Genomic DNA, 121,896 nt, shown 5'->3' on the forward strand with positions numbered 1-121,896 from the left:
TCTCAGAAATTTTTCCACCAGTTTTACCAACATATTTTTTCCCACATTTATACTGGATTTTGTAGATTCCACTATCATTTATCCTGTATGGCTTAATGTTTTTTGAATGAGTGAAGAAAACCTGCATAGAGATCGGGACCAGAAACAAAAAGTGTGAGTTTACTTATCAAATATTCTTGTCACTCGACCAAGTCATACACAACCAAAACCTTTATTAATTTTGCCATGTTTCAAATCGTTCGGAAAACTCCTTTCGTATTATTGAGCTCCAAGCAAAACTTGTTAGAAGAGTCTGAAGTGGTAAATAGTGTATTTTTGAAAGTGATTTGTTGATAAAAGGTTAGATTCTATAAACTTGATTAAGTTACCATGCAAATATGCAAATGTATTGTGATGCAGCTAGTACTGTGATTGTTTTTTTCTTTGTTGAAGTCTGAAAGTTCAATAGTTATACCTCTTCTAAGTTTACATAATAAGTTGTACTGCTTCCAATTATTTTTGTTTTAGCTGTGAAGGGTGCAGGAAGCGTTACCTCTTTCCTTATTTACTTAAATAATTTTTGATCTCCTACATTGTAATATGTAGCCTATTTTTTGTATGCTCTGCTTAGAGTTTTTGTTCAACCAATTAAACCTCTTACCAAGAAAATTGTTTCTCCTTAATTATGTTTCTCTTATTATCTGTTCCTAACCAAAACATTTCAGTAACATTATTAAAAAACGGGCGAGAAAAATTATCATTGTTTTTCTGGAATGATTGATGACTTTTTATTAAATCAGTCAATTTCGAATACAAGATTTGTGATTTAAAATTTGGAAAAAGTTGGAAGGATTGACTTCTCAACCACTTTTGTACTTAGTAAGAAAACGCTAACCTTGTTAGACATTAATGACATAATTATAGACGTGTGAAAACACTTTTAACTAAATGTTATTTTTAAGAATAACAAGACACCATACTTGGGTTTTGTCAGACAGTTTTGAATTTTAAATTTATCAAGTACACATTTTTTCTCCTTTTATTCCATTTTTCATGCAATATTTAGCAATTTTTCTATACCATGGAAAACATGAAATTTTCATCATGACCCATCTGAAGTTTATTTTTTTAAACTAATTACGTACACTGAAAGAGGCTGCTACAGGGAATCAAAGAATTTTCTAGGTGTGTTCAATCAGATTTTGATCAATCAGGATCTGATTGAACGCACCTGCAGAGAATCTTTGGAATGCAGTCGTTAAAAATTAAAATTAAATCTGGAAAATAATGAAGAAAAGTAAATGGAAGTGGATAAATGGAGAAATTTTGTATTTTAGTGAAAATTACATGTCCTGTTTTACTAAGAAACATAAATTTTTGCTTAGTCGAAGACATCCCATGAGTTATTACAGGACATAAACCTCTTGCAGTAACAGGATGCTCTGGCTACAGCAAAAATTTGGTTTCTTAAGCCGGGATTTCCTCGGAATGCTTATCGGCGCGGTTCGGCAGCGCCCAGCGCCAATTGTCATAAGAGCCCGTGTTTAATGTTACGGTCGTCAGGCGTCAACGTCTGACGTACATTTTAACACGGGCTCTCGTGACAATTGGCGCTGAGCGCTGCCGAACCGCGCAGATAAGCATTCCGAGGAAATCCCGGCCCTAGTAACCTACAATTTTCGTTAAAATGCAGAATTCCTCCCCCCCCCCCCCCCCCCCGGAAGGATTTGCTCACATAATCGTAGGATATTCGGAGGATATTCGTTGGGTAGGATATTCGTAGGATATTCATAGGTTATCTGACTTGTCTCATTAGGATATTCGGAGGATATTCGTAGGATATTCGGTAGGATATTCATCGAATATTCTACTTTTGTCATTGAATATCCTACGAATATCCTATGAATATTCCTCTGCTAGCTGGGGGTACTGCCCGTTTGAACTACGCCGCCGTACGGGTCGCCGAGTGAAACCGAACGGGGAGGCGCCGCGCGCCGGCGCTTAGCTAAGCGTTCGGTTTCGTCCCGAGGAATTCCTCGCGATAAATTCTTCTTCTTCCTCCTCCGCTGACCCACTAAGCACTACCCATGTTGCCACGTTGGATTCATATGCTCGAATCAGTATGCCTATATACGTTACGTCTCCTTCCTTCACGCTATCCTCGGGTATGATACATGAAATTGCATCAATTTTCAACGAGGAATCCGAATCTGAGCTTCGATTTTGGGTATCACGCGTTTTAGGTCACATGTTCCAAGTTCGAAAATCCGAAATGACGGGCGCCGCTTAAAATGCTATCTCGGCTCCTGTTCGATGGATTTTTCTGAAATTCGGTGCCAGGGTGTGATACATGAAATCGCATCGATTTTTTTACGAGGAATCCGAATCTGAGCTTCGATTTTGGGTATCACGCGTTTTAAATCAAAATCTGTCAAAAACTCAAAATTCAAAAAATTCAAAATCCGAAAATCCGAAATGACTGAAGTAGGTAGCTTAAAATGCTATCTCGGCTCCTGTTCGATGGAATTTTCTGAAATTAGGTGTCAGAAGGTATTTTTCGACGGGAAACTCGAATTTTAAGTCAATTTTTAAGATCCTCAAATCCAAGATGGCGGACGTGGGCTAAAATGCTATCTCGGTTCCTTCGTTCGATTCTTATGAAACGCGGTGTCGCAGAGTATTTTTCAACGGGAAACTCGAATATTTAGTCAATTTTTTAAAATTCTCAACTAAGATGTTGGATGTGGCCTAAAATGAGCCCCGCTTCTGGCCTCGGTTTCTGTTTGTTAGAGCTTTGTGAACCGCGGGATCAGGGGTATTTCATGAGCCACCCTGCGCCGTCCGCAGCGCGCATGGTGCACGACGCGCCTTTTATGATTACACTTCTTCTAGCGTTGAGAGTTCACTATAAGTACTTCTCACGACCAGTGTGTAATTTTAAAAGTCGAAAATTAAAAATAAAAAAAATCATACACGATACCTATACGAGTTTCTCTACCAAAGCGCTCGCCCCGCAAGAAATCGTTCACCACCCGCCCGTCGGGAGCGCCGCGGCGTGCTGCCAGCGCGAAACGCGCACTGACGCCTACAAACCTACAGGGCTACTTCACGCATTGCGCAATGCTTGAAGTATCCCTTTAGGTTTGTAGGCGTTTCGAGCTGGCAGCACGCCGCGCCGCGCCGCAGCGTGTCATAAACTTGCCACATTTAATAGGACAGAGTGTTAAAACATTGGCAATTTGCCATCAAATTCGAAATCAGCGACTCAAAAATCGTAGGACACGAAACTTTCGTAATCTTTCAGCCATTATCCTATTAATTTCTTCCTATTCTTGAGTTTTGGATCATAGTGTGCCGCGGGCGGCGGTTCATAAAAATCTCCTCAGTGCTCAAATCGGAGCGAGGACAAGAAAGTAAATAAAGTAATATTATACCATTCGTGGGGGATTTGCGATTTATTCACAAAATACCATCTTCTATGTATTCTATTACTCCTTTACAGTTCTGCTCGCCGCGTCAGAAACCTTTGTCATGATGCTCTTAATTTTAGCCGTATGTATTGTGGTTATTCGTGTCCTGTCCGCAATTTCTAATTTCACACGAGCTTATGATGTATTTACGCAAGAAACTAGTGTAGCAATCCCCCTCCCCCCCCCCCCCCCAATCCTTCGATTTGTCCATATAGTTCCAGTTGCAATTTAAATGCAGCAAAGAGGAAATAAAGAAAAACAAATACTTGGAATAATTATATGACCAGTCAAAAAAAGTTGGAGAATCCTGAACTGCTCCACCTCCATCAGATTCTTCTGCGCTCTGGACCATTCGCATAAAATGTACTGGACTATCAGTATCAACTTCCCTTTCTCTTGTGCTATTTTTAGGAATTATCTTCATCAAATAAAATGATCATTTTGCCAGATAAATGGGTCATGTACAAGCCAAGCCTGGTTCTTAAGTACCTTCAAAACTTGGATGATTTTTTTTCCTAATTATTATTCAAGTACTGAGTTTGTACTTCAAGCTTGAAAATTAGATTTTCCTTTACTTTGACTTAAAAAGAGACAGGGGGAAAAAAAATCATTCTAAACTAGAACAGATGGTGAACTGGCATTTCTCATTTGGCATGGAGTGACCTAAAATGTAGTGGATTATACTTACAGCTCAAATTCATTGATACTCTATAAATTTGATGTTACAGTGTTCGCTATTAATATCAAATTTTTTTTCATTCTGCAAACCGAAACAGTACTGATCGTTCAAAGAGTACAGAGCCTAAGTACAGTATTTGCTGCAGCAACATTCAAGTCTCTAGTTTACTTTTAATCATGTACCTAGGTTGTCGTTTCTGTTTGATTAAATATTGGTTCTGATGTTTCAACAGTTATACTTGACTCCTGCCATGGTGTTGTTTTATATTCTAAGTTTGAAATTCTCATCTGTATATATAGGCTGAATAGCCTGGTCGTGTTTTAAAAAAAAATGAATAAATATTCATTATAAGACCTACAAAACTGCCAAACATTTTTTTCCGAACAAATCTTGCTAATAGACAGTAAATTTACTTAAATAGCAATTGCATGAACAAGCACAAAAATGATCTAACAACTCTGACAGGTGACATTGCATGTACCTTGACAATGTTGTACTTAACAAAACTAAAACATTGCTCGGCCTGGTTTGGTCCTTGTCCGTTCTATTAGAAATATTAGCACTTATTAGAGTACTCAAAACTATCAGCATAAAAATTAGCAATAAGGGGAATCAGCACATTATTTGATACCTACCAGAAACATAAAAAGCTGTGTTGGATTTATTATATAAAGGGGGACAAATTAATAATATGAAGTCATTAGAGACGCGGGTGAACTCCTTCAATATCATGCTGACACTTGATCTCAAAATTTTCATGTTCAGAAAAAAATGAACATTTTTGTAGGTCTTAACAACAAGTTGTTTTTCAAGCTGAGGATCTAGGGAGGCGGAATACTTAAATTCAAAGTGGTCAATGACCTATAAAATGTAAACAAAAATAGATAAATATAGATATATTCTTTCATGAACTTTACAGTTGGTAGATGAAAGGAAAGAAATGAACAAAAGAACTGTAAGTACAAAAATTTTCGTGTGTTGAAATCGAACAAGTTCGTGATACTATCTTCTAAAAACAATTGATATGAAATTTTTAGAGCTAAGCTAGTAAGGTAGCTTTTTAAAAAAGAAACAGACATTTTTTTAATGTAAATTTTTTATCTGCATAAAACTAAGTATCTACTCCTGAGTCGTAAAAATACCTAAGAAAAGACAAAAGGACACGACCTGTTTCAGTTCATGATAAAAAAGGCCTGATGATTTTCTTGATAAAACAAAAATGCACTATAAAATAAACCATAAAAAAACAAAAGAAAAACACTTTAACTGAAGATTATCTATAAGGTACTTGATGAAAGTAATAAAATCTTTCGCAGCACCTGCAAAGGAAACATAAAACACTTCTATCTAAAAATTTTCTGCAATAATCTGGCCGTGTAAGATAGAAGAAAGTTTACCTCAACTCAAAAATGATCTCAACTACATAGTAACCTGTGATGCATTAATGGTTGGAATGTTGTGATTTGGATAGTTTTGGGGAAAAAAGACTGACAGAAAAAAATTTGAACAGAGGTTTTTGACTCTTTTACAATGAACAAAGCACCAGTCGTGGAGTGGAGACCTGTTGGGAAAGATTCCAACACTTCAAAACAAAGGTAAAGGGAGACTTTAAAGAGGGAGATTCAGATACAGGGATACTATCAGACTGAATCGGTGAATAGCACTTTACAATTTCAGCTTTATTTCCAGTTATCAGCGTGTTTTTGTTTTCCCTTTCTTCTTTTTTCAGTTTCGTTGAGTAACGCCAACGGAAAAAAGAAAAAAGAACAACAAAAACTATGTTAGCTCTGATAGCATACCCGTGAATTCGTAAGAGCCTTGGAGTCAGTGATAGAAAATTGATGAACCAAAAGTTAAATAGCTGAGAAAATAAGTTTTCTAAAATATTTCCAATAACTTTCACCAAAACAAGAAGAAAAAAAATAATTATGACTAAAGTACCTTCACTTACTTCCATACCTATTGCACTGGATATTACCCTCACTGACCGAAAAAGAGTTAAGAAAACAAAATGGCAACGTATATTTTTTATCTAATTTTCGTCAGCTGGCTTGAAAAAAACCATTACACGCTAGCAAGTTGCGTTTATTGATAAGTTCCTAAGTTAGGAAAATATTTTCCTAAAGAAAAGTGGAAAATAAGAAGGTGCTTAGTTGTACATCATAGATTTTGAATAACATGTTTGAGGTACACTAAAAGACTAGTTATAAAAGGTGTTTTCAATTTCAAAAAAATGTATTTGATTTAAAGACATTCTTTTTTATTTGATGATTTTTTTTTTCTTTCTTGAGTCAAAGAAATTTTCTTTAATTACCTAGAATGAAATAAATATTTTTTTATTTCAAAGAATATGTTATTTGACGACAAATTAACATTACCTACTTTAGATTAAAAAGTCATTTGAATTGCAGAACATTTCATTCAGTTAGGTAAGAAAATGTCTTTACATCAAATACAATTTTTCTTTAATTGAAAATATACATTTTCTGACCATTTTGTTCAGTGTAATTCTGATTTGACTGAAAAAACAATGCATAATTAAAAATCTTGGAGCTAAGTGTAGGTGAGCAGTTGATCAGAATATTAGCTAAATCTCAGGGGTGTGTACTGTGGTGACTCATGCATGCTGAATGCTTAGTGTCGCATTACCAAACTAGTAATAGGTAATTTCCTTAAACTAATGCTATTACGAAATCAATAGTAATATGCTTAAATGATGAAGATATGCAACTGCACCATTAATGGTATCCCCGTGTGATAGATCTGTACATTCACACAAGTTCTGTAAAGGTTCTCAAGAATGCTAACTCCTCATCTCAAAGGCCTTCCAAACATAGAATGCTTGGTTTTAAGTAATGTATACTTAAATGCAGCTTTAATTCTTGCTGATCAATTGCCTGACCTATCAAACTTGCACTTCAAGGTTTTTTAATAGAGATGCGGGATACAAAATTATCAACTTCTTCTTCATTTATCCAAACCCTCAAAGTTGGATCATTCCTTAAAATGTTACTGTTGAATACCGATTTCCCCCCATGTGACTGAGGCACAATGCACCTAATTTTCGAGTTACGACACTGATTGTCGATGTAATATTTCATCATTAAATCATGAATAAAGCTTACATAGCGGTTGTCCCAACTACTGAGTGCACTTTGAGATAATACTGAAGGTCCTGAATTCACCATTCTCAAATAGTCTGGAGTGATAATAGGTACCACATAGTCCGTCTGTGAGAAACAACGCATTATGAATAGCTCAGGATTAGCACTGACAAATTTTCTTGTTCGTCAAGAATTAAAACTCCAACTGGGAATGACTCGGAGCGGTTCTCGCGTAGTCGCTGTGCAATCCTGAGTGCAACTTCTTTGCCATCATCAGCAAACGTTAACATAACAGTTCTCATTTTCCTGCTGGGTCGTTCGATGTTGGTGTTGAGCAAATTACTATTAGACTGAGGTTTTGGAGCCGAACGTTGGCACAGCGCAACTGACTGAATCGATGGTACAATAATTGGCTGCGGGGACTTGACAACCACCGGGGTTGGCATTTCAGTAACACTTAGCTCTCGCAAAGTAATAGGTAGTTCTTGCTTGATCCGAGAGTAATTGTTGGGTCTGAGTAAAAATTCGCCACAGCGGGTGATTTCATTGTTTTGAGTACATTCGTGGGAATTTTGGTTGTGTAATATAAAAACTGCATCCACCATTTTAGTGATGGAAATTTGGGCTTTGGTGACAGCATCAGGTCGTTGAATGTGGAGCAAGTTGTTCAAAACTTCACTTAAGCTGGCATTTTCACCTTGCGCAAAGGCCATCAAAACCAACTCGGTGCTGTCGATGTAACGATAATTTTCGATGCATCCTATCTGATGAAAACTGAGTCCTAAGTAACTAGCTAGATCTTTCCATCCATTGATCTGAGAGTTTGCTCCAGTTGAACTTATGGTGGAGCAAATATCCTGAAGAACCCTTTGGCCAACTGGGTGAAACAAGTAGGAGGCATGAATCCTAACAGTTCTAGTGAGCAAAACATTGTATGATTCATCAGAAACACGAGTACTCAGATTATTCCTGAGGCTTTCTAACTGCCGATTAATGTTCTTCCTGGCAATCATTGTCAGGTTTCAAAAGTACAAGGATTTGAAGAAAAGTGGAATATTTACCAAGTTTTCCTTGTTCCAGGAGGAAAACAGGCAAAATTTAGCATTACAACCAAGCTAACCTTACTTTCACTTCACCACCACTAGTTGAACACGAGTCGTGTGACGGATAGTTTAGGGTTCATAATTAGTAGTTTAAAACAAAATACTACAGCAAATATAAAATGTTTTACGAACACAAAATGCTAAAAGTGGAAAGCTGAGCAAGAAATGATCAACAGAAACGACAGAACAAACACAGATAACTGAGCGACCTTGATAAATTTTTTTTTTTTTTTTTTTTTTTTTTTTTATTGGTATTTTGACGCAAGATATGTACAGGAAGGGTCAGCAACCTGATAGACCCATTGTGGCGTTGTGACCGAGTACCAGAAACCAACGGGGAAATATTTTTGATGAAGGAATAATTTTTTTTTCTATGATAGATTTTTCCTTCTTCAATGCACATTCTTCTCCTCGATTTATATTTTTTTCTCCCATAAATATTTTTGATTACTGCAAACCTCTAGAACCCGAAGGTTGGCACTGCTGCCTCGCACCGTGTGGCTGAATTGTGGCGCGCAGTTTGAATTATTACTTACGCGTGTAGATGCGCACTTCGCTTTTTCCGTCCTTTTATATGTAGCTAACCTGACGCTGCCATTGAGATGTTTCCATCCACAGTACATAACTGCGGTTCTTATTGAGATCAAAAGTATCTTGTAGAACAGTGCCTCAAAAATGCATCCTCAGATAACAGCAGCATATAACAATTTTGACAAAATCCACTTGCATATTGGTATTGGCAAGATATCCGAAGAAGCCTCCAGCCAATTTTAGATTTTGAAATTTTCTGGGATGAAGCTCATTTTGCAGAGATTGGATGTGCAACTCAAATCCAAACTCAGTAAAATGATTGAAAATATCATGGAGAAAAAAGATCAACAAAATGCACATCAAAATGATTTTTCCACCGGATACTTACTCTGCAACGACTCGAACTCCTTGTGGAATAATTTAAAAGGCCGTCAAAGAATGCACATTTAGTCTATCATTCCTAAAAATGCCCGCTATTTCCACCTGCAATGAGTGATGCAATGGTGACGCAACGCTCCAATGTGCGAATAATTATCAATTACCTTTAATCTTTCATTAAATTTATTCGCTTTAAATTCCGTATACATGATGAATAATGGATAACATTGTTGAGATGTATCTATTACAAAGCCAGAGAACCATGAAATGCCCAGATACAGCAGAATAATTAATGTGGATGTTGACGTTTTTGTTGAAAAGTCAACTGAATACTTCTCAATCAATATGATGAGTTTGATGATAGTTGCATACCAAAACCCAGCAACATGAACTTCATCCAACCTTGAGAAATTGCATAATGTAAAATGGTTGAAAACTTTCATCCCAACATGGATGTGTGAGTGGATCTCTTTGAAGCCCTTACATCTACTGTTGTCATCTGGAGATATATACCTGCATAATATCTCAGGAAGGACCTCAAAATTCTGGATGAAAAAATTACAATGGCAGCGTCTTGTTGACAACAACAGTACTGGACAGAAAAAACGATGGATGTATCTGCACTGCAGGATCAAAAATTCAAAGTGCGCGCTCTAATTGAACCGTCGACTCAGCACCATGGAACGAGGCAGCAGTGTCGACAACTGGGTTTAAAATTAGATCGGCAGTATCAAATAATACGTTCGAAGGAAAAAAAAATTCATATCAGAGGAAAAATATTAATTACATTCAAGATACTTTTGCTTGAATTTCAATTTTTGATTAGAGGAAGTGTGCGGGTAGATAAGCTTTAAACTACTCCTGACTCATTGCTTTTTCAAAATTTGACTTCGCTCTACACTATTCAGTTCAATACTTCATCATTTCTTACTTAATTTTATTTTTATAGAGGAGAAGTATCACTGCTTTTCTCACAGTTGTTATGTAATGGGATGTTCATACATTATGATATCTCAAAGATTTACCTGGAAAATTCTTTGCCATTACGATTTATTTCCTTTAAAAAACTTGAATTGTGTACAGAAATTATTTAATTCTGAAATAGAGATATATTCATTAAAGTAGGTTGGTATCTACATTAATAATGTAGAAGACCGAAGAGATCAAAGTTTAAGATATTGAACCTAAGCGTAAATCAGTGTTCATAGATGAAATCAACAGTCAGTTTTTTGATACATGTAAATACTAATGCACCTTAGAAAACCGGATGGTTGACTTATCCTATCATTTTCCCTCAAGGGAACAAAAAACAGAAATTAGAGGAACCTCTAAAAGGCAAATTATGAACACATCATTGGCTTATCACAGTCTACTTATTTCGTTTCTCATCAGGAAACATAAGAATCAATTTTCAACGTCCATCATGATATCCTCGTTGGCATATTTCAAGATGATCCATTCTGCACACTTGGCTTCAAATGTGGATTCAGTGTTGCTTAACTCTCTCTCCTTCAAAATTGACTTTTCTTCAAAATTGGTACAACTGCTACTGAATTGCAGCTCGGATCGGTGGGAATGGACATTGAATATTTACGACTTGACCGTTGTCCACCCTCATCCACAAAATCATTGTCGATTTCAGGTACTTTACTGTTTATCAGCATGAACTTGGGCTCACCTGCTACTCTGATAAAGTCAGGTATCCATTCAGAGGTGGAAATTGTATCTTGACATGCTTTCGACAGTGTTTCGGTTTCTGCTGAAGATTCAGGATTAACTGCAGTTTTAACACATTCTCTTAATCTTAGATGTTCTTTAAAAAGTTTCTTCATCTGAAACTGGGCTGAACAAATGTTACAAATGTATTTGTTCTGAGAGTGACAGTCTTTTAGATGTCTATTAACAGAGTTTTTAAAAGTAAATTTACTGGGACAAATGGGGCATTCAAATCTCTTTTTATTGTTGTCGATCAGTCTTATTGATTTTTGTTTACATGAATTGCTTTCGATATGTGCCTGCAATATCCCTTTTTCCTTAAATTTTTTAGAACACTTAGCACAAGTAAAGCGGTCTCCACTGAAGTGTGACTGCAAGTGTTTCTTCAGTCTCTTTTTCTCATTGAAGTTAGCAAGACACACCATACATACAAACCGGTCTTCTTCAGTATGATGTGTTTGTAAGTGTAGTTTGAGGGTGCTGTCTTGAAAAAATATTCGAGGGCATAGTTCACAGCTAAAACTTTTCGGTTCAGAATGCACACTTCTGAGATGGCTTAACAAATCAGCATTCTGAGTGAATCTAGAGACGCAAAGATGGCATGTGAAGGGACTTTCCTCAAGACCTTGGCACTGATTTTGGTAAGGAGCTGTTAATAACCTGACTGGGTCTCTAGGAGTAGAGGAGGAATGTTGTTCCTCAGGACTCTGAGACTGATTTTGACAAGGAGCTGTCAATAATCTAACTCGGTCACTAGGAGTGAAAGAAGTATCATTTAGGACATTTTGAACTTCCAGGGGCTTCTCTTCTGGTTCATCGTGTGAATGCATTTGCAAGTGATCTTTCAGGCTTCTCTCACATTTCATTTTAGAGGGACACAGCACACAAGAGAAGAGCTTTTCTTCAATATGCCCGGGTGCATGTCTTTGGTAATCAATCGCTTCATTTTTATTGTGTAAAAGAAGATGCTCTTCTATTACTTTCTTACACTCAGATTGTTTTGGGCGATAAGGACAAGTGAGTAAGAGTTTTTTGGGAGAGCAGCTCCTTTCAGAATTGGATTCCTCTCCTTTGCAGTCTACTATGGCGTCCGTCTCCTGACTTAATCCATTCATTTTTTTATGCACGAGTGAATGGCAGTGCAGATCCTGGAAGGTTCTAAACTTGAGCGAACAATCTGGGCAACAATGCCGATTTTCATCTTGAGTGAGGCACGCACTACCTTGCTCACCGTTCAAAGTTGGCTCTAACTTTGATTCAGTGATAGTAACAGGATCCTCCAGACTATCAGATTTTTTAATTTCTACTCTTCTTCCAAGGTTAACTCTAACTTCTTTCAGCAAAATTAACTGCTTAGATTCTGAGCTAAGGGAGGAGCTTTCAGTAGCACTAGCTTTATGTCTTTCCAAGTGTTTGTGAAAACATTTTAAATATCGAAATTTTAGAGGACAATCCGAACAGTGGTAAAACTTGTTCTCAGGATTCATTTTGAATCTGGTTTCCTCAGGGAAATTTTTCATTTCTGGCTCCTCAAGACCAGAATTAAAGTTATGTGTGTGCTGTTTAGAATGTCTGTATAAGTCTTCCACTATGTTAAACTTAAGGGGGCATTCAATGCAGCAGTATGCCTTAATATTAAGGTTGATTTTTACATTTCTTGACAAGTCCACACACTCTTTCTTGAGAGTTTGCAAAGAAGAAAAGCTCAGTTGATGTTCTTGAGAGTCCTTTGAATACTGACATAGCTGTGAATGATCTAAAGAAGGTAACTTTTTCTTCTTGTAGGTGCATTCAGGCTGGAATGGTGAACTTTGTCCCACTGCATTAAAGGAATTGGAGTGTTCTCGTAAGTGTTTCTGCAAGTCTTTTAAAAATCGAAACTTCATTACGCACTCTTCACAAGCATACTGGTTACGATAGGACTGCTTTTCCAACCTTCTCAAGCCTCTCTTGCGACTTGATTCGACCGTATCACTTGCAGAAGGAGAATCATTAACGCGATGTTCACCTTCAGTCGGAGATTTATTCTCAACAGTCACTTCCTCCTTTCCAAGACTAAAAAATGTATCATTAGTCAATGGTGAAAAGTGGCTTACATCATTATCACCTCCAATTTCTTTTACCTTCATACATAAACCACTCTGTGGAGAAGTAATAGCTCCTAAAGAGCCTGGGGCAGTATCAGGACTAGATTTACTTTCCAAAATCACTTCCTTGAGAGACACATTTTCATCATGCACTGTGAAAATAGGTTTGCTCATCTTCGCTTCTTCTGTTTCATTATTCCTTGTATCAACTGTTACACTGACTGTGTAGTCTGCGTGGTTGATTTTTTCCTGCCCAGCATTTGATGGTAATCTAGGAATATGTTTAATCAAACTTTGATCTTCAAAGCTTTCTTCAATTTCTATTACATCATATTTTCTTAACTCAGTATGCTTACCAGATACAAAACTGAAATTTTGTCTGTTGTTGATCCGTTCCAGAATGATTTTTGGAGTTTGAAGGTTTCCGAAGAATGAGAGATCAGGCTTTTTCTTCACGATGTTCTCAAGTATCACAGGTTTAGGATATAACTGACTAGCTTCCGAAATTCCCACTTTAGTCATTGCCATGGTTGGAACCTGTCAATCAAATTAAAAATGAAATTATGTTCTGTAAATGAGCCATTCAATGTCATTTCTCATAGACTTTATTGGAAAGGTTATAATTAATTTCTTACTCATCATTATTACATGGGTTGCAGTCCACACCAAATAAGTTTATGCAATTTTGGACTGCGACAGAAGATCCATCACCATGATTCTTGCATTTACTTGCTGAACAGGCGTCAGACGACTTCTGTCGCAGTCGAAAATTGTGTAAACTTATTTGACAAGGATTCTAAAATAGGAATTTTCCGGGAGTGCCATTCCAGAAAAATCTAGAGGGTGGGAGGACAATAGTTGTAGAGATGAAGCAAAAGTTTACTGTAGGGGGAGGGCAAAATTTCAACAAATTTTGAAAAATGCCCGCTAGTTGCCAAAATTTTTCAAGCCAGAAACTTTTAATTCGAGCCCCCTTCCACCCCAATTGATGCCTCTGCAAATAATTAATAATCAAAGCAACATCATAATTTTCACCAAGGCATGCCCATGACAAACTTGCACATAAGCAACATTTTACGTTCCCTGTTTTCAAAGTTTCTAGCTGGAAAGGATGCTTGAGATTTTTCATACCTTTGCTTTAAAGTATGACATTGTAGATACTTAATGTAGATGCACAATGTTCCATACTGTTTGAATTATTACTACCTTTGGCTTCAGCTTCAAAATTGGAGTTAGTGACATGTAACCAACCAGATATTTTCGGTCTTTAAAGTCTCATATTTTTAAATACAACCTTTCATGTCTTTCTTACATGAACAAGTTCAGGATCATCATTATTTTTGATTTATTAATTAGGTTCTCAATCATTTTGCTCTAGGTTGTTGATAACCCATGGCAACACAACCATTCCTGTTACTGTGAAATTCCCCTGGTAATTACGTACATTCACAAGAATGTAAATTTTTGGTCATGGTTTATATTTTTCATAGACAATCTAACATGCCTGTCATATAATTTTTGACGATTTTTCTTTGACTTTTTAAAAAAGCATGCTTGGGAAAATTTACTTACAAATGAGAAGAATGGCTTCTTTGGAAAAAAAAGAAATACATACGCAGATGAATCTTGATAAAGCACAGTTAGGATGCAAGTTCAGCTAGGAGGATCGTTCAATTTTTTCCCCTCACTTGTTGAACTTCTCAGCTTTGCTCATAACTTGAAGGCCATATTTCCGACACTCTGCAACCAAATTTTGACTTATTTACTCATTATCATCTTGATCTTGGGCCATGATTACCTACTTACCAGGGGTGCAGAATCTTCCAAGCTTCCACATTTTCACGCACCCGCCAGACGGCTTTCCACATTTATCTCATCAGTTTTCAACAAAATTTCCCACCTATCTTAAAAAGATAGCGTTTACTTAGCCTTGTGTTTTCTTTTGATTTTCGGCGTTAGGCCCCTTGAAATGTTCCCCCCTTCCACATTTTTGGGGCTTCTCCACATATTCACGCGTCCAGGCAGGCGCATTTTCTGCACCCCTGCTACTTACTTGGCCAACAGTAAAGCATATGGAGAAAAGCGTTCATACATCATTCAAAGGGACACCTGCATCCTAAGAAAATGACATTTTTTCTTCCATTCATGTAGCGTGGTTGATCAACCATTGACCATCTATGGAGCCATCTAAAGGGACACCTGCACCCTAAGAAGATGACCGTTTTTTCTCTATTGACCATCTATTTTACAGCATACAATGAATACCTACTGAAATTGTGTCTCTATCCAGTAATAATGATCAAGGAGAAGTATGATGATCATAGACTCTCTTGCTAATTGTTGCGCATTTTTGTATTTATGCTTACACATACAGATAGAATTTTATCTTTCACTGTTCATGTGGCAGTTATGGTTCAGTATGTGACCCCTTCATAAATATTTTGTGACTGGGATTCGCAGCCCGCCTTCAGTCCCTGAAATTACAGTACGTAACCTATCGAGCCAATAATGGTTCTTGATATGTAATATTTAGTGACTTCTCACACAGGAGGTGGTGTAAGTCATTTGCGGAAAAAGCTGGAGTGCTCAGCTTTGTGATAGTGGCAATCGAGATATTTACCAGAAAATATTCCTTTTTGTCTCTCCCTTTTAAGCACTAAGCACACATTGCCGCTCTCTTTGACAAGACTGCTGGTTTCAGTAAAAATATAGAAATGATAGCAGTATACTAAAGCTGCTTACTGTGACAACATACCTATTCCCCTCTCTGTGGTGCGCTCAGGGCGACCACAGATCCCAACATGTTTATAGTTAAATATTTACCTACAACTTTGAGAAAACTATGAAACATCAGTATTATGCATGTTTCAAGAAGTTCCGTACGTATCAGAAGTGAAAATGATTACTTACCGCCATTGGATTAAATGATTAATGAGGATGGAGGAGAATGAAGAGAGCATGATGTCCATCCGATAACCTGGGTGAATCAATACTAGATGGTGCTTGATGGTACAAATCATGAAATATTTTAGGGAATGATTCCCTACTCAACAAATACTAGTCAAATTGGATTAATATCTGAGTGTAAATGCAAAAATTCCTCGGAAAACTCTACAAAAATGGCTTGCTGATTGGTTGCCGACTGCCGACAGATGTGACAGAACGAAACATGCGTAAAAATGTAAACAAAGATTATTCTAAATAAACAATAGAGAATATTGCCATTGTTGCAAAGTGTACTCGCCACACGTATTCAGTTATTTGTCAGTAATATACGCGGAGACTTGAGTATCAACATGAAAGTGAATTTCAAAAGAAAACTTAAAGAGGGAATTAACAATTTAAACCAATGTTGGTGTTGCATCGTTCAATGAACTGATAGCGTCTTAGCTTTACAGACAACTGATTCATAGGATCTGACAACAGTGCTTAAAATCGTAAAGGCGCCATATCTTTGATTATTTGAATGATCTAAAAGTTTGCTACATGCCCCATCCATGAGAGCGATGATCACTTCAGACTTAACCGTTCTACAACAAAATTCAGAACATCCTAAACGTCATCAGGCGTCATTGACATTTGGCTAAACCGCTCCTCTTAAACTGTATGGAAGTATAATGGTACCTATTGGAATAAAAGTCTTATCCTTTAGTTTAGACGAAAATTTCTGAGAAAATACCTACCTCAAAAAAATTGTGCTGAGTTAAAGGACTTAAGTATCTTCTTCAGTTCAGTCGAGGCGGTAGGTCAAATATTTCATTACTGCACTGTTTCATCTATTTGGTCACAACTGAGTTAAACCTCGATTTTAGAACAAGTTTTCCAAAAGTTCGTCAAATGTTTGACTCCGTCCAAGTCAGGGCTCATGCACACTCCAAGCAACATTATCTGATCGCACATGGAATGTTATGAATTCCCAGTCTCCCAATTAATGGTGATAGTCGCAAAGTACTTGCATATCTATTGCACTGTTTCAAAACCTCCGCTGCTGTTTTATTTGTAAAACAAAAACCAATGAACTTTATTGATCGAAATTTTTGCAGAATGATTATTCTGTACAGGAAGAAGAGATATCAGAAAAAAATATGAGATGTAGAGTTTGTTAATTTTTCTTTGAGAATATAAAATGAGGCAAGGAAACTGCAGCCTTCAAAATGAAGATAGACGTTGTGCACCTTTTACCATTTGGTTAGTTGTACTTTGAACAATTAATACACGAGCGGAGACTTATGACGTAGCAGTCTGAGACATGCTTTTTTGACTTCTGCCATTGATGAAAATGTTGAAGGAAGCAGGTACTTGATCCATTTTGACAAGTACAAGGAAAAACCCAAGGGTGATGCATAACTGAAATTCTGGAGCATTTTGATACATGATGCGATAATTCTAGGCTTTGTTTAAATGCCTTATTTATAATAATTCTGATGATGCTACTGAAGCATGGTCCATGACTGAAGTGTTACCTCTGACATAATTTCAAGGTGTTTGCTTTAGGCTGCACTCTTCATAAAATATAGGTAGGTATGGACTAATGAAACCCACTCTTTGTTGTAGCTAGAACCACAAGAAGAACCCACTTGACATTATATAATTTTCAAAACATAGGCCCACAGTTCAAACACTACACTTTCAATGAATTTTAAAGCTGATGTTGAGGAACTGCAGAATTGAATTTGCAGCCAATTTTATCTCAAAAGTTTACGTGTCAAAAAATGAAAAATGCTTTTATGATTCTATCAGTCTACTTCTATCTTACTCTATTCGATAATTTTTCATTTCACATATTTATTTATTTTTTTTCTTCTCCCTTCATTTGCTTTTTTTGATATCATACATTTGTTTCATTCCTACCGAAAATAAATACATATATTTTTTTTCTACTTGCATGATTGATTTCAAAAACACCCCACAATCTTAATACTTTTGGAAACCACAAATGAGATTTGAGGTGAGGGATATTGGGCTGCCCAGCAGTCACTGGGAGCAACTCCCTAGTTCTATAAAACAGAAAAGGTAAGGGATGAATTCAACAATGACAATAATAATGTATAAATTTATTGAAGAAGACAATGAACAATACTCAATTATAGTTACATTTGACTGAGTCATTTAAAGTTAACCACCTGCTTTCAAAACTGGACATTAAAAATTCTTGTGTGATTAACATCTTAGAGACTCATTCATCATGCAATCTCCCTAAATGTTCTTCACTATAAATTAAAAGCTGGCAGCAGACACAAAATTCAATTGACTAATAAAAATCTTAACAAATTTAATAAATATGTACAAAAGAAAACAATAAAATACTCTGATTGATGACGGTGAAAAATGCAATGAAAGTGTGTGGATTATGAGGGTTAACAAGCTTTGACAGGTCTTTTCTGTGTTGCGTTGATCTTATCACCAAGACTTAAGGCCATACCCTGAAAAAATCAAACAGAAACAAAATGAAAATAATTTTTAGTGGTTACTGAGATTGTAAATTAGAAAGTTTGTGCAACAAAATACAAATATTCTTTAACTTGGTCTATGCAAAGTCAGATTCATGGGCTAGACACCAAGGTGGTCTTGTGATGACATGTCAGGCTCATGAGAGCGACAAGCCTTAACTGACAGTAAACTGACACCTGCTCGCTGATAGCAAATTGACCATGACAGCATGCAAAGGTCTAAAAATTGTTTTGAACCTAGCTTCGGAATCTTTTAATCGATCACCAAAGTTTGGTTTTTTTGCATGTTTTACAGGTACCACAGGAAAAAATAGACAAAATATGTTAGTACCAGAACCTGTTCAAAAACATTTGTTTCGCTGTACCAGTTAAGAGATCAGTCTAAAAAGGAGCTACAGTATGTATTAAAAACTCTTTATGCCAGGGGTGCAGAAAGTTCTTAGCCTTTCCCAATGTATAATTTGCTGTTTTGCTACAATTGCGCTTCCACATAAAACAACGCGCTTAACAGCTTCCTTCCCCAAAGGTAGTGCGCTTGAAAGATGCTTGCAGATGGTAAAATGCATTTGTATTACTAGATCAAACATGTACTCGCAGGAGCAAAAACATATGGTGGAAGGATGCGGGTCGAAAATTTTCATCCTTATGCTAGACAAGCAGCAGTTTAGTAAAAAACGAGAATTTTCATGTTAGGGATTTAAAAGGTTAATAAATGAAGTATGTACAACCAAAAATTGGTCTTGTATTAGATGACTCTTAACATACTGAAACAGCATTGCAATAAATTTACCTGACTTTTTGCACGGATTCGAATGTGACCAGTGACAGGTGCATCTGGTTTGTTGAAGGGTTTCTCTATGCTGAGATTTGCTAGGGCGTCTTCTCCGAAGATCGAGCGAGCATACATGTTGGCTGCCATGAAACCGCACTGCCCTGACAATGCTTTCTCCGGGGTTAGGCATTTCATATTGGTGCTCTTTATAAGGTGGTGCAAATACTCGTGCAGATCTGTCAGGTTAGTATTGACTGAGAGCTGAAAAAAATGTGAGATAAATTAAATATTTTAGCGACAGCAGATCAAAAGAAAAATTATGAAAACAGCCTTCTAGAATTAATTAACAAGTGAGCAATTGACAGATGACTTTTCCAAAAATTTTCTCAGAGGTTTACAGAACTCTCCTACTTGCTTTATGCTCCTAAAAAAAACTCAATTCCACTCAAATCATTGTCCTGACTTGACAATTTCTTATAACCAGAAGTAGCTCCAGGATAAGTGCCCAAAATAAATTTGTGTTCATGTTTTACTTGAGGTTTATGTGTATCTTTCTGAGACCAATAGCAATCTTATCTGCTCCATACTTAATGAAAAGCAGTTAGTTGAGAAACCTGGCAACTTTGATTGGTTTTATTAGTTTGAAGTTTAACAGGGATGAATTGTCTACAGGACAAATAATCTGCGCTACAGCAAATGATGGATGAAACTTTAACAATAAAGTTTTAGAGAATATCTTGTGAGACTTTCGTGCAAAAATACATAAAAAAATTAGATCTTAAATCAAACAATAGAGGAGAAAAATCAAATTAGAAATATATTTAGCTACGAAAGACTGAAAAAATTAACCAACAAAGGAGCTGGTTCTTTTCCTGCGCCGAGAAACATTAAGGGGCACTTGCAGTTTTTACAATTCCTTCTAAGTGAATTTGAAAAAAGCTTTCCTCCTTTTAATTTCCATTTAAAGCACCCAAAAGATTTCTTATCTTTTAACATTATGGTGACGGAGGTGCTATTTGGCAAAAAATAATTGCATGATTATTAGCAACTGACAACAGACACTCTTCAAATTTTCTTCCAACTCATTTCTGGATGGGAGTCCAAAATCACTTTACTATTCAAACTTGAGCTGGAGAGCTGTGATAGAGTTAGACGATTGTAACTTGCATAAAAATTAAGGTAATAGTACATAGTTTTATATTCTCGTGTTAAATGCTGGCATTATTTGTTGGCCCAAGAATATGAATTCTATTAATCACCGGCGGCTGACATCATTCTTTAACAAGACTCTACATGACTTTCACTTTTAAGTATCCGGTTCCTAGTTTGCATGAATTCAATTCATTTTGACTTACTTTATTCTCCCACTCAAATTCTGCCCACATCACGCGGAACTCGATATCATTACAGGAGGCTGGAACAATGTAGTCCATGATATCTATGTGAATATCATTCAGCACAACCACGTTTCTATCTGAAGAGGCACCGCTAACATCATATACTGAAAAAAAAAGCAAGACATCAAAAAAGATAGAAAAAACGATAAAGATAACTCACTTAAAAATCAACAATTATAAATATACAAATTAATGTCAATATTTTTTTCAATTTTCTAATTTACAGATATCCCTTCGTATTTTTTGGAAAGAAAAAAAATTCTTCTCCTGGTTTCTCATGAAGCACTCATGAGCCTTGACAAAAAAATTATGACTTTGCTTTGCAATGCATCAACTACTACTACTAACATGCCGCTCTTACTTAGAGTGCATTAAAGAGCTCTGCGACACCCAACCTTCACTGATAGCGATCCTGCCAAAGCTCCTCTGGCAAATAGCATCTCCTCATTTCCTGCCTTATTCCATGAATCCACGATTTGGCAAGGCATCCTCTACGTTTTCTGCCACGGGGGACCTAATACAGAACCTTCGTAGGAAACCCATTATCTGGCATCCTTTGCACGTGCCCATACCAGACGAGTTGTTTCGTGAAAATATTATGCACGACGTTGTTTCCGACGCCCATAATTTCCTGTAACCTTTCATTTTGAACAAGATCCTTGACACTAAGGCCGATTTATGCCAGAAGTCCATCTTGGTTGCCTTAAGAATTTCCTGGGACTGTTTCTTCAACTGCCATACCTTGCTGCCATAGGACATAGCGTATTCCTGTTTCGTTTTGTATTGTTTTTTTGGATATTTTTAGATTTAAAAGCATTTGGCTGTAAATATTTACATACCTATATTTCCAAAAATAATGCCATTTTCAGTGGAGGCTACTTTCACATTTGCCTTGATATTGCAAAAATCATGAGGGGCCAAGACTACAGGCTGTGGTTTCTCAACCAACTTCAAGTCGCCCAAAGTTGCAAGCTCTAAGGTACAGTTCTGTAGAGTATCCGCTGCAATTACAGAAAACAAGTATATATTAAATTATAGCGAGAAGAGACAAGCCAAATGTAACGAGCAGAGGCGATAATCACGATTTTCAGGTTCTAAACTTATTGAAAAACTCGACAGTTTGTCTGATGTTCTGTTAAGCCTGCAATTGGACCGCATTCCCAATTTCTGCATTGAAAGCAAAAAGCGTTGCAGGAATCAGCTCAGGATTACGAGTATCCTCCAATGAACTAGGTCGAATTTGAATCAATCAGGACACAAACTTTCCTTCCTTGAGAGTGGTTGAAGGTAACCAAGAGAGTTCCGATTTGCAGGCGAATTGCTGCAGAGCACTCAATCATTTTAAGTATGTTTATGAGTCCGAGCAAAAACTGTCAGTTGGAAAAAGAAAAAAAAAACTAGAGTGTGACCCAAACATTGTAAGTGAGAGCAATATTTTGGTGCAATAAGTTATTCACACGAACAGAAGACGGATTGCCTTCTACTGAAGACAACTTGCCTGTCACATGCCATGGTTGTAGTCCAACTAACAACACAGAATTGAACTGCGATGCAATAAATACATTAATGATTCATGAATACAAAAGAGGAAATCAGGATTTGAATGTAACCTATAATACCACTTACAGGTCTGATTGACGATCAAGACGTCCAAAACAATATCATATTGATTGACGTGAACATAAGCTTCCGAGTATACAGGGTCTGAGAATCCTGTCAGCTGGGTCACCTTATTGAGTTTGCTTGCAGATAGAGGTGAATGTGTATCTTGCGAAGACCCACTAAGGTTGCCAGCTACAGCCTGTGTTAGGCTCAACTCAAAAACATTTTCAGTGGCTCCAAATTCCCCACCACGTGTGGTGGACAACTGCATAAAGTTGATGGGGTCATCAGTTTGGACTTGGTTTCCTGGTTTCTCTTTGGCCTAGTCAAATGAATGAACAAAGAGGTCAGAGTTAATTTTACGGAAATTAAAGTAAAAACGTCTCATGGGCTTTGGAAAATTCATAGAATTTTCATAGTTTGTTGCAAAGAAGTGGAATTGGATAAAAGACCTACTGTTACTGTACTGCCTTCGCCCTAAGTTTTTGGGAGTCTCTTTAGTTGGAAAGCTCGATTTTTAGAAGCCTAATAAACTTTTTGCATAAGCCGCACTGTTTTGATCTAGGTCTATATCCCATTAGCAAACACTCTCGTTCTCTGCCTGCGCCGCCTTGCTGCAAGAAAGCAAGTGTGTTGAGAGCCTTACCGCTGCTCTAAATAGCCATTAGAAAAAATCAACAGAATGCATCACCTTTTTGGACGTCTTGATGCCCCCCCCCCCCCCCCGATTTTAGGCACCAAAGTTCGATTTTTAGGTGCATTTGGCACATGGTGCCTGGGGAAGGGAGACCACTGCCTACTGCGATTGTCACTATTTCTCATCAGTTTTCCAATAAATAACTGTTGCAATAAATCACATCTCTCCTTGAAAGTAATGAGGAAAAATAGCCGTTTTTTAAAAACACATTTTAGAGATCTTGTGAGAATCTTCACTGCATGAAATGGTATCTGAACTCAAGAATCTAGTCCCAATCAGGCTTGGTTCATTTAGTAGCCTCTTTGTTTTCCACCTTCTTTTTAGTAGAAAATCTATCTTGGTACTGCATGGATACTTTCGATTCTATCATCATTGCAGAAAGTGATGGAGATATTACTCACTGTTATGAAGTGGTAGCTGAAAGGTAGTTGTCGAGTTCGCGAGTCCCACTTAGTGTTAAAGACAGAGAGAAAAAGATGTGCCTAAGCCTGCGAAGGCTCTTGATACATTGAAACAATTGTTAGAGGTTAAGATTGGTTAGAATTGTATCATACCTTTTGCGTTGAAGCTTCTTCCTCTGCTTTGGCAACAAGCATGGATGCTAAGGCTTGCCGGCAGTTTTTGGTGTAAATTCCAACGATAGGTGGGGCTTTTTCTGACAGCACTCGGAGACTCACCAAGAGCCTGTCAGCATCATCATTAGTAATCGCTTTGGTGGGCAAGCCTACAAAATGATGGAGAATGATTTAATTCAATGTTTTAATCCATAAATAGAATGACGATTGGACTGCGTTAAACAGACAGGAACCAAGCAATGTCAACTATCGCCAAATTTAATCGAGCTATTTAATTTTTTACATGAAAACGGCTGTGCAAATTTTCGTGCAAATTTCAGTGAATTTTTTTAAATTTCAAAAATAGCTGATGTGGCTTGGTTCCTTTCTGTTAAATGCAGTTAAATTGACAGTTACATAACTTTACAGAAAGTTAAGATCTTTAGGTTACTGAGCCCACCAAATATGAGTGCATTCTGTATTCTTTGGGCATTTATTCTACTAAAATGTTTCATTAATATGTTCTTCTGAAGCTGGAAAAATACTACAACCCAAATTTTGTACACATTTTCACTGCGGTTTGCGTCTTCCCCAATTCTTTACTTTCTCCATACCAGTGCAGGATTAGTGAAAGACACAGCTTCGCAATCTGCTTCATCAATTTTAAAAAGTTACACCCAACATTTTGTATCCAGACAACCAGCCTGTCGCGTATGAAATAGTAAGTTTGTAAATTGCTGAGTGCAGTAACACCATCTATAATCAAGGCTCAGCTACTAATAGTTTAATTAAAGTAAAGGATTGAAAACCTACCTGACTTTCCAAGATGCAAAATTGAAGCAATGATAAGCATAGCTTCTGACAAAAATTTATTCTGTTTCACTTTATCTTGCACCAGCTCAATATATCTCAATGCTAGCTTGGTCAGAGTTGTTCCGAGAGATGCTCCGATGAAAAAGTTTCCATCCATGAAGTATTGGCGAAGTGGTGGGCGTTCTTCTTTTTTTGTATTTCTAAAACCGACAAAAAATTAACTGTGATTGGAATGGTGCTTCTGAGGACTTTTTCTGTATTACTAATATTTATTTTTACATGGAATATGAAAACTTATGACTGCCAAATAGACGGTAATTTGCATACAACCAGAGGTGCAAAATTGTGCACAGATGTGAAACAATAGCTGAAGCAAGTTAACAGCTTACCTGGTGAAGGTGAAAATATTTATTTGAATGAGGTAAGATATTGATGCTGTATTTAAAATAAAAATTTTACTGGAAATAAGACACTTTTCTCTGAATTAAGTTTGTGGTTTTTCTGATGCGACAGTTTAGACATTGAGATGAAATATGCAGTTTTGCACAGTCCATTCATGATTCGATTAAGATGCCTTTCAAATTTATTGACGCACTTTTTATATTCATTTCATGTGAGCTCAAGATCAATATTTCTATGTTAAAGCATAATATCGTAAATGAGGATACATTGCAAAACTTACGTTGTTGTGTTAAAAGCAGACTGAGTTGCATAAGTGCCATCAGAGGTGACAAGTTTAGGGGTGGAGGTGCCACTGCTAGTAATTTTGGAATGTTCGACTTCTTCACCTTTCTCACCTGCTGCTCTGCGAGTTTCATCTTCTACGATTGGAACCTGAAACACATTTTCTACTGTTTAAGAAAAGCAAAGCTATGATAAATAATAAGCTCCCATTTAAGCTTTTTTGGGTATTCTATGTAGATGGAGGGGGGACCTTTGTTAAAAAGAAAATACAGAGGAGGTGGAAATGCGAATAATGAAAAGAGATACTTACTTCACCTAATGCCTTGTTGATTTGAGCCATTACGGATTGAATATCATCTGGGCTGTTCGTGTACTCTCCAAGGACCCATAATGAGGCTCGGTGAACTCTTTCGGACTTGATGGTTGAAAACGTGTCAAGGAGACGCTAGAATCAAGAAAAAACCACATTTTTTACTGGAGGCCAAGTTGACAATTTTTTTCATATATGAGTGCTCTACCTTGGTTGCCCCTTTTTAAAAAAAATTAAAAAAAAAAAATAAAAAATTGGAGAGCTTTCGCAGACCACCACTCATCAGCCTGCGAACCATAAGTTGAGAACTGCTGATTTTTGCAGAAGTAGAGATGAAAGCACTACTTTCTTTAGCAGAACAATGTAAGCTGATACTCACTGAAAGTGGATGTTATGTTAAACCAAGTACTTGCTACTTAATATTTTCAAAATTTTTAACAAAGAACCCTGCACAGAGCATGGGCTCAGCGTCTCTCTATGAAAGTCGATGAAACTTTAATAGATTGATATAAAGTTCATAATTAAGGGAAAGCCAAAAAATTAGCTCATTTTAGGGAGTAGAAGCCGAGATATTCGCAATTGAATCCGGACTATTTTCTATCATACCGCAGCATTCCGAGTCCCCTTTCCTCTCGTTGTTCGGCGTTCTCGATCAGACCTCACGTCACTCACGTGAAGATAGGTGCTTATGCGCTCGGCCGGTGCGAATGCTATACTCCCACCCTCTCCCCGCATCTGTTAAATCTGTTTCAGTAACTACATTTCAGATTAAACCAACCGGCGACGCCAGCACGGGAGAGGTGCGAGAAGCAGGGAACTCCATATCGCACAGCCCGAACGGAGCGTTTTAATGAAAAGACTGAGTGTGAACAATGCGACATCGTAGTTACCTGGTGGGGAGAGGGGGTTTCCTGGCCGAAGTGCTCAAGCAAGGTAAGGCGACACGGAGAATTTACCTCTGCCGCACAGAAAATAGTCCGGGTTCAATCGCGAATATCTCGGCTTCTACGCGCAAAAGTGAGCTAATTTTTTGGCTTTCCCTTAATTATGAACTTTATATCAATCTATTAAAGTTTCATCGACTTTCATAGAGAGCCGCTGAGCCCATGCTCTGTGCGGGGTTCTTTATCACTGACATAAAACTGATTTAACTTACCTCAATTATGAGGGGTCTCAGATTGTCAAATTTATGAATAGCCTCACGAATAAAAACTAAAACATCTGTGGCAGCTAATTCATTTGTGTCAGAAAGGAACTCGACCAAGACAGGAATGACTGTTGCAGCAACATCCGGGAACTAAAAACAATAGCAGTGATAATTAAGAGCTAAAATTTAAACATTCAAATTTTAAAGGTGAAAAAATGAGTAATACAATTGATAAAAAAGAAAAACATTAGTCGAATAAAAATCAAAATAATAATGTTAACCCTCTATGGCATAGCGTTTCGTAACAACATAGTTTTGGGATTTTTAAGGATTGAAACTTTGCTCTGTAGCATCATTTTGAAAATTTTCATTATTTTCTTTTTTTGAATAACTGATTCCCAAGAATTTTAAATTTTGAAAACAAATTGGTACTCTGTATCTTTTATGCAAGCCAAAAGGTAGATTAGTGTCCCCCAGAATTTGACATCCAAAATTAATTAAGCAAAAAGTTGGAGCATTACAGCTTTAATAAGCTCAAATAATCACATCTCTGGTCTAAAATTCCCTTGTTTTGCAAATTATTTTTGTACTTAAACGTTTTAATGTAGTATTATTTGAAACAGAGGTTTTAAATTGGAACACAAAGACAGTTCCAGACGTTAACAATTAAGCTACACGTACCTTTATACAACATGTATGGAGGGTCCGCACAAGTAGCTGTCGATATTTTCCCGTGTCCTCATGTTCAATAACATTATGTGTTTTGGCAACCTCTTTTTTCAAGACAAGCACCATCTCTTCAATGTTTCTTGATGATACTAAATCCATTGCTGATAAAAACAAGAAAGACAATAATATTTACTGAAATTAACATTACATCCAAATTTGTTTCAGTTTCTAGATTATAATTTACTTCTTAATTTAACAGTTTACATGAGCAAAACACACTATAGTTAAACATAATTGGACTTCATTTTGCGATAAGGAGCTACAATTTCTAGCTCAGCTGTAAAAGAACCTATCTACATAAGGAAAAATATGGCTTAAATGTTGTTTCTAAAATGAGCCGGAATTGTAAGTTTCTCATTGCAAAATGAAGCCCAGTTACAAAAAGACTTATAAGAATAAGGTTAAAATCTTTTTGCAATTTTAAGAGGGAAAATATATCTGAAAGCTATAAGTTACACTGGGAGTTTGATCTCTGGACTTGGACTACCCGAGAGTATAAGGCTAAAAACCGGGAATAATATGAATGAGTTTCCAATAATTTGTTTTTTTTAACTACTTAAGGGTTAATTTGCATGTTGGGAAAAGCTCTAGTAGGTCAAGCAGCATGTAGGTGTAATTGTGTGTAAGAACAAAGTCACGTAGATCAACAGTTTATAGATTGAATGTTATGGGCCAAATGTTTGAAGGTAAAAAACTACATGACCCTGCCCAAAGGCCCTTGCTAAAGCTTTCTGACATTCAGTTTTTCATTTGCTGCAGGGCTTGGACGTGAAAATACCCCAAACTCAATTTTTTTACGACTAAATTGAATTAAGTAAAATCTACTTATAAAAAAGATAGGTTCCTCAGGCTTTAAACTTACCCAAATTCAATGTCTTTTTGCGTACTTCAAGGTCAGGACTGGCCAAAACGCGCAAGATGTCCATGACAAGATCTTGCAAAACACGCTCATGAGCGGGGTGCTCCTTCAAGACAATCAACCGGTCAAGTACAATCAGTTTTACATTATTGTCACTTTCTTTGACAATTAACTCTATGTAGCATGATGCTGCAGCCTAGAAGCAGATCAGAATTATCTTAGAAAAAATATGATAGAGGACAGAGGAATATAGAAGAATATAAAAAATACAAGCTGAGAGGGCGCACATCTGATTTTTACTTTGACTGAGAAAAAAATAGGTTTTGGTTAAAAATAGGTAAAAATATGCGACTTGATTTGAACTCAAAACTTTTTCAAAACAGGTATTTGATTCAATTCAACATAAAGAAACCATATCCCTATAGCCCCATTTTTTAAAGTAAAAATTTAATATTTTTAACATGAGAGATAACATGAATGCTGCTCAAGTAAGCAAGCTAAGCATTTGACAGGCTAACGATGACTGTCGACACTTGGACTACTCTCCTTCACAAAAATCAACGAAAAAATAAATTTGTTGTTTCTCTTTTGACTGTGCAAGTATGTTTCTCCAAACTCCTGAGCATCTGCAGGCTCCGCTCATGTTTGCCATGGCAACTGACTTGACCAGTCAAGTCTGCAGCTCTACTCTCTAAGAATATTTCTTCTCTTGCAGCTGAATCTTTTTTTTGAATTTTTCCAATCTCAAAACTCACTATTTTTTCATTGACGTTCATAGTAACAGATATGATGCTCTTAAGGAAAAACAAATAAAATAAAATACAAACTTTGATTGCTGTTGGCGCACTCGAGAGAGTTACTAATGTTCCAGCAGCCTCATAGCGTACAGCAGGACTGGTTGAATTCAGAAGATTGTAAATGCATCGTATAAAACGAGACCTTTCGCCAGGATTTGCATGACAAACCTGCAGAGGGAAAAAATATGCAATCAGGACAAAATGGATAATTCATCATTTACATGATGTAAAATGAAAAGCAGGTATCAGATTAAGTAGAAAAGACAGTTTAAACAGGTATTTGAAAAATAATTTTTGAGAACTGAGTGATGGGCCTAATGGGTCCAATTAAAATGTGAGAGGAATGTTTAAATAGTCCTTGTCATTAATCTATTACTTATCATACAAAAATCACCTCTAATTATTCTGACATATTGGCAATGGTGTCAAGCGCATAGACCTAACAAGCTAATTAGATTAATTTATATTTTAGTCTACAAGGTATGATCTGATCACTCCAAGAAAAGTCTCAGAAACATTTTCTCTACCTAGTTGTGGTTCGAATTGTGTTTTGACTTCAGTTCAAAAATGAGTAGGAATTTTATTTGGGTGCACTGTCGGATGCTGGTACCAGAGAGAATGTTCATCCTATGTTTATTTTATCCGAAAAGTGCCTCTTTCATCAACATTTAAATTATTTTCATTATTTCGCAAACAAGCATAACATTGCAAGGCTGTACATACATGAGCATCTAATTCTGTTGGCACTAACTTACTTTGTAGATTAATTCAACGATGACGAGTTGAAGAATGTCACCAAAAGAGGAAACTTGATCGAGTCTAGATGCCAGAAAAGTAAGAGCACGTTCCTGATCAGCATGGAGGAGCATGAGAAAAGCATTGCGTTTGCATGACATGTCTTGCTCACTTTCAAGAAAATTAGCAATCAACTCTGGAGCATCCGGAATCAAAAACTCAAAATTCCTGGAAAGGAGAAAGATAACAAAGAGGACAAATCACTCAACCTGTAGATCATATAATACATGCATAATAATCTTAAATTCTGATCTGATGATGCAAAGAGCCTTTTTTTCTGTCATTTCCATGGTACTAACCATTTCAATTCAGAGATCCCCCTCCCCTCCAGAGACAAATTACTGCAGTTCCTAACATGAAAGAAAGAGACCTTAAAACTTAACCTTTTAACCTATATGCACTTCAATTAATAATGGAAAAATCTCAACTCAATATGCGCTGATGTTGGTCAATCAGAAACAATTTTGTTCATAAGCTATAGTACTGATACTGTCATTTTTTTAAAAAAAAGGTCCCTTCACAGGTGTTTTTTAACTCTTTGCGTTTTTTCAAATTTTGTGAGTTTCACCTTTTAGTAATTCATTCTCCTCTCTAAATTACTTCGGATGTGCTTCCTCACCTCAAGAGTGATGGGAAATTTTTTAAAATAAAAATTACAGTTGTGAAAAAGTCAAATTAGTACTTCATCACTCATTGTCAGCTCAACTTTCTGAAAAATTAAATTTTCACTGTCACTTCACTTCGAAAAAGCAGTAAAATTTACTTTTAAAAATCGACCAAGAGCACAAAATAAAGAGATACTGCTTTAGATAATCTCACTTTGAACTTTTATGAATACAAGATACGACACAACATAAGGAATGCTGCAAACTGATGTTAAACTCACCGGTAAATTGTAAAAATGGCTAAAACTGCATTGCGACGAACATAAGAGTGCCTATGCTCAAGGCACGTTCTGATTGCTGGCATAAGAGGTTCCAGTAATTCTGGCTCCTTCATCTTACACAAAAATCGTAGCGTTGAGCCTCTGACAAATTCATTTGGATGTTGTAAATCCTGCAAAATGTTTAGAGAATACATCACGGATGAATGTCAAGATATTCAATTTTAAACAGGACGATTAATGATTATTTTCCTCAATTTTGTAAGTATTCAACAACTTATAAAATTCATGCTTCAGAAAATATTGAAATTATTCAATAACTATAAAAAGTCACATGGAAATTTAAAAAAAATAATTTGCCACTCCCGAAAATTTAATGGCCAGCAACTGCCAATGTGGTACAATTTAAGTGGCCAAGCTCAAGCGGGTCTGATTAGTCAAAATTATACTATTAAGCAATTTTGGTAGTTGAGGAGACAGTTTTAGAGAAAACATCTGTGATGCGTAATACCGTTTTAGAAAAAGCTATGAATAAATTGGAAAAGGACAGGTGAAACAAAATTGCGAAGTAAATCATGTAACCATGAATAATACCTCATTTTGAATGAGTTAACTCTTTTCATCTATTTCATTCTAAGATACCACTGCACAACGATAAGGAAACTGCAGAAACATGCACCATGAATGTAGTAACTTCAAAATCTTTGCTCCTGCTATATTTTTTTGAAGGGGAAAAATGATTGAAATTTTTATAAAATATTCGTCACTCACAGAAAAAATTACAGAAATTTCAAGGAAATAATTTTGAGAAGTTTTCTATTAAATACATAGACAAGTAAAGTATAGTAGGTAGTCTTTGATGTTTCAAATCCTGAAACGCTTTTCTGTGGTCTCACTGTCAACAACCTGCGGATGAAAAGAGTTGACTCATTTGAGGTAGCATTTAAAAATGTAACTAAAGAGAAAAATACAAACCTTACGATATGCGTCGCAAACCAATATCATCTCTTGCAACAATTTGCCATCAGGCAATGTTTTTGGAACTATCTCCCAAAAAATGTGGAGTAACTTCTTCATTGTATGGTCCTCAAGAGGAAGAACAAAGCGGATAATAACCATCAGAAGTCCTGGGATTCTTTCTCCATTTGCTATCATGTAGATAACTTTCTTCAGGGCTTCGATCTTTGTTCGCAAGTCTCCCTTTTCTAGAGAAAAGAACATATTCATTCAAAATATCAAATTTAAATAAAAATAAGGAATTTAATTTAGGGTAAATAATGCAAATTTTAAAGCTCAGTTCAGATGGTAAAACATTTCATTCATCAAAAGCGGACAAAAAGTTATTTTATTTCACAATTTTATGGGCAAAATTATATACTGAAAATAGATACCAAAATAGCTACCATTCAAAGAGATAGGAGAAAGAAAAAAAAAAGCCAAGTTAGAATATGGAAAATTAAACACGAAAAAATTTGATTCATTTACAGCTGCTGTATGATATCGTCATTGAGTATATCCGCTGGCTTCTAATTTGCAAAGATACAGCTTCTGCTTATAAAGTTGGAAAATTTTGAAAAATACTTCGCATTCAATTTTGACTTCTTATTGAAAATAAGATTTTTACCCAAAAAGAATACTCTTTCATTTCTCGCAATTTTGCCAATTTTTTGGTTGAGAATAATGTTTTTAGTTCGTATACAGGGGCTATCATCTCTTTTTGGGCAAAAAATTCAAAATCTACCAGGATTTTTGACTTTATCAATGCAGTATATCATTGACTGGTTTGACCATGCCAGAAACCAGGACGAATCTCCTTCAGAGAAAAATAAACACAGGAAAAACAGAATTTCAGGTAAGTTAAAAAAATAAACCCACAGGCCAAAATATAATGTAACTGCAAAATTAAAGGATATTTAGAACATTGGGATAAGTAAGGAACTCAGCTCTATAAGAGGGTAAATTTTTCTACAGTATTTCTCATCACTTTCTATTTCACACAGCCCGCATTGACTTAAAAATAGTATTAAAACTTTTCCCTTCGCTTCGTAACATTCGAGTTTATGATGTAAACAAACCCTTCAATGAAATAAAAAAACAGCGATTGGAAGCATCATTGTATACTAACCGAGATCTGACTTTAGTTGCATTTCATTGGGAAACTCTGAGTCTGATGGAAGACTGATCAAGGTGTAGCACGGCTGTTCAACGCTATTTGCCATGATTGGTTTATTCACTGCAAGGAAATGAAAAAATTAATTAATATTAAATTCCAGAAAAAAACAAGGCAAAAGGTAAAGCAAAGAATCATTTACCTAAACATTTTCAAGTCCATAAGTATACACCAGAAAAGGATATCGACAGTGTAAGTCGGCAATCACATAACTCGTTTGCCGTGTCTGAAAATCTCCGCCTCTATGTTATTTTTTTACGGCAGAACAAATTGACATCATTCCTTAAAATTTACGCAGAATTTTCTTTGCAAAGAGAAGAAAAATTACGGCAGTTTTTAAGAATTGCCGTTGAGTAGTTTTCCGATGAAAAAATAAAGTATGATAGGAAGCCTGTGATGTTGTGAACCGAGTTAAGTGATTGCTGACTTACACCGTTGATATAGGTGGCTCTTTAACACTTGAAAAACTCATCAACCTTTTTGATGGCTCAACAAGCAACTGAGAACCATCACTGTCTCGAGTTAAAATAATTGAAATTGAGATTGTAGATTTCTATCCAATCGGGTGATCATTTCATCATTGGTTGAAACCTGATAGCTACATCCAGAAGGACCCTCAGTCTCCTCTTCTCATTCACTAGTTTTACTGATCAAACATAGAGAAAAAAAAGGAGGGGTTTGCATTTCGGGCATCTTGGATTTCATTGATGACGTAGGTCGGTGCAGGCGAGTTATATCATTGATTTTCATGTAGTTTGCCGAAAAAAATCGTTCTATAAAAAGTGTTTGAAATCATATCATTAATTGATTTCGGCAAAAAAATCAGATGTTATGGTCTGTTTTTCATACTTAGAATTCCGGATTTTGCTGGTGTACCTGGGCCGACCTACGTTATGGAGTAAACGATCCTCAAGATGCAAACACCTCCTTTTTTTTCTCTGTGCTAATCAACATCTGTAAGGGAGCAAGACTACACCTCATTCTAGACTAATCTGCTTTGCAGCAACTACAGGTGGTATCCTACTCCTCCCTTGACTTGTCAACACCATACGTCAATCAACAGACAACATTAGAAAAGCTGTTAGGTGCTGTTTTTTGGCTGATCTTTCAATATATTCAACTGTCTTTGGACTAATTCTTCTTGTATTTAGCTTCATAAAGGATGGATCGGTGAGAGATTGGCCTCACAGGGCAGGTGCCTAATTGGTATCAACCCTCAATTTAGCTGATTGCTACGCTGCTCTCTTGAGGAGAAAAATCTCTCGAGCGAGTGAATTTTTGCTCCTAATTTTCGTCAGAGAAAATGCCGAAGCTGAGAGCGATAGGATGAAAATGAACACTTAAATAGAGATTAAATCTGAAAATTCATACCACGTCAAATAGCATATAAACAAAACACCACTATAACCTCAAAATGCTGGAACCGGGCTGGGCATGAAAAACTCACTGAAACGCCCAAGAGTGGAATTTAAACCATTGCACTGCCGAAAAATTATAACGGTGATTATAAAGGATCACTAGAAATGGGCCAAAAGCTTGATAAGACCATTCAAACTTCGAAATACCGCAAGAATTCGTGAGCCGACTGCGGACTTGGTTCCACGTCAGTCGGAGATATGTTTATGTTACGTTGGCTAAAGTGGTAATGTTTCTCCTCTGAAATTGTAATTGAATGAAGATTCTTTCATGAACATCAGTTTTATCCTCCAAGATTTAACAAGATTACTTATGAAAGGTTTTAAATAATAAATAAGCATTCAAAAAATTCTTATAAGAGTAAAATATAGGTTCCTTAATTTTTCTTTATGTTTTTCTGTTGTCGGCAACCTGTCAAGCTGCAAAATTATGAATTTCCGCGCGAATTTTCAAAAACTCGGAACTCGTATCAAAGTTGCGACAGAGCACAGGAGAGAATTCCATGAGCCGCTAGCCGCCCTGCGCCGTCCGCAGCGCGCATTGAGAGTTCACTTATTACTTCACACGACCAGTGTGTGATTTTAAAAGTCGAAAATAAAAAAAAAAAAAAAAAAAAAAAAAAAAAAAAAAAAAAAAAAAAAAAAAAAAAAAAAAAAAAAAAATACGCGATATGAGTTCCTCCGCCAGGAAGCTCTCCCCGCAAGATATTGTTCACCGCACCCGTCCACGGGCGGGGGCGCTGCGACGTGCTGCCCGCGCAAAACGCGCACTGACGCCTACAAACCTAAAGGGCTACTTCACGCATTGCGCAATGCTTGAAGTATCCCTTTAGGTTTGTAGGCGTCAGTGCGCACCTTGAGCTAGCTGCGGCAGTATACGCCGCGCCGCAGCGTGCCATAAACTTGCCCACAATTAATAGGTCAGGCTATTAAAATGTAGGCAATTTGACATCAAATTCGAAATTAGCGACTCAAGAAAACATCGGTTAAGTACGAAACTTTCATGATCTCTCAGTCACCATGCGACTTATTTCTTCCTATTCTTGAGTCCATGGTGCACCGCGGGCGGCGGCGCTCATGAAAATCTCCCCTGTGCTCAATCGTCACAGTTGCGCATTTCATTATTCACGCATACCTAACCTACCTTAAAGAAAATTACATGTACTTGCGATTTGTGGGTAAACTTATGGCTTTCATTGCTAAATTAATCGCTTAATGTATGATCTTGATTTAGGGGTTTATGACTGGGCGGAATTTTTAATTTTGCAAATGTCCTGCAAAATAATTAATCCTCTATGTGCAGTTGGCTGATCGTTTTATTGTTTGCCCTAGTCCCATTATCTTTTTCTCTGCGACAATTCCTAGACCCAGTCACAGATTGCAATTACATGGTGAGATTATTGCTATTAAGCCGGCGTGTTGTGTATGTTGACTATTCACTAATTGAAGGGGATTTTCTCATAGAAATTCATCGCAACAAAATTGAAATAACAGAAATTTTTTTACATCGCAAATTTTCCACCTCTGTCGCGCATGGAACACATTTCATCGATCGTTTAAAATTGGCATTAATTGACCAAATGATGTAAAAATACAGCAACTTCATCGTTAGAAAATTGCAATTTTATTGCACAAATGCTCTGGCCGGTTCGTGGTTCAGCCACTTGAAGCACAGGTGCACGCCTTGGGCGCCTTGCGCTACGCGTCACTCTTATGGTTTTCTATTATAGAGTAAGATTTCCGTTGCATTGTGTCACTAGGGGAGTCCTTTTCAGATAACTTTTTCTTTTTCGCTGTGTGCACGCGATACGGACTTCCGTATCCCGTGCGTACAACGGAGTGGGAAAATTTTTCTGAAACGGGCTCTAAAAAAATGCCGTTCTAAAAAGTTTGGGTTACTATATCCGCTCTTCAAAAAGAGAGAATATGGAGATGAAAAAATCGGAGCGTGTTTATGAAAAACTCATATAATTTCAAGTACACATATTCGGTAAGTTACACGAGAAACAAAAATATAAATGTATCTAATTATTGTTACAGGTTTCACAACCGTTTTGACGATTCAACGATGAGATGCTAACAACAGGGTATGTACATGAAGTTGCAGTGACAGTTGGTAATTTGATCACATTGAAATAAAATTGCCGTAATTCATATAAACGAAAAAAGATCATTAGAGTGAATTAATTTATCATAGCTCCCGCGAATGAATGGGAATGCTTGAAAGTAAATTGATTGAATGTGCTCGTTTACGTTTATAAAACGTAAAACAATTCTGGCACGAAGCAATGTAATTCTGAAAATCAACCAACTTTCCTGATCACACTAACATAACACATTATAAATTTTCCTTTTACGCACGCTTGACGCTACAGATGGATAAACCTTCCCTTCCCACTTGCATACTTATTCAAGTAGTACGGTTACCTAAACAATGTAAATGTTCATTTTTTGCCACAACTCGTTCTTAAGATCGACCAGACCGATTTTTATGATTTTTACAGCTGTCAAGTGAAGATTATAGTTAGTTAGTTAATATTATAGATGAGCTCGCTCTATTCAGATGTACTCGCGTGGCCAAAGGAGAAAGCCAGGGCCTTACAGGGCGCAATGCACACTCTGAAGGGTTGGTCCGCATATAGCGGCCAGGTGGCGTATCCCTAGTTTATAATAATCGCAGCGACCTAAACACATACTTCCTTGTCGACATCAGGGATTTCTTGTGTTAAGGTATTCCACCGTTTCTAAGGTTATTAAAAGTGACATTTTACAACAGGTGATGTAACAGGTAACATTTGGCAACAATTATTATGTTTAAATACAATTCTTTATGTTGGTGGTCGTCCACAGAAAAAGGACTTCAGTTAAAAGAGGAAAAAGAGACTGAAACTATTGAATTGAATTGTACATAGGATAGTTATAGAAAAAAATTGCTATCCAAAAATATCAAACCAAACCAAAGTTCTAGCAGTTCAAAGGCCGCTGTTTGTAGTATCGAATAAAAAGCTATTCAAAATTTCAATTTTCCTTGGTCAGGAAACGAATTGCTGGATTGATATTTAACCGAACTCGACAAAAATTGTTTGAGCGATCACATTTCATTGATCTTTTACAAAACTGTTACACTTACTTTGTTTCCAATAAATTTAATTTAAGTTAAATACTAATCAATTGATTGATTAATCGATGAATCAATTGATGTTTACATTAACTTACAGAACAACCTGCAAATTGTAAACATGTGTCATCAAATACATTTTCTTTATTAACTCTGAAGTCGCTGATCACACGAAGGTCTCAAAATAATGTATACCTATGTATGAAATAAAAAAAAAAAAATAGAATAAATCAGCAATACAAAAACATTTAGCTGTCATGTACCTATTGGATGATAGTCAATTCAGGAACAGCGTGATTATTTCTCAGAAACTGGCGTTTTCTCTCACCCTTTTTATACTCCGACAATTTTTCTCTTTTTCTGATGTGAATAAAATGTATTCAAATGCTGTTTCTTAGGAATGTTAGTGTGCACAGCCTTAACTGTGATCCATAATTTTATGGTCTGCTGAAAGTCTTTATCGAAAAATTTGAAGTTCATCCTCTGCAAATATTTTAAGCAGACTCCAATAAAAGTGATGGGAATTAGTGCCGAAATTATTGTTGTTTAGCAGAAGATTTGGCAACATTTATTTTGACATTCTCGATGGGGGCTTGGTGTGCCGCTTAAACAATTGGAAAAATGATTTTTTCCGAGTCCTCGTCAACAATTTCTTCATTCTCGGAATTCAAGTAGTTCTTCTCTGTGACGCTGGACGTCTGGGCCCAGCTAAACGACAGCTGCTTCTTCATGCCTTTCGTAAGAGGAGGGACGTAGCTTCTCGGTAAAAGGAATGTGGAAACGTTGAACAAATCCAAAAAGACTTTATAACGATCGCTGAAAGAATAGTAAACGCAAAAAAAGAGGAAAAAATTAGGTAGATGTAAAAATAAATTTTTGTAGGAACTTAAATATTTTTAAAGCAAAATTTTTTGCAACATGAAAAATATTTTTAGCACAATAATTGGCTTTAATGGCTTGATGTTCAATCCATTTTTTCATATTAAGAGAATTAGAGCTTCGAGTGAATGAGCAATAGCGTTTGGTGACTATAAAGTTATAAGAAGCAACAAGGATACGAAGGGGGTATGGAGGTGGTTTCTCCTTCAATTGTAGGGGTAGGCCAAAAAATATGCCCCTTGCAGCCTTAGCTATGTGTTTTGGATTAACTACAGATCTCGCCGTGTAGTGATTAAATGATGTTAAATTTCACACAACGATTTCAATGCTACTTTTGTTTTTAGTATTAAGTTTCTGCCATGATGGGTAAGATACTTGTACTCTAAAAATAAGAAATCCCCTCAAAGCTAGTGGGTCCTACTATTTTGTGAATATCATTGATCCAAAAAGTAGCTTACCTCAGAGTCGAGCGAAGGTAATGGTATCCTGAGGATCCTCCAGTTCCTAAATTTTGCGAGCCTATCATTCTTTGGACCATTATGACGTGATTATCTGTGGAAAGAGAGGTTTGAAAATGATAAAAACTGATTCCTATGTAAATAAACGGTGCTCTAAAAAGTAAAAAGAGCATTTAGGAAGTTATCTTATTATACCAATACATTAGTCTTCCAGACAGAGACTGAATTTGTATTTTGTCTGCTTTAAAACTAACAGTGTCGTGGTGTGACGAAAAATGAAGAGGATGCCGTGGGTTGAATCAGGGTTTTTTCATCGTCTTACATCCCCTCTAAAGGTTCAAGCTCCACCACTTAGTTTTGTATGGTACAGACACGTCGGACACGGTTAACGTTTGGAAACAACTATTCGAGCTCTATGGACGTCCATGTTGCATACGCACGGAAATGAAGGCGTTTTGATTCTCATGCACTCACTACTTCACCGGATACGCGGCGCGGCAGCAGCGGGTTGCAAGGCGAGAATCCAAAATATCGGAGATCATCAATCCTTCGTTTATATTACAAAGACATCCACGAGTAGTTGCACACATGCGTGGGATGTGAGTATTTTTTGTGCTTTAGTTTTAATATAGCGATGTTTGCAGCATTATTTGTGAAAAAAACTATCCTCGCCTAAGAGATATCAACGTAGTAAACGAAAAATGGAAGGCTCTCAGTCATTTCGAATACTCTCGTAATACAGCTCATCACCGCGCCGCGCCGCAGATGAAGCGGTGAGGGCCCGATGAGTCAAAACGCCTTCACTCCCATGCGTATGCAACACGGACATCCGTGAAGCTCGAATAGTTGCATCCAGGCGTTATAATGATATTCGCTGATGTTCACCGTATACGAAATTAACTAAGGGCGCTTCGTTTGTATCTCTTACACCTCAACTTAATTTCAGCGTGCCTATCGTGCTGATGAAGTAAACTATTAGTGATTCTTTTAAATAGTACTGATCATTAGGACGTATTTCTATCAAACGGAACGAAGCGCCGCTGGCGGAGGAAGGGAGAGGCGGGCTTTGATTGGCGGGTGTTGCGGAACGCAATGCTCGTTCCGTCCTATACTCGCAATGCTTTTCCATGGCGCTTATTGTTACTTCCGTTTAACAGAACGCGCTATCTGGGATTCTAAAATCTTGAAATGGATCTCAATTTGGCGCTTAGTTCTGTTTAACAGAAATACGTCCATTTGTCTTACGCGGGTCTCGAAACGTATCATTGATTACTGATTCTATCGCGACATCTTTTACGTATTTCAGTTTGATGACGGATCATCATTTAGGACGGATTTTGGGTATGAGTGGAACTTACAACGCCATTTGGTGATGAGGGAGTCTATGTCCATGAGGAGGGAGAGGATTTGGAAGGGCTGGCTGAAACGGGGCTCGTCGCGGTAGAAATTGATCATGATGGCGCCCTGGAGCGCCCCGTGAGAGAAGCGCCTTTCGCCGCGCCCGACCATGGCGTGGTGGATCTTCGGGTCGAACACAGAGTCGAAGATGAGCTTCCGCTTCTCGTAGTCCGCCATTCGCTGCTTGCTCTCTGCTTCCGAGCTGCACTCCTGAAATTACCCGACGTCCAATTAGATGCGTTTATCATCAAGAGCGCAAGGAAATCTATTGGCCAAAGCCTTCTTTATTATTCAAGACAAAAATTGACTATGTGGTGAATTAGTGCTCAAATCGGCTCGTGAAAAAACTGCTTGTGTCCATTTTTCCTCATTTTTAGAATACTGGCAAACCGGACAAGCCTTCAGGGAAATTCTTACAATCAAGTATCAAAAGCAGCGGTGTGGCGTGCTTTGCGATAAATCGATTGATCTGCTGGAGTTAAGAGAGAAACCAAACACGCAATTTGGCCTGGAGCGGCGCAGTACTGAGAGTGATGATAAAGAGGACTTGAGATGAGAAGGAGAAGTCCTCGGCGCGGTGGTCGGCATAAAACACATGTTAGCGCCTACAAGACTCCATGAATACTTCACGCATTGCGGCGAATCTAACACAGTGCGTCCAGCAGCGGTCAGCGTGAAACGCACAGCGCCTACAAGACTGTAGGAATACTTCACGCATTGCGCCGAACACAGTGCGGTCAGCGCGGCGCGACGGCAGAAGTTAAAATTATTAAACCACATTTATGTTTGCTCTTTCACAATTTTTTCGTTCATCTCTTATAAATAGAAGGCCTTGTCCACACAGGCATAGGTTTTTGGAACTTAACTTTCGCGCAAAGTTCTGTGAACTTTTGCTAGCAGTGTTGACAGGGCTTTCGCAAAAAATGTGTCCATCACGAATAAACTCGTCTTATGCACCCCTCCCCCTCCGGCTCGTTAACTTGATGGTTTTCAATGATGTTTCAAAACAAATAAGAAGGGGGCGGCAAAATAAAGGCGGCTCATACTGCCGTACTAAGGGAAAACGCCGTACGAACCTTCGTCAGTTGCCAAATTTACTTTTATTAAATACGAATTATCAGGAAAACCCAAGGACGTTTTTCATTCAATTTTTCAGAGAATTTTCTGTGTAATTAGATCTAAATTCAAATTATTTTAAAAAGTACTAAACTAGGTCAAATGTTGAAATAAAATTTAAAAACTCACTAGTCAAAGAAAATTCGAAACTATCCGACGCGCGTTTCGACCCGTATCATCATCAGGGGCGCGACTGGTATGATCTCCAGATTTGCGGCGGTTGCTGGGCCTCTCTTTGTTGTCCTTGTTGCCAGATGTTCGTATGTAAATCTAAATTATCCAAAAATTTCAGGAGGAAATGTTCATTACTCTCTTCAAAAATACGTGTTTTATACGCGGGAATTTGACAACTCTCGAATGTTCATACGGCGTTTTTCCTTAGCACGGCAGGATAGGTGGCAAGTAAGTAAATCCGGCCCTGGAGATGAATAAAACTTTTTATGCTCCTCGTCCCCCCCCCCCCCCAAATATTTTTAAACTGTCAACTCACCAATGCGGAATCCCTTAATGCGTTCAGCATTTTATTGACAGCGTTCTCATACTTGGACCAGAAACCGAAGCCATCAGCATTGAGACCGGGCGTCCGCTCCAACCATTTTTGAACTAAATGCATTAGATTGGGCTCCGTCTCGGAAGCTTTGATCCGATCCAGGGCTTCCTCGTCGCCGCCGAAAACTTGAGCGTAATGTTGGTTGTAGCGAACCCTGTGTTCCTGGTGGGAAAATAAGGAAGGAAGAAAGAAAAAAATGCGGATATCTCAAGATCAAAGAGTATCGGAGCAAGGCAAAGATCAATGCAATGAATCTTTCGTAAGGGTCGTTTTCAGCGAATGGGCCAAAAGTTTTGTCGCCATTTTGTATTTTATATCATATTTATTTATTTGTTTCTTTCTCTAGGGTCCACTAAAAAGATTGGCTTAAGCATATAATAACGGATTTGGCTGAACGGAAAAACCTCGTGGAGTTCAATGCTGACATTTGTGCAGCGTCGCACAGTGGATCGAGTCAATAGGAGAGGTCGGACGAAATTTGGAAACTTTAAACGCTTATGTCTCCGTTTATACAAAACTTTGAGGTTCTAAAAGTGGTTCCATTGGTTCCCTCGAGAAATTTACCCCTTGAAATTTCTAATGTGAAGAAATAAACATCAAAATTCGCAGTTTTAGTTAAAAAATTCACGTCCGACCTCTCTGATTTACTCGATCCACTGTGCGTCGGCGCAATGACGGTCAAAAATGTGTCCGTCTCTTGGCCTCTCATAGCTAAAAATGACCCATAAGTTGATACTGAAAGTGGCTTGTAATTTTAAAATCCGCTAACGTACCTGCTTTAGACCAAGTTTATTTTCTAGGAGTCTAAACTGAAGACTTTGAAATCCCGAGGCTGGACATAGGTAATCTCGAAAGTCCATAAAATCTAAGGGTGTCATCGTTTCTAAAATCATGACTTGGTCTACGAGCAGCTGAAACAGATACAGTGGTGGAGGGTTAGACGCAGTATTAGGGCTAAGAAGATAAATCAAAAATCGATGAATTAGCTAATGTTTTCTTTTGTAACATTTTAATTTCTTTAATTATTCTCTTCTTTCTCTAATAATTCTAATTATTTTAAGAATTGAAGTAGTTTTTCGTTTAAAAAATAAATTACGACAGGAAGTCTGCGACATCGCAAACCGAGTTATGTGATTACACCGACTTACACCGTCGATACGGTCAGTTTTGGAACTTTTTGAGGAGATAAGTGGGTCATGATTTGCGCTCACTCATTCCCCACTATCCGCACCCCTGACTACCCCTGACACGTATGAAGCGCTGGCTTCGCGCCATGAAACACCGAATCTGAAAGTCAATGTCTGGGAAAAGGTGGTTTATGTAACCCGCATTGCTGTGACCGACGACGGCTGTCGGCGCGGCATTACGTAAACACAGGAGTGCGGGTTGCGAGGATACCGTAAGCGCTGAAACTAGATACGTATCCAGGTCGACGCTTCATTGTCCCAGTAAGAAATGAAACTCGGTTGAGAAGTCACAGTGCTGCCACCTGCCGGACCAACCCCCTGTCATCGCGAAAAATTCACCATCATGACCAACAGATGCGCTATACATGAGCCCCATCGTCGTGGAGAGGGAATTTCCAAATAATGCCTCAAATTACCACGCACACATTTCGTCGTTCCCCAACGAAAGAATGTAACTAAATCTCAATATGGCCAAATTTCTCTTTGCAAAATTCATTTTTACCAGGAGAATCTTGGGCATTTCTAGCTGAAAATTTTACTGCAAATCTCATACATGTACAAAAATCAGAACAATTTTCGACAAAACTAGGATCGACTCTTTTTCGTAAAAAAAAAAAAAAAAAAAAAAAATAATTGATTGTTTGAGTCGATTTTGCAATCTTAGAATGAAGTTGCGTCCCTTCCTCTGGGAAGCGACAATTTGAGCCGATTTGTTTTGCGTAGGGCGTAGGTGCAGGAGGACGGTTCAAAATTTCCGCAGACAGTTTAGAACAAAACGCTGCCGAGAATATCTTCATGCACAATTTACTGACTTTTGTTGGTCACAGCAAAGAAATTCGTCTTTCAAAACGCGACAATTGACTTACGCGTCATTTGCTTAAAACAATTCATTGGCATGTCAGAGTTTTCATGACGTTTCATGGTGCTCATCTTCAAGCTCTGAGTCAGGTAAAAGCCCTCCCTGTCCCCTCTGACAATATCTCCCACTTCCACTTAGACAGTAAGTCCTGATGACGAGGCCAGTGCGCCTTCATATTCTTGCGTATGCAACTCGGACATCCATTAAGCCGGAATAGTTGCATCCCGACGCCGGAAATAAATCGGAGCCCCACAACCCAACAACCGTTGGGCTGACCATTAAACACAAATTAGTTACCTACATGCGAAAAGAGCGGTGATACACTAGTTTCACTAGTTTCGGTATTTTAAACATGTAAACGTTAAAATATCCTTTTGCTGGATCAGCATGCCTCGGCCAAATCTACGTCTTTTATTACGGCGAAAATGTAGGTATCAGTTGGCTTAGATGTTGGGCTTAGCTGTGGAGATTTTTGTGCAAGTGAGTTTTTAAGTTTCTCCAATTTGTTTTAGTTTTTCAAAACTTTTTGAGTTTTATAGTTTTCAAAATATTGATTCAGTTTTTGAAGGTCTCTAACATTTTTTTTCAAATTGTAGTATAGATATGAAAGTAGATAATGTCATAGTGTAGTTTAGATATTGACTAAAGTATAGTAAGACCTGTCACAAAACTATGTGTGAATAACTCGGGAAGCACGAGATTGTGCAACTTGATTCATTATTGTCCTTCATATTTTCCACTTTTTACGCGAATGTTTCAAACGTAAAAGATTTTTTTGGTGCGTTGGCAACGCAGGTGAGGGTAAGGCTTTCCTAACCGCCCACACAAATCGAGAGATAACTCAGCTGGCACTAATCAGGCGAACTTTCCGCCAACGTCACGGCCAGGACGGTAGGGAAATTCAGGTTCTGAGCGAGAACGGATTGTAATGCATGCACACGCGTGAATTCGGCGTAGAGTTAACGATAAGTATGCCAAAAGCAGTTACGCACATACATTTTCTCTATGATGAAGACTTTAAAATTCGAGGCAATGGAACACCAAACTTTAGTCATTTGTGGAGTTTAGAGGTCAAGGCGCATAAATGCAGTTTTTGCTATATTTCGTCACAAGTCTCTGAGTGACGCGGAGGGAGACAAGAGAACGTAAGTTCCGCAGGGCACTTTCTTCATGCCTTTTTGTTTCAGAATAACCTATGGTTCGGTTCGATTTAACACAAAATCATGTTGAGTAACCAAGTCCTTTGCGTTCATTTGACACAAAGAACACAACGCAAACGCAACACAGGGTGAGAGTAACACCGAACACGGACGTTTTTAACTGTGTAGTCACTCCGTGAATGTTTTTACGTTACCGCCCTCATAAGCACGGTTTTCCTTCGCATGGAAAAATTCGGAAATCATTGAGGTTGGCAATATGTCAAAATTGAAATATGCGTATGACATCTGCAGGCTGAGAATTGAAATTGATAGACAAAGTGATAGACTAAGGAGACACGAGGAGTATGGAGCGATCCTATTGGTTGAAATGGGTGGTTCCTATCGACTTGGGGAGAAAATGATGAACTAACTACAAGGCCTCATGTGGGTTGCTTTTAGTTAGGTTATTACGTACCTCCTTTGTCCATTGCAACCTCCACTTCCACCAAAAGGATCCCTCCATATCCCTTTTGTATTCTTTGTCTACAGCTTAGTCTGTATAGCTTTGTCTATAGCTTTGTCCATGCTTTGTCTATCGATTTCAAAAATCGGCCCGCAGACGAAGACATTCGTAAGTTTGACGAGGAGACGTGCGTGTTGTGGTGGTCCATTGAACGTCATATTGAGGTCACCGGTCGGAGTGGCGACGATGACATACAACGTTGCCAATTTCTAAATAAAAATCTGTCCGTTTCACACAAATCTATACGGATAACCGAAACATTTCCCCTCTAATTGGCAGCGTGGGCGGCAAAAAGCGTTTGAAACGGGTGTCTACTTACAATGAACTTAATACTTGATCGGCTTCCCTCTTCCTACTTTCGTCAAACAACTCGACGACATCAAGTGCATGTATAGGGTGACCGTTTGTATTCGCAATTATCGTCAGTAAACTTTGTGTTCAACTGGTCAAAAATGGCCTTGAAAGTTGAGTTTGGTTATTACGCATCGAACATTAAATTAAAACTAAAAAGGAAGATAACTTAGAAAATTTTCTACACTTAACCGAGCGCTCGAGGGTGAGGTCGGAAAATGCGTATCTCCATTGCGACGTTTAAAAATCTCCCACTATGTTTGCTTTTTTTTCAAAATAAACTGGCCGAAAGCCGAAATTTATCCTCAGAATTTTTTGTGAATAATTTTTAGAGAGTGACTAAAATTCACAAAAATTTCAAGAGAAAATGTCTTGCGGCCGCCAAGAAAAGGTTGTGTATAGACCTTTATATTTTACATTATAATGATTGCCACTTTGAACGGTAGACTTTTTCAATTAACATAAAAGTAATGCAAAAAAAGAAGAAGGAAAAAGAAAAAATAGGACATTTTGTGAGCACTTCGTCCAAACTGTCTTTTACCTCTCATTACACCCCAGAGTTATTTCAAAATTAAGGGCCAGTTGCTTTCTAATACATCAATTCATGGCGCAAAAAATGTGCGCAAACATCATGCGGGTTAATGGTAAAGGAATGAATCAGGGAGATCAGTCGCTTATGTTGGAACAAGATCACAGCGAGGAAACGCCTTCATTTTTTTATGCAGGCAAAAATCACCACATCATGAGTACGTTAAGTTGCCTATTCAAAACCCCGACCTAACGTTGAAGGCGCTGGTCTTTATTCTGATATAGAGGATGGATGGTAGAGTTTTGCATTGAAAAAGTGCTGGAATAAATCAACGGTGGGACTATAAATATTCGAATCTTAATTTGCAACGTTGCAAAATGTGAGCCGCATTTAATTTTGATTCAGGATAATCGAAAGCGATTAATTTGTGACAGAAATCGGCAAAAATGTCTTACCTTCAATATGAGAACGACTCGATTTAGTCTTTTTAAAACTTCTAGAGTTTGACATTCGTCCAACTGGAAAAAAATATGTATAAAAAGTAATTAAAAACTCGACGCATATTAAACAATACAAAGAATCAAGCAACAAAAGGCTAGGGGAGAAAAATCTAATATTCCTCCCTCTCATAAAATGTGACTGTTCATGATAAAAAAAGACTTGAGCCCTCAGTGTGACACACTCGCACAAAAAAAAACCCTATAACTGAAAATTGAGTCAGAAATGTCAAAACATACAACAAGGGAGAGTTCTACAAACATTTTAGGGGGAAAACGCCCACAAATATGTCCAACCAAACTTTAGATAGGTAAAGCCGTTTTTAAGTTAGCACTTAAAAAATATGAAAAATAAAAGATTTTATAAGGCTAAATAAAACTAGCTAATCTTTCATTTTCAAGATGCACATTTTTCGGATCATACTGCACCTTTCTGCCGTCTTTTAAAAAATAATGGACCAAACCGCTTGCAAGTAAAAATAGTTAAAAAACAAAACAAAAACAAAAACAAAAAAAATCATTCTGACTCGTAAAATCGTGATTTGAAAAGAGCCCTCTTGCGAAAATCACGAATTTTTAAAGGTTGGACAAGTAATAGTAGCTACTTCAATTCTATTTTTTGTCCTCGATGTGCTTTTAACAATTGACTTCGATAAGCAGCGAGTACAATGAATATTATTTTAGAACTAATTAAGCGATAATTATTCTAAAATTGATCTAATGCAGTCATTTAAATAAAGTAGGGTGACAAGAATTACTGCTGATCTAAAACAAAACAAAATAACTTGGGACATATTTTGTTAAACTTTTCCAACTCATTTTTAGTAAGCAAATTCGGAAAACATTGTTTATATATGATTTCGACATTTTAACAATTTTGCTGGGAATCTGACCCTTGGATCCCCGTTTACCTTCAGGACACCCCTCCCCCTGCCTCCCTCTCGGAACGCTTAAATTAATGCTTAAAATAATCTTACACCATGTAAAAATGCATAAAAGACACTGTCCTATCCTATCGTAAATCAGATCGATCATGTGTCGTCAATCAGGTTAAAGACGATTTCCAAGAGGTGGTAAAGTTAGGGAGAGGGGGAGAGGGGACTTCAGCGGTCAGTGGCGCTACAGATGGACTGCGAGGTTCCGCAGGAGAGGGTGAAGACAGCGGCGGGAAGGGAATAAGCTCTGTGGAACCAACAGACGTAACGCGGAATGGAAACAGAGACAGCGAGAAACCATGGAAATGCTTCTTTCTTCGCCGTTGTCAAATTAAGTGCTTACAACTTTTCAAAGCATTAAGGCCAGGAAGCAATCCAGTTCGATCGACAGAGGCAGTGACACATTTTTTTAAGAGAAAGTGTATTAAAGGCCGGGGGCAGTATCAATGATTGCTGCCCTCAAGATGCCACTTTTTAGGTCTCATGAAACAATTTTCCATGCTACTCGTTTGAAAGACGCCGGTGAAAAGAGGTAGACAAAGTCGTAAGTCACCAGCTCTAGACGCAAAAGAAGAAAATGAGTGTTGCAGAAATCAAGAGAGTGTGCGCTGTCAAAAAGACAAAAGTAAAAAAAAAAAAAAAAAAAAAAAAAAAAAAAAAGCACAAATTCTAAGCTTATGTGACATTTGAATTGTAAGGCCAATTCGAACTTTTTGATAGGACAGCTCGCGCGACATTTCTAACAAAAGCAAATTATTAACTGTGGAAAATGAGGTTTATTTTTTGTTCGGTACTTTGTGCTATTCTGTGTTGATTTTGGCAGCAAAATAAGCTTTGAAAAGTCCAGCATTGTCTATGTGTCGAACATGTGCGTCAGTCTGTATACAGAGACCAGTGCAACCTCTAAAATTTCCAAGAGTGTGAATAACGATAAAAAGAGACAGAGTGTGTCTCTGGGGTAGAAAAGAGTTCAAGGAAACAAAGCTTCTATACAATTTTTGAAGAGAATAAAATGAGAGAGATCCACGAGTAAGGATGTAATCATTTTTCTAATTTTGAGTTTTAGGTATAAGAAATTGATCCACTCAAAGGGTCACTATAGTCACGAAAATGAAGCAATTCCTGACAGGAACATAAGAGTATCACTAAAATGATACTTAATTTTCTACAATTACAGTATTTTTTGTTGGCTTTGTGCGAGACCAAGCTGATATCAAGCCCAAGCGTGCGTCCCGCCTCTGTCCTTTAATCGCAGATCGTAAAACTGGCAACATTCCTACTCCTCGCCTTCGGGTATTTTGTAGTTGAATGTACTATGCAGTTCGTTTCCTATTCAGCTGTCCCTGCAATCTTGACAGTGTCCCTCTATATCAGGTTCCGAGAGTTCACCCACTCTGAGATCTCCCTGTATTTGCCGAAAAGTAGGTCAGTGCAAAAAAACCGGGTCAAAGGGGTGCGTGTTTCAAACATGAAGTGGCGAGAGAGGTCAAAGAAACAAAACTTTTTCTTAATTTTTGAAGGTAATAGAGAGATTGGGGGGGGGGGGGAGATTTCTACTTGTGAGGGCACAGTAACCGCAGGAAAATGTTCCTAGAAAGTGCAATAATAGTGAGCATAACTATTCAACGGTCGATCCGTCTGAAAATGCGCCCCTGGTAAAAATTGGCGATAGGAGCTGCGTTTCAAAATACCATAGGAGTTCTTATAGCCGACTGAAGAAGGCGATAGAAAATCATATAGCTGGCTGTAGAAAGTGGAAAAAAATCATACGGCCGGGCTACACGAAGCGATAAAAAATTATACAGCCGGGCTATAGTTCCTGTTGCCGGGCTTTACACTTTATCGCCTGGCTGTTGCTTTTTCGCCATCGGCTATAAAAGGCTATAAGAAATTGTGTAGAAATTCGTGTACTTTGTAAATCCTTAAGTTTGTACGGAATCACCTTAATATTTACAAAACGCACATTATATTTTCCTTTACTACATATTTTTTTTCATCAACTAAAATGAGAATAATCCATACAGAGTGTGCAAACATTTCAAAGTCATGAGTTGAACAACGCTGACTCAACGAGATTAAATATTAGAGCCTAACATAAAGCGGAGCGGCGACGCACTGGCGCCTACAAACCTAACAGGGATACTTCACGCATTGCGCAATGCGTGGAGTATCCCTGTTAGGTCTGTAGGCGCCAATGCGCGTTTCGCGCTGGCTGCCCGCCCGCCTCGCCGCGCCGCCGCGTACCACGGCGCTTGTAGCAACTAATTCACACCAGAGGTATTGCACATACGAAATTGAAGGCGCTCCAACATACTCGGAATGGCAGGCATCCTTTCAAAAGTACGGAGCTTTACTCGCAAAATAAATCAAGATACTACGGCCCAACAAGAAAGCGGTAGTCCAAAAACTCACTATGTCGTAGCATCCGTAATTACTAACGTTAAGCATACACTATATCGCCAGGCTGTTGCTTAGTCGCCATCTGCTATAAAAGGCTGTAAAAAATTGTGTTGCCGGCTATAGAAGCTATTGGAAATCTTACAGCCGGCTGTAGGTCTATGGTATTTTGGAACACAGATTCTACTGTCAATTTTTACCAGGGCCTTCAAATCATGGTTCAGGCCAAACTCATTGTCATTGTTGCAGAATCCAATCAGCGTTTATGGAATGAGGTTTATCTCAGGACAGGGCAGGTGGAGGGTGGCTCCTCTGAGGAATAATATGTGAAGTGAGAATCCTCGGAAATTGAGCCCATTTACGTTTTTCACTATTGCATGTTCATCAAGATTAAGATGTCATTTTCCCGGTATCACAAGGAGGGGATTTAAGCATTATAAATACCAACACTAAAAAAACTTATCTTCCATCTTGCGAAAAAACCATGATAAGATCATGTCAAATTAACCATCGAAAACAACCTGAACGTCAGGCAAACAACTAGGGTAGGTATAGTTCGTGCGCATGTTCTTCTCTCCTAATACAAAGCATCTACAATCTTTTTACAAAAAAAGTCACCAACAGGAAAATTCCTCCATCACAAAATATACAGATAGTTTAGTTAAAAGCTGGATTCTGCTAAGGCAGACTTTGATTTTCGAAAAGCGGGAAGTGTGACAGCATCTATATGCGATATTAAGAAGCCTACCCGCTAATTTTCCAGTGGCTTTAAGATATTTTAACGCATCTATTGTACTCCACGTGAAATTTCAATAATGAAACACATATTGAGGAGCTGAAGTAACTTCATACCTTCTCTGGGCCATTGTCATTTCTTATCAGTCGATCCATCCCATCAGTCAAAAATAAAATAATTTTACCATTGATAGGTCATTGATAAATATCAAATTGAAATTCAGGGGCGGAAGCCGCAAGGCTATCGTTTCTGTAAGTCTTAGGTTGAGCAAACCAAACAAGCAGATGCGAAGGTTGAACAAGCAAGCATTTACTAATTTGCAGCGTTACGCAACGAGAACCTACAAAAATCAATCGCATGTTTCGGCGTTTCAAGGGTATTTTAGCTTCTTGAACTGCAGAGGAAGATGTGATACCGGCATTACGTAACTGCTTTTGACTCTTGAAAACTTTGTGTGAAATCGTGAGTTACCCACGAGAAAAGATCACGCGAAGGAGACATTCAGGCATCAAATTTGAATTTGAAGTGAGCGTGAAGGCTACAATCATGCACCCGTTAGACAATGCGTAACGCTTGAAGGAAAGGGGGCTGAGCATGCGTTACGGGTGCGTTACAATTGGATGCCACGGCTGCGTTAGTTATTTCGTTAGCGATCTCCGAAAAATTAACGCGCAGAGGCAATCTCTCATTTATAATTAATTATTGAAAGTCAACTTGGGGAGGGGAATAGTCGAACAGGACGTTGCGTGCTTTGCTTTTTTGCGGGGGGGGGGGGGGCAAAGCCGTGTTACGGGCGCGTTATGGGGGGGGGGGGGAGAATGAGGAGTCGATGAAAAATCCGAGTTTTTGCGTCTCGTAATTTATGGACAATCCTCATGATTGACCATCTACAACTGAAAAGAACTTAATGTATAACTATTACGGCTTTGCAGCTATATAAATGTCTCATGATTAGTCGAAAGTCACCAAATCGAATTCCTTAGGATATGAACTAATTTTCCGAGAAACTATTGAATATTTTTTGTGAGGGTCATAGAGGAGTCTATTCACAATTCAATCTGCCAAGTTTATTTACAGAAGTGTTTTTAATTTTAATATTTTGTGATATGAGAGGGCACGGGAACTGAGAGATGCAAAACTCACCATATTGTGTCCAAAAATTCCTCGGACGGAATCTAGCTCGTGAATGATTTGTTTGAACCATAATTCATAGGCTGAAATCAGAATTTACACAATCAAAAAGGTAAAATAGTAAAAAGTGCCACACTTGAACCATACACAAACTTTGATCGCATAGTGGAAATTAAGCAAATCAAAAATATTTATATAGCAGAGAGGCAGATTGGCATTAGCGACTCCCCCTTGTGTCGAGAATTTTACCTATTTGAGGCAGTTTCGCCAAATAGGAAGGTACTTCTCGCCATTTTTCATTGACCCTAAGCAAATTTAGCTCACTCCGAAGGAAGTCTATCTCCTCCCCTGACATTTCTCATGAAAAACACCCCTGCGAATTTGTGCTGGAAAACCTAGCCATGGAAGTTTTTTCCTGAATCATAAATTTTACTCTATCTTTGATTTCATTATTTCTGATCGCAAGTTTCAGTTATTGATATTTGTGATATTGTGAGAGTCGTCCCTTGAAGGCAATGAATGCGCGTCCTGCTGAGCCTGTTACGTCATCGCTGATAATATCTTTTCCCTTACAAGAGCAGGGAGCTCTATACGTATACTATTGGATAGGGAGTTGTTTTTCCTCCTTCACTGCCTAGCCGACGGCATGGGAGGCCATATCTAGTGCTTCGTTTTTTTTTTCTATTTTCCATAAAACTGTGGTAAAAAAAGTCGCAAAAGTCAGCCTGCAGGCGTTGAAATTAAATCAAATCCATTCCTGAGAGATATAAGTATTTTTTTTTTTGTCAACTTTTCACTTTTTTCTCTCAAGAAACGCTATGAACATAAGTGGTGTGAATTTATGACAGCCCATAATCCATAAGCAAAACCTTTACTTTACACGAGAGAAACATTCCATATACCTCCCCTCCTTGCGTGTCAAGTGCACACGCTATTAATTGTCTATGTATAACTTATCAAAACTAATGGTAGGTATCTACTTCTGACAATTCAAAATGTAACGATTTACCTTGATGGGTGATAATAAAGAGGTGTTCGTCATGGACAGGTTTGTTGTATTCTGCGCTAAGGGGCCTTTGTGCTGAAAGAAGCCTATCTAGGCGTAGGTACTCCGTGTAGAGCATGCCTTTCTTGCGGCAAGGGCTGTCTCCATTATTTTTCCTGAAACAAAGTTGTAATTTCTTACTGGATCATAAGAGAAGATTCAATCTTTTTTTCTTTTTTTTTTGGTGAAAGTATTACTCCTCTCGAGGCTCTCAGATAACTTCAGGAGTGGCGTGGCGTACTTTGCGATTTATCGATTTATCTGCCATTTAAACCCATGGAAAAGGATCGATATGTAGGGTGTTTGCAGAGAACACCTTAATAATAGATTCTTTGCCATAGCTTCAAATGGGGGAAATATCGATAGTCGATCATTCACGCCTCGCCACTGAATTTCAGACTTTTGAAGTATTATGTAGCTTTATCTGAGTATCAAAACGATTCGGATTGAAGAGACACTGTTAAGGATGACCTTACTGCCAAAGTGAACTTCTTTCGACGATTTTCTAGGATCTACACGGTTTTTTGTTACGTTAAATAACGGGCTTGGAGGACAAGGCGCATAAGTGCAGTTTTTAAGAAAAAATGAGATATTAATGATTTCAAGTAAAACTAGTCTTAATGCACATTCTGTGAAAAATTTGCTCCCAAATTCCAATTTTCAAGCATCAAAAAGTCAGTTTGAACTTTCTCTCCGCCATTAGGATCCACGGTATTTCGAAATTTCAAAGACTTATTTCTCGAGATAACAAAAACCTCAATCGCGACGGAAAGTTGAATTGCAAGCCCGAGTCTCATCAAACATGGCGTTATTTTACATAACCCATTCGTGTAATTATCGAGATTCAATCGTAGCAATCGAACTTAGTTTTCCAACACAGTGCGGCCGACGCGGAACGCATATTTGCGCCCACAAACCTAAGGAATACTTCAAGCATTGCGCGTCAGGTTCAATGCTTGTGGTATTTCTTTAGGTTTGTAAGCGCTAAAATGCGTTTTGCACAGGCCGCACAGTGATCGGCGCGATTATTCAAACACTTGGAGTCAGCGTTTTTCAACTTGTTGTCACGAAGTTTTAGTACACTCTATATGGATTATTGTCCTAAACACTTTAAATTAGAAAGGCGGAGACAAGAATCGCAAGAATTTCTCACCACTCTGGGGGAATACCTAACCAGTGGTTTTATAGGTACTCATGTGCCTACAAAAAAACACATGATTGTGTTCGAAAAATCAGGGGAAAAATTTTAAAAAAAATCCCATCTTATTAATAGCCACTCGAGACTTAGTGTAAAAAGATACTTGGATGGACGATGATTTCAGGCAGGCCTGAGTGAGGAAAAGGGAAATATTGAAGAGAAACAGGGTATATTCTAGGGTGAAAGTTCTGAAAGACTGTGATTGGGTTCAAATATTGAGATTTTACATAATTTTTATAAAAAATGTTTAGTTTTCCCTTCACAAAAAACAACGGTTCAACGAGTCCTAAAGATGAAGAACTGGTCAATTGTCGATGCAGGGCAGGTCTGATGAACTTCACGAAGTTAAGAAGATTTTACTACTGTCTACGTCCATAACAAGCTACGTCCATTCTGAATCAAACGTGATTAAGTTTCCTTATGCTCTGACTACAATTACGAGGAAATTGTTGATATTGTTACTTTCCTTGTTTTCCCTATTCAAGAAATTATTGATGGAAACTGCATATTGAGTCATTTGTTGAACATCACAACGTTATTGTGGGCAAGTTTGAACCTACTGCGTTTGCACCGATTGTTAAAAATTGACAGAAGACGTTGGTTCATTTTACATGGATTTTCCCCCTAATTTTTTTAGATAGTTTCATCGCTTTACCCCTGCTAATGTGATCACAGTGTTTTCTCTCTAATTTTCAATTTTATACTTCCACGTTTCATAATAAGGGTCTTGAAGGACAAGGAGCATATAAGTGCAGTTTTTGCTATTTCGAGAAAAATGTGTTTGAAGTTTCAAAATTGAGGATCCTCATGGTGGAAAGATAGTTCAAATTGACTTTTTGATGCTTTAAAAATGGAATTTGGGAGCGAATTTTTCGCAGAATGTGTCTCAAGACTAGTTTTACTTGAAATCATCAATATCTCAATTGTTTTCAAACACTGCACTTATGTGCCTTGTCCTCCGAGCCCCTCAATTGGTTTAAACATATTTTTGTATTTTTATTTGATTTTCAAAATTTTCAATTCTCTTATAGTTACAACTCCTACAAACTCTCGATCATTTGGCTGTTGTATGTAGTTTTATGTTTCCTAATTATCTTGAAATAAAGTTACAGTGTAAAGAATTTATGACAGCTCTGCAGTGGCGTTATAGCGGGGGAAATCATTTACAACTATGTCTCATACACTTTATTATGGTCACTGTTTATAGATACGTTTAATGAATTTATGTTTTATAAAGTATCTACTCAGAAAGTCAATTTTTTAGTTTCACCCCTTAATTTCATTCGATCACTATTCCGTGGGATCAAATCCTCATTTATTTTAATTGAGTCTACTACAAATTTTATTCGTTTTCATTCTTTCAGAAATAGACTGCTAACTTCTAACTTGTCTGTGAGTATAATTCATTCTGGCCTATTTATATGTATTTTGATTATTCCTCAAAGGACGATATCAGAAAACTATAAAACGAACGATTACGAATCGACCATACTTATTTCTCTCGTCCTCATTTAATTTAAAAATATCCAGTTCCTTGTTCCCCTAATGTCAACGTTCTCCCCTTTTTATAAACCAGATTGTTCTATCTTGCCCAGAAACCCATGCTACACGTATAAAAATTCAAATCATCCCCCTTCAGACATCCAGCCTTAAAGCTCTGATGATCCAAAAGTAATTACTGAACTTTTGAAATTCCAGTAAGTAAATTTAAAAATTCCAGCAAGTAAATTTAAAAATTCCCGCAAGTAAATTTAAAAATTCCAGGTAAATTCTTAGTCTTCGGCGTAAATAGCTTGGTTGCTGATCGTCGCACAGCGGAACCAGTCTTTGGAAGAAGTCGGGTACGAAATTTTTTGACAAAAGTTGTAAAATTTTACGTTAATCTCGTCACAATTTTAAGTTCAAGGAGTGGTTTATTCAGAAAATTTCACGAGAAAACCAATGAAACTACTTTCAAAACATCAACAATTCATACTAATGAAACTATACGGTTTCGAAATTGTAAATCATGTCCGACCTCTGCCATCAACTCGATGCATTGTGCGTAGTAAAAAATCAACCGCCTAATAACTCATTCTGTGGGACTAAAATTTCTGGTATTCCTGACTACATTATCGGTTACAAGACAGGTAAGGGACTCGAGGTGCAGTAACAGGGTAATGTGCTGGTGGTAAAAATTGTGTACCTAAAAGGGCACGAGCCATCTCCTTCCTCTAAAGCCATCGGACACCCAATCTCACTAATATCCACCGTGGTCGACCCAACTCTCCACTACGCAGCTCTGCCGGTCTTTGCTCAACGGTCGCTGGAACTTTAAGCCCGTTCCTAGTTAGCTCTGTCTCCTCCTCTCCTGCACCCTCTCCACCCTCACTGCCACCTCTCGTCCTTTTCCCGATGGAAGTAGACAGTTGACCATACCTGGGACTCGCGCGAGAATTCAATGCCTGCGTTACCTGCCCTGCAACTGAGAAAATTTTCAAACCATTTTTTTTCTATCCATTGTCTAAAATTGACGCATTTATGCCAAAAGAAACTAAGTAGGTGCAAATGAATGAAATTATCTATATACCGCGCAACTCCTATGCACATAGCCCCTTTTGAGTCCATGCATTTTCACATATACAGTAAAAACTCGCTAAGTCGAACAACGGTTAAGACGAAATGCCGATTAAATCGAATTTTTTTTTTGGTCCCTAGATACGTCCATAAGTTAAGTGGAGAATCGGTTAAGACGAATTGCCGCTTAATTCGAATTTTTTATCGGTCCCTACACAATTCGACTAAGCGAGCTTTCACTGTAGTCCCTTTTGGCAAAACGACTTCCAAGCGTAACAAGTATATAAGTGAATGCATCAGGTCGAGTTTGATAATACGTGTGATACATCAAAAGTTTGGTCACAGACAGTGACAACTGCCATGCAGGGTAAACTGTTTAGAATTTCGTGATGTCTAATCAGAAAATCAAAATTCGAGGTAAAAAGAAAAAAAAAACCTTTTAGCAATATCTAGAGAAATGAGTTGCAAGCCGTTTCATTCTCTCCATTGCCGATGGAGGACACATAATTACAATGTGACTCGAAAATGCGTTGAGCCCCAATTATGGCAAATTCAAATTACAACTAAATGTTTTTCAAAACTGCGCCTTTTAATGGGAAACCGCAAAACGTCATTATCAGGAGTGATTAGTCCAGGGAGGCGGGGGGAGGGGGCGATCGCCCCCTCCGATCCCCACCAGACCCCTCCTCTAGTGGGGGCGACCGCCCCCTATTCTTCGCCCAGAAAAGCTCCGCAGTTGTCTTTCTTGGCTTTTGAAGAAAGCTCAAGACTCCCACCTTGTTGCTCCTCTATCCCGACAAAAAGAGCCGAGATCATCCTCTCGGAAGGGCGTGATGCGCAACCTTCTAAAAATCAGAAGGAGTCCATCCTATTTATAACTCTACCATAGTTTGAAACTATTACACACTTTTTGTGCACAAATATTCATAAAACATTTCTGTTAGCATCAAGACACCAGCTTAGAACTCAGCAATATCAACATCTCAGTTTTGAGTTTTCATGGGCGTCCGAAAATTCTCTTCTTCCATAGACGGCACATATGAAACTTTTATTTAGCAAACCTTTAAAGTCTTTAAATTTTTTTATTTGCTTGATAGAAAATCACTAAGTTTCTCGTAGATGGACATTAATTAAAATCTGGGTGCTAATTTCGCCATTTCTCCTGGTAAGAGTATACCCCATCCATCCATTGCGATTTGAAATGAGGCTTTATTAAAATAACGTGCCGTTCAAATAATTTGGAGTTAAATAAACTCGTGGAATTCACTCCTCTCAGTCAATATGGAACCCCTCTCCTTTGGCGGTTAACTCCTCTGATGATTTCATTGTTCCCTTAAGTGTAAGTGGCGTATTTTAATTCTGTTAGAAGCAGTGGCGAGGCGTCAATAATCGATCATTATCGATATTTCCCCATTTGAAGCTGTGGAAAAGAATCGATTATTAGGGTGTTCGTTGCGAACACCCTGTTTATCGATTCTTTTCCGTATGGCAGATCAATCTGTATATCGCAAAACAACCACGCCACTGGTTATAAGTCATCCACTCCGGCTAGTAGTCGTATGCACTCCTCTTTTTTTAAAGTCAATTTTTGCGAATGCGGACCACTATTCTCTGTATCCGGTGTCCGGTGATGCTGCGCTGAACATATTTCCCATGACCCAAACTTTACCGCCAAGGAGTCGGAAACCACAACGCAACTCCCGAGGCCAGCGTTACGCTCTTTACGTAACATCACTTCCGTTTTATGTTTCAAAAGTGCGCGCCGTGATATCACTATTTCAGGGAGTAGCTTCAAATCATTGAGAAAAATATCAAGTTCGTAGACTGGGGAGTGGCCTTGCCATCAGAAGCCCGCGCATGGTGAATGGTGCAATGTTAAGGTGAATTAACAGGTGAGTATAAATCGGAAGTGTGCGTGAATTGGACGTATGTCTATCAAAGGAACTATGTGTATTAAGACATGAGCCCTGCGATCCATAAGAATATGTGCATAACAGGGCTCACGTCATAATGCACATAGTCCCGTTTGATAGAAATACTTCCAATTAGCAATTAGTTGTGATGAATTCAGTGATTTCAGACGTATTTATCAAGAGAAAATGAAGCACAAACTTTGTCACGTCTCTAATACCTACTAAGCATAAAATTGGTGTTATTGGAAAATTCTACAAAGATTGTGTCCTCCCAGAATGTTGTCTTTTTGGTGCATTTCCTACGACGTTAATTGAGATTTTGAGACAGAAGTTTCAGTGGACGAGTACCCCATTTCATTGCAGCCTCACCCAGTGACTTCCCAGCCTTACCAATGACCATTTTTGGTACCATATTGATTTGGTCCAACTTCGTGCCACGTTAGTGAGTGAGGCACAGTATCATGAGCTGATGCCAGCACAGTGCAATGTTAAATGCAGTACCATGTTGAGATCGGTAAGTATATATTACCTTTACGGGAATAACAACCTCACCATACTGCAGATCTCAACATCGTTCTGTGTCGAGAACATGTTGACGCCATGTTAGCGACAACATGGTACCGTGTTAGGCAATATAATACACATTTAAATTTACGTGAATTCATAATAAATTCTTATTTTCTTTTGTACCGTGAACGTTTATATAATGAAATTTCAATTGTTAAAAAAAAAGAAAGAAAGAAAAAAAAAGTCATTCCGTAATTCAAAAAGAGGTGAAATTCAATCCAAACAGCTTTTACATACACTCCAAAAAGTCCCGGGCTAATCGTCCCTTTCAACCTTTATCCGCTGGCGATTAGTAATGACTGAGTCGCAAAAATTCACTCAATAGTAATTCTTAAATTAAATTTGAGTTTTTTTAAAAGTGATACAAGAGACAGCACCTTTAATTATTCAAGTTAAGAGAGAAACTAAACACACAATTTGGCCTGGAACGGCGTGGCGCAGAGAGCAATAATGACGAGGACTTGAGATAAAAAGGAGAAGCCCTCGACGCAATGGTCGGCTTGTAACACATATCAGCGCCTACAAGACTGCAGGAATACTTCACGCATTGCATCAAACACAGTGCGGCCAGCAGCGGTTGGCGTGAAACGCATAGCGCCTACGAGACTGCATGAATACCTCACGCATTGCCCCAAACACAGTACGGCCATTGCGGCGCGGCGCGCGGCAGTAGAAGTTAATATTATGAAACCACGTACATTTATGTTTGCTCTTTCATAATTTTTTCGATCATCTCTTATGAAAGGAAGGCCTTGTCCACACAGAAATAGGTTTACGAAACTTGACTTTCGCCCCAAGTTCCATGAACTTTTGCTAGTAGTGTTGACAAGGCTTTCGCAAAAAATGTGTCCAATACGAGTAAAAGCGTCCTATGCACCCCTCCCCCTCTCCCTACGGCACGTTCACTTCATGGTTTTTATTGATGTTTCAAAACGAATGAGAAGGAGGCGGCAAAATACAGGCGGCCCATGGGCGACAAGTTGGTAAATCTGGCCCTGTAGGTTCAAATGGAGGGAATCCGGTGTTGCCAAATGGCTGGATCCGCCCTTGGGAACCAAAGGAGAGGAACGAGGATCACTCGCAACGTGCGGATGTGTAGAAGGAACGTAACGAAACGCCTTCAAGCATTGAAGATGCAATACCCCTTTCATTTCGCTCGCGTTTGAGTAGCAGCTCGCGGTGCATCGCGCTGAGGGTCTAGCTTCGTTACCAGCAAACAGATCACAACGCTTAATACAAATATTCGTGCTCAACTGAAACTGAACTGCATACGTAGAAAAATAAAGTTATAGGGCCTGTTCATATACTCACAGCAATGTTACCTCTCAATGCTGTTTCAAAAAAAAAAAGGGGGGGGGGAGGGCTTATCTAGTTAATAGTTTTTACTTCTTTTTTTTCTTGGTGTGTGTCGCACTAGGTGGTTGTAAAATTTCTATGGAAACACCCAGATCCGTAGAAACATTTTGCCTAACAATAAAACTGCACAAGAAAAATTTGGAATAAAATTAATGGTTTTCAATTGGAAAAGATACGATGAAAAAAAGGTGGGGAGAGGAAACTCAAGATAAAGTTACCATGAAGGTACCAAGCAGAGATTGCATTTCCAGCAAAGGTTCCCTGATGTTGTTTGAACACAACATTATTAAGATTCTAAAAGTGGCTCCATTGATTTCCTCGTGAAATTTTCTTACACAGGCACCCCATATAATCTAAAATGTGACGAAATAAATACGAACATTTTCAGTTTTAGTCAAAAATTCCATGTCCGACTTCTCAGATTGACTCGATTCACTGTGCGACCATTTACGAATGCGATGAGTAACACATTTTGTCACTATTAGCGGAAAAACTTGAAGGCTCAGCGGTTTTTTCAATGGTTGGGTTGGATACAACTATTCGTGTTCTTGGGATGTGCGTGTTGCATAACCAAAAATTGCAGGCGCTTTGCTAGTATTTAAAAATCGTTTCCTATAAATTTATCATTACCCTCTGCTAGTGACACGACGTTGCCAAATGTTTAGTGCAATTTGCGGGACCGTTCTCGGCAAAAACGAGCGTGATTCCGACCTATTGTGAGCATCGCTGTTTGCAGAGTGACAAGTTTCCTTGGATCTATAAAAAACCTCTGACTTTCCAGATATTTCGAACATATAAATCCCCGACTTTTTAGTGTTTTTCTAACATGTTCTCTGATAAATATTCTATTCACAAACAACTCTGGGCCCGAAGAGAATCAAATTTCGGAAATTTCATCGATCGTGATGAACGGAGCTGACATCTGCAATGCCTTCGTGGGTCTGTTTTGGGCAGATGATCTGCGGAAATTTGCACCATTTGGCGACGCCGCCATGGTGCTAGACGACTGGACTAAATTTCGAAGGTTTCATGTTAAACTCAATCGTTAATACAACATAGAAACCCCTTTGAAAGTAACAACCGCAGCTACGTTAACGTTGTGATTCTGAGAAGCAAAGCGCCTGCAATTTTTTGTTAGGCAACACGGACATCCCACGAACACGAATAGTTGTATCCAGACCTAACCATAGAAACAGCCGCTGCGCCTTCAAGTTTTCCCGCTGATAGTAGCAAAATGTGTCACTCGTTGCATTTGTAGGACGTCGTTACATGAAATGGGGCGGTGTGCGTATTCAATCAAGTTGAAAGCAAGAAATAAGTAAATTTATAATAATAAATGTGTCAAAATGATGGCGACCTCGGATCTCGGGCGGATATTACTCGCCCGACTTGCTCTTCTGAATCTCCTCATTAAATTTACTTGGAAAAATGTAAAAATCCAATGAAAATCGTATCCTGTAAATTGTTTTATGTATTTCGTAAGTGGCAGCGTTGCGAAATGGTGCAATCTGCGGGACTGTTATCGGCAAGAACGAGCGAAATCAGTACTATCGTGATCATCGCTTTTTGCAGGGTGACATGGATTTGCGGTTTTCATGGATTTAAAAATTCTCTGACCTCTCACATATTTTGAACATAAAAATCCCCGACTTTTCGGTATTTTTTGGCATGATTTCTGATAAAATTCTAATCGCAAACACCACTGAGCACAAAGTATATTGAAAGTGAAAAATGCAATGCTTTGACTGGAGGAGAGAATTTCTGCTGCAAAATGTGGTAACTTTTCCCAACTTGTCAAGGTTGCGCAAAATTTCTTAAATGGAGAAATTTTCTCTAAAACGGGTGTCATTGTAGAGAAAGAGCACTGTACATAAATTACGACTAGGTTTTTTCTCTTAATTTATGTTTAGGTCATGTCTTTTTTATAACTCAAGTACATTCAAGTGTTTCCAACTTTTTATCTGAAACACGTGTAATTGGAAAAATAGAAAATGAGATGGAAAAAAACAAAAAACAAAAAATAATAACCTGTGAAACATGGCATTACTACCACAAAATAAGCTGTTAGACGTAAAAAAGTAATATACTGATCAGTAAAAATCAAAATTATTTTATTAACAATAACATTATAACAACTGTAACATTGACCATGGAAAGAATGAAACTAAAAATAAATATAGAGATTGGCAAAGAATCCTATCGCAAATGAGACAGCATTCATTGGGCAAGTTTGTATGTAAGTGAGTATTAAAGAATTTCCCCATTTTTAACTCTTAGCCTCAATCATGTAACAGGAGCTTCCACATGAATTCTTGAGTTTAAAGCTTATCATAGGAGAATGCATTGTAAATTTACTTCCTGCACATCTGAGTTCCACAACGAATAACATTAAGAGACCTTAAGTTTTTATTCATTGATAAAGCTGAAAAGTCTAAAGCCGAAAGACAGACTGCATAAAAAACCATCAATTTTACTTCATCTTACTTTCATTCCAACCACATAATGCATTTTGCCATTGACCGGGTTTGGTTTGAACAGCTTGCACCTTTATGCACCACTTAATTAAATTATAAAAACAAGGACTTCAGCAGTCAAGATCAAAGACTAAAAACTAAAGAAGCACAAGTGCCTTAACACAAATTAACTTTGCTGGAAAGCTGGTTTTAAACAATGTTTCACTTAGGAAAAGACAGGCAAAATGGAGCAAATACAATATTTCTAACTTTCATAGGTACAAAAAATAATATGTAGGCCTCAAACAGATGTTTCTTTTAAATATTAAAGTCTTCATTCGGACTGGAGCCAGCTCTGATGGTGTACACTTTATTTTTTATATTTGATATCAAATTCCTGCCTACATCTCATAAAAGCTGCCAACGAATTTACAATGATTTTCTATTCATTCAGAATCAAGCAAAAGAAAGATAATAGAAAATTTAATATCATAAAAAGGAATGACATTTGCCTTTTACGCCCCAGAGTAAGGCTTTGAGCTATTAATATCAACACACATTTTTAGACATCAGAGTAGGATAAAAATGTCAGTCATTCATGGATTTTTGTCTTTCATTTTTGATCCTACACCTTGTACAAGACATTCATACATATTGAGATTAACATAATGCTGCATGGATAATGCTGAAAATAATGCAAAGTTCTCATCAATAACTTTTATCCATACAGAGCAAGCTTTCTTGAAAACATCAAGATATAAGTTTGAAGGATGTAACAATGGCTGGATATTAGTGCCTTACATACTGTCTTAATGATCCAAAATGCATTTTTCAAGCACTTATTACAAAGCAAAATGACCAATTGATGTTAAGGCATGATAAACATATCAACTAACCAACCGTACTTAAGTATGTAATATTTTAGTGTGTTGCCACTATTGTAAAGGTTGTAAACAACAGTACCACTGTTTTTAAAAAGATAAAAAAAAGAAAATAACTTTTTGTTACATCAGTAACAAGAAAATAAAAGAATGCTATTTAAAAGTTCAGAGCTTCATTTAAAATTATTAGAACATTAAATGATGCAAACTTGATCTAATGTCAGTTCATTACCCTATAGGCAGTGACAGGGACTTCTAATAACGTTATAACTCGATAAAATGAATGATTCAGAGCTTATGTTTGATCCTTAAATTGCGCTTGTTTCATTGAACAACATGGAAAATAAGAGTTCAATGACAAAAAAAAAAAAAAAAAAAAAAAAAAAAAAGGACATGATGAATTGAATTGACTTTGAAAAATGAAAATCCCTGAAAACTATAAAAGCCTGTCGACGTTACTGATTGACTAAGTCGCTCAGTATTTGGAAAGAGAAAACATTTTTTTTTTTGAAAACATGTATGTAGTCTTTCTTTGACAAGATTGACAGATCTTGGCAAAAGTGATGAAAAAAATTGAGAAGACAAGAAAATACAATTGAGAAGAAATAGCCTAGGTACAGTGTCCTAATAATAGAAGTTTTCTGTTATTAGAGCAACACAGATTCATTACTTTTCACTGGGACAATTGTTTGCTTTCATAAAGCAATTTGAAGATTGACTTTTTTGAGTTACAAACAAGAAATCAACAAGAGGTAACTCACACTTGAGAGGAGAATCTCAGTTCTTCCGAATCTCCTAACAGAAGTCTTGGATTCTCTAAATAAAGTTGTACAATTTCTAAAAACATGGCAGCATCAGGCTCACTAATTGCTCGAGCATCGTACGATAATTGGGATGCCATTTTGGTGAATGGTTTACCGTCTAGATTGATCAGTGACCTGCCACCTCCAACTGCCAAAATACCACACTGGGGTGGATTGATAATAGCACTAAACTCTGATATTCCAAACATACCTAAGTTAGAGATTGTAAAACTACCACCCTGGAATTCATGAAGTTGTAACTTGCCTTTTCTGGCTTTACCTGCAAGTTCCCGAACTTCTGCTGATATTTCAGTTATTGATTTAGTGTCAGCTGACTTAACAATTGGAGTAATTAGTCCATTCTCTGTGGCAACTGCAACTGAGATGTCAATTCCTGGTGCAGAGACAATTTCGTCTTTCACGTACAAACAGTTTGCTACAGGGTATTGCTTCAAAGCTAGGGCGACAGCTTTAATAACAAAATCATTGACAGAAACACTGATGCCTGATGCCTTGAGCTCTTTGCGTATTGACAAAATCTGATCAACTTCAGAATCGATTATACTATAGGCATGGGGAATTTGTGTTTTGGACTCTGTCAAGCGCTTTGCAATGGTGCGTCTCATTGAAGAAACTTCGATGTCAGTGTAACCAGACCTTGGTTTTGATGCAAAAGCAGGACTTGGTTTAGCTGCCTCCTTTGGCTCAGCTTTTGCTCTAGCCACAGGCAGAGGTACTGGTTTTGGCGGTTTGGGCTGAAGTTTATTATCCTCTACATACTTCAGGACATCAGATTTCAACAATTTACCACCTCGGCCAGTTGTTGGAACTTGCTTAGCATCTATCTGGTACAGGTTCAGCAAACGATGAGCTGCTGGGCCATACTCATGGGGCTCATGTTTTACTGGTTCAGGAGCTGCAGGAGGTGCAGAAGTTGCAGGAGCTGTAAAAGTTGTAGGAGCTGCTGGTGAGGGAGCAGCAGCAACAGGCGCAGGAGCGGGAATTCCAGGAATCATTACATCTTTCCAGTCGGCACCTTCTGGAACAATAAGAGCTATTAGTGCTCCTACTTGGACATTTTGGTTGGCTGGTTGGAGAATTTTGGCGAGGATACCCTCCTCTTCAGTTTCAAAGGACATTACAGCTTTGTCAGTTTGAATTTCACACAGAACATCGCCAGGAGCAATCGTGTCTCCCTCTTTCTTGAGCCAGTTGACTATTAATCCTTCAGTCATTGTAGGCGACAAAGACGGCATGTTCACCTCCAATCCTGGAACTGTAAAATATCTAAGTGAGACCATATTTTTATTTTATAAATTTACGAGCACCCGTCCTAGACGAGACTAGAAAAATATGAGGAAAGTCAAAGACTCAGTGTGATCATCATTATTGGTCAGTCCAGACCCCTGCATGTACAGATGTACGCTTTTAGAGTTATTTAAGAAAGATTCAAGCGTAACAATCATCGAAATAATTGAACAAAATAAATCAAATCAGGGACATCTCAAGCAGTGCACAACTCTCTAAGCCACTATATAACTTACGACTTCAGCACTGGAACGTGTGGTGCATTATTTTGCCATTTCTGCGAATGACGGTATTTGCCAGTTTGTTGGGTCTTCTAGAGCCCATTTGTAAAAATGAAAAAAGACGTGTCTGATAGTTTCAATTAAAAGAATTTTGGGTCATACTCCGACTAAAATCTTGGTGGGATCAAAACTAAGAGGCCTCCACATGTGAGAAAAAAGAAATTTCCAATTTTGGAATATCCAGTTCTTGGTGAATTTCCTGCTTTTTTCAGAGATTTTCTAATGAGTCTGAGTACCTATTTACCAGTTTTTTTTCAGGTCTCAGGGACCTTGAGGAACACCAGAAAATTTTTGGAAAGCTTTAAATCAACTAGATGACATGTGATGATAAAATTATAAGGAAAAAAAATTACCACTTCCTCCTGAAGGAGGTGTTCCTTGAGCAGCCACTGGAGCAGCTGCGGGTGCTGATGCTCCGCCCGACACTGATACATTTTGCCAGTCTTCACCCTCCGCCACCATAATTGCAATGAGAGTTCCTACTTTTACATCCTTTGTGTTTTCAGGTACCTGGTAATAGAAGAGTAATCATCATTATTGGTCAGTTAATACTAAATGGGATGAGGATTATCATTGACCTAGCAGATCTGGGGATATGCAATTTACAAATGGGAGTTTTAAAGTGATGCTACAAAAGGAAAAAGACCCTGAGTAGAATGTGATTGAATAAGCACCAGAAAAATAACAACTTGTCCGCAGAGAGGCTGTTGCAAGTTAAAAGATCGAATACAAAAACATTCAGAAGAAAAGAACATTTTGATTTAGTTAAAACCTAATTTTCAACCAAAAAAAGGAAAGCAAAAATGAGTTTTAGGTTTCTTAACTAGTAGGTTTAGATCAACCAGGGTCCTTTTTTATTCAGTTATCATTTATTCTTCTACTTTTAATTAGAATTCTTCAGTTTTTTCACTGAATGCTTTGTTCTGTGTTAAAATTATACAAAATTTCGAATGAATAACTTGAATTACCAAAATTTTAGCTAAAATTCCTTCTTCTTCAGTTTCAAAGGACATGACTGCTTTATCTGTTTGGATTTCACACAGCACATCACCAGGTGCGACCGGATCACCCTCTTTTTTCACCCATTTCACGATTGTTCCTTCAGTCATGGTTGGCGAGAGTGAAGGCATGTTGATTGATTGACCGCTCACTGAAAACATACCAACAATCAATTACCACAATATAAAAGTGCATAATAAACTCCTCTCATTTATACTCATACTCAGTATTTCTTCTCAAGATAAGTAATGAAATATCATAGTAGGAAAAAAAAGCGCATAAGTGCAGAATCAGGCTGTATACATTCTGTCAAACTTTTAATATTAATCAATGTAAGTTTTTCATTTTAAACTGGTTTAAGAGAAAATACTGTTTACCCAGAGCAAACCTCCTCCCCTCATATCTAGAACAATGCAAGGGGGAGGGCAGCATGATGAAAAAGTTTAGTGACAGGGGGAAATTTCTGGAAATTAAAATAAAATTTCAAAAGAAAAAGTGATCATTTTGCACGTGTGCACTTGATGTGCAGAACAATTAATGTAGGATTTAACTGAAAGGGTGTAAGAAGAGGAGGCAAGCAGCACTTTACTGAGACTAAGTAAGAAACATTCATGTTTCTTTTAAATGTTAAGATCAGCGTCAACTTACAATATTATCTAGCTCTACAGCATCATATTTTTGGGTTAATTTGTGAATAAAATTTAAAGAAGTATATATTTGCTTCTTAGCGTAGAACAGGAGATTCCTCAAGTCCATTGTTTGTATTTTTGATGGAAACCAGATCCATCATCACTTGAAAAAAAAGTACTAACAAAAAGAACCGTCAAAATTCCTTACCTCCACCACTACTTGCTTCAGGAGAAGGAGCAGAGGCTGATCCGGCAGCCGTAGAGCTGGGCCCTTCGCTTTCAGATTCCACTGATTGCCAATCCTCACCTTCATTGACCATTAATGCAATTAAAGTACCAACTTTGATGTCCTTAGAGTTTTCTGGCAACTGTAAAGTAGAAAAGAGAATAGTAAAACTACTTAAAAATGGGTACCTCTTGTATTGTGATTATTCAAAATTTTCAAGGACTTTCATGATTCTACTAAGTTTTGTAATTCCAAAAATTAAGTATTAATTTACCATGAATTAGATTCTTATGGACAGAAATAGTAGGATTAATCCTTACATTCCCATTTAAATATTCAAGCCTTTCTGTATATTTTAAATGAAATCATGACTATGCTTTGCTTACATCTTGCATACCTGCACTGCGTTAAAAAGAAAGAAACCAAGCCACATTAGCTAGGTGTAAGTCGGCAATCACATAACTCGGTTTGCGACGTCGCAGACTTCCTGTCATGCTTGATTTTATAAACGGAAAACTACTCAACAGCAATTCTTTAAAACTGCCGTGATTTTTCTTCTCTGTGCAAAAAAAATTCTGCAAAAACTTCAAGGAATGATGTCAGTTTGTTCTCCTTTAAAAAATAACATAGAGGCAGAGATTTTCAGACCCCGCAAAAAAGTTATGTGATTGCTGACTTACACTGTCGTAGGTATTGCCAAATTTAATTGGGCAGTTTAATTTTTACATGAAAACGGTTGTGCAGATTTTCGTGGAGATTTCAGTGAATTTTCTCCATAGTGCGAAGCGAATTCCTTAAAATTTTCAGAGGAATCCACACAAACATTCACTGGTAAAAGATTAAGTTTCCCAGTTAAATTTGCCGATAGCTGATGTGGCTTGGTTCCTTTCTGTTAAACGCGGTCCACTTCTTTGACGCTTCCTGGGTTGGTGGAAATCTGTTCAAAACTGGAGGAGGAAATAAAAATGCTTTTTCGGAAAAATAGTAGATACCTGATCATTTTTTAACAGAATTGCCTAAAATTTCCATACTGTCTCGGAGAGAATTACAGGTTTCGAGACCTTAACTCAATAGCAAAATCAGTTCTTTACTTCTAAAGAATACTCAATGGACTCACCAAAATCTTTGCAAGTATACCCTCTTCTTCTGTCTCAAAAGACATGACAGCTTTGTCAGTTTGAATCTCGCATAAGACATCTCCAGGAGCGACAGTGTCACCTTCCTTTTTCAGCCACTTGACAATGGTTCCCTCTGTCATTGTAGGTGACAAGGATGGCATGTTGATCGGCTGACCTTTCACTGTAAACATGGATAAATGTTTAGATATAAAGTTTTAGCGATGCACGGATTGAGCGAGAGGACAGGTACTAGTTTCCTTGGCAATAGGTACTGTAAGGACTTAGGAAAAATTAACTTTGGCTAACTCAGGGGAAAAATAAGTGAGTATTACCTAATGATAAATTAAATCAATAGATTCTAACCAATTAATTTATTACATAAGTGATGTCAAAAAAGCTCATTTAAAAGTCGCTTGAATTTGACAGTCACAAAACATCTTCTGTTCGTTTCACTCTGTGAAATCTGTAAGTAATAAGGTAGGTAATCTTTTCATCTTTGATTTAGTTTATGTTAAAGAAGCCTAAATAATACGGGCTAGGAAAGTCCACTGAGGCAAAATATTCAATGTCACGGAAACAAACATTCACTGCAACTGTCTAGTCATAATCAGTTCGTAATTGTTTGGATGATAAAACTTGTTCTTGTTAAGTTTCTAAAAGATAAATATGGTCATCAAAGAAGGTGCCCAGGGGACAGAAATATGAAAAGCCGACATTGCTGCCAGTAGGGATGAAATAATGATGATGACAGGTCATACCATGAGATTTGAATGAAAGCATGATGCAAATCGTGGAGAAACAAGTCATAAAGTGGAGTTGACTTACCGTTCAAAAATACTGACGTGTGAAAGCATAACTTCTGTCTATGTTTAACTAAACTTGACTGATTCGAAAATGTGTTAAAACACTTCGGAATATAATTTAGAAGTCTTAACCTTCCAGCCATCCTGGTCAAATATTTTACTTCAAGTGTCAACAGTTCATGCACAAACTTCACTCATGTGTCCTTCTTCGACCTTCAGGCGGACCAACGTTGAACGTGATGTTCACACTGCTGGAAAATCAACAAGAATGTTTACCGGAGAAGCTCATCTAAGAAAATTAATGTTTCGGTCAGGAGTTTGCGAAAAACGACACAAATTCGGCAAAATGAGGAACTTAACGACTAAATCAACACGATGGGGGAAACTAACCTAAAAGTTTGTTGTCAAGTTGGTATCGAAAGAACGATTACATCGAAAGTTGAATCGAAAGTTCGAAATCGATAAGACGAGCTACATCATTGGCTGTTCAAATTTTAGGGCGGGAATCAGAGAGGCGGCAAGAATTTCCGTTTCCGTTTATTCGTTTCCGTTTATCCGTTTCCGTTCATCCGCGGCTGCCGTTCATTGCTGTGCCTTTTACAAGGAAGAACTCTGAAGAACACGGAAGAACTCGTTTGAAAATACTGTAGTACCTATTCCCAGGTAAGAGGTACTGTTCTTACCTCCGAACTACTATTTTCACGTACTGCCTAATTGTTGTCACCTAAAATCTAACCTTTTCTCTTCCTTTTTTAAGAAGTTAAGTTTTAACTCGAGGTTTTGTACCCATTTTGGACTACTTGTAAAATGTATTAAAGTACTTCAGTAGTAGCCGTGTTTTTAATCTGTGAAATCTTACAAGATTTTTTTCTGCTAAAAATATTTCTCGTTAATAATACAGTACCTACTCTCTCCCTACAACGAATCGGCAAGGAACCGGGCGATTCCTTCGCAAAAGAGAGATTTTCGTTATAATGAGTGTCGTCATAACGAGAAAATCGATCAAGGGACCGGGCGATTCCTTCGCAAAAGAGAGATTTTTGTTATAATGAGTGTCGTAATAGCAATAGAATACTGTATCTTATAAAAAATACCTAAGTACAGTATTAATTTAACATGAATCACTAAATACAAAAAGGGCACATGTCCAGAAAACCAAATTGTTCAGGAGACACAATAAACAGTTTTTTGTGTCTCCTGAACAATTTGGTTTTCTGAACATGTGCCCTTTTTGTATTTAGTGATTCACATATGAAATTGATAAAGGCGGAAAACTTGGAACACAACAATTATTGACGTTGATGATATAGTTCCTACGTTTATCATCGATCACCGACCCTTCGTGTTTGAAGATGTTGATTTTTTGCCTGTAACGTAAGGCGGTATTTTTGAGGCACTTTTGTCCAAAAGTCAATAATTTTTTACAGTAATTTTTCGTTTTGATTATGAAAACCGAGCAAAACTCCTCTCAATTTTATAATATGCATGATAGTTTCTTAGACTCTTGTTCTCTTTGCGCATGACAAGGAAGTTTTTTTTCTTTTAAAATTTATATTTTACTTAGATACGAAACCGCCTTCATTTTCTCGCACAGAATATAATTCTAGCAATACTGCCAAAATTAAATTTTGAAAAAAACCAGAGTCCTCACCAAATACGTCTTTTTATAAGACATAGAAAATCTGTCCAATGAGAACGGTATATTTATTGCTGCACTTAAAAATGTGTGATCTTAATTGGCGCGGCAGCACCCTTGCTAAATTAGGGTGAAATGAAAATACCTATAAACGTATAATTTTTTTGAAATTTTAAAATGTTGCTGAGCCATTTTTTTCTTTCATAGGAATATATTTCCGATTTGTGAAAATTAAGAATCCGATGTGCTGATAACAATAATTTTTATTTTCATAATATATACATAAATCTTTTGACCCAAATAGCTAGCCTATTATCAGCTTTTGGGGGAAATATTTACACAAATTTACAAAACAGTACAAAGAACAATTGAAACAGAATTATAATTTTCGTCGTAAAAATCACTTGGTGATCGTTCAAATGGCACTTTTTTGTTACCTTCATCTGCACTTGCACCGATTTTAATTTTCTCTCGTTTGTCAGTCACCTACCGACGTATGCGGAGTGCCTCCTAAGTATGGGACGTTAAAATTGAGGCATTGTGATCATGCATACCATACGAATGGTGAAGTTGTTATTGCAATAGTTACAGCCACGGTTTTAAAAGGCGGAGTCCATCAGTGGATGTGAAGACAAGGAAATGTGGATTTTTTTTTTCTTTTTTCTAATTTCTTACGCATACCCAATGGATCTTTTGCGAGGGGCGACATGAGTGGCCACCACAACAGGCGTTAGGGATACCGCGGGCACATGGTGCTCCCTCACACCCTTCGACTTGCAGGGCAACCATGGAAATGGCAACCATAGCCAGGAAGAAAAATACGAGGAGCTTCTTGTACATGCTTAGGCTTTTTTTCGGCTTCTACCTTTAACAAAAATAAACAATAGATAAGCATCCGTGAAGAGATGGAGAGATGCCAGCTTCCGGAGGATCTCTACCAAAACAGATTCCTGTGAAGAGTAGGCGTCGCAGAGCGCCCTACTAGCGCGCCGTAAAAGCGGCTTATACATACATAAGCAACACAAAATCGTTTCTGTTTTTAAATTAGATTTTAAATTCCCTTAAGCCTGCAAAAAAAATGCAAACTAGTTGGAGCTATTAAGATTATGGCAAAAAAAATTCGCAAAGGCGGTATACTAACACTACTACAGGCGGTGCGCGCCAAAAGTGAATGCAACTAACCCATTCCATACGATTCATCGGGCTTGTTCTTTGAAAATATCGTAGCTGTACATCAAAATTAGTTTTATTAAACGAAAAAAAATTAAAACGAAGGACGAGTCATTAAATTAAGTTGTTTGATCAGATACCTCATTTTCTTGCGTATTCGGGGGTCGGCAACGTTGTAATACATTTAAGCCATGCAATTCGCGGAAAATTAGCAATGTCGTTCTAAAAATCAGTAATGGTTCACTTCATCAACACGATAGGCACCGCTAGAATTAAGTTCAGGTGTTAGAGAAACAATCAAAGCTTCAGTTTATAACGCATGCGATGGATACTAAGTTACTTTCATCAAAACGCCTGGATGCAACTATTCGGGCTCCACGGATACCCGTGTTGCATACGCACGGAAGCGAAGGCGTTTTGACTTCGAATACTACTCGCCTCACCAGCGGCGCTCAGTGGAGCGAGTCAATGAGAGGAGTCATACAAAATGCGGCAACACTAAAAGCTCATATCGATATCAACATGGAATGTAGAGGCTTTAGAGGGGTATCATTGATTTTCTAGTATAATTTCCTCCTCAGGAAATAGAACATAATCGGAGTTTTTAAAAAATTGCAATGGAATTGAGGATTTTCCAACTTCATTCCCAGCAATATCTTGATTAGCCTCGTAATTTTCCTGGTCTCCTATGCTACTTTACTTTTTTTACTGTGTATCGCAGCAATATTTTAGATTTCGTTTAGCTTAATTTTTTACGATAATACTTTACTGAGATCCTATGCACGGTTTACGTGTCCATTCATGAAGATATGTTACTAAAGCGGCTGGAGTATACAAACTACATGATCAAATTTAATTTTAAAAAAATTAATTAAAAGTAAAAAAAAATGTAGGCAATTACAAACAACTTCAATTTTTAAATTTTACGTGAAAAGCCTCGTGAAAACCGTCAATCCTCATTCCTATAATATTTTATGTATTTACAAAATGCGCACGTCAAAAATCAAGGTTGTAAACACAAATGCATAGCAAACAATTGTCGAGCAAGAAGGACACAAGAAACTAAAATACTTACGGCAGATTAGCAAGGCAGCAGCGAGGTAACTGAGACGTTTAAGCTCTCAAGATGGATACAAATAGTATTTATACAAGGGCCTCTGCGCAGATCAGGGGAATCCCAAAAGATGGAATTTATTCTCACGGCGGATAATCTGGCGAAAAGTGTAGTTGTAGGGCGTTAGGATAAAAATACCTCAGTACCTAGTTATCGATATGAGCCTCACAAATGGTGTATACATATGAAGCTGAGAGTTCAAACTATATTGTAGATAGAAGTTTTATCGCTTAGCGTTGCTCGGCTGGTAACGCGATGTGCAATTAATTACAAAATTAAGGCAAATAACAAGGAAAAAGTCAGAAAACGGAATGGGTAGATACTGCAACCTGTTGGGAAGTACGCGTATCGCTGATTGTTGATAGACACAACCGCTGAGCTCTTGTCGTCTGTTAGCTGACAAAATAGTATCATGTAAGCAAAAACATCACTGGAACAGTCACTTTTGAAGATGGTCTACTTTATTTAAAACGTAAGCGGAGTGATTCGAAGATGCATAGATGGCAGTTCATTGAAATAACAAATCGCGTTTTTGACGATCTGATCGAATTTTTTTAGGATGAACATGTCGTATTATGAATGTGTTCTTTCATTCATCATTATTAAATTACCTGTTGGTTTTTTACGGAGAAAACCGAACTGTTTTTATATGCTGTTATACCGATGCGTATATAAGAGCAATGAATGAGCATTTTAGAGCAAAAATGAAAAATAAAAACAAGTCAGGATAAACTGAAAATATGAACATTTGAAGTTTGCAGTAAAAAATTTGGATTTTAGAGAAAGATTTTCAAAATTTATACCGGACAAGATTGAATTCCAAAATTGTCGGAATAAAAGGAGTGGACGTACTTCCGCGCCATGTATTGATATACTCATAATGATAAATAATGAAGTAAACAACTTGCAAATTTTTCTCTCGGATGTCCTCATTCGTGTAGTAAAAAATAATTACATTAATGAAAAATTATGTGATCCAAGTTTTAAGAAGTCCATACACTTTAAGTGTGATCAAAGTTTCGTCCTCCAAACATTTCATTGTTTCATTTTCTGACACTTGATTTTAATAATCGTGCGATGGATAAAATTGGAAGTATGGTGTAATAAAGTAGGAACTAGTTACCTATATCACTCGTTCCCTCCCCTCATATTGTTTAGAAATCGGCGATTTGTGATGGTGGGAAGACACAGAACATCAAACATTGTTGACTCCGAAGAACACTACATACGTCCTTATCAAGCGCAGCAAACAGTGGGATGTTGCGCCTCACAATTCGCCTTCATTTAAGAAGTAGGCCAAACAACATCCCTCGTGTTCGAATAGTTGTATCAGTGCGTCTAGTAGGCGCTGGTTATCCTCGAAAGGACGACTAACTTATGTCCATTATTTGCATTCTTAGGGAATGACTCGCAGGCAAATTCATGAAAAACAGGTTTCTAGATTATTGTGTGCTTTCACTTGCAATTATGCTTGATCGTGACGGAGGAGACTTATGAGCATAATAGTAAAACTAAAGAGCCTTTGAATGAGCTAATTTTTGGTGGCTCCAAAGATGCATTGAAGTTACGCTCCTGCAACTTGTTGCCTAAACTTGTGGGGTACGTATACTTATTTATATTAAAACGATTTGCTCTGGCTTGCTTCACAGATACTTGATTTTTGGCAAACAGTACCAATGGAAGATCAGACTTACCAAAAAAGAGTAGAAATCATAGCCCAAGCTGTGTCTCTTGTGGTGAGGAACAGCAGACGGGAAGAATTCCGACAGGCGGTATTCGATCGAACACAGGTAGGTTAGAAAAAAATTCAGTATCTACCGAGACAAATGTTTCATATTTACCATTCTTATCGTTCAGCATCTTTTAGTGGTTGGTATGTAATATTTTACTGCATAAAATGATTGCAGGTGTGCCGGTGTAAGCTATCGGAAAGATCTTATGATTGTGCGTGAACAAAAAAATGACGTACACGAGGAGAATTAAGACGCAACCTCAATTTTGAAAAAATTAAAAAAAATTGAAATCGAAAAGAAAATTCCATATTAATGTTTAAAAACTCATATTTGTCCCGAGTTTCATGAATTCTAAGTCGAAAATGAGGTAAAACTGCATTTTAAAATTTGACGAACTTGCTAGAACGTTCGTCAAACTGTTTTGTTTCACAGGGTTCTTTTACAGATCTTACATTTGCTTTCATTCATAGCCACGTGAAACGCATACACCATCTTATTCACCCTTCACTGTGTGAATTAATTTTGAATCACGGATTTTGAGACACAATTTTCCTGAATGGTCTTTTAAAAATAGGGTTCTAAATTTTGGAAAGGGCTCTTTCACCCTCGAACTGCCCCTAAACGAAGCAGTTGCATACGTATATCCTTATGCTTATGTATTTGCATGATTTTTTCATTTGCATGATTTTGCCCTGCTATCATTTCTTTGAATTTTGCCGATTTTTGGGTTTAGAATGATTCTTTAATGTGCGGGGGCTATCGTCCTTTTTTTTTTTGCTAAAAATTCAAAACCTGCCGAGATTTTTTATCTAATCGATGCGATGTATCACATGCCACTTCCACCACGTCACTTGAGCTTGACGAATTACCTTAACCGCCGTCACATGCTCATTTCCCTTTTTTCTACAATAAATTTTATTCATTCAAGATGTTTAGTGACGAAATTGATTTAATATAATTTTACTATCAATCGAATACATTTTGCAGTCCTCAAACTCAGCTGAAGTTCAAGAATTTATACAGAACACGTTACTAGAACGAAAACTTGAGCAGAAAAATAAGAGACCCAGATTGACAGCTCCATCGAGCAAGAACAAGGTAGCAAAAGAAAATAGATTGGACAAACAACAGGACGATAAAGAGAATTTCTTCACGGGGAACCAAATTGCACCATCGCAGTCGAATGCAGATGGCAACCTGGTTCAACAACGTAGAACTTAATTTTAAGATAATAAAATCGCGCCTAATTTTAAGGTAATATAATCAAGCTTTATTTTAATACTTTAGTTTTTCAGCCAAAATGGCTGTGCTATGTTTTTAAACTTTCGTTTTAAATAATTACTCATCACTTATTTGTATACATGCTCAATAAACAATCAATCCTTTGAAAGTTATTTCTTATTACTACTATCTCTGCGATTTCAACCTGAATTACCTATACCCGAACACACACTTTAAACAGTTTAGAAAAGTGCATTTGTTTAATAACTACCTTATCGGGGTTGTGACTGGCGCATTTTTTTCTAAGTGCTTGAAAAACTTAAAAAGTACCCCTCTACCCATAACAGTATAATACCGAGGAGAGTCGAGCATTCAAACATTTATGGACCTATTGATGGCTAAATTTTAAAAATACATAAGTACTTCAAATAAAAGAATGGCTTCGAATAAGTTATTTTTTTTATTTTATTTTTTATTTTATTTTTTATTTTATTTTTTATTTTATTTTTTATTTTATTTTTTATTTTTTTTTATTTTATTTTTTATTTTATTTTTTATTTTATTTTTTATTTTATTTTTTATTTTATTTTTTATTTTATTTTTTTTTTTAGTATTGGGACTAAAGAAAACGGATTGTTTTCTATTGTTTATCTGCATTATGTGTTTAAGAATGTACCCCTCACCAAACGTGCGTACACAAGACTACGTGTCCACCTTCCAAAACAAATGTTTAATTTTTTTCTTTAACTTCGAGCTTTTTTTTGTGATAAGCTATCATCGGAAATCAGTTTTGCTGCAAAAAATAAATAAATAAATAAATATATGTATCCAACCTCAATCCCTCGCAATCCTAATAAAATAGGGCAGGAGTGGACATTTTTATTTATGATTTACCATCATACTGACGGCGACTGTGACGTAATACATTTTTAAAATCTGCAAGTAAATGCTGCTGTTATGTTATGCGGATGCAGGTTTTCATTTTGATGTAACTTATTTCCCGCAGGAGTTCAATACAACTTTTTCTTGGAAAAAATTAGGTACGGTGAATAAAATCGAGTCACCAGTCATTAATTCAAAACATGCTTATGTGTAACGAAGAAAAACAGACGAAATGTATAAGAAAATATTTAAATTTTAATCAAAGATTGATTTTAATTAAATTAACAAACTTAACCTAATAATATCAATTAGTACAGATGAATGGAGCGATCTGTTTAAAAAATGTACAAACTTTTTATTTAACAACTATTTACAAAGTATCGTAGGTAAGTTTTTTTCCAGAAATGAATTCCGCTCCATTCAACTAAAACTATAAAGCAAATTAAATATGAAAGATTTGGCCATTTGCAAGGCTGAGTGACCTATTCTTTTAGGAACAAAATTTAATCTAGCAGGGAATAAACAATTTTTACATACAATTAACAAGAGTGGAAACAATAGATCCTGAGTGCTTGAGCAGATGAATAAAATGCTTCGAGTGAGACCTCTGTAATTCATTAAGGTCCCTGGGTCGACCACACGATCAAAAAATTCTTTAAAGAATGCACAGTGGTATGCCTGTGGAATATTTGGTTGAAAGTCCTCATACTTTTTAGAAGATAGGTACTCTTTGACCGTTACTTTGGAACAATTTACAGGGAGTAGAATAATTGGAGAAACTCATTTTAACAAACAGCTCATTTTTCACGGACTTCCTATCAGAGCCGCTGAAACTGTTAAAAAAGAGCCAACATTTATTTTTAAGCTTTGGTTATCTGTATCCTCTCAGAAAAAACTGACTTCAAGACTGGACTCTTAGACGCTTCAACTCCTCTGTATGAGCTTTCGCTAACGAAGGTGGCAGTTTTACCAAACCGTGCTCGGTGAATAACCGGTGGTTGGCATTGGGCTGATAGTCACCGATGCGCCCATCATTCACAGCAAAGGCACCCACAATATCATGTGGAGGCACTCTCCCCATGATGCCATCAGGAGTCCGAAAATCGATGACGTACAAGTAACCAGTTCTCTGATTCTCGGCAGCTTGCTGTAGACTCTGATCCAGGGGACCATGAGTTCGAATCACATTATGCATGAAGGCTGAAAAAAGAGGGTTAGGCTTGAATCCACTGGCAGCATCGGAGCCTGAGGGCTGTTTTCCTCCCGGTGTTGAAGCTGAAGGGGTAGGATCTGATTGGAGGGTTCCAGCGATGGCTTCTCCGGGAAGCCCGCCACAGGCTTCCGCTTCCTCGGGGGTGAGAATAGATAGGACGCTCCGGAAACTATCTTCACCGGTGGCACACTTAAATGCAGACATGATTATTGTTGCTCAAATATCTGAAAATACAAATGATAGGTACACATTAAAATTTTCTACTTCGAAAATTTTTGGTAGAGTAGTATCGTATGCTAAAATGATTAGAAAAAGAGGAATCTTGGTACTAAACATTTTATTGCAAGTTATTTACTTACATGCTTTGAATGGTTACACGCTGAAGGCCTTTTCGGCCTCTCAGGGTCATCTTCAGAGCAATAGGACAAACGGACAAGGAAAGAAAAAACTACACTCTGGTATCAAACAGATGAACAAGCAAAAGAGAAAGAAACTGAAATTTTAACAATATAACCGGCAGATGAAACGGATTAGTATACAAATCTAAGTGGCCAGTGCACAATCAGGTGACACTTGTGATAACAAGAAACATGAAACAAAGCATGTAAGTAAAGAACGTGTAATAAAAATGTATAGTACCAAGATTCTTCTTTTTCTAATCATTTTAAAATTGTGTACTTTGATCAGTTTTATTTTATTTTTTTATTTTACGAATGATTTCGGAACCACTCTCCAACGACAATTTTCCCATTGAACTAGCTCCCGCCCTCGTCAAGGGGGGAGGGACGAGGGAATTCACTGCAACAAAATATCCTCTATGCGCCATTGTACCGCGGGAGACATAGTTCATTCCCGAGGGAATTCCCCATTGGGGGAACACCAAAGAGAACAGGCCCACCAGACGGAGTGGCGCGTCGCGTTATTTGACGCCGCGCAAAGTAGTCATAAATAAAAAAGAATTGTTGCGCTTACAATCCCAATCGTGGATAACAAATCCTCCATGCTTTTTTAGTTGTGGTTATTATATCATTTTTAAATTTTTTTATTGAAGGGTGGGGGGGGGAGGGCAATACAGTATTATCACCAAGACATGCAGAGAGGAATGTAAAGAAACACTAAGTGTTGTACTTGCGTCCAGATAAACAGGTCGGGTCTAGATTTTACGATGAGCATTTTGAAATCAAAAATTCCTCTCTCTCCGCGAAAACCAACCCACCAAATGGTTTTAAAAGAACCTTTCATATTCTTCCTTTGATAAATGAAGTAAGCACTTAAGTGGTCATAGTATAATTACGATGAACTAGGTTGATAAATAATACTGAAATTTTGCCGTGAGGTTTTTGTATATTATTCTCAACGATTAGTACTGAGCTATGTGCTGGCATTTCCCTTGGTTCGGCGGTGGACATTGAAAGTAAAATAATAATAATCTATAGCTATTCAGAATAATAAATTGTCTTGAGACAGGACTTTTGGCATTGCTCTAAATGTACAAAAAATGGAATGAAAGTAGGCAAAATGAGGCCCTGAAAATAAAAATGCAATTGGAGGAGAGGTTAAGAAATATTACATTTCAGGGGTGCACGCTTTCACCGACTGCAAAGCACACATTTTTCCTACGCAGTATTGCACAGCGCGGTTCATCCAAAAATAGGGGTGGACAAAATAATTAAAAAAAAAAAAATAAAAAAAAATCAACGTAGTCGAAGTAATTTAAATAAAACAATTTGCGAGACTGCAATAATATACGCAAAAATCAGTAAGCATGCAGTAATTTAGAAATAATCATCAAGATCACAGCAATTGAAGAGCTCCTGTAAGAAAGTATAACTTATGATCATTTTAATTCCCTAAAGTTCTGTCAGTTAATAAGTTGTGCTCCAATATGATACATTGAGCCATCTCCAAGATAAGGCCCTTTGCCAAATGTCGACATTATTCGGAAACGCCGAAGTTTCAAATGCCACGGCGCGGCGGGCAATGCCTGGCGCGCCCGCGCACATCGTATGGAGCACCTTCGACATCAGAGGTATACTTCAAACACTACACCGATACGTTCTAATCTGATGTGCCTTTGCTAACATTCTATTTGCCGTCCTGTACGCGTTGTTCCAAAGTGTACATCGCACACATACTATAACCACGGTTTTCCCGTTAAAGCACATTCTGCATGCTTGGATTCCCTGAGGACTAAAATCGAAAATTTTCCCCACGAAAGACCGGATTTCACCATTATAGAAGTTCTAATCATTAAATCGTAGGAAGACTTGAAGTTTGAATCAAATTCTCTCCCATCGTTATGACACGAACAGGTCTTTGGTGATTACAGGGAAAATACAGGGCAAACAAGTATCACAAGTATAATGAGCCTGGCGTTTCAAAAAAAGTATAAAAATATTATCTGAGAAAATTAAGAGGGGAAAAATAATCGCTCCTCTGACGTAAAGGCGTATCTCAATTTCAACTTGAGCCCCATTTTCCACACAACTTCATGCTTTTAGGGCTTTAGGAATTGGAGATACGCCCTCACGTCAGAGGAGCGACAAAATGTTATACGGTGGAGGAGCGGTCATTTTAGAAAAGCCCCGAGATATGGAATTGATATGGGAACTCCCGAAAAAGTATAAAAATCAATACAGTTATCTTAATTACATGATTTGTCGGAATGGGAATGGGAGAGGGGATATATAGAGTTGTGATCGGTATTTTTCCGAAGGGAGGGGGGGGGGGGGTGCAACGTTTGATAGCGGTACAAAGAGACGCCGGCGTGAGATTGTCGAAAATTTTTCAAAATGTTGTGCAACCTCAACGACGATTTTGCGAATTTAGTGAAATTATGAGGTAATATTGCTTTGCACTTCATTCAACATAAATGCCATCAAGTGACCTGCTATACAATATCGTCCATGCTTCATTCGATTCGATTATTCAATTTGACGGTAAATCTACGGCATTACTTACAACGCATGTTTGCCATTCCTTACGTTAACGATTTCCAATGCCACACGCACACTATGGGGAAAAGCGACTGCTTGCTCAAATCTAAGAACGTCTACGGGTCAAGAAATCAGAAAAAGCAATCTAAGTGTAAAACACTCACATTTCAAGAAGATGCCGGCTGAGCAAAACACAGTACGGAGTAACTGCGCACAAACGCGACCACGCGATAAAGAGCATTGAGCGAAAAAATGAGCCGGAGAGAAGTATAAACACAAGGCAGACGTTAGTTTCAGAGCGGGTGACGTTGATGGGGAAACCCATCGCCTAGGAAGGGGGGAGGGGGGTAGCGGGGGGCTCATCGCGCTCCGCCACGGCGACGCCGAACCACGCTGCCGGTGCGTTTTCCCCCACGTGAAAATCCCAAAACCGCGAAAACCTCTCGCGAAATTGAAGTGATGACTCACGGCACAATAGAGCTATCAATTCAGTAGGTTCGTTGAAGATAGGTGCTTTTTGTAAGAATCCAACTGGTCTATCGGGACATCTTACTGAAAAGAGCTGATTTGCCACGGTGGTAGCGGTGGCCTTCGAAATAAATTGCGACTGGCTCCAACATTAATACCGCGGTGAAGCTTGGCAACGCTTCGTTCTCGCTGCACTCTGGCGGTTATGGGAGTAATCATCTTGATACGATGACGCCACTGCCGGCCAATCGGGTGGGTTGCAAGGCGGTTCCTCCCATCCGCGGGAAAATTCGAATTCTGCGGTGTGCTGGGTGAAGCACGGTTGAGCACAAGGGAGAATTTCATGAGCGCCGCCGCCCGCGGCGCACTATGGTCCAAAACTCAAAAATAGGAAGAAATAATTCGGTTAATGACTGAAAGATCACGAAAGTTTCGTAACTGGTGTTTTTTTGAGTCGCTAATTTCGAATTTGATATCAAATTGCCTACACCTTAACACCCTGGCCTATTAACTGTGGGCAAGTTTATGGCACGCAGCGTATTGTCGCTGCCATCTCGAAATACTCATTGACGCCTACAAACCTAAAGGGATACTTCAAGCATTGCGCAATGCGTGAAGTATCCATTTAGGTTTGTAGGCGTCTGCGCGCGTCTCGCGCGTCTCGTGCTTGCAGCATGTCCGTCGCGGCGCCCCCGACGCGGACGGGTGGTGAAAGATCTCTTGCGGAGAGAGCTTCCTGACGGAGAAACTCGTCTATCGTGTAATTTTTTTTTTTTTTTTTTTTTTTTTTTTTTTTTTTTTTTTTTTTTTTTTAATTTTCGACTTTTAAAATACGCACTGGCTGTGCGTGCGTTTATTGTGAAGTAATAAGTGAATTCACACCGCTAGGTGAATGAAGGCAGGTCGTGCGCGCTGCGGACGGCGCAGGGCGGTTCATGAGATTCTCCCCTGTGCTCTGTCGGTGACGCATGATGGCAATTTAACCTCTGGTGGGCAATTCTTTGGAGCTAAGAAAAACGCCCCGTGGACATAATTATGGATCGAGTTTAACAGAAAGGAACCAACCCACATATAGTTGTAACTGAGAAAAAAGGGTTTGAAGTTTCATTTCTCCATAAGGCTCAATGTAAAAAATAAATTTTAACCCCTCAAAACACAGACTAATTTTTTTCTCGACTTCAGGGGAATATATACGACTAGTGGAACTCAAAAACATTCTTAACTCAATTTTTTCCAAAGTATGGGTTGGTTCCTCTCTGATGAACTCGGTCCATTTGAATATTGCCGAATTTCTTTCAATTAGGTATTCATTTTTTAAAGAGGTTGGATGTTGTTCCTTGAAATTTTTAGGTACATTAAATGAAACTGTGAATAAAATTCTTCGAACATTTGCCACAAACAGTTCGAATGTTTTTCAAGTGATTTGCAGTTGATACCGACACGGGTCCCCCAAAAAATGTGCAGCTTATTGCTTTATAATCAACATAAATATTACATATTTACAATCTATAGCGCATGTATATATCCTATAGGTTTGGGTAGATAAGTATAGATGTATAGGATGTATGATAAGATTGTACATAAGGTGTTTCAGACCACCCGATCCAGGCTTATCTCTCGGTTGCATTAGATCGCACGAGGACACAATTTGCGGGGTTGAATAGGAAATCGACTCCAAAGTATCCGAATCCTCAAAAAAAAAAAAAAAAAAACTCAATAAATAATTACTGGCTGTGTATTTTATTCAATTTTTTGTTGTATGGTTTGGTAAGTAATTATTTAAGGAGATAACGCTTAGTTTGTATTCTGGAAGGTTAGAGGCGTACTCGGAAAATACAATTTGAAATAATGAATGCAGAAAAAAATCTGTAGCTCAAATTTACAAAACAAACACGTATAATTTAATATTAAATTGTATATTTACAGATCATACAGTATGGGTTTTTTTAATAACTCTTGGGCTGCAAATTGATATAAATTAATTACATGATACATAATAAAATCACAAAAACATGGAAATATAAGAGGCCAAATTTACAATCAGATAGGGTCGAGCACGTAGCCCGTACATTGTACTTGCTTCGATAAAATATCACTCTAATAAAAATATTTACAAAAAAGTTGATGAACTTGATTGAAAGATTCCAACAACTTGATTAAATTTACACAAAAGTGTCTTCATGATAATTAGAGAATCAGAGACACCCTACTTCTTGGATTTTACGGGAAGTTCAACTTCAGAATCGCACTGCATGACACTAAGTGAGTTACCTTCAAATTTTATACGAGCTGGTGGTACGGTACTTACGCATGCAGTTTTAGATTAGTAACAGGATGGTAGAATAGTTTCCATTCCACACCATCCTGCAGAGAGACCAATGCCAGAAAAAATAAAACGTCATAATTAGAATTCTAAAATTCATGCCTGAGGGGTGGGGGGGGGGGGATATTCAGCTCAGGCAGATTCATTATAATATACCTTATGTAAAGTCCTGTTCAGCGATCTGCACAGGTATAGATCCATTGGTGGATCCAGCAAATTGGCAACGTTGCCTTTTCTCCTTTTGAACCTATGGAAATGTATAGATTCTTGGAGGGGCCAGGTGCTTCGACAAGAATCGATTATTTAGCATAGATTTAGATGGAGGCAATACGGTGTTGCCAAATTGCTGGATCCGCCTCTGTTTAGATCTTTTTTAAGCTGGTCAGCAGACCACACTCGTAGTGTACACTGCTTGTTTTAAATACGTATGAGTTGGTAGGGAAAGTTTACAAGATTTTATCAGAGAAAAATGCATTCCTGATTATCATTTCAGAGTACTTACATGGTTTTTTGTCAGACGATGCATTCGAGCTATGGAGAAAACAATAATGCGATGCTAGGAAAAATTGGAACATAAAAATAGAGGAGGGAGACATTTTCTTAATCAGTTTACTAATGAATAACAGTTAAATACAATTTTTTCGTGTGAAAAAATAGCGAAATGCGCGATCTATGATTCTGGAGACGTCGAAACATTTTAAGTTATGTGATTCGGCAATGGGCTGAGCAAAGAACCTCAAAGGTTGATGAACTGAGGGTTCCGATTGCACAAAAAGACATGTAATATCCCAGTCGTAACAAGAAGGTAAGATTATTTTCAAAGACAGAGGAATTTCTATTAAGTACTAAAATATTACTAACCCTTTAAAACTATGAGCCCTCTCACATATGAATGACTACTTTTTGCATCAGTGGGTAAAGATTTGATCGAAACCTTGAAGGATTTAATTTTTTTTTATTTATTCCAAATCATTAACATTTAAATCGTAAATTAAGTGGAACTATACCGAATTATAACTTCTTGTTTTGTATGGTACATATGATCGGATCGTCCCAAGGTTCATCACTATATTTGCTAAGAATCATCCGGTGGTAGGAACCATCTTCTCTTAGCAAAAGTATTAGAATATTTTCCACCGATGTGATGCATCACGCCTCCTCCAAATTTGGTTATAACTATTTACAACTGTCTCCTAATTTTTACAACTATGACCGGACTCTAAGGATCTGATGATTGTTGGATTTGAGATTTGCCGCCGCGACAGAGTCGTAGGTAATCATTTACGTAATTAATTTTGAGTTCTATTTTAATTTATGATGAATTGATGATTCAACTGCCTTTGATAATTTTTGATTAAAATAATTGGGTGTAGAAAAAGAAAAATGTGAAAAACTGTTTCTCATTTTGATGAAAATTTTATATTAAAAGACTCGAACGAAAATGATATGGCGCTTAATTTAAACGTCTTCTTGTATTGGACTGAGTTTAACGGGATGAAGCATATTAACACAAAATATTGGTTCCTTTTTTTCACTGGGTAAGTAAGATATATACTCGTTTTGATTCAATGTCGTTGGTATAGATCTAAGTTATTTCTTACACATAGAGTGACTAGCTTGCACATAAATGATAATAAAGACAGAAGAGAAACAAAAAAAAAAACATTAGGAATCATAATTATCATGAGATAAAAATAAATAAAACCAACAAGAATAAAAATTAAAAAAAGGAAAAATTTACCCCTCCTCCCGTAAAGGAATGCACAAGAAATATTCATACATGAGAAAGAAATTGAACTAAAGAACAATTGTTCCCGTAAGCAAATACGAAAACCTGACAAATTGACTAGAAGGGTTACTCCTGGTGTAGGCAAATAAACAATTAGCATCACAAAGAATAACAGGCATTATGAGGATTTGAAAAGAGGAAAGGGAAAAATTGGTGTAAAAGTTCTCCATGACACTGAACTAAAAGATTCTCCACGGTTTTTTGGACCAACTAATTGTTTTTTAGCACTAATTGTGCAGAATACAGACATCAGGCTAATAAATAAAAGGGCCCTCAACTAACGATCTGATTTAGTTGTTAAAATGAATGGTGCGATTGAAAAATTTTCCTAACTAATGTTTGACCAAACTCTTTTGGACTTCTCAAACAAGCGTACTCTTTCGGCTTCGTCTTTTTACTAAAAATGTAACAAAATAAAACATGATTTTAAATGTGCAGGAACTGAATTGCTCGCAATTCTAATTTGCTCTGAGAATTATGAAAATAAAAATTTAGGGGATTTCAATTTGGACTATTTGACTAGAATAAGTTTCAGGTTTCAGCCTGGGAAATATTTTGACTAGAGCGTTACTTTTGATGCTGACTAGAATTACAAGAAAAATTCCATGCGATTCGCGTTTGAGGACCCGACACGCAGTTGTGCGAGGGAGTCGGGAGTGTTGTGCGGGATGCGCGGGCAGCGTATTGAAGGAGCGGCAAGGACTCGTCGAGAATCAGTGGCGTGGCGTGCTTTGCGATATATCGATTGATCTAACCATTTAAACGTATGGGAAAGGAACGCTTATTAGGGTGTTCGCAGCGAACACCTCAATAATCGATTCTTTACCACAGCTCTTATGGGAAATATCGATACTCGATGATTCACGCCTCGCCACTGTCGAGAAGTGAGTGCGAATAGAACTGCGAAGAGCGGTCAATTGAATTAGTATTATGTCTGGTACTGGAGCATCGGGGCGGCCAGGTTCGGGTGATGACTCGAGTTCATCCTAAGGGCCGATAGACTTTTGTTGTACCACTCGTCCTCCGTCGTGATACCTGAAAAACAAAGCAAGTCGTTATCCTTCGAGTTGAATCCTCGGAATCAATGCTTATCATAATCGACCGAGGTTGAATGCAGACGTTGCATGTGTGAGGAATTTGCGATTTGACTATTGATTCTTATATAAAAGTTCGCGAGAAACACGATGGTGCCACTGGTTTTCTCTGAAATCAACTCCCAAGCTCAAAAAGCTCTCAAGTTGAGGCCAAAATGGAAGGGATATCCCACGCTATCCTGAGAGTCCACCTCTACATCAAGAAAAACTCTCCATGCGAAAATAGGGAGTAAATACTTTCAGTTTTAGAGTCCCCAAATAAAGTGGCAGCCCTGTCAATGTATTTGCTCCCTATTTTTGCATGGAGAGTTTGTCTTGATGTAGAGGTGGACTCGCAGGGTAGCGTGGGATATTCCCTCCATTTTGACCTCAACTTGAGAGCTTTTTTTGAGCTTGGTAGTTAATTTCAGAGAAAACCAGTGGCACCATCGTGCTTCTCGCGAACTTTTACATAAGAATCAATAGTCAAATCGCAAATTCCTCACACATGCAACATCTCCATTGGACCGCGTTTATAGCAGAGAGGAACCAAGCGACATCAGCCATTGCCGAATTTGACTGGGTAATTTTATTTTTTACAAAGAGAACGTTTGTGCGGATCCCTCTGCGAAATTTACGGAAATTGCTTTATACTGTGCAGAAATTTAAGTGAAATTTGCACAAAAATCCGCACAACCGCTTCCATCAAAAAATTTAAATTGCCTAATTAAATTTATCAATAACTGTTGTGGCTTAGTTCCTTTCTGCTTAACGCAGTTCAATTGTCAGTCCGAGATACATATCTGCTACGAATGCTTTTCAAGACGCTCCTCAAAACCTAGGATTGAGATTTCCATATTGAACTAACATTTCTGTGCTCGTGGCAATTTAAGGGAGATCTCATGTCAAAGAAGTTTCTGCTAAATGAAACAATGTGCAAGTGGAAAGATGGAGTATGCTCGTTAGTTGAGGGCTATAAGAATGAATGGGAATATTAAAGCGCCACTGACGTCAGCGGCGACGACCGGGCTTGACGTCGACGAGGAGCTGGCCGATTTTTAATGCTTTAATTCATAAGCCTTGTCCAAAACGCTTTTTTCACATGTCCAAGGCTCATGAGTTAGCATATTTCGGCGCTCGGTTCCTTTTGATTTAATGTCAAATCCCGCTTTTCCATTTCCTCAAAAGGAACTATATCCACCTATACATTGTTTCTTATCTAGCTCACCACGAGCACACCACATCTTTCCACATGAACATAGTCCCCTTTAGCATTAATACGTCCACTTTAGCAATTGATATTTCGGAAGAAAAAGGTGAAAAACTGTTACTCATTTTGATGAAAATTTTATATTAAAAGACTCGAACGAAAATGATATAGCGCTTAATTTAAACGCGTACTTGCATTGGACTGAATTTAACATGATAAAGCATAGCCAAGACGCAACAAATCATAACTAAGAAACGGAGATTTAGTTTCCTCCTTTCAAACCACTCAGTCCAAATAATGGACTTGGAGCTCATATTCGGAATGTCAGCAAAAACTATTTATCGACTTCAATATTTTGGCAGGAGAACATACACTGGAAAAAAAACACATTGGATCTAGAGTCCAGACTGTTTAAAAACATCGACAAGAAACAATTGATTCAATCAGATTTAAGCTTAAATCAAGAACCAAGCCTCTTAATTTGAGCGGATTTCCTTTTGTTTTAAGCTTAAATTTGATTGAATCAAGAGTCCTTTTTCATGTCAATGTTTTCAAGAGTCTGGACTCTAGATCCAATGTGTTTTTTTTCCAGTGTAGTGTATTCTGCGAGTTTAAAATTACTCATAATTCATTTTTCTTAAATTATTTTTGACCCTAGATCTCGCAATGATAAAAAACCAATAAAAAACGAAAGTTAGGCAACGGAGCTGACGCGATCCTCCATTTTATTTCGGGCGGAATAAGATCGGGCGGGCTTCCCTGCGCTGCCGGGAAAAACGCGCGAGGAAAGCGGATTTCGGCGTCGAGCGGGGGTGGAGGAAAATGGCGGCCGGGCGTGGAGGGAAAACGGAAGGGGGAAGACGAAAAGCGAAGCCCGAGGGGTGTCGTTACGTCCGCGTCCCTGCTCATCCCCTTCCTAGCCCTCCGCCCTCGCTTGTTCCTGAAAGGGCGAAGCGCTTTCGCTCCAGAAAAAAAGGTCTCCGTCGAGATGTGATGCCAGGCGCGCGGTTTCAAGTCACCGGCTTCGTCTTCCAGTGACTTTTCCAACCATGCTTTATTCTACTACTGCAGATCATTCAAATACTGAGCCATGCCATTCAGCGAGGGAGAGAGAAATAACCTCCCGGAGAAAATCGTTAAAATGATGCAGTTTCAATAAAATGTTAGATTGTAAGATCAACTCCAGTGAAGGATTAATATTTTGCAACTGGACGTATTTATGCTGAAAGGAACTATGTGCAAGTGGGAAAATGGGAAAATTCTTTACTCCTCCTGCACAGTAAGAACACCTCTCCACGACCAAAAAACGTATCGCAGTCCGTTTGATCTATTAATGGACTGCATTTTGCAATTCGGAACTACAAATTCTAGCCCGGTTTAAAAACAACGTATGTGCCATTAGCTTCCCTATGCACATTTAAGTGTTTTTTCAGATGAGCCAGAATCAATTGTTCCAAATTGCAAAATGCAGTCCAAATGCAAGTAAACCTTCTTTCCGCTCACTACCTACTTTAATTCAAAATTTTTAGCTCTATACCTGGCTCATTACAAAGAGTATTTCTTTATTATCGCGGAGGGATACTTTTCATCTCTTTACAATTTGCTTTCGCCAGAAAAATAGTATTTAAGACGAGTTTTATAAAAAATTGTTGAAGTTCGTACTTTAAAACTGTATTTATCCTGACACAACGGTAAAATGTCCATGAATTGAGATCTCACATCATGAGCCTTTCCATGAGTATCAGTCTAGTGCTGCGCTCTTGCAGCAGTATTTCTTCATTATCACTGAAGGATACTTTGTATCTCTTTGCTATTTGCTTTTGCCAGAAGAATAGTATGTAAGACGAGTTTTATAAAAAGTTGTTGAAGTCCGTACTTGAAACAATATTTATCCTGACACAACGATAAAATGTCCATGAATTGAGAGCTCACATCATGAGCTTTTCCATGAATATCAGTCTAGTGCTGCGCTCTGGTGGCAGGCGAGTCGTTTTTCGATTTCGCGGCGGCCGCAGGAAACTCGGTCGAGGACCCGGGAAACGGGAAAACGCGGGATGGAAATAATTGTGTGCGTGGCGGAGCAGAAAATAAGAGCTAGAACGCCAATATAGCTTCGCCCTCAGCTTCCAACATGCTGTCAGGTTGCTCGCGAAAATCTCCCATTGAAAAGCGTCAATAAAATGGATGGATAAAAGCAGCAAGAGACTTTTACGGAAACTTTATTCGAGCTAAAGCTCATTAATAAGACCAGTTAGTTCATAATAAGACCAAAAAAAGTTATCCCTAGTCCCTCTCACCCTATCATCAAAGACAATATTCTTGATATTAAAAGTAATATTAACACAGAAACCATAAAAATAATTATAAAACTTTTGAAGACTTTTTTTTTAAATAATAAAACTGGCTATAAATTATGATCAATTAGAGATTTTATTAGATTTATTAGATTGAAGATTTATCATCTAGTATAAAAAATAGATTAATCAAATGGAAGCGTCATCAAATGAGGGGCTTGGAGGACAAGGCGCACAAGTGCAGCTTTTGCTATTTCGAGAAATACGTGTTTGAAGTTTCGAAGCTACACGGATCCTTATGGCAGAAAGATTGTTCAAACTGTCTTTTTGATGCTTGAAAATAGGAATTTAGGAGCGAATTTTTCACAGAATATGCATTAAGGCTATAGAGTTACTTGCAATCATTGATATCTCAATTTTTTCATAAACTGCACTTATGCGCCTTGTACTCCAAGCCCCTCAAATGGGCTCATTGGACTTTGCGCGTTGAAATCGAAGCTCCTCTCTAACAGTAGACAGCGGCAAGGTGATTTTGTATTTCTTCACCGTTCTAAATGACAATAATCCATGTAGAGTGTACTAAAACCTCGTAACAACAAGTTGAAAAACGCTGACACCGAGTGTTTGAATAATCGCGCCGATCACTGAGCGGTCTGTGCAATACGCATTTTAGCGCCTACAAACCTAAAGAAATACTACAAGCATTGCACCTCTGACGCGCAATGCTGGAAGTATTCCTTAGGTTAGGCGCAAATATGCGTTCCGCGTCGGCCACACTGTGTCGGAAAACCAAGTTAGGCTGTAACAGTTGAATCTCGATAATTACACGAATGGGATATGTAAAATAACGCCAGGTTTTATAAAACTCCGGCTTGCAATTCAACTTTCAACCGCGATTGAGGTTTTCTGCGTGGTAAGTTTTGATAAAGTGGCCTGTAGTTTATCGATGGCTAAAGGCCGGAAAAGTGTAAATCTCAAATGTAACGTTTAAGAATCTTCGATTATGTTTGATTTTCTTCGAGAAAAAGTATAATCAAAATGTTATCAATCAAATGTTAAAAGCTAATATCGAAACCGGCTGCAGCTGCGGGTATTTCGTGTTGTAGCTTTAACATTTCTATCAAAACTAAATCGTTTACAAAATCTCGCCCTACACATTACAGCCTTCGAGATCTGTTATACATCTTAAAAAGTAGTGAAATGGCTGATTGCTTGACACGCTGTTAACATGTTAGATCTGTTCGACCAAGTTTTCACAGCTCACGAGAGGTAAGCAAAACATTTATGAGCAAATTGAACTATTTATGCTCTAAATAAGAACTAGATGTAAATGAATGAAAATAGATGGAACTATAATAAGATTAATGTATTTTATTTGATTATGTTTGTATTTTATTTGATGTATTTATTAAGACCATATGAAATTTTTAAATTTAATATAGCTAGTTTCTCTTAAGAAAATGAGGTATGAAAACAGAGACAGGAAGTTCGTACCTTTGCAAGATCGGCAGAGCTCTACTGTTTTTGCGACGGCAAATTTAGCCCTCTAAAACTTGGCAAAAAGCGCGGGAAGGAGGTTGGCCGTAAGAACGGAAGGCTTTGATGAGGAAGGAAATGGAAAACAGAGACGACAGCGGGGAGAGAGGAGTAAGTTGCGGATCTAAGATGTCTAGATGGTTGCGTGCACGACACGATGCGGCGCAGCGTAGCAAGCGTTCGTCGCTAAGACGCCGCGCAATCAGGCGCCGGAAATAAGCCGAGGAGAAAGCCAAGACATCTTGTCGTCTTGTCGTGCCAAGCGAGTTGCTGTGAAATTTTTTGAAGGCATAATTTCCAGATTTTCATTACTCTGAGCCACGAGCCCTCGAGATTCAAGATAGGTTACTAGATTCATACTTTTTACGGCCGCCACCATATGAGCATATATACGATTCTCTAAATTACGCTGAGGTTAATTTAAAGCTCAGTAATGGCAGTTCGCGATAATTTTTCATCGACTCTTTCGGATTCAATTAATCAGTTAGATTCTATGCTGCACAAATGGGATGTTTCCCCAAAAATTTGATCGACTTTTAAATTCTGTCAAAGTCCAAACTATTTTTTGAATAATGTAGACTAGTTGTTTTATGGAGTCACAGAGGCAATATTCATAATGTATCTCTTGGTTTATTTTTCCTTCTGGATTGATTAGGTCAAATAAAATTTGAAAAAAAAAGATGACCAAGTTAGCCGGATGTTTGAGGGTTTGTAACTCCTGCCCACCAATCACTCCCATCAAGTTCAATCAAGATATCGTCATTATGTATGAGCTCTCTGACTCCTCATTTATTTATCATTATTTTAAGGACAACTCACCCATTGCATCTTGCCGCATACCGGATACTGCTGCACTCATATTTGCCGCCCCATGGGTCATAGAAAAAGGCTGACTCATACTCGCGTAGGAGCTTGAACTCATCTGCAACATTAAGAGTAAACTTAAAACTCGCATCAGTTATACAAGCGGGCTCTTGAATGAATGATCAAAGTTAAAACATGTTTCCACCGAGAATCAATTAAAAAAAAACTGATGAGATTGGGTCCTCTAAAAGGGTTGTTACTTCCTTACAGTGTTCATTAGTTAACTAGATCGCATTGAAAATGTTTCGAAATATTAAGGATTTACCTATGGAATGGTAATATATGACACGAAAGAACAAACATACTTATGATTTTTTTTTCCTAATAATATGAAGGTAAAATTGATCAAGGCTCTGAATAAGTACAATTAGCAGATTATCGAATGTATCTGTCTGCCTTAGATTTTCACCAATATAATGAGCAAGTTTTGTTCTTTCAGGGACGCCATGTTTTGACGAGAATGCTTTTTAAGTCGCATAGTGTTGATTTTGATGGTCAGCTTAAAATATTGTTAAAAAAATCATCAGCTGGTCGATATTTACCTGTGGATACCTATTGATTGTGTTAGGGTGGGGGTACGGTTGGTAACCTCTACTGGCAGTCGGGTAAATATTGCGCATCATGGCTCCGTTACAGCTCGGTAAAACGGGGGGAGCCAGGGCCTTTTGTAGCTGCTTCTCTTGCTTCCGATATTTTGCCCGTCGATTTTGAAACCATACCTGAGGACACATACAAATCACATGCGTTATGATTTACCTCAATGCAGAAATTCTTCTCAGACTTTTTAAACAGCGACGAATACAAACTATTTTAACAATCTGCTAAAAACTTGGTGATAATTCTCTAAGCGTAAAACCAACGCTAACCTTATTGAATGGTTCAAGATCAACGGTGATTCCGCATTTTGGGAAACAAAATGAATATTAGAATAGTTTCATATTGGTATCATTTACAAGTAATAATAGTAGAATAAATACTGGCCATGATGCCTTGTTATACATCCTTTATTTTATGGCGCGAGGACCTTTCGAGTACAAAGATTAATCATCAGGCACATAACACAGTTAAACATCATCATCAAAATGAATATTGTCATCCATGTCGCTAGTGCACATCACGGGTTTCTCAAGTGGACTTGAATAGCGATTTCTACAGACCGAGTAGTGAACGTAAGTATTTATTTTGAACGAGACAAAGATGAAAGAGATGCATCATATAAGTATCCGCCGGGGTTGATATGATTACATGTACTGCACATATGTCATTCACACGGCAGTACCAACGTTTCATATTGTGCATTAAACATGGCACTTTTGAACCGATCTTGATACATTTCTCTTATCGATAAGTTGCAGCCATCACAATACGACACTGAGACCAAAGAGACCTGTGCAACTGACTTGTTAATGTTTTAGCGGTACAAATATTTTTCCTTGCCAAAATATAAATACGGCAACAATCTTTTTGCTATTGATATGGAACGAGTCGACGCACAGTGGATTGAGTCAATTAGAGTGGTCGGACATGAAATTGTTGACGAAAACTGCAAATATTGGTGTTTATTTCGTCACATTTTACATGTCAAGGGGTACTTAGAATAGACAATTTCATAAGGAAACCAAAAGAACCACTTTAAGAGCCTCAAAGGCTTGAATAAAGGGAGTTATAAGCGTTTAAAGTTTTCAAATTTTGTCCGACCTCTTCTATTGACTTAATCCACTGTGCGGCGCAGCCAAGTGTCGTGCGCAAATGACGCGGCGTTGGTTATAACGCCTTGATGCAACTATTCGAGCTCTGCTGTTGTCCTGGTTGCATGTAAAAATAATAAAGGCGCTTCGATTTTTCATGCACTCTTTTAGAGCCTCAAAGGTTTGTTTAAACGGAGTTATAAGCGTTTAAGGTTTTCAGATTTTGTCCGACCTCTCCTATCGACTCGATCCACCGTGCGACGCTAAGCTCGGGGGCTATTTCGTCTCTGTGTGTGGCACGAAGCACGCGACAAGCATAAGACTACGCGTCGTGCACTTCCACCGTGAGGGATAATTCCCAAAAATTCCCGGCAAGGCGCCATTTTCATTTACGAGCACGGCGGCTCGAGCTCGAACGCGCTCAAAATGACGAAGAGAGACATGAAAGGAGAGGATTGAAATGTTCAGCCATGTTCGAGGCTCAGCCTCAAGACGGCCCCGGAATTAAAAAGAACGGAGAGGAAATGAAAGAATGCGGGAACAAAGAGTAACTCGTGAGGGGGTAACGTGTGGGGTGAAAACACACGTGCATACGGAGAAAGGGGAAGGGAGGATTAAAAGGGAGCGTTGCAGGGGAACGGGGGAGGGACCGGAAAAGTAAGAGGAGGGGCAGGGTGGTTGTCAGCCATTATGAAAGTTTAATACACAACAAGAGAACAAAAGTTGTGTGGTGGGAGGGGCAGGAGAGGGTTTTCAACTTAACTTTCAACTTCGCAAGGGATGCGCGTTGCCGAATATGCCCAATTACTCGATGGAGGATATGAGGAGCGCGGGAATCCAAGGCGATGGAACCATATTTTCACAAAATCCATGTTAATAAGGTCTCACCAGTCCTGATTTATAAAATCAGTTTCAAATGGAAGCATCATTGCAATGATAACGAATTCTCTCGTATAAGTATAGTACATATTATTGTACCCGTGACTGAATTTTTTGTTTTATCAATATTGCTAAAACATTACTTAAGATCATGAGGCTCACGAGCAACAACAATGAAAAAGAAATAATTTGCTGTTTTAGCACCTAGGACGTCAAAAATGTGTCTGGTGACCCCAAGATGCTGCCTGTACTGTCTCCGTAGTTAACTTTACATCCTGTGAATGCAAAGTCAACTGCGTGGGCAATCAAGGCAGCACGTTAGGATCACGAGACACATTTTTGACATCCTAGGTGCTCAAACAGTATATCATTTTTTTCAGTGAAATTAATAGTTCTTCGTGCAAGAACTAAGAGCTTAATGGTTAGGAATCGCAGAAGAGGGAGAAAATACTTCTGGCAAATCAAAATGAATTGATAAGATGCATTGTTTGACATTATACCTAAAGTGCTGATAAAATTCTGAGTGGTAATGAGTGGATTTTTTATAGTTTTTCATTTTTACGTTTTATATCGTTCAGTTACAAGGATCTGAAACGATACACCTCAAATGATGAGAGCCACTCTGTATATCCTTTTCCTTTTTCCTGTTTCATTACAAATCAGCAGCTTGCGATATCAAAACAATAATGGGGAACCAAAATAAAATTGAAAAAGAAGAAGAAAAATTGGCTACATACCCATCAATCGGTGAGATAAAAATAAAACAAGCATAATTAAAAAGTAGAAACCTAAAAACTACATTTCCGATTCTGACTGGAGGAAGAGACAACTTTACTTCCAATTAAGCGCCAAATTGAAATTGTAATCTTTAGGTTTTTAATTTTTAATTTTTATATTTTTTATTAACCTCGCTTATTAATAATGACCGGTTGATCAGCCAAGTCATCTTGGTTTTATTTCTCGAAATTTGAGCTTTGTTTTTCGTCGTTCTGTGTAAATCACCCTAATCTTTCACTTACGTATTGCTCATAGCAACTTAGGACTTTTTTTTACAAAGGTTTGAGTATCTCAACTCGACAAAAATGATTTCATCCCTGACATTGCAACCGCGCCCACACCGTTCACCTCTTTACCCGAGAAACAAACTAAACTCGAGTCTCTCTACTTGTTTCTGCTTTCAGACTACCTTCCAAGCCCCCTCCTCCGCGCCTTTCCGTGACCGCCCCACCACTAGATTAATTCTGTCAGCTAATTTTAATACATATTTCATGTTCGGGGAAATTTGCCGCCAAACACGCTTTAAACTGGGAGCTGGCGGCGTTGCCATTTATACTTTGCGGAAGACTACAGAAACGAAATTGAAATCCTCCCCAATTTAGGTGCAGAGTGGAGTCCCCTTATATTATGAGAGTAAAGACAATACGAATCAATTTCTGACCGGTTCGATCCTGTATTTTAGGCCTTCACAGTGTCACAAACGGGAATGAAGATTACATTTTCACGAATTGAAAAGATTATAGACTGGAATGGATCGGGGCATCGGGGCTACGGCAAGGAAAAAATGGAATAAGAGAGGGAACTGAAACAGTAATTCTAGGCACTGCTATTTCTTGCCTCACGCCATCGCGCCTTCAATTTTGCACACGCAACACGGACATCCATCAAGTACGTATAGTCGTATCTCTGCGCCGCAACGCGCTTCCTTTCCCTTGCTATATTTTCGCATTGTATTTGTTTCCACTCGTTTTATTTGTAGTAGAGCTTCAATGCTACGTCGGCAGCACATCTGACAATAGAAGAGACTTGAATGGGTTAATCAAAGATTACAAAAAACGTCCGATTTGTGTATAATCTTTATTCCTATATTTGTGACATCCGTGAGCTACGATGTCCTAACTCTCTTTATGAAGGGACTCTGGTGCAGAGTAGTGAGTTAAAATGGAGATGATCAGAGGAGGGTATTGAGTTTAATCAAAAAAGTTGCTGAGAATTAAGGACTATATGTTGAAAAAAAAATTTAATTTATTTTACTCACTCACGTGCACCAGACTTCTAACCGATAAGTATATATCGCGATAGACCACCATACAGCACGAAATTGCCTACCGCAATATTTCTTTCCCAAGCTAAATTTCGCTTAAAACACGATGGGCGTTTGAAAATTCCCAAAATCAACTCAGAAATAAAAAATACCAATTTCCGAGTCCATTCACATTTTCCGCTCTTAATAAAACACAATTTTCTTGAGTCAAAGCGAGCACTAGACTTATTTTGGAATAATTTAGATGAGAAGGAGTTCCGTAATATGCGTTGACCTTGTTTTGACAAGAATAGAGATTCCTCGTATAAAGAAGAGAGAAAATGTTTATGAAATCAAGCTCCACTAACTTACGTACTGGTCGTTTTCAATGGTAGTTTTGACTCACGTTGATCCTGCTTTTTTTCACGAGGGGAAGTTAGAAGTTTTCGAACGTTAGCAAACGTTAACATACCCTTATGAGTTGAGTTTAAACGCTTTCGATATCTTCAACGTACTGTACCTGAAAGTTCTGAGAAGCATGTGCCAAATTCTTTCCATATCTCGTGTTTCATTTCACTTTGGATTGAGCGAACAGAGAAATACACATGTTTTTATTTTTCTTTTATTATTGTATGGTCTTGCAATTTTTGAAGGACTTTTTCATGAATATTATCTTTATACATATTGTGCCAGCAGCATAAAGCATTTGTACAGACATAGCAGCTGACAATGACTACATACTGCATCTGTATGAGAACATTTTGTGTTCTAAGCCATCTATTCTTTTGGGTCAGCAGTTACAGATAGGTTCTAAATTACGACACGACACGTCAAAATCCGCCATGATAAACCTCACTTTCTATGAGAGGCATCGTTATGGCGCGGTGATCTGGCACTATACCTAAGTCATAAGTCTAACTTGAATTGAATGGAATCTTTGGAAAAAAGAGGAAATAATATTAGCTCTAAAGGCCTGTGAAGTTTTCATTCGAAATCTACGACAGGAGGTGCATTTTTGATATAATTTCCACCTGATCCTCCAATACATTTGTAAATATATAATTCTTAAAATCTTTCACTGTATGAATGGTGTCTCTTTTCAGACCGCGCTTGTTTTGGGAAAAATTTGGTTGATCAAAATATAGAAGGCCTGAGGAATGAAGGAAGACTTTTGAATTCATACAGCTCTCAAAAGTAGAGCTTTTTTGTTTCAAATTCATCTCAAATAAACTTCTTTCCTCATCACAGTACAATTTGAATCATTCTAGCTCAAGGGAATTATTAATCGTGTAGCAACTTTTTTCATCAAACCTTTGCTGTTCCGCAAAAATGAAACAGTGCAATATTTCTGAGGGAGAAACTTTCCTAATTAGTTCGCCATCTACCGCTACTTTAAAACAAACCTTTTGCGTCAGGTAGGGTGCGCGCTACAGACGCAACTGATGAACTCAGGAAATAAGGCACCTTTTTAACAGAGAATTGTTCTCGAGGCGCAAAAATTTAAAACAGGGACGTTTGTTTTGCATTAAATCAGGAATCACAGAAATATTGATGCCATCAATCTGGGTTTGATTTAGGAATATACTATTTTTGACTGCCGAGTATCATCTTCTTCTTTGCACTTTAAATTATTTTCACAGTTTTTTATCTCCTGTAAAATGCAAATGTCTCGTAAATATACGTTTTTTTTAACCAATTTTTTTATACTATTCTACATATGGTTTGGCTGAATCAAGTGACCTATTTATTGCCCTACTTATCAATCGTGACGATCCTCGGTGAGATTAAAAGATATTCATGTCATGTTGTGCCATGAAAATGATTTAAATCATGATCAGTTTGTGGACAAATATTATTTTTTTTAAACCGCTTTACAGTGCGTGAGTATTTTTTAACTCTTCATAGGTTTTTCCGTCAGGCATATACATTTAAGCTCTTTTGAATTCCCAAATAATATCTCATGTCATATATTCATATCTGGTTTGAGATCTACGACTGGTTGATTATCGACAGAAAATGGTTTTTGGATGAGCCAGCTGAAGTCTTAAAATTATCGAACTTACAATAAGACCATTTTTTCTTTTTCTTCTTTTCTTCCCCAAGAAGTGACTACCCTACGACACGGAGCGCCGGTTAAGGGTTGGGTTGCGTAATGAACAGGGGGAGATTCCCTCGCACGGCTTAAGGATTTGGGGTATATTTTTTCCGGAATTGTAGAAAGTTGCAAATGGAGTTCAGTGGCCATCCCTAAATTAAGTAACGCTCTAGGAGGAAGAGGGGGATTGAGCAGAGCGTTACACCATTTTTTTTTTTTTTGTTAAAGGATAGGGACCTACGTCACAAAAGTGTTACAGGGGGGAAGGGGAGGGGTCATAAATGCCGAACAAGCGCGTCACGTAATTTAAGGACGGCCCCTTAACCCTTAGCGTAGGGAAGAAAAAGGAGGTGTTTGCATCTTGAGGATTTTTTACCTTGTGACGTAGGTCGGTACAGCATGGCCAGCAAAATCCGGAATTCGATGAAAAATGGAACATAAAATCCTATTATTTTGCTTAGATGGTGGTAGATTTTGGTAGATGGTGCATGGAGCTCATGATATAATCTCAAACACTTTATATGGAATGACTTTTTTCCATAAACTACTTCATTTCCAAGAAAATCGATGATAAAAGTCGTCCGTACCGACCCACGTCATCAAAAAAATCCGAGATGCCCGAAATGCAAACACCTCCTTTTTTTCTCTACGGCCCCTTAGCGTTCAATGAGGTTGAGTCATTTATACAGCAACGAAGGAGCAGAGCCCCTATTTTTCGGTTGATACCATCCTCGGGAGAACTCCGGCAACTTGCACCCGTTCCGATTTTCTTTGTTAGCGCGAAAGAACGGGCAAAAAAAAGCTACTCTGAGACAAGAGAGAAGACCGGAGAGGGAGAGGCGTGTTAATCTTGGGGCTCCTCTCCCTCTGCGCGCGGCCTTTTCCCGAAAGCTCCCCAGATCCCATCAAATGTATCCTGTAACTCGATTATCCGCCCCCTGCCCCTCGTGCTCGCTCCTCGCATCCGCCCCTCCATATGCATGCCCTCTCCCCCTCATACACCCCCTCGTATGCCCTCCTCCACCCTCACATGTCGTTCCCCATCCACATCCACCCTCACTGAACTTTATCCGGATATTCTTGAATCCGGAATAAATTCGCGGCAAGGCAATTAGCGCCGTCAACACGCGCCGAGATGGCTGGCTTCGCGTTAGGGAAGAAGAGGAGCCAAAGGATTTTCGCTCCCGGTTTTCGAGCGTCGGGTGACTTTAGTCTCTGGATACCGATTCGGTCGGAAAAGTATCAGAAAAATCCATTGAGGTGAAGTGTCGTTCCAACTTTGTATTTGGACGTATTTCTGTCAAACGGAACTATGTGCATTAAGACATGAGCCCTGAGACCCATAAGAAAACACGCATAACAGGGCTCGCGTCATAATGCACATAGTTCCGTTTGATAGAAATACGTCCATTTGATCTTTCTGCAGGAACAAAAACGCGGATAAATGGAATTGAAAGGATTTTGACCAAGGCCTGGAGGAGATAAGGTACATATAGTTAATGGGTATGGTGCATACCAAAATTAACTAAATCCAAAGCTTTTTTTTTGCTGTTGCACATCGTCAGGGAAAGAAACAGAAGAAACATTATAAAACTAAAAGATAGGAAACATAACGAAAAATAGATAAATTAAATGAAAAGAAAAAGAAAACGAAAGCACCTGAGACGAGCACACGTTCTCGATATGCAGCTGTTATCACGGTGTGCTCGTCTGAGGTGCTTTCGTTTCTTTTTTATTTTTATTTAATTTATCTATTTTTCGTTATGTTTCCTATCTTTTAGTTTTATTATGTCTCTTTAATTTCCTTTCCCTGACAATGTGCAACCGCAGCACGAAATGCTTTGGATTTAGATAATTTTGGTATGCACCATACTTATTAACTACCCTATCTCCTCTAAGGCCGTGGTCAAAATCCTTCCAATTTCAATTATAACGTCAATGCTTTGAATAAAAACACTAGATAATTTAATGCATTGATCGAGACACTGCTCAAGTCATATATCGGTGATCGAGCAACTAAACACACGCTGAGGAAGCGCGTACGGTATCGCGAAGAAAAGAAGGCGCGCTAAATCAGAATTGATCAGTAATTTTTTAAGTTTGACAGAAAAACTAGAACAATGTAGTTGATGATTTAGCGCTTCAATCAACAATGACATTAGGATTCCAAGAATACAAAATACACTGTAACAGCTTAATCGTCCGTCCAACGATGATAAAAGTATAGGTAAATCAAACGAGTTGTTAGAATCCATTCAGCAGTATAACTATCATTTTAAAAACGGATCTTCAACATTTAAAAGTCAGCATAATTGTTTAGTCATCCTGGTAATCCGCTCAATTTAACGCGCAGAGTCAAATCCGTTCAGCCTACGTGCATTCTCTGCCGTAGAATTTCCTCTTCAATGAAAGGGATGAGGCAAAATGGGAGATGATACGCCACTCCGTTTTGACGACGGGGAATCTAATAAATTAACTTCTCTTTGATTCTTCCCGGTACATTTTGGTACACTTCGACGAGGACTCTAATAAAGCGCAATTTACGAGAGACATTCCGAGATAAAAGCTTTAAGGCTGTAGCGTTGGTTACTGAGGTTGCCGCTGCAAGCATTTATTCAGATTTCAAAGTGCACCTGTGTCATGGTGGGTGCCCTCAAAATGAAGGCTGAATCTTGTTTCACTGTCGTTAAAGCAGCTGTTCAAAATTGACGGATACATGTAAGTCCTTATGCCAGGCCCCATTTACGATCAGCCGGAGAGTAAAACAACTTTGCATCTATTTTGAATTTATGATCTGTTTTGTGCAAATTTGGAATACTTATACTCACAATATACTCTGTCTAATAGCATATCGTTTTATTAACATTATTTTCCTGAGGAAATAATCAATTTTTTTTTTGTCCCTTTAATCCTTTGGCAAAAAAAAGACACTACACGAAGAACTCGTTATCATTCTCATAAACGATTTCCCGTTGCGAGTTTAATTTTTTATTATTAGGAGTTGTAAAATGAAAAATAAATATTATATATTAATATAAAGATTATCCAAATACTAATATAAATACTATCATTACAATTCAACATAATACCGTAGTTACAAGAATTATTAAATACTTATTTTTATGAAAGGACTCAAGTTTTTTGCTCATCCTAATTGAATCAGTGAGAACGAAAACACACCAACTTGGTACCTCAAAAATGCTCAATTTTCATTGAGGAGAGTCAGTTTTCATAAAGGTATCTAAGTAAAGTTAACGCATATGTTCCAGCTTGGACCTTTAAAGTGTCCTTAAGTAGTTGTCTTTCGGCACCAAAAATATTTTTCTTGCACTAATTTCTTCAAAAACTGTGCAGTTTTGCGTGTGTCTTGATTATTTTCATTTTCTCGAGTTGGCGTGTTTTCGTTCTCACCGATTCAATTGGCAAGTTGTCGATTCCAACCATATTCGTTTTTTATGCGTTAAATTGGCACAACTGGATTCGAACGACCGGCAAGTGGACGCTGCGCGCCTTCATCTTTGCACTTGGCTTTTACTTTTAATTCCATAATCTGAATTACAGGAGTAGAAAGAATTTAAAAGCAGGCGGTCGGAGAGTTTTTCAGCCGCACTTCTGAAGGATTTCAGCTCTGAAAGGGCAGATGCTTTTGTTTTCCGCTCTGAATGTTCTTCAGGATGACGGAGAAGCGGCTCTGTCCGTTTCAAATATTAATGCTTTTCCTCATCTTCTGACTTCTATTTCTTTTAAGTATTCTAACTAAAATCCCACAGGATTTTTCGGTAAGAGGAATATTCCGGCCCCGAGGGATAATCCGAATATTGTCACAAGGCTGCCACTGGGAACTTAATAATTGAACGTGCTTACGCCAAAAGGAATCATATGGAAATTAATAAAATCAAAATAAAATGGACTTTTATATTATACATATACACAAAAAAGTCCTTTAAATAATCTTGCGGTATGAATTCTGTTATTTCAAAAGTAGGATTTCAATAATTTTCAAAAAAATCAAAGCTACTACAATAAAAAAAATACTTCCTGATCAAACGGAATATCAGCTGACTTCAAAATAATTCCGTTTCAGAAATATTTTTCTCAGTCCCCCCCCCCCCCCCCAACATCTCAGTTCAAACATATTACGTCATTTACAGTCAATCGTGTCAATCTGCGAATTTTGAATTTTACGCAAATCGCGACATGAAAACTTTCAAAATTGCCGAAAACAACGGATAGTAAAAAACTGGCGTTAAAGTTATGTTCGTAGGTAGTTTGTTTCTTTTCTTTCGTGTGATTTTGCAAATTTTTGTTGCATATGTTATCAATTTCTTTTACATTTTATACACTTCAAAGCCAAATTCTTGGATGCTGTAACATCCAGAGAGAATTAACCTCAAGATAACTTTACTATCTGCTCATTGGTTTTTCCGAAGACTAATGGCTCAACACAAGTTTACATTAAATGGATACTGAAGGTAACTCCTGTAACTTCACGTGGAATTTTTTTTTTTGTCAACAGATTCCAAGAAGATGAATTGTATTGTAATTGACAACGTTTTTTCAATTCATTTCTGCAACATACTTAACAGTGGTGAGGCGTGAATCATTGAATATCGATATGTCCCCATATGAAGCTGTGGTGAAGAATCGATTATAAAGGTGTTCGGTGCGAATACCCTGTCCATCGATCCTTTTCAATTGGTATAAATGACAGATAAATCGATATATCGCAAAGCACGCCCTGCCACTGATACTTAATTGGGTGGTAATCAAGACTGTTACCTAGTCCGTGTTCCCACGTAATAAGAAGTCGGAGAATACATTTATTCCGTACCTTAGCCTACTTATGCAGGCTTTGCTCAGTTAAGCTGTATAGAATATTCAGGTTTCCCGAAACATCTGCTGGAAAATTTGGAAACTTCACATCTCGCTACTCAAAAGCGGCGTGAGGACCACAAAAAACGCATGACTCAGGCGGCGCAAGGGAAGCTTTGAGGGGTTCGGAAAAAGGAGACAGGGGAAAGAAAATTGAGAAAGAATTTACGGAGGGGTGGAATATGTATAGCGGGCTCCTTGCCCGGGGCTAACAGGTTATTCCGAAAGCATTGAGGGCTCAGCCCTGTGCAGGGGATGCAGCTGAAATTGAATTAAGGAGCCATGCCGAGCCGACTCCGTTGACAAATTTGGCTCTCGGGTCTCTCGCTGACAGAGAAGTTGGTACTCCAGCTACACTACCGTGCTAAGGAAAAACGCCGTATGGGTCTTCAGGCGTTGCCAAATTTCCTCTAGCAAATCACTAATTTTCAGGAAAGTTTTTGAATACTTTTTAGCCAATTTCTCAGATACTTTTGTTTGTAATTTGAACTAAAGTGTCTGAAAATTCCCAGGATACACATTGATAATTTTCCTCAAAAATAAACATTTTATCCGAGGAAATTTGGCAACTCTCGAATCCTCATACGGCGTTCTTCCTTAGCACGGCAGTAGAAAGAAATCTCCCCATTTTCATTGACGAAAACCGTCCTGTGCTAATCTACAGTAAAGCCGAAGTAGAGTTGATTTACTTCAATCGTTTTCAGCTTGTAAGTATTGGAGTATATATCATCAGAATGAAATCTTGTTCGTAAATTCCCATTATGGCCGCCGTGAGTCAGACCTATAGTGCGCAGTCTCCAAAATTTTCGACGGAAATTATACTCTCATTACAGTTACGAGACAATCCAAGTAGCACTTTTCAGCCGAAAAATTGCTATATTTAGAGTTAAGCTACGATTATTTGACAATCAAATTGCTAAAATTATCAACATCTGAGCGATTATCCTGAATCTTGTCGCAATTTTATCTCTATAAAATCGCGTTCGATAAAATCGAAATTTTAACTCGATTTTCACGATTTTTTGTTCGATAATATTGGGATCAATAGCGTCGATAGAATCGCGATACATTCTCCGATCAAATTACGACTTATCGCGATCACTACTACTTGGGCAAAAGAAAAATCATAAGGAATAAATTGGAGGTTTTCTTGGAGATAGTGGTTTTACGCCCCTTGCTTTCTGATTACGGATAAATACTACCTCGACTTACTAGTACACAAACTGTAAACCAAAGGGATGAGAATAACATGCAAAAAATTTAATTATTTCGCGGAGTGGCAATTCACTTATTCAGAGCTATAGTTATTACTACAGCGATACGGTTGAACTTTTCGGTTGACTATTAACGCTTCCGGAAATTATTAACTGGAAAATTCTCAGTGTAGCATAGAACACAGCACATATGTGATCGACAATAATAAGCGCAACACTTAAACAGGATATATATTAATCTTGTTTTCCAAACATTAAACAAATCATCAATTCATTGTATTTCCTCTACCTTTGCGTTGTTCCATTTTTGTTGACTTTTTTGGGGCTTTTGTGAAAGGTCATGAAGAACAGTCGGTGCAGCAGCAGTACGGATCCATTGTAACTAGGGTTATAACGATTGATTTAGTATTCGAAAAATAAGGCGTTTCTTCTCTTTCATCTTTGTTAAAGAGATAAAAGCACGTAATCTCTTTTGAATACCCACCTCCGCACGTCAAACATTAACATAGCAGCTCAAACACAGCTAAGGAGATATTTTATAGTATGAACTTGTTATGAAGAGTATAGCGTCAGAGAAATGATTTTACCTGGATACGAGCTTCGTTGAGCTTTGTCGTCCTAGCTAATTCTTCTCTGCAATAGATATCTGGATAGTGCGATTTGGCAAAGGCTGCCTCTAATTCTGCTAATTGTTCCTGGAAAACAAATGAAAATTGTGTAACGTTTTACTGCACTTCTGGTCGTAAATACAGTCAATTATATTAGTGCAATGCCAGCAAGTTGGACCGGTCTGTTTGATTCCCGACTCCTTGATGGAATGAAACGTTTGACAAACAGAATATTTTATGAGTGATTTGAACCTTTGAAAGAGAACGAAGTTTACGTTATGCTATATTAAGTATACATATCGACAGAATGCATTACGTTTTTTAAAGGTTTGAATAGAAATATTATCAACTCTAGAGTAAAGAAACTTATAATTATTGCTGTTTTAATTTTTTTATTCTTGTGTATTCACTTTTCATTTATTTTCCTCAAAAAACGCACTAATCTCGGGTAGAATGACGACCCACTTGAAATTTCTTAAATTTAATTACTCTCAAACAGAGGAAAAAAATCACAAAAAACCGTGATTGATGAAATTGATGCTCTAATACAAAATATAATCGTTTTGAATTGGTAAGTTTTACTCTCTATTACAGAGGGAAACTTAATAATGAATTTATTACATATCTGCGAGTGAACTTGGTGACCCGCTTTGAAAGGGCCTCAATAAACATTAGTTTCAAGCCTGTGTAGACTGTGTTTGATTTTGGATTTTGTGTTTACCTGTGTGAAAGTGGTCCTATGCCTCCGTCGAGCAGGCGTTGGGCATGCTGCGGTGGTCGGCGTGTGGGGTATTGAAGGTGACGGCCCGCCTAGAGGCTCATTTTTTAATTTCTTAAAAGCTCCTTCCACACCTGAAACATTTAATTCCAGAAATTGATAGGAAGTGATTTCAAGTCACCACAAAGTTCAACTATGCTGTAGCTCTCTTCAAGCTATGAAAATTTAAGTCTGTTAGTGTTTTGTTGCGGTACAATCGGTACATGCACTGGAAAAAAAAAACACATTGGATCTAGAGTCCAGACTCTTAAAAACATTGACAAGAAAAAATACTCTTGATTCAATCGGATTTTTGCTTGAATCAAATCCGCTTAAATTAAGAGGTTTGGTTCTTGATTTAAGCTAGCTCTGATTGAATCAAGAGTACTTTTTCTTGTCGATGTTTTTAAGAATCTGGACTCAAGATCCAATGTGTTTTTTTTTCCAGTGTGATGCTTAATTTAAGTATTAAACGGTAGAGACCAGGGCCGGATTTACCTACTTGCCGCCTATGGGCCGCCTGTATCTTACCGCCCCCTTCTCATTCGTTTTGAAACATCAATAAAAACCATCAAGTGAACGTGCCAGCGGGGGAGGTGTGCATAAGACGCGTTTACTCGTGTTGGACACATTTTTTGGGAAAGCCCTGTCAACACTACAAGCAAAAGTTCACGGAACTTTGCGCGAAATTTAAGTTTTGTAAACCTATCTCTTTGTAGACAAGGCCTTCCATTAATAAAAAAATGAACGAAAAAATTATGAAAGAACAAACATATATGTGGTTTAATGATTTTAACTTCCGCCGCGCCGCGCCTCGCAGACAGCACCGTGTTTGGCGCAATGCGTGAAGTATTCATGCATTCTTGCAGGCGCTATCCGTTTCACGCTGACCGCAGTGACCGAACTGTGTTTGATGCAATGCGTGAAGTATTTGTGCAGTCTTGTAGGCGATAATATGTGTTACATGCCGATCGATCGCCGCGCCGAGGGCTTCTCCTTTTCATCTCAAGTTTTTTTTTTCTTTTTTTTCTGTTGTTTATTGGCTTTGTGACTTCATATCAAGTTCTCGTCATCATTTCTCTCCAAGTCGCGCCGTTCCAGGCCAAATTGCATGTTTGGTTTCTCTCTTAACTCGACTAATTAAAGGTGCGGTCACTTGTATCACTGAAAGACGACAAAATTAGAAATATTATACTCTCAGGAAATGAGAGATTTTGTCGCCTTTTTTGTTTGTAATTTTTTTTTTCTAAATCCGATTTTTTTAAAAGTCCACTTTTGAGAGTCTAAAAACTTGGCTATTTCCCCAGAGATACACATACGACGAATGATACAAAAAGGGAAAAGTATGTAGGGATTTACCACTTCCCGCTACAACTATCGGTCCCTTAATTTGAGACAAAACCAGTGGCAAAGCGTCAATGATCCATCATCGATATTTCCCTGTTTGAAGCTAAGGTTAAGTTTCGATTATTTAGGTGTTCGTTGTGAATACCCTGTTTATCGATCCTTTTCCATAAGTTTAAATGGCAGATAAATCGATTTATCGCGAAGCACGCCACGCCACTTGACAAAACTTTGATTGGTGCCCAGTCGGCTCAAGATTAAGTTTTGATGTGAGCTCCCTATACTCTCTTTCTCTCTGTCCCCCTTTCTCCCTCCCTCTCTTAGTATTACACTGCTCCTCATTCTCACTAATTCATGATGATTCAGGGTCGAATCAAGAAGGCCCATCTCATCAGAGATCAATCACCGTTTGACCACAAGGGAGGAATACATAGACTTAGCCAGAGGCCAATATGCTGCCGTGCTAAGGAAGAGCGCCATATGAGCCTTATTCAGACGTTGTCAAATTTTCTTCGATAAAAAGTGAATTTAATGGGGAAATTTTGAATATTTATCCCCAAAATTTTCAGACAATTTTGTCCGCCCTTTAATCTAAAACATCTGAAAATTTCAAAGGAAAATGTGCATGAATGCCGTCAAAAATACATATTTTATCAAGGGAAATTTGGCAACTCTCGAAATGTTCATGCGGCGTTTTTCCTTAGCACGGCAGAAAGCAGATTCGACCTTAATCGGTATTTTACTCTCTGGAAAATTTTAACATCATTGGAACTAAAAGCTATCGCCCGCTTCCTCATCACGCCGTTTATGGCTGTGATGCTGATGAGAAATTTCGAAATAACCTAACCGAACGGTATATTTCACGTCGCATTCCACGGAATATGTAAATTCCGGGGAGCTTTTAACACTGATAGCGCCGTTGAGGAGGGGAGCCGTCGAGGAACAAAGCCGACCGGGACGGTGGAGGAGCCGGGGGTCAGTGGGGGCGGAAAGTGCTTTTGAATATTCAGCGTCTTCGGGATCAGGATAATCGGCCCCCGCGTAACTGGCTGATGCATTCAATTAATAACGCCGTGAGCTGAACTTGCAATTGATTCGGGGTGATTTTGACCACGTTGAAACGGTTAAGTCCTTATGCCGGCTTGAGATTAAACCCGCGGGTTTATTGTTGGAATTGATAGATAAAGCTATAGACAAAGAGGACTTAAGGGCTTCAAAGCGATCCTATTGGTTGAGATGGGTGGTTCTTATAGACTAAGGGGGTAAATGATGGACTAACAATTGGCTCTTTCGTGGGTTGCCGTTAGTTATAGTTTATTATCTACGTCATTCATCCATTGCAATCACCCGCATCCACCAATAGGATCCCTCCATATCCTTTATGTCTTCTTTGTCTATTGCTTTGTCTATCAATTTCAACAATCAGCCCGCAGAGCAACTGGGCGCGGACGCACGCAAGAATAAAATGAGCTGGCTAATCATCATCGTGCGCCTTCAAGTAGCCGGTTATACCAAAACAGCCGCATAGGGGCAGGTTTTGTGGTATCGCCGCGTGACCATCGGTACCTCATTGCGATTAATCTTTAAGTGAAGCTTCTTTGAGATAAATGTGATGGAGTCAGATGGGCCTTCCAGAGGACTGTCCAGTGCAGGGAAGAAACCAATTTGGGGTATTTTCGAGTTTCAGATTTCCGTCCTGAACTCTCTTTTATACTTTTAAAAACACTGGTTCTTTTCAAGCCGCACCCTGCGTCATCCTCTCGGCCTTGGGTATCTTTTTTATTCATAATGTTTAGTTATCGCTACAACCGTAGAGGTGTGGAATATATTGTTACAAGGGTGATGATAATTGGTTCTATAAAAAAAAAATGGTGTGTTTAAAAATATTGAAGGACAATTTTTGTTACAAGGACGGTTACAATTCTTGAAAATTGGCTAAACTGTTTTTCCTCCAAAAGAATAGATTCTTGGTGAGGCAGCTCACTGGAAAAAAAAAAAAAAAAAACACATTGGATCTAGAGTCCAGACGCTTGAAAACATTGACAAGAAAAAATACTCTTGATTCAATCAGATTTAAGCTTCAATCAAAAGGAAATCGGCTCAAATTAAGAGGCATGGTTCTTGATTTAAGCAATCATCCGATTGAATCAAGAGCATTTTTTCTTATCGATGGTTTTAAGAGTCTGGACTCTAGGTCCAATGTGTTTTTTTTCAGTGCTTGCCTCAACTAAAATCGATATTTCTAATGGATTTAAACGGAGGAAAAACACTTTTGCCAACTTGTCAAATCGCCACCGACCGTACCTCATGGACACGCCGACGGGCGACACACCCACAAGCGGCGCAAAGACTCAGCTGGAAAACCCCGGCAAAAAAGCCAGATGTCCACGGCACGAACGTCCGTAGAGCTGCGAATCGGGACAAAAAACCCTTTAGCTCGGGCTCGCGGATGCATGCGCTCCCCGCCTACGCGCTAATGGGCCGATAATCATCGAATCCCGTTAGCCCAATCGGATTTCCTCGAGTGTGAACGCCTCTCCGCGGGCCGCGCCGAGACAGGTGGGGGCGCCCCCACCGCGAGGCGCGACCCCCCGCGACGCCCCGCCCGAGCACAATGCCAAACACATTGTGTTATGATTAGCCCAAATCTCATCGCCGCGCACAATCGAGCCGCGATCCCTTCACGCACGAGATGACCCGGACCCAAGCGGTGCTGCCATCAAGCCACAACCTCACATTTTTTCAGTCTCGCAGCCCATGTCCGTCAACAGTTCCGGAATTCGAAACTTTTTTTGTTCTAATGTCTCCCTCTCTATCACTGGAAGAAAACACATTGGATCTAGAGCCCAGACTCTTAAAAACATCGACAAAAAAAAGTAATCTTGATTCAATTCGATTCAATTCGCCATGTAGCTAGACGACTGGACTAAATTTCGCGGATTTCATGTTTCGTGTTAAACTCAATCGTAGATATAACATAGAAAACCCTTTGGAAATAACAACCGGAGCTACGTTCACGTTGTGCATTGGAGAAGCAAAGCGCCTGCAATTTTTTGTTAGGCAACACGGACATCCAACGAACACGAACAGTTTTATCCAGAGCTAACCATTGAAAAAACCGCTGCGCCTTCAAGTTTTCCCGCTGATAATAACAAGCACTGGAAAAAAAAAACACATATTGGATCTTGAGTCCAGACTCTTAAAAACATTGACAAAAAAGAATACTCTTGATTCAATCGGATTTTTACTTAAATCAAGAAACAAGCCTCTTAAATTGAGCGGATTTCCTTTTGATTTAAGCAAAAATCTGATTGAATCAAGAGTATTTTTTCTTGTCAATGTTTTCAAGAGTCTGGACTCTAGATCCAATGTGTTTTTTTCCAGCGATGAAAAGTTCCGGGACTCTTTTTAGATTTTTCTAAAGTTCCGGGACTCCTTTTGTATATTTTCAAAAGTTCCCAGAAAGTTCCGGAAAATGCAAAAGATCCAGAACATTTCGGGAATTTTATAAGCTCGGAGAATAATTCAGGGACATCTCGAAAGTTCCGAATTTGGAACTAGTTCGCGGGATTAGGAATACTGCTCGCAGCGTAAAAGCATGGAGCTACAATTTCTGCATCATTTTGAAAACAACATAAAGGCCATTAGTTTTCCTATGAAGGTTGATGTTTTTATCTGGGAACCAGAAATTGTTGTTCCTAATTTCAAAATGTAGTCCAAATCACAGTTGTGTTTAAGCAAAGATTTTTCTAAGATTTTGGATGGTAGAAAAGTAAATCCCTTTGATCAAATGAACACTCTCAAAGTCTCAATTTATGTAGCTCAATGGATGAAACAAATATCGGGGGTTACGCGTGGCATCAAGATCATGCACGCTGAATAATAGGCTAAGTGAGAAACCCCGAAACCAAAGATGAAAAAGATTGAATGATGCCCTGGGTTTAACGCTGGAATGCAGTTTTAATAAGAAAAGAAGAAAGAAAGTGAATAAAGAAAGAAAGAAAGAAGTGAAGAAAGTTAAGAAAGTGTGGTGTGAGTAAAAGTTGGCAACAGGGGAGTCCCGGTTTTAAGTCGGTCAATTATCGCTCTTCCGCGTTAATTCTGCCGGCCAGCGCGTGCCAATTATCCGGAAGCTAAAAGATGTCCTCAACCCGATCGTTGGTCTTGCGGTCACCCATGTCGCGGAGTTCACACCTGCGAGCTGAGTTGCAATTCACGCTAAAATCCTGACGGAATTTATCACATCCTCCCTCAAAAAACTGTTTTTATCGATGAAAGTGACAACAGCTGCCGGGATGTCAGAAAAATTGCTACACGATGCTGTTGATTGAGTTTAGAAACGGATTTGTCATTCGGTTTGTCAGGAAAGCCAACTTGAATAGAGGGTTTGGTCTTCATAATTACGCATGATATCCCATCAATAATAAATATCCATTGGACGTGGACTAAATCCAAGTGTTGAAACAACACAGGGTTTTTTTTTTTTTTTTTTTTTTTTTTTTTTTTTTTTTTTTTTTTTTTTAAAAATGCAAGTAGATTACGATGTAAAAATTATGAGTGATGAATATTTCACGAAATTCAGACCTTAAACGAGAGGTGAAAATATTGAGTATAAATAATGAGTAGCGAGTTTGATAATTTTCATCAAAATAATATTCTTCGGGCATATTTTAAAATTACGGCTCGATTAAAGACTCCAAAATTATGAACGAATTTGGTCAACATTATTGTACAGGGCCACTCACATATAGGATACAGGATACAGAGGAGCGCCTTCAACCCACTCCGTAATCTTAATGCAAAATTCTAATACCACTATTCGTGCGTCGCGACAGTCATTTTGCATAGCCGGCTAATTGAAGGCAAATCATTGGCCCACGCGGCATGGTACGAATTTCAGCAATGTGATTCGTAATTTTTAAGGAGCGTTTAACAACGTGTTGGCAGTTTCGTTTTGTAAACAAGACGAAGTTTGGCAACTTGTTTGGCTCATGACGTCAACCGGCCGAAGCTCATCATCCACCGTGTAGGGCGGTCAACAGATGCAATAAGAGGGATGACTGTTGCTCCCTTATAATAGACCACTAGACTAGGTACGAATTTTAGCATTCTTATACATGTTTTGTAACTAAAATTTTACGTAGAACACGATGCGCACAAAAAAAATTACCGAAATTAACTCCTTACGAAGATATTTAATAATTCTTGATGCGTGAATTCAAACCTCCCGCTCATGAAAACTCAATGCTCTACGTGATTCACATCGCGCGCTAAACGTTTATCATGATAGTCTCTGCGATATAAAAATCTGAAAACCTCAATCTTAACGGTTTGGCTCACCTATAACAAATTTCTTGTGGTTTGAACAACAAATGATGGGAAATGAACATTGCTCAATTGAGAAGCTTGCTGAAACCGGTGTAGTGCGCGATTTGACTCAAGTAGAGCTTTGAGTTTCTTGTGAGCGGGCAGTGCAAATTACTGGTGACCAATGTGAAATAAGAACGTTAATATCTTCGTTAGGGGTTGGTTTCAGTAATTTTCGTTGCGCGAATCGTGTTTTACGTGAAATTTTGATAAAGAAACATGTATCAGATTGCCGAAATTTGTGCCTTGTCTAGTGGTCCATTGTCGGAATTGTTGAATCCCCGAAAGTAAAAGCTTCCGCAGACTTCCGAAAAGTTTCAAATTTCTCCTCTCAAAGAAGGGAAGGAAATTGCGACGAACTTACCCGTGTGATCGGAGAGGTTCCTACTGGGGGAGGAGGAGTGAGTCTGTGAGGCGTCGAGGGCCGAAGTGGGTAGGTTGTAGAGTGCCGAGAAGTCCGGTGTCTCCGTTTTGGTGACGATCCGCTTATCGTGGTGATGGTGGTGGTGGTGAAGATGGTGCTCATCCATGAGCCCCAGGAGCCCTAAGTTCGGGCGCAGCTCGTCCATCAACTTCCCTTGACCTGCACACCCACATCAAAACATACATTTACTACGGGAGGAGAATTAGCAGGTGTCTGAAATTTGATGAATTTCGTGTTTAATTGGAAACTACTGAGTGAACTGAACACGAGGATAGCCTTGGTTCACGACTTTTAACAATTGTTGGAGAAGGTATGACAAAATGATCTATTCTGCCAAAGTACGCGTGTTTAAATGGGAAATGCCGCCAGATGACGTCACTATAGGCGGTGCATTTTTTCACTTTTAAATCCATTTTTATACTTTTTGCCATATCTGAAGAAAATATGAAAAATATTGTGAAAACAGCTCTTTAAGCACTTTCATATGAAGCAATAAAAAATTTGCATGCAAATTGTCCATAAACATATGCGGTACTCCCCTTAGCCGCTAATCGACCCGATCCTTAAGGGCACCTCACGCCCTATGCTTGCTGCCTGCTTCGCTTTCCTATGAGTTGTTACCTTAGTTGTTACCTTATAGACAGAGTATATATGTATGTATAGATCACATTATGGAAAAAGGAACCAGCGCAATTACAGTGTTTTCAAAATCGTGCAACTTTTTCTTTTCTGTTAAAAATATACTTAATATGTGAACAGTATTAAAATTTACACATTTATTTTCCTTTAAAAATAACAATTTTTAGTTGGGAAGTGAAAACTATTTGCTATTCTGAGAGATTCTTTAGATGATTGTAGAAAAGCAACATTTTTACAACACTGTAATCGCGCTGGTTCCTTTTTGCTTATTAAGATCAATATGACCTTTGGAGGATTTTTATTGGCTCAACTATCTCAGGCTTAATTGAGCTCTTAGGACACAAAAAAAGAGAAAAAATGATGGACGTCGAACGCAGATGCTTCAAAAGTGCAGATTATGATGTTGTATATGCTTGTTTAATCGTGAAATTTACTCGAATCAAATTTGAGTAGGTGTATGTACTCGAGTAACCCCAATATATTAAAAATACAGTTTTAAATACACAAATCAAAATTTTTAAAATACAACAATTTCGCGCACCACATTCGACACAATATTCTTAACTTGAACCTTCGCTATTGCAAGGTTGGTAACACGTAGAGTATGTGAACAATTCTAAGGTTGACGACAGCCCACCTATATCCCCACCTAGTGTCGCCGTCAATTTTTTTATTCTGAGAGTCCCCACGAGACCCAGTGGCCATACTCTCCTTATGAAGGTACTCTATCCGGTCGACAAACACAAAATTTCAAAAATCACGCTGCAGATAAGATCATGTTTCGTCTCATCTCGCATATATAGCAAAAACTAGTCTTGGGAATCAGCCGGCAGGTTAACTTCTTTTCTCTCTCTTTTTTCTGCTGGTTTTATGACTTCGCGTCCAGCACTATCAGCCAACTTTAGAACATGTTTATTGTCCATAGCCATCGAGAGATTAAGGCATCTCTGCTCCAGGCTTTTCAAATTTTCAGGGATTAAGGCTGAGTAGTATCTGTTTCAGCAGATCTACTCGCGTTTGTTCCGTGAAAATTTGACGCCATTACCAGGATTCGAACCCGGTACCTGTTGACCCAGAGTCAGATTTGCTGACCACCAGGCCAACCTTGGAAGCAGGTTAACTCATTAAAGCGGTGTTCTAAAGGTCTCGACACACGATCAAATTCTCAAACCAAAATTTCCATAGGGAGTAATCCGTCTTAAAATCGTTACTTCGCTGAATTTTCGAATGAAAACTTGCCAGAAATGTTTTATGCGGCAAGAAATGATGAATGGTGCGGCACTCCATTCTGATCAAAATTTGACGGCCTATCCAATTTTGATCGAAAAAGGCTGTTACATATGGTGACCATCAGTCATCAACTGGACGTATTTCTATCAAACAGATTTATATGTAGATAAGAAATATGGGGTGTGCTCGTTAGTTCTCTGGCCGTAAGAGTGAATGAGAATAATAAAACGCCAGTGACGTCAGCGGCAATGATCGAGCGCGAGCGGGAGGATGAGACCGTCGTTGGGGCACTTTAACTCACAAGCCCTGTCCACAACGCTCTCATGCTATGCCCGCGGCTCATGTATCCCGCATACAGTTGGTATATAGTTCTGTTTGCTGAATTTAAAATCCCACTTTTCCAATTCTTCAGAAGGAATCACGTGCCCACTAACCACATTGTTTCTTATGCAGCTTTCTAGAGCACACCCCATATTTCTCACCTGCACTTTGATAGAAATACGTCCAACTGGTCTTCTTTCACCGGAATCGGTTCGGAATTTGATCGTGTATCGAGACCTCACGTACAAGGGATGAATTGGAGGAGGACTCACCAGTCTGGCCCTGGTTATGATGGTGGTGGTGATGGAAGTTGAGCTGCCGGGAGAAGATGGCCGGGAAGATGTTGAACTGCTCCGATTGGATGGATGACGTGGTCGAAGGCGAATTGGTGTTGTTGGAGGTGGAGGTAGACTCGCCGTTGGTGGGCGCCGTGTCGCCGCCCGAGGCTCCCACCGCGTCGCCTCCAGCCGTCCCGCCAGGGCCGCCCCCGGCCCCGCTTCCACACGAGGCCTTGAAATCCAGCCCGGGGCTCCGAACGATCCGCGAGAGTCACCCGCAACACGCGCCAAAAAACTTATCCGCACAAGGAGCAACTCACCGAGAACACCGGGTTCAGTATCAGGCCGCGACGACTGGTCGCTAGGATACCCGTCGAGGGCACGAGAACCAAGATTTCACCGGATCAGATAGTCTGTCTTAAGATATTGTCCAGAAAATATTTACGATCAAGATTCCGCACAGGTTGGCAGTGTAGCTATAACTTTTCGCACACAACAGCAAATGAAGCTCCAGGTCGTGCCGGACCGGAAGAAATGTGGAATAGCCGCAAAGGGTACACAATTTAAACTTTTACCGGATGACACCCGCGAAACAATGCCTGAGGAAATTCTCGAGAAATATTCACCCTGAGAAAGTCAAAAGAGCAAGCACACAACTTTTTGGAGTATCACAGCAGATCGAGCTTTAGATCGTCGCGAATGGCGGGACGTTGAATTCCGTTAATCACAAACTGTTTTAGAAGTTTCGTAGCGTCGTTGACTCATGCGATAAACGCAGCACTGAGCGGTACAGAATATTACGGTAGAGGATTGCGCCGCAGAAGTTCGTTCGTTGGGTTCTCTGGTAAGTTCGCGCTGGATTAAACGTAGAGGTTGCACGAGCTTGGAATGATTCTGTCAAAGAGAATGTACGGCGTGAGTTTTGTGATCGAGCTAGTGTCGTCTGAAAGATAAGCTTCGATGCTGATCGATGTCGTAATAGTCAAAATTTGACTTTCTCCGAGAAGTTTTTCATGATTGACTCACTTCGATCCGAAAATAAAAATATCGAAGATTGCGATTTGAATTATTTCGTGTTATAAGAGCTAGATTTGATTCCGACGCTTAAAAATAAGCAAGGATGATGAAATAGACAATGAGATGAGAATTTTACCCCTTCTAGTGTTGTTCAGTCAGTCTTGAAAGTATGTTGACTAGATAGGTTAGAGTAGAAAATAACCGGGAGTGGTAGGTTATAAACTTGGTTGGGAGATATACACCGGTGAATTCCCGAACTGATTGTTATTCCTGCACAATTTCACAGACTCGGACATGAGTTTTTCACTTCCTGGGATGTAGAGAATTAGGAGGACACTTTGATAACATAAGTCCAGCACAGTCAAACAATCTGCTGAATCTGTTGCGAATCTGCTGAATGCATTGGCGATCGATCAAAAGTTTTCTAGAACCGATCTAATAACTCAGCAAGTTGTTAGCAATGATTTTATTTTGACTCTAAATAAGAATTCGCTCTTGCGTGAGTGTGCTGCGGTGCATTTCACACTCTGAGCAGATTAAAATTAGTCTAGTGGCCATTGACTCCAGTCACTGAAACAAAGATACATTTCAGTAAGTTGACGGATGACAACACAAGTGAGAAACTAGTAAAGCACGTTTAAAAAAAAAGTATTATTCTAAAAAAGCAAAAACTATTTCGCCAAAGAAAAGTAAATAAACGTCCTTACTAAATACGTGTAAAAAAAAAATTGCTGGTGGTGAATATATTTGTTGAGTTCCTGCATTATTACCTAGTTAAACAGTTGTTTTAATGCAACTATGTTTCATTAAGTTATTGTGTACCTATTAGCACCCAAGTTCTCACTGAAAATGTTTAAGCAGCTTTGAGATTATATTTTGTTCGAGCAATCACTTGAGAAACCTGAGAGAGCGGTGACTGAACGCATGGTAACATTGAAATATTATGATTATCCTTTTGTCTCGGCAGAGTCGGCAGTGTGTTTGATGAGATTGAAGTAATAATAAAAATGACTTTTAAAAATCATTTTAATTTCCAAATTTTAAATTTCATTACCTGGAAACTTTTTCATTCATAGGGAGAAAATTGTTTCCCCATTAAAACATTCACTCCCACATCAAACTGAAAGAAAAACACTGCGCCGAAACCATTTCACGGTGAAACGCCTCGTGAAGAACTTTATCCCTAATGCATTTTCCTACAAAACTCACGGTTTAATTTTAAAGTTAATGACTCTTGACAGATTGCAGTTCCGTTATACCAAAAAAAAAAAAAAAAAAAAAAAAAAAAAAAAAAATTGAAAATAAACTATGAGTAATACGTGGTTAGTAATAATCTTTTAAAGTTCTTTCAATCGAGTTAATAAAAAAGAAATTTCACAATGTGGATACCCCAATTTACCATATTAAAAGAATTATGTCACGCATTAGTAAAACAGCAAACTATATAACACAAGGAAGTTACGTGAACGGTAAGGCATCCGATCTTTTCTGACATCAGTAATTTTGGGATTACATCTACTGAAGAGAATAAAAAGAGAAAGGAAAGAAAAATAAGGAATGAAGGCCAAAATAATATTTAATTAAAAAAAGAAGAAAAAAGATATCCATTCGAATAATAAGTAGAACTACAGCAATAAGCATTTCCATTTCAGATTTATTTTTCTCAGCTGAAACTGAACTATTCCAAGTTTCAGGGGTCTTGCCTCCTCTGAAGAATCTCTTAAAAAAATGGCAGAAAAATCCAGCGAAGACTGAATTTTTAGCCAATGTAGGATATAAATGGTCTCAACATTTTCAGCAAATTAAATAATGAGATTCACAATATTTTAGCCAAACTATTCATTCCTAATGGATATGCCGGAACTTAAAATTGGAATAATGCGGTTTAAATACACATCAATTTTGAATCGAATGATAAATACATGCTCACACTTTTACATCAGAGGAATTGTTTCTCAATACACTGGAAAAAACAGCTTGGATCTGGAGTACAGACTCTCAAAAACATTGATAAGAAAACATACTCTTGATTCAATCGGATTTTTGCCTCAATCGAGAATCAAGCCTCTTAAGTTAAGCGGATTTTCCTTTTGATTCAAACAAAAATCTGATGTCTTGTCACTGTTCTCAAGAGTCTGGACTCTAGATCCAAGCTACTTTTTTCCCAATGTAAACTAAAAAATAACAACAAAATGTAAACCAAAATGAACCACTCATCATCCTAACTAACAGGGTGGAAATTACTTGCTGTACATCAAAAATTCTCCGACACTGAACTTGACATGCGACTAATGAGCATTTAAGCTGAGATACATATGTATCATAGATTATGGTAAACACTCAAGGCTTCAAAAATGGTCAACACCAAAACTACAAAACCTATTTTTTCCCCCTCTTAAAGATATAAGATAGACTGGAAAGTATAGAAATCTTCGATGAAAGACATCAAGTCCAAAGCGTCTTAAATTATATCATAAGGGGACCGAATTCTGCTGTCAGAAGCGTATGACCACTCATCATTCGTCCGGTGCTAAAAAAGAGTATACCCAGGCTACTATACTCAGGAAAATTCAATATTCGATTACAAGTAATTACAGTAATTTCGGTGATATTACAAGGACCGCATCGGAGCACTAAGAACCGGCCTGACCTATGGATCACGGATTAGAGTCTATCACATACCAGAAACACTCAATGGACCAAATCATAACCACAAGACGGAAAATTTAATTTGGGAGATTTCGCTAATTTGATATCAGTTGAAACTAAGGCAATGATATCACAAGCATCGCGTCCAGACTTCAACGCGGTCAAAAGCGCCGATCGACCCGCACGAAAATCGATGCTATCCCGCAATGAACACACCATGACTATACAAGGATATAAACTATTCACTCGAGAACTATATTCGTTAAGTACAGAAATAATATCAGTGATATCACAATAAGGATCGCTCGAAGTCTTGAATGGAGGCGACCCAGATCGCGAACTTGAACCATAAGTATGTTAACGCACCGCGGAGTGAGGGATCGACAGGGTAACGATACCGCATTAACGTCATTAATAACGCCGGTTAATTAGGGCGCTAATGACGCCGAGACGCGTCCGGCCGCGGCGGCCCGCGGCAAAAAACGGAAAAACCCGCGCGACATTCAGACGGGGAAAAAAGAGAAATTAATGCAATCAGTCTCTTGGGCAGGCAAATTAAGTTACGTGCAGTGTTAAAAATGAACTGGATCCAGCAAGCTGCTAACTAACCTGGTTTTAGGTAGGTGGCAAACATTTAGTTAAAAGCGGAGTGCCGTCGCCGACTAAAAATGACTAACCGAATTATTTTGAGATATACAAACCCTACCCGGATAATTCGAACTGGAGAGGATAATAGGTTTGCTGTCGCCTCAACCTTATGGATCACATCGCGCCGGGCCCCGCCCTCCGCGCGTCCGCCAATCGCGGCCCGGCGCCTCGCCGTCCGGGCCTCCCATTGGTGACCCCGACGGTCGCCATGGCGACGCGCGCGCGGAATGCTCCGGGTTAGCGGCGCCCGTCCCTCTCCTTCGGCGAATCTCTCTTGATCTCTTATCTCTCCGTTCGTGGCTCCGGCTCATCGCCCCAGATATG

General features: G+C 38.3%; 8 protein-coding genes and 1 long non-coding RNA gene across 14 annotated transcripts in view; 1 reads left to right on the top strand and 8 right to left on the bottom strand.

Moving 5' to 3' along the window:
- LOC140224251 (uncharacterized) overlaps positions 1–662 on the top strand; it is a 12,189-nt gene extending 11,527 nt beyond the window's left edge. For all 4 annotated transcript variants that reach the window (XM_072298306.1, XM_072298307.1, XM_072298304.1 and 1 more), the window contains exon 9: positions 1–662. This exon is cut by the window's left edge and continues 1,382 nt beyond it. The gene's annotated coding sequence lies outside the window, so the exon portion shown is untranslated.
- Positions 663–5,958: 5,296 nt separating this feature from the next.
- LOC140223718 (uncharacterized) lies at positions 5,959–8,526 on the bottom strand. The gene is given in 2 exon segments (XM_072298309.1): positions 5,959–7,405; positions 7,408–8,526. Coding segments are annotated over 2 exon segments (1,197 nt in total). The 5' UTR covers positions 8,246–8,526; the 3' UTR covers positions 5,959–7,046.
- Positions 8,527–8,656: 130 nt separating this feature from the next.
- Positions 8,657–16,224, bottom strand: LOC109032921 (uncharacterized). The gene is made up of 3 exons (XM_019045269.2): positions 15,958–16,224; positions 14,663–14,787; positions 8,657–13,584 (listed from the first exon to the last, which is right to left on the bottom strand). The coding sequence occupies exon 3, from the start codon at positions 13,573–13,575 to the stop codon at positions 10,756–10,758; it is 2,820 nt and encodes a 939-aa protein (XP_018900814.2). The 5' UTR covers positions 13,576–13,584; positions 14,663–14,787; positions 15,958–16,224; the 3' UTR covers positions 8,657–10,755.
- Positions 16,225–18,080: 1,856 nt separating this feature from the next.
- LOC140224248 (coatomer subunit beta-like) lies at positions 18,081–34,332 on the bottom strand. Of its 2 annotated transcripts, none has more exons than XM_072298299.1 (18): positions 34,115–34,332; positions 32,662–32,769; positions 31,512–31,741; positions 30,540–30,709; positions 29,614–29,821; positions 28,889–29,026; positions 28,065–28,257; positions 27,155–27,303; positions 26,483–26,623; positions 25,327–25,461; positions 25,015–25,166; positions 24,333–24,532; positions 23,520–23,689; positions 22,293–22,590; positions 21,506–21,667; positions 20,625–20,770; positions 19,288–19,530; positions 18,081–18,470 (listed from the first exon to the last, which is right to left on the bottom strand). In XM_072298299.1, the coding sequence occupies exons 2-18, from the start codon at positions 32,753–32,755 to the stop codon at positions 18,405–18,407; spliced, it is 2,895 nt and encodes a 964-aa protein (XP_072154400.1). In that variant the 5' UTR covers positions 32,756–32,769; positions 34,115–34,332; the 3' UTR covers positions 18,081–18,404. The 2 variants fall into 2 exon arrangements, with proteins under 2 accessions (XP_072154400.1, XP_072154399.1); XM_072298298.1 differs by having other exon boundaries at positions 34,078–34,332.
- Positions 34,333–36,072: 1,740 nt separating this feature from the next.
- v (Tryptophan 2,3-dioxygenase vermilion) lies at positions 36,073–56,591 on the bottom strand. Its single transcript, XM_072298308.1, has 9 exons — positions 56,353–56,591; positions 52,934–53,085; positions 51,937–52,007; positions 46,684–46,746; positions 42,414–42,551; positions 41,581–41,802; positions 39,935–40,184; positions 38,577–38,670; positions 36,073–38,055 (listed from the first exon to the last, which is right to left on the bottom strand). Exons 1-9 carry the CDS (start codon positions 56,388–56,390, stop codon positions 37,845–37,847), a joined length of 1,239 nt encoding a protein of 412 aa, XP_072154409.1. The 5' UTR covers positions 56,391–56,591; the 3' UTR covers positions 36,073–37,844.
- Positions 56,592–62,653: 6,062 nt separating this feature from the next.
- Positions 62,654–70,437, bottom strand: LOC109032936 (pyruvate dehydrogenase protein X component, mitochondrial). The gene is made up of 6 exons (XM_019045287.2): positions 70,083–70,437; positions 69,257–69,438; positions 68,122–68,281; positions 67,254–67,435; positions 66,639–66,795; positions 62,654–65,972 (listed from the first exon to the last, which is right to left on the bottom strand). The coding sequence occupies exons 1-6, from the start codon at positions 70,201–70,203 to the stop codon at positions 64,651–64,653; spliced, it is 2,124 nt and encodes a 707-aa protein (XP_018900832.2). The 5' UTR covers positions 70,204–70,437; the 3' UTR covers positions 62,654–64,650.
- A 1,504-nt stretch (positions 70,438–71,941) lies between these two features.
- On the bottom strand, positions 71,942–74,361 carry LOC140224159 (uncharacterized). The gene is made up of 2 exons (XR_011899412.1): positions 73,942–74,361; positions 71,942–72,561 (listed from the first exon to the last, which is right to left on the bottom strand). It is a non-coding gene; the product is annotated as an uncharacterized lncRNA (long non-coding RNA).
- A 3,744-nt stretch (positions 74,362–78,105) lies between these two features.
- LOC109032950 (uncharacterized) lies at positions 78,106–82,288 on the bottom strand. Of its 2 annotated transcripts, none has more exons than XM_019045313.2 (2): positions 81,991–82,117; positions 78,106–79,253 (listed from the first exon to the last, which is right to left on the bottom strand). In XM_019045313.2, exon 2 carries the CDS (start codon positions 79,231–79,233, stop codon positions 78,718–78,720), a length of 516 nt encoding a protein of 171 aa, XP_018900858.2. In that variant the 5' UTR covers positions 79,234–79,253; positions 81,991–82,117; the 3' UTR covers positions 78,106–78,717. The 2 variants fall into 2 exon arrangements, with proteins under 2 accessions (XP_018900858.2, XP_018900857.2); XM_019045312.2 differs by lacking the exon at positions 81,991–82,117 and adding an exon at positions 82,130–82,288 and having other exon boundaries at positions 78,118–79,253.
- Positions 82,289–84,298: 2,010 nt separating this feature from the next.
- Positions 84,299–121,654, bottom strand: LOC109032898 (homeobox protein unc-42). The gene is made up of 8 exons (XM_019045232.2): positions 121,534–121,654; positions 117,253–118,845; positions 114,731–114,949; positions 107,620–107,750; positions 106,878–106,985; positions 94,065–94,241; positions 93,478–93,580; positions 84,299–87,580 (listed from the first exon to the last, which is right to left on the bottom strand). The coding sequence occupies exons 3-8, from the start codon at positions 114,933–114,935 to the stop codon at positions 87,474–87,476; spliced, it is 831 nt and encodes a 276-aa protein (XP_018900777.2). The 5' UTR covers positions 114,936–114,949; positions 117,253–118,845; positions 121,534–121,654; the 3' UTR covers positions 84,299–87,473.
- Between the last annotated feature and the right edge of the window lie 242 nt (positions 121,655–121,896).

Source organism: Bemisia tabaci, chromosome 3, assembly GCF_918797505.1.
Source record: "Bemisia tabaci chromosome 3, PGI_BMITA_v3".
Classification (NCBI taxonomy): domain Eukaryota; kingdom Metazoa; phylum Arthropoda; class Insecta; order Hemiptera; family Aleyrodidae; genus Bemisia; species Bemisia tabaci.

Excerpts from the sequence above, each read along its gene's own strand:
- LOC109032921 (XM_019045269.2), bottom strand. The coding sequence starts at position 13,575 with ATGGCAATGACTAAAGTGGGAATTTCGGAAGCTAGTCAGTTATATCCT.
- LOC140224248 (XM_072298299.1), bottom strand. The coding sequence starts at position 32,755 with ATGGCAAATAGCGTTGAACAGCCGTGCTACACCTTGATCAGTCTTCCA. Across the intron at positions 24,533-25,014 it reads TCTGCTTTTAACACAACAAC|AAATACAAAAAAAGAAGAAC; the intron begins GTAAGTTTTGCA and ends TGTCGGTTTTAG. Across the intron at positions 20,771-21,505 it reads CATTATTTTTGGAAATATAG|TATATGATGTTAGCGGTGCC; the intron begins GTATGTAAATAT and ends TTTTTTTTTCAG.
- v (XM_072298308.1), bottom strand. The coding sequence starts at position 56,390 with ATGGCTTTAGAGGAAGGAGATGGCTCGTGCCCTTTTAG. Across the intron at positions 41,803-42,413 it reads ATAAACTTGGTCTAAAGCAG|GAACACAGGGTTCGCTACAA; the intron begins GTACGTTAGCGG and ends TTTTCCCACCAG. Across the intron at positions 38,056-38,576 it reads TACCTTCGCTCGACTCTGAG|CGATCGTTATAAAGTCTTTT; the intron begins GTAAGCTACTTT and ends CTATTCTTTCAG.
- LOC109032936 (XM_019045287.2), bottom strand. The coding sequence starts at position 70,203 with ATGGCTGGAAGGTTAAGACTTCTAAATTATATTCCGAAGTGTTTTAAC. Across the intron at positions 67,436-68,121 it reads TGAAGCAAGTAGTGGTGGAG|TGAGCGGTCAATCAATCAAC; the intron begins GTAAGGAATTTT and ends GTATGTTTTCAG. Across the intron at positions 66,796-67,253 it reads GAATTTTAGCTAAAATTTTG|GTACCTGAAAACACAAAGGA; the intron begins GTAATTCAAGTT and ends TTCTATTACCAG.
- LOC109032950 (XM_019045313.2), bottom strand. The coding sequence starts at position 79,233 with ATGTCTGCATTTAAGTGTGCCACCGGTGAAGATAGTTTCCGGAGCGTC.
- LOC109032898 (XM_019045232.2), bottom strand. The coding sequence starts at position 114,935 with ATGGACGAGCTGCGCCCGAACTTAGGGCTCCTGGGGCTCATGGATGAG. Across the intron at positions 107,751-114,730 it reads GAACCTCTCCGATCACACGG|GTGTGGAAGGAGCTTTTAAG; the intron begins GTAAGTTCGTCG and ends TAAATGTTTCAG. Across the intron at positions 93,581-94,064 it reads CAATCAATAGGTATCCACAG|ATGAGTTCAAGCTCCTACGC; the intron begins GTAAATATCGAC and ends TTAATGTTGCAG.